The sequence below is a fragment of the Cyprinus carpio genome, chromosome B3 (genome assembly GCF_018340385.1).
Source record: "Cyprinus carpio isolate SPL01 chromosome B3, ASM1834038v1, whole genome shotgun sequence".
In the NCBI taxonomy this organism is placed as follows: domain Eukaryota; kingdom Metazoa; phylum Chordata; class Actinopteri; order Cypriniformes; family Cyprinidae; genus Cyprinus; species Cyprinus carpio.
The window spans coordinates 36753022-36897200 of record NC_056599.1 but is presented as its reverse complement, the minus strand read 5'-3'; the positions used below and the strand labels follow the sequence as shown (position 1 = coordinate 36897200).

Here is a 144179-nt window from a genome sequence, read left to right as displayed (position 1 = left end):
TATAACCGATAAGACACATTCCCCTGCTTTTAATATCTGAAGAATTAATGCAACAGGACACAGCTGAACACTTAGAAAGACTTGTGAGGCAACTGTTATGCTCACATCAGACAGGGAGATGAAACTCTAAAAGTGCTGATCTTCTTAGCCGGTAAAACATCTTTGTGTTGAATCACCCAATAATAAAATGTGACAGTCTATAGTTTTGTCTCATATTCATCTTTTAATCATATTTACAGATTTCTTGACTCCACAGCAAACAGAACAATTTTGTCTTTACTGTTCCAATACTTATGGAGGGCACTGTATATATATATGTATATGTATATGTATATATGTGTGTGTGTGTATATTTTTTTAACTTTAAAATTGTAATTTAAAACCGAGAACTGAAAACTTTTGGAAGTGTCAACATTGAAATTATTGAAATATTAACTTCTCTCAGGGGTGCTTCAAGTAAATATTTTACTTCTAAAGGGTTTGGCTTACAGAAAATTTTCTGAAAGGTCTCAATGTTAGAAAGATACAACTGAAGTTTATTTTTAACAAGATCACCGATCATTTCCGTCTGATCTAAATAGTTTGAGTTCCACATTTCTTCGCAAGTGTTTTTGAATCTTGTCTGAATTGCACAAAAGGACTTTTTTGACAGCTCCAGGGCTTTGGTAAAAAAACGAGATTTTTTGAATCCCCACTCACTGATAATCTTGATCATTTGATGCAGTCTTCCAGTAGCGAGAGCAGTTGGATCAGCAGTCCGGATCACGCCGCAGGGAGCAGCAGCAGTAGCCATTGTGGAGTGGATGTTATCGGGCCCCACGGCGGCCCCGGCCCCTGCAGTCCCCACAGTGCCTCTAAGCAGTCGGACCCCATGGACCTGCTGTCCTACCAGCACATCAACCGTGTCCTGAGGGAAGCCCATTTCCAAAGCTTACAGAGCCGAGCTCAGTCCAAGCACAGGTGACTTTCAGGGACAGACAAACCCCGTAGTGACCAGGGTAAAACTTCTTCATCTCCATCCTCATTCAAACCTGCTCCTATTTTCTAGATCTCTCTGCTAGAACTCATGTTATGTTGATATTTTATTGGATGGAAAACATGCCCTGGTACTGTAAGCTCTTTGACTAACTAGAGCACAAAAGTGTTCATTGTAAGCAATAACGGCTTGACTATGATGCAAACTTTTGTGACTTTCACACTGTGTACTTTTCTTCTGAAAACAGCTGTATTGAGAATTAAAATGCAGTTTAGTGGGGATTTGCACTTGGGAATTTATGTTGATCTGATATTGATGTGGACCATATAGCAATTCAGCTGAGCACATTTAGATGGGAGGCATAAATATTCAGATGCACCTCTGATTAGTGAACTCCATTGCAGTGCTGTAACTAATGCATAAAGGTGGCAGTCGATTTAATATCAAAGACTGCGCTGATGGGCGGATCTGGGGAATTTCTTTATAATCTTGAAACAGTGGCTCAGAGGTTCTGCCGGATCTCTTGCCTCCCAACCATCACTGAAGCTGGTTGCTCATCCAGGCATCAGACCTTCGAAGCCCTGCGGAGGTTTTCTTGTGTGCTATTCAAATTCTGCATTTTAAAGATTGTTGTTTATTTTACTATACCTTTTTGTATTGAAAGATGTACATTGCATTTTACATTCAGATCATCTACATTTCTAAATAAAGATGGATGTTCTTAAGCAAACCTGTGTGCTTAATTTTTGCGATAGAAAAAAATCAGGAAGTCAAATCTTGTAAAAGCTGTATGTCCATGTTTGCAAAAGAAAGTTTTTGAGATAGTGTAAAATCTGTATGTCAATTTTTTTAAAAGATGTATGTCCATGTTTTCAAAAGAAAAAAAAAGCCATAAGTTCAGGATATTTTCAAGTATTATTCAACAGTATAAAACCATCCGTATTAGCCTTGTAAAATAGTTCAGGATATTTTGATGATGTGCATTTTTGCAGCCTTATTTTACTTACAGTTCCATCATCCTATTTTAAAGAAAGATTTAAAGATTTGTCAGTCTTCATAGTGGTGACATTAATATTAATTTATTTTTGTTTTTTTTATGTTATTAATCTGATATTGAATCTGTAGATTTTATGTAAATATTTATATATTTTTAGCTTTTTAAAGTTCCAGCATCTGACATTAAACCCATAGAGAATCTGTACATTTTAATAAAGTTTTTTTCTATATGATTTCTTGAAGGTAAAAACATTTTAATAGAACAGTTGTTAACAAGTGGTTATCTATATAAGGATTTCTTGAAGGTAAAACATTTTAATAGAATGTATGTTTTTTAAAATGGTATTAGACAAAGTTTTTATTTAATATGTGTATATATACATATATATATATGTATATCATAATACTTCATAATATATTTTGGATATATATACACACACACACACAAGTGATTGTGGTATCATAATACTTGTAATATGTTTAATTATTTGAAGTATTATGTCTTTAATCATAAATTTAGATTAAAGAAACATCTTATTTTTGGCAATAAACAAAAAGGCAATGGAAATATCCTATTGGCTTTTTGTCGAGGTAAACCAAAATGATGCTAACTTCTGTATTGGCCTACAAAATATGTCATCACTGTAGTGCTCTATTTCGCTCAACAGCGAACGTCCACTAGCTTAAACATTGAGAATTACTTAACTGAGTCTCATCTTAAATATTGCTTATTGTACTATAATCCCAGAATAAATGGTTTTATAATCTATGTCTCATAGTTTTGCATAGTACTGTCATTTCTGATTTGATTGCCACTTGCAATGCTTCATGGAAATTACTTTTCATCTTTGTCTTTAAGGTTTTTTTTTTTTTTAATATATGAAATGAATGGAAAAGTGGGCAGTCACTGTTGCACTCTGTTATACATGGCTGCACTGCTGCATTCTCCTACTATATATATTCCTGCATTAGCACATGCATGTAATAAATGACAGGAAAGGGGGGGGGGGGGGGGGTTCTTCCTTTTTCTGGATGTGTTGTGAATTACAGCTCAGTGCCATTAATGAGAGATGACCTGTGCTTCAAGGAGTTGTGGGAAAAGGTCACGTTAATTAGAGCACTACATGTCCTTGTCACATTGAGCTGCGTAACAGATTACATATATTAATTTGTCTCTGGTAAGCACGGCTCCCGGTCTCTGTGTCCTCATTAGAGCTCCTGCAGAAAGCACAGGCCTTCCTCCACTGCATGAGCATGATAGATGTTTCCAAAATGACCCTGGATCAGTTTATCAGTCCTCTGAGGAATACATTTTTTTTATATTGATATTCAATACTGACTGACTAGATTTTTGCCAAAAATGTTATTATTGTTAGTACAGCCTCAAGGCCATGGGTGTATCTACAGTATTTAGCTATTTCTTGTCTTTGTTAAATTCTACTTTAGCTAAAACTTAAATGGTATTAAATCAAAGCCCGGTTTCATAGACAAGGGTTAGCCTAAGCCAGGATTAGGCCATAGTTCAATTAGGACATTTAAGTAATTTTTATAAACGTGCCTTAAAAAACATTACTGGTGTGCATCTTGAGACAAAACAAAGGCACTGATATTATTTAAGATCAGTCAGTGCAAGTTTCTTTCATTTGAAACAGCTCAGACTTACATTTTAGTCCAGGACTAGGCTTAAGCCTTGTCTGTGAAACTGGGGGGCAAGTGTTTTATCACAATTACTTCCATGCCCTTCTAAAAGCATCACAATAAATACCAGCAGATGGCAGCAGCATTCTTAAAATTCAGTGTTAAAGTGAAATTCTGGCATTTCAAGTCAAAAACTGTTTTAAAAACAGCTACTTTATTTGTAATATTAAACAAATGATAAAAAAGCATGAATGATGAACACATTAACTACAAGGACTAATACCACGTTGACCCTCGCGTGTGTTGTGGTAAAGTGTGTAGCGCAGCGAGGAAGGAGAGAGTTAAATCAGCTGTCCTTGTTCTGGTGTCTGGTGCAAATACGTTGTTTTATTTTTACCATCCACCATTAAAATCTGGGTTACACTCAAGGCCTTTTGGTCCTTGTCCCACTCCTGAAATGAGAGACTGCAGCCAGAATATACGACTATAGCAGTTTATAAGGCCTGCATGCATATTTAGCAGGGCCAACAAAATCCTCACAGTTTTAAGTCAACATGAAATCAACATGTGATTTACTTCCTTAATAAACATTTCTGCTCTTAAAGTGAATGCTGCATCAATGCATTTTATTTCAAAGACAACACCTCTGAAACAACTTTCAGTTTTTGCTGATGTCACAAATCCCTGATACTTTTCCAGTCCTCCCATTCAGTCACATGTCATATATAGACACTGGTTAGAAAACAGATTTCATAGAATTAATTCTCCATACGTGGAGCACATTTAAAAGTTTAGCTCTAGTAAAAAGACCCTTACTTCTCAATTCATGATATAGTCCAGTATGTGAAACTGGATTCTCACAGCTCTGAAAAAAACGCATAGCGAGTCCCAGACTTACTGTCCACACAGCTTTGGTACTTTTCTTCACTCCTTGCCAGAGCGGGCTGTTTAGGTAGCTGTTGGATGCCTCGGGCCTAGTGTGAAGCTGGCACAAGAGCTGCTGGTCTTCAGTCGTGAGCCAACACTAACATCTGCTCCATCAGTGGAAAAAAAGCTCTTCACGGCCTCCTCCATCCCCAGCTAATGACTGGCCACTCCTGTCATTAAAGCCTTATTACCTTCATAGGACTGCATACAGAGAAGAGAGGAATACCCTGGAAAACCGCAGGGGAGAGAGGTGCAAATGCAGTCTACTGTTAGATGGACACATTAATGGCTGGATGTTCTGATTGGGATAATTATATTCCCATATCTAATGAACACTTCTGGGAACTGTTCAGGGCTTCTCATGGAAATCAAATGCATACATTACATCAGCTAAATGGATGTTATATTAACTCTCCACAGGATAGTGTTGAAACCCATTAGCATACAATTCATTTGAAATAGCTTTTTTTTTTTTTTTTTTTTAACAGATATCTTGTTAGCTAATCAAAGAGTTCTCTTAACCAGTTATCATGCAAAGCCGATCATGCAAATTACAAAGAAGGGGAAACATTTCATTTGATCATTGTAGCTTCCATAATACAATGCCATATGAAATAAAAGCGTTAGTTCACCTCAAAATGAAAATTCCATCATAATTTGCTCACCCTTAAGATGTTCCAAACATATCCCTTACAATAATTAACCATGGTTTTGTTATAGTAAAAGTGTAGTAGCCATGTTTTTTTGGCGTATTGATTACCATTTGAATAACCAGTTTTACTATGGTTAAACTATGATTAGTGTAGCAAAAATTTTTTTTTTATTAACCATTTTTACTATGGTTTTAATATGGTTTGTGTAGTTTTATTATTGTTTGTTTGTGATTTGGTTGTTTTTTCCAATGATCGACATGCCTTGAGTGCAACAAATATGGTAAACGTGAAAAAAGCTCAAAAGTTAAATACATGATGTGTAAAAACCAATGTGGTTTATTCTAGCACATGATTTCTAGCTGTGTTTGTCATGCACTCCACATATGTGCGTTGATCTTAAAGTGAAGTCAATATGTAGGTTTTTTTTTTCTTTTTTTAAACACTATTAAATGTTAGGTTGACTGCAATTTTAAGACTCTGAGAGGCTCTTTCTGTATTCTCCTTCTCATCTTGTCTTTTATATCCCTCTCCAAAAAACATTTTAGCTTGCATTTTAAATAAAGTCATTAATTACAGTAATTTGGTTAATTCACCCATAGATATACCATAGGTATAAAGGATATTTTTCAATTATCGACACACATACATAGAGCGCATCAAATATGGTAAACACTGAATAATCTCACATTTCAAATGTGTGATGTGCAAAAACCAATGCAGTTCTAACTTGTGACGAATGCACATTTAAGCATCTGTGTTTATAATTTTGTGAATTGATCATAAAAAGATAAGAGATGAAGATAGTCAGCTATCACAAAAAATATGTAGCTTTCAGATTTTACAGTATTAAATAAGGTTGAGTGCAAGTCTCTAAGCAGTTTTATGGTGTTTCTTTTTTGTGCTCCACAAAAGAAAGTCCTACAGGTTTGGGACAACATGAGGGAGAGTAAATGACAGATGTTTCATTTTTGGATAAACTATTTCTTTAGGAGTGCCATCATGTTGAGAAACCTAAATTAGTTTCATGTTAGTGGAAGAACAAAAGCAATGACAGCCTGTTTTCTTGGCTGGGCTTTGAGTGATGGGCTTGCTGAAGTGACTTGTGTGCTGTACTTCTCTAGAAACACACGCTTGTTTTACATGTCTGCTGTTGTTTGTTTTGGCTGACTTACAGGGTTGTGAGGTGCGCCAGCTCTTTTCTTTTGTTACTGTTTCAGATAGATAGGTGTAAGTACTTAAACAATGTGGTATAAACAACGTAAAACAAAGTCTAAAGACATCCAGACTTTAGTCACATACGCCATGTGTTCACAATCCATCTTGACTGTAAGGTCTGTTAGCATGTAATGTTAGCAAGTTAGTATAACACTAAGAAAAGTCCATACAAATAGGGCCCTACTGAGTTAATAAGGAATTTGCCATAAAGTACTAATCTTATGTTTTACCTGTATGTTAAATTATGCATTGCTTTGTGTTGTGTTTTGTGTTAGGGTTGAAGGAAATGTCTGTAAACTTAAGTGTCGGTCACACTACACTTTTCGTTCCATTGACTTTCATTCATATGCAGGAGAATGCGGGAGACCAGAAATGCAGGCTCACATGAATTTTGCTACGTTCCAAAGTTCAAGTTTGGTGAACTCCAACCTGTGAATTCCAATCACATAAAATCAATTTTTTGCTTTTTTTTTTTTTACATTTTAGATATGTTATATGTTGAATTTTATATTTTTGATACAAAAGACACCATAGAGTGTTATGTCTTTTTATGACTGTTGCAATGTCCATAAAAATTCTAGTGTGAAAAGTCTAGTGTGACTGCTGCTTTAATGGACAATGTCCTGGCAGAAAATTACAATCACATTTCTGTTTTTCTATTGATTTTTTTTCTTATAGTGCACTCTGTTATTCTCTGTTTCTTTATAAGACTAGTCCCAGCTCCAGACGGCATGCCTACAGTCTGTCAGTGTCAATAAATGTTGATTCAAATTCTACAAATCCATTTGATTAGACAGTCCTTTTACTAAAAACCTGAATTAAACTACATAATCAAGAATTGTAAAAAAGAAAGCAATTGGAAAAATAGAGACTTAATAGGACCTAGCTTCTTGCTATTGACCAACCATTAACTACGACTTTTCCCTCAATAAACTCCTAATTTGCTGTTTATTAATAGTTAGTACGGTAGTTGTTAAGTTTAGGTATTGGGTAGGATTAGGGATGTAGAATATGGTCATGCAGAATAGGTGCTTTATAAGTACTAATAAACAGCCAATATGTTGATTATGGGCATGCTAATAAGAAACTAGTTTAAACAGCCTGTATTTTGATTCAGCCAAGTATGGTGACCCATACTCAGAATTCGTGCTCTGCTTTTAACCCATCCGAAGTGCACACACACAGAGCAGTGAACACACACACACACTGTAAACACACCCGGAGCAGTGGGCAGCCATTTTTTTTGCTGCGGCGCCCGGGGAGCAGTTGGGGGTTCGATGCCTTGCTCAAGGACACCTCAGTCATGGTATTGAAGGTGGAGAGAGAACTTTACATGCACTCCCCCCACCCACAATTCCTGCCAGCCCGAGACTCGAACTTACAACCCTTCGATTGGGAGTCAGACTCTCTAACCATTAGGCCACGACTTCCCCACGGCCACGACTTCCCCATTATGGGCATGCTAATAAGAAACTAGAAAGTGTTGGAACTGGAGAGTAAAGTCAGAGAATTAACTCGTTTAGTTTGTGATCCCTTTTACATTCTCAATTGGTGAGTGTGACAAATCTCTGACAAAAGACAGATTTTAGCCAGTAGGTGTGATGTCCCTGACCAAGATCGATTTTGAGTTCCCTAGAAAGACGTTGTCTGAGTGTTGCAAAGCAGACCAGATTTTGTCATTGGTCAAAAGACGTTTTCATTTGTAAATTGCTTTGGATTAACGTATCTGCTTAGTGAATTTAACCATTCCATACACTGATCTGAAGAACCTAAAAATGTAACACCAAGAACATTTTCATCTCTAAAGAACCATTGAGCAACTCAAGATCTCTATACAGCCAAAAGAGTTTCTTGACAAGTCAGTTGTTTGCTGAACTTAAGGTGCTGTAAGGAACCATTCAAGAGCCTTTACTTTTAAGAGCATTTCAGTATTTCACATAGGTCTGTAAAGACCCACATAAACCATCTCATGTTCAGATACAGGGCAGATCTGGCATGTCCCATCTGTGTGGTAACCATGTGCTCATTCCTGAGCTGCACACTGGCGGCAGACAAGGTGCAATTTGTTCCATTTGGACTATAACTGTCAGGAAGAGATATACCCCCACTTAAATAGCAGCCCATAATCTCCTCCACTCCCCATATTATCCTAATTGAACCCATGGGCTGCCAACCCCATCAATAGCTGAGCTCATCTCCAAATTAATAAAACATAGGCCCCCAAAGCATGGCCACATTACAGCTGAAGGCACATGGATAGAGGGGCAGAGAATGGGCATTAATCAGAACACAGAATCTGGGACCATGCAGCAAAAAATTATTTTGGTTTGTAATATATTTAGTTTCTTCCAAAAAAGAAGTCTGTGAGCAGGTTTTGTAGTTGTTTATTAGCAATGCTGGGGTAGCACATTACAAGAAACCTGAGTTATGTAATCAGATTACTTAACTAGTAAATTAATGCATTACTTTTAAATGTACAACAAAATATTTTCAAATAAGTTACTATGTTTTCCCATTTATTTACTGACACCTCTCCTTTCCCCGTGTTGAGAGAAATTGGGAGTGAAGTGCACAGACAGAGGCATTTTCTTAGCCTGAGACTTATTCATTTCACTTTTGGTGAGAAACGACCTTTAAAGTTGCCAAAAATATAACCTTTAGGTTTTTTTGTTAGGCAGCGGCTATTTGCACTAAGTGTAAATATTGATATATGCGATTTACAAGTTAAAACAGCAATAGATGCTATTTACACTAAGTGATAGTTTCTTAGCGATGGATGCTATTATGTACTGTAGCAGGCTACATTATAAAAAAGTACGTAATAATCACTTGAGTGTAAATTATCATTTTTATTAAAATGATTAAATGGATGCTGCCTTATTGGGACAATACCCTATACCCAATACTTTATTTTTAACTTTTTGATTATTTTCTTCATTTTTATTGAAAATAAATGCCTTGCTGATATGAGATGAGATGTGAAAAGGGAGAAGAACCAGTTGAACTCGGATCGATTGCGATGTTTAGCATGAAACCTTCAAATCTGTTATAGTTACAGTTAGTCCGGAAAACGAAGAATCTTTTGACAATCAAAACCCAACAGTATTGACATGTATTGTTCTTTTAAAAAGACTGCTAATAATGCAGCGTGTTAGACACATGTATCATTGCACTCCTCATCTTACAATGTACCATAATAAAAGTGTGCCTGTAATGAAAGCAACTTTAAATGGAGGCAAATGCAGGCAGTGTGAAGCCTTTATTAAAAAACATTTATCATGTAGCGGTAGCAGTCACTGTAGTCAGTATTTTAATAAGTGGCCTGTACTCCAGTGTTTTGCTTCAGTGAGAGACCCACGCTCATGCCGAGAGCAAAACAGATCAGCGCTCACAACACATACAAACACAGCATCTCTTTGTTATTTTTCTCTACGCTACACGACGCTGCTTTCTTTCCTTGCAGCAAATATAAAACAAAACATTTCCAGGGAGCTCGGCGTTTCATTGCTTGTACCCCTCGCAATTCCAACAGGTTTTGTACTCTTGATTTCTCTTGTCTAAAACAGACAAGGTTGCTTGCAGAGGGCCCTTGAGTACTCCTCAAATGCTCTTGCTACTCAACTTCCTGTTTTCAGAATGACACGAACAGCAAAAAGGAAGCTAGCAGCATGTAATGAGAGGAATGCTGTTTAAGATGCTGTTACAGTAGATCCTCAAGGCTAGTCAGAATGACACGAACAGCAAAAAGGAAGCTAGCAGCATGTAATGAGAGGAATGCTGCAAATCGTGTATCGTCAAAATGAATGACAACCCTGCGCTGATCTCATTATAGAGATGACCTACATAAAGTCAAGGCCCAATTCAACTGAAATACTGCAAGAGATGATAAGCTGGGGTCTGAAATAGCAGCAGCTCGGGATGTGAAACCCCTTCGGCTGTTCGTGACAGTGTTGTAGTACTTGAGACCGGACTTGCTTTTCAGTCTTGTGTCAAAGTCCATATTATAATGTACTCAGGAGCATTTGGACTTAGTCTTGAGTTACATGGTAGACTGTAGTTGTGACACTGATGCGAAACCAGGCCTTATTCACATTCAGATTCTCTTTAGGTCTTTCTCTTGTTTCGGACTCTAAACGGATTGAAGCCTCAGTCCACCCAGATAGCATGCAAACACATAAATCTAGGGTTGCCAGTTGTTTCATATAATATAGAATCGTAACTACGGTTCAAATCTGTATATAAGGAAGTTCAAATGGCATGGTCGCATCAACAAATGTGTCTTTATATCAGTTTTGCATTTGTTAACACTATCGATAGAGCATTAACTTTTAGCGACAGTCCCTGGATATTTGAATTCTGAACCGCCGCAATACGTACCAGAAGCAACATAATAAAAACACAGCAGTACGTACCTATTTCAACGTAATAAAAATGTGCCAGGGTTCACGAATTGAACCAGTGTTTTAGAGCCACTCAGTGGACATTTCTCTTTGAAACTGCGGCGAAACGTGCAGTAAGGTACGTAAAACAGTGTTGCACAAAAAGTGCACAGAGGTATGTATTTTTATGAGACCAGGTTGGAATCGTCTCATATGCATCAAAGAAGCGTTTGTTGTGGTTAAAAGTGTGTTTTTTTATGAGTTCATATAGGTATGTTTCTTTATGCATCAAGTGGAATTTGGTCATTTTTTTATAGGTCTTCAATAATGCAACACTGGGTCACAAGGACAATGAGACTCACTTTTGATCTGAATTTTTTTTTTATAATTTCATCAGTGACACTATGATACAGTGCCTTATCTGTTCAGAAATAGGCTTGAAATCTTGAAATAAATACTACTTTCGTGTTTGTAAATGCAAGCGCTTCTAGCTACGCAAGTTTCATTTTCATGCATTGCAGCATATTCATAATTTAACACAAGTATATTTTACATTTTCAGTGTCGTAATCATAAACCAAGCTGGGATACATTTTTCAAGCATCATAAGCCAAAGTCGATCATAGAAAATTTTTATGTTCTATTATGTTTTTATGTTTGTGATTGTTTTTGTTTTTGTATTATTTATTTTATATTTTATTTTCTTTTCTTATAATTTATATCTAGAGAGAGCTATTCATTAGCATTAGTGTGGCTAGCTGAGCCATGCTATACCTTGTTTAGCTAGCTAGCAGAAAAATTACATATTTGGGTTAGTCAGAACTTAAGGATTGTTACCTTGAAATGTGTGTTGCTCTCACAGTATATATGTTGTTATTCAGTCTAACATCAAACTGTCTTCAAACTGTTGTTTTGTTAGTAGTTTGAAGACACTGTAACAGAAGACAATTAGCGCTAATGGCAGCGCTTTTGGCGAGTACTGTGTGTTTCTGTTACATTATAGTTTGTATTCTGACACATTTTAGAACACAATGGTGCATGAAATTAAACTTGTGCTGCTAGATGTATCCACACTCATGTACCTGCATATTTGTTTCAGGCCATACTGTACATACTGTAAACTGCTAGCTACCAGTTTATATGTTGGCCTGTTTTAGCTGTTTTAAAACCCCGATCTTGAGGTCAGACATGACTAGAACAGCAGGCATCTAGTAGACAGTCAGAGACAGTAGTCTGAGTTTGTCTTGGAGTTAATGCTGTATTTACACTTGTTTCTGAGTAATTTGAGTTATGTAAGAAATCACACAGCCTGGCTGGTGTTTGTTGCGACAATAAACATTTGATCTTTCAGTAAAACGCTCTTGCTATCATCTGAAGCAACACATTAAACGTCTGGCCTCGAGCACACTAACTAGAGAATTTACAACCGTCGTATATTAGAGAGCCACAAGACCTTATGAAGTCCTTCAAGCAGCGCTAGTTTTCGCTCTCTGTCATGCTCTGTTCGTTTTCTCCCCTGTTGCTTCGGAGTGCAATAGCTCTCTCTTTATTTCCATTGGCATTTAAAGAGTGAATGTGCTTGTTTAATGCTGGTGTTTTCAATGCACACATGGCGAGCGCTGACCGCACTGCTCAATGGCCACTAAGATAAAGCATTTCTGCCTGTAAACGCATGTCATCGAGGGGGCAGTAATTGATCGGTTGTTCCTTTCTCCTTTGTGTTTGCTCTTTGCTTCAGAACTCCTGAAACTGTGTGATTTCTATTGAGTTTTCTTTTCAAATAGGTCTGAGAACAGCCGTCTACACACACACACACACACACACACACACACACACACACACACACACACACACACACACACACACACACACACACACACAGACACTCTCTCTCTTCTCTTTTGTTTGCTTTGTACCTTTACTATTTCAGTATATTATCCCAGAAGAAAATATTGCTTAGATGTTGTATTTTTTTTATATATATATATATATATATCTGTAGACTTACTGGAGGTCGTAGTCCATAAAAGTATGAACTAAAGATAGGATAGTAGCTCAGATTATTTGGTAATTTGATGTTTGAGTTCATACTGAACACACTTTATTTTAGGGTCCATTTGTCACTAATAACTAACTATTAACTATGGCATTTGCCTCAGTAAAGTCCCAGTTACTGCTTATTAATAGTCAGTAATAGTGTTTTTTTTAAAGACAGATTCAAAGTGGCTTATCACATCACTCACAAAACAGATGTTTGCAGATGTACATCTGGCACAGCTGGAGAGCTGAGAGCATCTGTGACCTCCCAGGAGTGTGAAAAGGCAGATATTGCCTCTTCAATATCCCACACCTATGATAAGATATCCTTGCATATTGAACTCTGCCCTCAGTCACAACACATGACCCTATTACATGCTCACTCGCACACTGAAGCCAGAGACAGTGCACAATGTTGTGTTTGACTGCAAAAAGCCAGCATGACCTTCTCCCCTAGCTTGCCCCCACCTGATCTCATTCTTGGTCACAGAGGCAAAAACGCAGTCCAGTTCACTGGTGTTTATATAGAAAGAGCGCAGACATTACAAAGTGATTATTTATTCATCACCCCATCATCACGGTACACAAAACCCCTTCTGACGAACATGTTGAAGAGACAACAAAGACGTGACAAACAGAGAAAATGACCTGAACTTTGTCCTTTTACTGTAGTGAGTGTACTTTAAAACAGACTGTAAGCCCAACAGAATTCAGATAAACTGAGTTGACTCAAGTCACGAGTTAAATCTAATCAAATCTCAAACTAAATGCATTAGTCACTGCAGCATTTGTAGAGTTTTTTGAGTTGAGTCAAATCAAATCAAACTGAATTGAATCAAATTTACATTAGTCACTTTTTTTTAATCCACTCTTATTAACCTGGATCTCTTTCTAATTAATTTCTTCTCCTGTTTCTACTTCCGCTCTAATGATCCACACATCTCCTGAATTATCACATCTGCTCCGGATAATTTAGTCACTAGTCAGGATATGAGGATCATTCAAATTAAAGGGGACGTGGAAGTTAAATAAATACACATTGAAAAAAAAAAAGAACAAAAAAAAAAAACATGTCAGGACTACTTCGCTGCATGTTAGATGCTGGGTGCATGCGGAAAAATGTTTGAGACAGTAGAATCCTAATACTGTATGTGATAGCAAAAGATCATAAAGAAAGGACGAGAGATGATATTCAAACATTTTTCTGTGCGTTGTACTTGCTGTATAAACAGATGTGACTTGGCCCTTGCTCTGAGCTCCTTTTATTGATTTAGAAAGGACTCCAGCTCAGTGTCAGAAGAAAAGATGCACGATTTGTTTCCTTCTCTGTGCATCTAAATCCTCAGTGTGTCTTCAAAGTCTCAGGTAATCATTTTACTTGTGTTTTTCTTTACTCTCAGACTATGACAAAGCTCAGCTCTTGCCACAGCTGACAGGCTATGTGTTTGGTTTTAATTGAGCCCCGTTTTCATCTGCTCAAATGGAAAGCACATGGAAAAAGCCATGCACCTGGATCTGATCAGCTACTGAGTCAAACAGCAACACACACTCAAATTCCCAGAGCCTGAAGACTGAAAAGAGAGATTCCTCAGTCTTTTTAGAGAAGATCTAAACTGAATGCTTTTATTGGTCATTATTTAGTCATTAGGCACAGATGTGTTATGTAGGGAATAAACCTTCATTACCTTTGACATAAGAGACAGTGTCAATCAAAGGTAGTTTTCAGTTTCAACCACCAGAGGGAGATCAGTACACTGTATTTTCATATATTAGACACATATTCTCAGCATTTCAAATGAGATATTTAACTTTTAAAGGTACAGTTCACTCAGAAATGCCAGTTTTGCCATTTGTGCACTCATATGTTGTTCAAGAACCTATGATTTTCTTTCTTGCTGTGGAACAAAAATGATATTTTGAGAATTTTTTTTCCACGGAAGAAATAGAAGTGTACTGTTTTGGAACAACAGGTGAGCAACTTAAGAGAGAATGTTCTTTTTGGGTGAACTATCCCTTTAAAAGACTATAATTATTTCTTATTGTTGTATTAAATACAATTTGCAGTTCTTCACAGAAAAAGCAGTGCTTGAAATGCAATAGAAAAGAAAAGGGTTAACGTTTAGGTTTTAGCTTTGGTTTTGTAAATAAACTGAACTGAACAGGACCTTTGTTATGTTTAAACAAAAACTTAGTTTGGGCTGCTCTGATGCACAAATAAATATAAATGTTTTTTTTTAACATTCTTCCATCTACCTATATTTGATTTTTTTTTCTTTTTTTTTCTTTCATTTCTTAATAAAAAGTGTCTACGAAGGTTGTTGTACAGAGGGGGGGTGTTCTGTTGTTGAAAGAATCTTTTCTTATGAATGTGAATCTGAAGTGTTTTGTGTGGCAGCTGTGGCCGGATCCAGATGTTTAGCAAATGGAATCCCATATATCTTGATGAAGGTGGGGGGAGAAAAATCTAGCGATGCATGAATCAGATGCACACACTGCCACATTTATAGCATTTACATTCAAATTTAGCTTTAAGAAAAAGTAACTATATATATATATATATATATATATATATATATATATATATATATATATATATATATATTCACTCTCATGTCAATTCAAAACTATGGAAGCCCATTTCTGCCATGAAATAAAATAAATAAATAAAGATAATTAAAATATGTATTTCTCTTTATTTGTTGCAAATCTGAGGAAAAGTCAGAATTGCGAGATGTAAACACACATGTGAGTATATATTGCAATTCTGTATTCATATCTTTCATACTGCACATTAAAAAGAATACATTTTCACACAAACAGTCCATATTCCAAGTATTTTGAAAGTGTTTTCTGAAAACAGATCCGCATTTAAAACATTTTTCCTTTGAGAAGCTCCCACTCTGCTGCAGTTCTTGGAAAAGAGCATAATTATCTGGAGAGTGAAATGTAATAATATTTTTTTATTTTTCTTGCTAAAGTGTTAGTATGGACTTATACTCCTCAAAGGTGACCAAGAAAGCATCTGACGTAAATATGGAGAGGATATCATCATAACCTTGAGTGCACTGATGATACTTTTCCTCTTCTCCTTCCAGCTTCACTGTCCACATCTGGTTTGACCATCCACCCCCCAAACGCACCTCATCAATTCTTCGTGTCATCATTACCGCAGTCTCTCTCATTGCCAAAGTAAGCCGTGACACACAGACGTGAAAATGATGAATGGATTTTTCCGGACAGGAAGCGACGGCCGAGGAGACACCCTGCATACTCTCATCTCCACAGCAATTTTTCATTCAGCTTCCCTCTTCCATGTCTCTCCCCAGCCCTGTCACAGCTCTATAGACAGCGTACAGCAAAATCACATCAACATACCACAAAAAGGTCTGTTTTTCCTGTTTTGTTCTTCTTGGTATGGTCTTAATCTCACGCTCGTGTGAGGCTCCTGCCGCCCACCAGCCACGGGCGGCATTCCTCTGCAGGGTGGACTCGATGTTGGTCAACACAAATAATAGTGAGAAAACTCCAAAACCGGCCATCCTCTCATTTCTTCTGTCTATATTTAAACTGTACTTCGATTTGGGTGGAACGGTCAACCAGACTCCTCCACTGTCTGGAGGACATTCACATCTACAGACAGTCCAACTACTCCTGCAGAATGAAAGCAGAGCTTTTGTACCTTTTTAACCAAAATTGAAAATTCTGTCATCGTCTACACACCCTCATGTCATTCCAAAACCCTTAAGAACACAAATTAAGTTATTTTTAATGAAACCTGAGAGGTTTCTGTTCGTCCACTGGACGTCCATGCAACCAACACACATTTAGAAGATCCAAAAAAAGGTCAAATATGAAATAAATAATTAAAAATGTGGACAAACCCAGTGATTGGGTTGTTTTGATCTGGCATTTGGATTTGGGGCTATATAAATAAAGGTTGACTAGGCTAGTAACCAGTCAATAATCTTTTAAAAAAATAAGAAAAAACAAATAAACTGCTTAAGAAAGAGACAAAGCTAAACATTTAATTGAATGACCTAATGGCCTTATTAATTTGAAGTGCTAAAAGCAGAATGAGATGTAATGTTGTATTTTGTAATTGTATACAATTAGGGTCAAGATTTGGATTCTTCCTGTATTCACACATGCTCATATTTCATCACGAGACTATACAGTAGCCCATTTTTGTCAGGAGACTATGAAGCAGTCATTGTTGCGTCCAGCCATGCTAGGTCTTCTGCTCTAACACAATGAAGTCCATTGATGGCTGATTTTTGGATATTTGTGGTTTGTTGGTTGTTGATCTAAACGGGACACAGTTCAAGTCATATTCCACCATTATACTAAGCTACCTAAGAGGAATAGAATGGTATGCTTAGTGTAATATATATCAGACTGTTGTCAGAAATTGTTGTTGTGACTCATAATTGTGGGTAAAAGATTGTTCTGCTTTTCTCGAAATCAACATTACTGAAAAATTAATTTGAATTCTGTAGTGTGGTGTATTTAAATATGCAACAGTGTTAGGACAAAACTGTAGAATGGACTTTATTTTCCATGAACAGTTCGTATAGAGATAATGGGCATTACACACCAGAATGGAGTCTGTATGTGAGTTTTCATGTGTGAAGGACTTCTCTTTGAGTGAAATGCAAATAGAATGATGTTAAAATAATTTTATACTGTTAAATGTGTTTTGTTGTTGTTTTTAGGTTGGTTTGCTAAAGTCTTTGTTTATACTATATGGTAAAGAAAAGGACAATACAATAGAAATGGATAATGCAAGTAACTAACTAACTTCATCTGCACATTCCTTTGTCTAGGACATGGAAGCTGAAGGTCAAGTTATTCATTATTTTCATTAATGTCATTATTTTCTAGTATTGCTGTAACCTTTAAAACATTACGATTGAACACAATTACTGCAGTAGCTATTGTCGGGAAAGGCTGCATCATCTATAGCTGTAACCTAAAATAAAAGATGGATTATTTGGCAATAAAACAATAGTGCAATCAACAGTTTGCAAAAAAAGGATAGTAAATTTAGACATTTGGTAACAACATTGGTATAGGAACCAATTGTCATTATTAACTAGTTGCTTATTAGCATGTCTATTATTAACATATTGGCTGGTTATTAGTACTTATAATGCATATATTCTACATCACCATATTCTACATCCCTAATCCTACCCAATACCTAAACTGAACATCTAACTTACTAACTATTAATAAGCAGCAAGTTAGGAGTTTATTGAGGCAAATTGAGGTAACTGATGGTTTGTTCATAGCGAGAATTGGTCTTTAAAATAAAGTGTGACCAAACATTTATTTTTATTATTATTATTTTGATGAAGGATTATGAAGACAAACATTTTCTTTGTTTTGATTTGAGTTTTGTCTGCACTTATTTCCTATATTATACTATATGAGTTCTCTATATATTGACAAAGAAAATCCAGTTAAATTTAGTTTGGCATCATTTGGTTGATATCATCATATAATAAATAAATAAATAGTGCTGTCAAATGATTAAACACGATTAATCGCATCCATTTCTATATATTTTGAAAGAGAATACATAGATAGATAGATATATATATATATATAAAGATTTAGTATAGATTAAAAAAATATAGATAGATAGATATATATATATATTAATACATAATATATATTTTCATACATTTTATAAATATATACATGCATGTTTGTATTTACATATACATAATAAATATACACAGTACACACTTATATATTATGTAAACCAAAACTTTTATTTTAAACACGATTAATGGTTTGACACCACTAATTAATACATTTCTTTGTTTGTTTGTTTGTTTTTTCCCCCAAATTAATTTCCTTTATGGTAACAGCAATAAAATGATAAAATACATGCTTACTGAATCATTAACTTGAATCTGTAAATTTGCCTGAATCATGATCTGATAAGCTTGAATGAACCAGAATTAAAAATTACATGAGAGAGTTTAGGTCAACACGTTTCACCCCGGCTGCATGTGCATTATGATTAAAAACAACAATTTAGCATTTTGTCACGCTACACTGCTACCACTACAGAAAAAAGTAGCTCATTAGTGGAAAAGCTGTCACACTACTTATAAATGTAGAGAAAGTTTAGAGATGCATTTTTTTAATCTAATGCAGTGACATTCAGACAGTTTCATGTGTGATTTAAGTGTCATTTTCTACTACATTATCACATACAACACACTTACACATGAGTGCAAACACACTGTAGAAGTAAAACTTGGAATTGTTAATGATTTAGGAAATATCAGGCAATTTCCAAATCGTGTTTTTTTCCCCTTTAAGGACGTCATTTAGGGCATTCCAAACAACTGTAAACGTATTGTTTTTTTGTATATTTTGAGGTTGTCATTTAGGGCATTCCAAACTGTAAAAACGTTCTGAATTCAGTATTTCAGGAAGGTCCACCCTTAAAACAAAGAAAAAGATATGTTAGCAAAAGGTACATGGTCACTTAAAAGGAAGTCAGAATCCATCTTTGTAATCGAGCTCGAGAATTTAAAGCGCCAGACGAGCGTGCGCTTAGAAAAAACAGAAGATATGTGACCCTGGGGTGGCAAGTCTTTTGTGATTCTTTGTAAAGCTTTATGGATGTGACACCGGGGGGGTGGGAGAGTGAAGTCCTTGTGATTCATTGTAAAGCTAGATGGTGGGAGAGTTCGAGTTAACATATAAACAGAATAATTCAAGTTGTTTTGTTTTATCTGTGATATTTTACACACATTTTCATCATGCATTCCATATGAAGTTTTAATAAGTTTCATAGGTAAGAAATGTGTTTAACTGCAAACTGTAATTCCATTAGTAATTGCCTCCATAACATAATAGTAACTGTGACTCCATACAGTACTTTTAAAATCAACTTTCCCCAAACACTGATAATAATAATCTGTCTTTATATTATGAACCATGTCCATTTGTGGCGTTAGGATCACCTGCAGCATGAGCCCTCTATAATAGGTAAAAAACTTTTCCTTCACCTTTTTTTTTTAGTTTAGAAACAATACATTATTCTGGTAAGGAAAGCAGCTGTGCTGTATAATTTCACAAAAAGCAAGCATCATACAAAAAAGATTTCAGGCTTGGTCTCAAAACTGGCTTCAAATGGAAAGATAGACTATGGGTCAACGTGCACAACAGGTTCAAATGGAGGTGTAAATGAATATGTGTCACGGCTCACTAGCCATAGTTTTCCCTGCGGAGCACTTTTAGCCTTCCACAGGCAGTCAGGAAGGCACGGAGCAACCTCAGAATCACATATGTGGCTTTCTTACCATTTGTCTCTTTTGTTCAGATTTAGTCAGTGGTGATTTAGGGGAAAATGGGAATGCTGTGATGTTTTAAGAGGGATGATTGTGCGGTCAGAGCAGCAGATGTGGACTTAACGTCTTAGATTAGAAAGTTACTGAAGCTCAGACCTGCTATACTGCTGCTGCTCCCTGCTCAAAATAACTTAGTGGCTGTTCACCAGCATATTGTTTTTTGGTGGCTGGTGCACAGCATGTGTAAGTTTGTAGTGTGCTGGTGTCCCCACCAGGTGCCCTACCACAAAGCCGGTTTAGGTTGCTAGCCACACATCACTCACACATCCCAAATAGCTGTGAGCACCAGGACGTTTTTGACACAGTCACTCCTCCTGTCTCTGATGCTTTAAATAAAAGCATATTGCACACTGAATCAGATTTTCATTATTGTGATTCATTCAAAAGATTTGTTCAATTGAGTGGAGTTCAATTTAAAAAAACAAAACAAAAAAAAAAGTTAACTTTGGTCATTGACAGCATTTCCCTCTTTCATATATATCTAATATAAAATGATATATTTTGTACTTTCATTTTATATGTTGCTGTAATTATATTAAAGTTTTGATTTCATTTTTAAATGAATACGTAAACATGAACAATCCTATTTTTTATTTTTATTTTTTTGTTATGGAACTATAACAATTTGCACTAACATTAAAGCATCAGCTGTATTTTATTTTGTATTTTATATAGCGGTTTTCTTTTTAACAGTCCTCTCAAGCTTCTGTGGCAACAGTGGTGTTTCTTCTTGCTAGGTAAATGTTTTTAAATGCTTCATAATTTTATGATGATTTGACGCCTTAATGTTCTATAGTTGATCTGTGTGTGTATTCATAATGATTTTATCATTGTTCATTGTTTGATTATCTCATCATCTTATAAGTCGGTTGGGTTTACCCTAACAAGAAAGGGAATTGTAATGTCATCCTCTCTTCACATTATGGATATGCGCTGCAAATATCACATTTTCCTGTGCATATTCTTATGAACTATTCAGAAACAGACTCAAATTAGATTATGAGGAACACCAATAAAAACAATAGAGGTAAATGATTTAGGTTTGTACAGGTTTTGTTAGATTAGATAACCCTTACCCTAACCCTAACCCTAACCCTAACCCTAACTGTTCCTCTACACTCAAGTGAAGTAACACAAAGCAGCCCTGTTACTCCTGGTATTAAGTTGAGTTTTCAGCGATCTGATCACAAGTGCTCAGCCAAGAAGCATTACCATTTACACCTGGTCTTAACACACATTTCTTTAAATGTGTCTCCTGTGATGATTTGCGTTCAGATATCTAGACCATAACCTCTTATTTCGTCAAACTCTAAATCACTTTTGGAGGAGTACTGAGCTGTGGCATATGAGTATGACTGAATGAATGAAGCCATTATGCTGCTTACAAGTGAGCAGGAAAGGAAGTGAGTGGCAAAGATACGAATAATAACTGTGCTTTTGATTAGAAAAAAAGATACCAAAACTGCCACTGGTGTGACGTTACTAAATTGCACCATTTACGTACTATTTAGGTATTACTTGTACCTTTAACATGCAAAAATACACCCTTTAGGGATAAATAAGGTACAAAGGTTTACCTTTTGAGAAGGCGTCACCCCAGTGACAGCGTTTGTAATTTTTTTCTGAATTTTTTGGTGAGCTTTAAACATTTTCTCAAACACTCTCACATATTGTTAGGTCAGTAGATGGCAAGCAGGTGAATGAGTTTTCAAAGCGGCCAAAAGACCCCATTTACACCTGTATTTAATTCCGTCCACATGTGATCAGATCAAAAAAATACAATAAATAATAATAATACCAGGTCTAAACATGGCCTTGGCATGCTCGTGTCAAATGCGTCCATACAAGTTCATGGTCAGTGGAATACCAATGAAATGTCAAAATGCAATTTCATAATGCAACAGCAAATACATTCTCAATGTTGAAAAAAAGGGTGCTAACATGCACTTATTAGGGGCAGATAAGGTACAAAGGTGTCCCTTTGAGAGTACTGCCCCAGTGACTAGCTGTTGTGCGTAAAAAAATATATTTTTTGCACTTTTTTCTGAGGGGACGTTTACACGAGAACATTTTCAGCCAAAAATGGGAAACTTTTTATGCATTTTGACTGTTTGTTTTGCTGCTCAAGAGTTTGCTAACGCTTCTTCAGCAAAGTGTGGATTTACTTCACCAATATTACAACAGCGGAGACGCATCATATACATCGTAATCATCACTTCCCTACAGGTACTGTTTACTAACAAGGTGACAGCACCAACTACTGGCCTGGCATACGTAATACAGCACATTTTCGTGGATATGTGTAAACGTGAATCATTTTGAAAAAGTTGTCCTGTATACGAGAAACTTTTTGAAAACACAAGGGAAAAACTTTTCAGTTTTTGACTACATCATTGTTGTGTAAATGTAGCTTGACAGTGTAGTTCAGATACCTGAACAACACATTTGGTTCAGTGGCACCATCATGTTAATCTAACTCGGTTAGCACTGAGGTTTGTAACCACCACAGCAAGAAGAAATATTATGCACAATGGGACTGACCATGATTGCAGCAGTGGTTCTCAAACCTGTCCTCAAGACCCCCAGTTCTGCACATTTTCTCCCTTATTGTACAGACCCAATTCAAGTCTTGTAGTCTAAACCATGGCTGGCATTTTTCATGACCTTCACTTGCAGACTTAACTCTGTCTCGTTTACCTGGATGTACGTCATTGATTGCTTTGCATGAATGCCCACTTCTGGCAGAACCTATTTGAATGGGCTGAACTGGAGCATCCTAAGCCCATGATCAGATATAGAGTTGGTTTATTGTTTATATTTTTCCCCTTACGAATTTGTTTGCTGCAGCATTCTATTTGTATGCTTGGGCTGTTATAAAACGTAATGTAAAAAAACCAACAACAACAACAAAACATTTATATATTATAGAGTTGTTTGGGGTGGGGATGAATTAAAGGCCATCTGCGATGACGTCACAATCGTGTTGCATTGGGGTTTGTGGAGCAGCCTGAAGTTTGCATATGAAGCAGATTTGCTCCCTCGCTGAAAATCGAGGGATCGAGGGTCTGTCCACATAAACTTCCCTCGTCCACTTTACAAAGTGGAAAATACTTCAAAATGGCATCGGGATCTTCCAAGGGGACGTGCTTAGGGAAGTTAGTGAGCGTGTGTGTAAAAGTGGAGTGGAACGCAGCCCAGGATTGCCCATTGCTGCTCCCGAAGGGCCACTTCCCTGCTGAATTTAGCACTAACGCACCTGTATAGCAGTTTTTAGTAGCCTGAAGACCTTAATAAGCTTCTTCAGGTGTGTTTAATTGTGGCTGGAGCAAAACTATCGCTGTGTCCGAAAGCTCTAAAATGCTGCCTTTGGAGGCAGCATTCCATGGCAGGAAGGCATCAAGGCACGTCCAAATCCAAATTCTGCTTTACTTCCTGTCTCCGCAGGTACCTTCTTCTGAGCGAATTTTGAAGGCAGCATGGATGTATCCTTTGCTGTCTTTGATATCCCACAATCCTGTGCATTCCATTCCATGACTGTTGAGCTAAAAAATAAAGATGGCGTCTGAAAGCAGTGTTTGATTGTCAGTTTGTGTGTAAATGTATATTTCTGAATAACTTTTTGCACTTTTGATGTTATTTCTAGTGGGAAATCAGTATAACAGTAATTAAATATTTGTTTAGTTATCACCAAAACTCGTTCTATTTTGCTGAAGATCATTAAACCGTTACGTTGCCTCAGTAGCCTGTCCAAAATCAGTTTCATGAGGTGCCTTCATGCAAAAATGCTGCCTGCAATGTCATTGCCTCATAAGGCAGCGAGGCAGCAAGTCAGCTGCCTAGGCTTTCAGACGCAGCCTGTGCTGACCCTAAAAGATTTTAGAAATCCTATCTGACCTATTCATTTTAGGGTTTGGAGCCTCTAGTAATGAGCTGATTCAGGTGTGTTTGATTAGGGAAGAGTTTGGAAATGTGTAGTCTTGTGGTGCCTCCAGGAAAAGTGCTGGGAAACACTGGTTTAAACTGGTGTTTCTCAATTCCATTTCTCAGGACCCACCTCCCAGAATGTTTTAAATAACTGACATCTAAAGTTGGTTCAGCTCATCAGCTTGATTCAAAATGTATTTAACTCATCAGCTTGTTAGTGTGTTAAATAGAAAGACAAATAAAACATTCTGAGAGGTTGGTGCCAGGGCCTGGAGCTGAGACACACTGGTCTAAACTAATGAGCTGATATGGGTCAGTTTGATGAGACATACAGAAATAAGGCTTCCAATCAGCAGAGTTTAACCCCTATTCTAATCAAAACCATCTAAACAAGCCAATCTAAGTGTCCAGGGTTAAGTTAAAATAATAGGCAGGTGTGTTGGAGCAGGGTTGGAACTGAATTCTGCAGAAAGGTATGCCTCCAGAAGCTGGGTTGGCTACCATGATCCTCTAGGGAAGTGTTTCCCAACCCTATTCCTAGGCCGTGTTCCACTTCGCTTTTAGACACACTCCTGTTAACTTCCCTAAGCATTTCCCCTCTGGGAAATCCCTGCTGCCATTCTGAAGTGTGTTCCACTTTGTGAAGTGGTTGAGGTTGTTTTGTGTTTGGGCGTTTAAATTTTGATTTTGTCAAAGGTTTTGTTTTTACTTAGTGTGTGAGTTTAATTCATATCCATATACCACAATGCAACACAATTGTGACATCAGGGCAGATAGTGTTTAATTTATACCACCCCAAACAACTCTATGATATATTAATTATTTTTAATATACTCCATAGTGGATTCCCAGTTATCAAGGGCTTAGGATGTTCCAATTCAGCCATTGCAAGAGTTTCACCAGTAGTGGGCTCTCATGCAACATAATCAATAACGCACCTCCGATAATATGGAGGGAAGTTAGTGAGGGAAGGTTATAAAAAACAAAGTGGAATGCAGCCCTATAGAGGCAAATGAACAATAAACATTTTGGATGTCTTACTTATCTGATCCCCATTTTTAGGCATTGAGGTCTCTACTAATGAGGTTATGAGTTTTAGAAAATTTGTACTGGTGGTGTGCCTCAAGGAACAGGGTTGGGAACACTGCTTTGTAGGGATCGAAGGATACATATGTTATTGTGCGTGAAGGGGTTTGCCTCATAGGGGCAGATATATGCTGGTCAAATAATGCTCACTTTATGTCAGTAACTCTCATTGTTTTACACTTTTGCTTGTGCATGATGTTTCATCCACACATTTATGTGTCAATATAAGCCCTGAATAGCTGTCATATTGATCAGCACACAACAAATTAAATTACTGAGCGCACCTTTAACACAACATTTCCTTAAATAAAAAATAACATCATACTGTATGCTCACATATACTCATAATGTTTCAAACCTGTATGAACCCCCTTTTTTTTTTTACAGAAAAAGTCATGCAAGTTTGGTAGTCATACATTACGGTGAGTAAATTAATTTTCATTTTTGGGTAAACTATCCTTATATGATTACAAACGCTTAACTGGATGCATGAAAGTCCTAAGTTGAATTTATGAAGTGTGCAATACTAATTAATACATAAACAAATTTCCACACAGACAACATATGACTTTGGTTTGTTATAATCTTGGATATTTGTATACATATGAGAATGTATTTAAAAATCCTGCTGAAATCTGTTGCTTTTGATTGTTCTATATAATTTCAGATGGATTATGCTTCATCATTTTGTGTCATCAATTTCCAAATTTTCCAGGTTTTGTCTAAATCCTGTAAACACTTAAAATCTAACTTTTTTTTTTTTTTTTTTAATAAAAGTACAGTCTGACATTTATTTATTTCCAAACAAAAAGCAAGCACATCAGTGGAATACATAAAACAATTAAAATACAGAACATAAGAGATACTCAAATGGCAGGAAAGGGGTTAACTGAGACAGCTGACGTCAGTATTTGGGGGATGGTAAATTTAAAGTTACAGAGAGATTATTAGTATCATCCATCTAGGATTTATTAATAAAATATTAAACAAAGTACCCAGATGATCAGCACTGGTAAAACTGATCTGTCATATGCAATCACATGATCATATATGACAGATCAATTTTATATCACTTAGGCTACAATTGTTTATTAAAATCAAGTAGAACACTGGTCTGTAAATAGGCTTACCCAGAAATTACTTGCCGGGTGGTCTGTCGATGTTTATATCCATGTTTAGCATCTAGCTAAAAGTGTCAGGTTATCTCAAAGAACATCTAGCATTCACATTAAGACAAGAATTAATGAGTACAAAAAATAATCAAATGTAATGTAATGGTGGTTACATGTACTGAGTATAGAGAACAAATGTTTTTTTTCTAAATGCATTTGCACTAAATGCATTTTAATTCAGACCTAACATATAGAAATTCTCATTTGGGTGTAAAAATTCCTTTGAAGTGGCATCACCAGCAAATTCTTTTTTTTTTTTTTTGAAGAAGAAACAGATGGCTGTATCAAAAGTTACAATGAATTGCAGTAAAAACACACACACACACACACACACACACATACACACACACATCTGTAAAGACAAAGAAGTTAAAATACAAACAATTTCTTTTTTTTTTTTTTATTAAAAAATATTTGCATTTGTTTTGCATGACAAACAATGTCCAGGCTCCATCTGTAAGGTGGACCTACTGCATGATGTAGCATTATTTTTGGAAAAATACGTAATTTTTAAAAGGTATTTGGTATATAAATTTAAAAATTGAGAAATTTTTAAAAGGTATTTGGTATATAAGTTTTATTGTGTTTTCCACCCTTTACAAACAAAAAAGAAAGTCCATTTGAACCCTTTTGCATCTCCTCAGAGAAACAGTTCTTGCTTCCTTTGAGCTAGAGAGATAAAGCTGGACTGTCAATCAGAGACCAGTCATTCAGTCCTCTTGATATGTTCTTCTTTCTATAGGGAAACCTCATTCTGTATCTACATAGATACAATTCTGCGCATATAATTCATCCTGACACATGGTCACAATGATGCGGAGAAAAAATACAATGCATTAAATGTTTCTCAATACACATTCCAGAATATAAACGTCACAACACCACTCTACAGGGTCAGTGTGTGTGTGTGTGTGTGTGTGTGTGTGTGTATATATATATATATATATATTCGAATTTTGCCCAAAGAGCTGTGCATGAGACCTGGAAATCTCAAACATTACGAGGGCGAAATTAGAATGTGTGATTTCAGTACATTATATTAGGCTATATATAAAAGCACATTTCCTCTTTGAACAGCACATACCTATCAGCGAAACAGATTGAAGAAAGCAATGTTAACACAGTCTGATACATTTTTTTTCTTTCTTTTTTTTTTTTTTAAATAAATCTTTTATATATTGTCATAAAATATCAAGCGTAGCGTTTTCGTGCATCCTTGTTTCAGTTCTATCGGGCATTATTCTTGATTTATCTGTCGCTCAGAATAAATGAGTTCGAGTAAAGCCGATCCAAACACTTCTTTTTCTCGTTTTTCTTCATTCTTACCGATGTGTCCAGAAATCTGTATCATGTCTCTCCGTTCCAGGTCTGAAAGTATCGCACAGCGAATGTTTAATCCAACATATCGACCATTTCTTTCTGTACTTCTCGTGTTCTCCGAGTATAGCTCCAGGGCCATAGAGGGTCCGCCTTTTGGAGCGCCTTGAAACGGTTCCTTCTTATCTGTTTTCATCATCTAACCTGGGACGCCTTGAAACCGCAGATCCAGTTATTTCTTTCTTTTTTTCCAGATAGCCCAATGCGGACTGGCGAGCAGCCAATCAGAGTCTTGTTTACACTCCGTGAGTGACAATACACTGGCAACGTGCCAACCAATCAAATCCTCCTCCAAATGGAGCCTTTTTTTTTTTTATTAGCGTTAAATAAACTAATGCAGTCATTATATACTTGAGGTATATATGGACCTGTCGCAGCCTAACTTGATTTTAAAGGCTCTATAGCGTTAACACTAAATAGTGCTTGTTTTAATTTGTCACAAGTATTGATTGATGCTATTTTTAATGAAAATACACATTATACATACCTGCTGGATGTTATTAAAGACAGCGGGTAGATAGTAATCTTCACCAGGTTGAAATCCCGTGCTCGTTTGCAAAGGACTGTTTAAGGTTTTAACACATTGTAACCTGTCTTTAGTATTTTGCTTGAATTTGCCGCTCGCCTCATTGCTCTCGCTCTCCACGGCGGATTCCTATTGGTCACAGATTTCGACTAATCAGAGCGCGGAGTGTCCCCAGGCGAGAGACGCCAGCTCATTATCATTCGTGAATCTGGCCAATCAGCGCGTGTGTTTACTCTCGCGCAGTTGAGAGGCACGATCGGCCCCGGACAAGAGGATCGCCGCTCCGAGACTAGATTCGCGATTTCAGTGGCCTAGAGAAGCCCGAGACCGGCGAGCGACAATTGCTGCAATCGTATGAGGGGAATTAGGACTGAACCACTGAAATATGCTTTATAGAACAAGCGACATCATTGCTCTGAATACTTTTCTCGATTTATAATTAAAATTATTTATTGTTATGCAAGGATATAACATACCAGTAAGTAATTCATTTATTTTTTTATGTCATGGTAGTGTCGCCTAACGTCGAATAAAATCAAAAAGCCTTCAAAGAAATAAAGAAAATAATGTTAACTAAACAACGCAAACAATTATGGTGCAACTGAAATGGAAAGCCTATAAATATAAAATAATGAATAAATATATGCACTTAATCACCGAGGTAGCTATACAGTCCGCATCTATTCGCTTCATTTTAAGATTCTTATTTATTATAATATATATATATATATATAAGGCATTTGTTTAATAAGTAATTTTGCGAAATTATTCTTTCTCAGTTGTACGGCCCTGTTCAGTTCACTACTCAAATTACCAGTGATATTTTCATGAATATACTGTAATCACGTACGTTTAAAATTCCGTCTGTTTTAATATTGTAGTATATGCGCATTTCTGCTCACTATTTATTATATTTATTTTTTTATTGTTAAATTTAAAATATTTTCTCTAAAGATATTACATCGCAGTCCCTGATTTGAAACATGACAAGGAAAAAAAATAAAAGTGAAACGTGCATCATCCAAATTTCCAGTTGTCCTTTATTATCATATTCAGATGGGTGTTTTTCTTCGCTGATCAATACTTGTTTGTAATGATCAATTCGGATTTATTTCGGATCGGCATGAGGGAGGCTCGTTTCAATGCTTGTGTCCGGGCAGCGGCGTTCTCCCTGTCGAATAACATTACCGACAGACAAGCTATAAAAATAATGTGACTGTCTTTGTGAGTTTCTGTCTCCGATGAACACAAGATCCCCAGCTGACTTGTGCTTTTTGCTCACTTTGATATACAAAGACACATTTTCTAGCATTTTACTACGTGCATTGTCATGCGCGAGACAAAAGCAACTGCTATTTGCATCGGGATTATGCAAATATTTAACAACATTCACGATTCGAATGCCGATACAATGCATTTAAGTATTTAGTTGCATGCAAAAGCTGAGATTAAAACAAAGCATGCAGTGTGTGACTGAATGTTGTGTGCTCGAAATGGACGGCTGTTGTGGAGTGTTGGATCTGCACGGTAATGGCTGACGGAGAGCAGCAGTCCTCACACGGAGACAAAAGCTACTTGCTGTTAAGGCCACCTTGGTTTGTATGCATGGCCTGTTACAGCGGAAAACACTGAATTTATTGCAGTTGTATATTTTCTGAAAATGCATTAATTGATAGTAGTCCGCGTAAATCAATTAAGGAACCCACAGATATAATTCATTTATTGTGTGACACTCTGCATTTTCTTCAATTCTAGTCTTCCAGAAAGAGAGAGCACAAAAGGCTTGTTGAAGCGAACAGATAAAACAAATAAATATTAGTACAATATAAGCTGGAATTCGACACAAGATATAGATATTGTGTGCAAGGTTCTGTGAGATTGAATTTCTCCACATAGGCTAAAAGCTAAAACAGGTCAACCAGATGAAAGGAAATTGCAGTTGTTTACATGCGCACGCACACACACACTCGGTGTATTCTGATAAAAACCTAAAAGGTCTCGTACAAAATTGGTTTCGGTTAGCAAATGGTAGTTACTGGTTATATGCTGTTGCCTTTTTGGTTTAATCATAGTGAGTTGGTGTGTATACTGCTTTTTATTAAAAGTAAATTGATGCCATGTTTATTCAAAGTGAGTGTATCTTCTATATGTAAAACAAAAATGTTGGCATTATATGATATAAAATAATGTATATAAAATACAACAATTAATTGTTATATTATTTAATTAATATTGATCTGATCAATGTTTTATTTTTCTTTCACACCATGCACACATCTAAAAACACTGTATAATTTATTTGATCAGATTTCATTAATGTGTAAATGGTTTGTTTAAATCTTCTAAACAGACGGGGCTGAAGTCAAGATATTCATTATTTTGGAAAAACTGTCACTTGTTGTCAAGCTCATTGTTTTCATATCTTTGTTTGCTATTATATGTGTGCATGCTTGCATTTATAAAACATGAAGACAATATTTCAATTTAAAACAATTTTTCTCCGTTCTAGAAAAGGTGTGCATTATTATCACTTATCCATAAACCAAGGATCGGTTTCTATTAGGCCTATTCAATCACTGCCATCTATGACCTTTTCACATCATTTCAATGGACGCTTAAAAAACTAATGCAGTTCTTCTCTAAATGAATGTGAATCAAAATTAGGTCTCAATTTATATCGCAGGTTTCTTTTATGTAGAATACTGAGAGCATGAAGCAGATGCCTGTCAGCTGTGGTGGTGTGCCATACCGAGATTATAACGTCTCTTCTTTCTTTCTTTGTAGAAAAGATGATTGAGGACTTCAACCTGAGCAGGGGAGGCGAGCTTTCCACTAAAGCAAACGCAGACGGATTACAGTACATAGGTTTCATCTGATTTCCGCGTGATTTTGGATTATATCGGCTGTTTTCTTTGGAATGGAGGGTCGTGATTTCTCCGCTCCAGCACATCTCCTTTCAGAGCGGGCCACTCTAGTGCATCGCGCCGCCTCTCGCATCTCCTCCTCCGGCCACGGCTCTGTGCAACATGCGCCTCATTTTCCAGCCGGGAAATATTATCCATCTCACTTACCGATGGCGGCGCATTCAGGTTTGTTGCGTTTTCTTTGATTCGCTGGCATTTCTGTGGAAGCTCAACATAGACTTTACACACTATTTCAAAGAATAGCGACCGTTCATGTTTAGAATAGGCCTGCATTTGATTATTGCTTGTTTAGGCTGTTTAGGATTTCTTATGATATACACAGCTCTGAAAACCTATAATATAACGTCAAAGACATTTGAATCCACATAGCAATTCAAGAACCATATAGCCTACTCTAAAATCTGGCTAAAGAAGGTTTCATTTATTTTGTATTATTATTTTGCTTTAGGTGCTACAAAGAACCAACGTAGATGGATAGACAAGCTTATATTAGGCTACCTTTTTTGTTTGTTATGCTCATATTCTTGCTACTTAAGACTTTAAATCCTTGTGTCTACATGAACTGAATTGTGGAGGTGTAAATGTGATTTTGATAAATATGAGATGAGCGCATCTCGGTTTAATATGAATTGTGACAGGCAACGGTTATGAGGATATTGGGCATATAACAGCTAATGTTTTCTGTAAGGTAGTGCATAAATTGCCCCTCAAATTACGATTTAAGAACAGATTAAAACAATGAACGTTTTGAATACCAGAACGTAGGCAACGTGATATCTTTTAATTATTTTATGTATATTATTTAGCTATTTGTTTTATTTTGCATTTGTAGTTATTTAATATTTGAGTATTGCCGATTAAATATTTTAATGTTTAAAGTTAATAGCCTAAATTCGAGCTTTCCGTTTTATTTTACATTATTGCAGTGTTACTGAATGAGTAATTAGGTTTAGTCAGATGTAATTTCCTTAATATTTTGCACCATTGTTCATCATTAAGGCAATACTTAGGTAATTCACCACCCATAGACAATAATAAATCTAAATCAGTTAAATGAAGACTATGCTTGTTTTGCACTAAGGCCTTAATGTTCCAAGTCACACAAATATTGCCATTCAGTGTCTCACATTTAGATGGTTTTGGGAACAAACAGATTTATAAAACCTATCAAAGATTATGATTTTAGAGTTATTTAGAATAATTACTGGGTTTATAAATTATTATAACCCAAATTAGACTGCTAAAATGTATTAAAAAGAAACCTGTCTTGTTACTTCTGAATCAGATATATGAAAAATATCTACAACGAGACATTTTTCCAGCAGTTTCCATATACTCATGTACGCTTATATTTATAGTGGTAGATGTGTCCATTTGGTCTTGGGCAATGAGTATTTAGGCTAATGTTAGCTAAAGGGTGCAGGTGTGCTGTTAACAGGATATGACAGTGTCTTTTGGTCGTACACTCACAGCTTGCGCCACCATGCAGCCGTGCCCTTAACTGTCATCACTGCTCAATGATTGAGACAGGTGAGGTATTGTAGCTAGAGATAAAATTTGCAGAGCTCAGAGTTTTATAGCTTCGTCTGGAATATTACCGTCTCAACCATGTCTCCTGCATGATTCATGTGGTGACATTCAACCTGTGCGTTATTACCACACCACCACTGCTACACCTTCATTTTGGACCAGGACTCATTCTAGACTGATATATTGGTCAGAATTATATTTGAGATTTGAAAAAAAAAAAATAAACAATTATCATTGACTGACAACTGTGCTATTTTACACTGTTTATATATATATATATATATGACATCAGCCATTAAAGGTGAAATGTATAATTTCTGTTTCCTAAACATTCCTCCTGTCTTCCATTTGGCGGACAAACAGATACCAAATGAGCTGTTTAGGATGCTCAAACAATGTAATGCTTTGATAGCACCACAGTGTCAATCAACCTATTCTGCAATAAAATATTAATTAACAACAACAACAACAACAACACATTTAAATACCTAAATAAAAAAAATAAATAAATGAAAATAAACATCACATAAAAAATAAAAATAAAATAAAATAAAAAATTAAATTATTTTTTTAATACTAATTTATTTTTAAATTAATGTATATGTATGTTTATTTAATTAAGGCTAAGCTAAGAAAACCATCCAAACCAAGCTGGACAGTCGCCAAACCAGTTTTTCTCTCATTAAGCGAACGGACCGGTCAATAGCGTCCCACAGGCGTAAATGGGGTGTAGCTGCGTTTGTGGATTTGCTCTATCCCTCCAGGGACTGCCTCCCTCACGGCCTCACATGAATTCTTTACAAAGAACATGAATATTTCAGGGAATTGATGTACAAATGCATTCAGATGCAGGTTGGGATCCAGGCTCAGTGAAAGACCTTCTGTGGTGTCTTTCAGTGGCTTTATTATTCAGCTGCTATTGGACTCGGAGGCTTGTAGAGACAGAGGCTGCTGTCGCAACGCTCTCTTGGCTTTGAAACAGCGGTGTTCCTCAAAGACTTATGAAATGTGGGCTCGGTTCGGCGAAAGCTTTCAATTTCACTTCTCCTCTCTCGGTTATTTCGGTTGTTCCTTTTGGTATGATGCTTATGCTGGGATTGAAGTTGCCCTTTTGTGCTAATCTCTGGGAAATTTTTGTGGCATAGCACCTTACCTGCTTCAGGAGAAGGTATCAAATGAATCTCAATTGAGCGTTGAAAACGAGACTTTGTCATGGTTTCTTCTTTAGAATCCCATTCATTGGAACTGAGGGGTTCCTGATTAACATTGAGATTTGGACTGTCATAGACCTTCATTAAAGGAAAGGCCATATCTAGAGATCAGAATATCATATAGAAGAACAATTTTGGGTCGGTTCCCCAAAGAACTTCCAGTGAACAGTTTTTAAAAGAACTATTCTTAGTGTGAAAAACATTCATCTTATTCCACTATAAAGAACTGTTATGTGCAATGGAACCATTCCATGGATGTTAAATGCTCTTCACTGAACCTTCAATGCCAATGTTTAAGAGTGTGAACTCTTTTGACTTGAGCCAATAAGTAAACACCATAGCGAGATTAAATCAGTTAAAGTTGCTTTTTAACTTTACCAACAATCCAAGCAACCACAATCACACACAACACCTTAGCATCAACACCACTCACATTGTTTTAAAGGAAATCTAAAAAAATCTAGCTAGGCCTATTTCTACTCTTTATGTGCCTTAATTTGAACTGTTTAAATACCATCATTACTGGTTTGTGAAAATGTTTCACGGATCCTTTCTAGAAATGTCCAAACTTTATAGCATTCTCATGTGTAAGCATTGATATTGAGGCTTGATGTTGCATAAAACATTTGGTCTCTATTTCCTCCAAACCCTTGATTCTCCTGTTCTTCTTACCATGGCTTGTCTTGGCTTCCTTCCTGCCACCCCCCACACCACAAACACACACACACACACACACACACACACACACACACACACACACACACACACACACACACACACACACACACACACACACACACACACACACACACACAGCCCAGGACCATTGTTTCCGATCACAGCTTTGTGTGTGTCTTACAGCATGTTGCTCAAAGATAAAAACACACCCTCCCTCTTCTTTTATTGTCTTGGAGGGGCAGAATGTCCCTGTCTGTCCCCTCATTCTTATATCCTGCCTGGATATCCCAGCAACACTGCTCTGTTTACAGGTTAACCCTGCTGACTGCCGGTTACCCTTGTGTCTTACTTTCCAGAGGGGAATAAATAACTGTACTGAGCGATTTTATTAAAGGGCTCATTGCGTGAACGTCTCAGATGAGGGAGTAAGGGGATGTAAAGGCAGGCACAGGTGTTTAGTGGTGTTACGAAAGCGTCCCTGGTGTTTACGGCAGACCTGATGAAGGGGTTTGTGGGGAGATATGAGGTTGGCAAGCCATAAAGATTCTCTCACTTCCAAAATGAGATTATAGTTTTAGGGCCCACATCAAGAGCTCCACTGATATTGTTAGAAACCATTTCTATTATTATCCTGCTTGCTTTAAAAATAACATGAAATCAAAATGCACCCTTTTATGTAATGTACTTACCTGCTCGCTGTGTGAACAGTTAATCAGTGCACATTAATAAAAAAGGATGTCTTTGTATTAATCTTTCATCAGAATATATAATGACTTGCCCCAACTTTAGAATAACCCTCCTCTTCAACCAGAGTGCTTTGATTCTGCGATGTTTTCACAAAGCTTTCACAATCCAGTCAGTTCTTGTTGTTTTAAGGCTACGTTTACACGACAACGATGTAGTGAAAAACAGAAAAGTTTTTCCTTTGCGTTTTTAAAAAGTTTCACGTATACACAAAAACGTTTTCAAATTGATTTGCGTTTACACCTATCTGCAAAAACAGCCAAAAACGCTGTATTATGTATGCCAGGCCAGTAGTTGGTGCTGTCACGATTATATGTTGTATATGAAGTGTCTCCGCTGTTGGTTGTAATATTGGTGAAGTAAATCCACACTTTGCTGAAGAAGCGTTAGCAAACTCTTGAGCAGCAACAACAGTACCATGTACTCAACCATTGTTGAGTATGTTTGTTCACGCTTGCCTTTAAAATCGTCACGTACTGCGCATACATACCTCTACATACCTAACACGTACAAACGCACGCACATGACATCACCGTTTTTAAAGATTCCCCTATTGGGTGTTTACACAGAAACGACAACAGTGGCATTTTCAAAACCTTGAAACCTGTTTTTAAAAATAACAAAATGCAGTTGTTGTGTAAACGAACAGGCAAAACGCATAAACAGGCAAAAAGTTTCCCGTTTTTGGCTGAAAACGTTGTTGTGTAAATGGCCCCTAAGTGTTTTGATGTTTCGTTTTGTGTGTGGCTGGTGTGTGTTTGTGTGTATTTGTTGAGGATATGACTAGACATAGAGATTCTCATGGCTGGCTTTTCTATAGAAAACCCAACCTGGGGGTGCGTTTCCCAAAAGCAACTATGGTCACAAGTTCCGTTGTTACCAACAGAGTTCAGTGGAACTTACGATTATTTTGTGGAACACACCCCTGGCTGAAACCAGCACCTGGCCTGTTCACACCAAGGACAATAACTATAACAATAAAGTTTTAATAATCATTCCAATTCAATGAAAATACACCACAACGATAGCAATAACCACACAGAGGTACAACATCATTGGAAGCAGTTTCAGATTTTTTTTTGTCCAGTTGTTAAATGATAAAAAAAATTGACAATCGGCCAATCCGAATCCACGAGACTTTAAAGAGCTTGAGTATGTAAAATAGCAGATGACAAAACTGCAGTGCACGCTTATAATAAAGAGAATGTTATCATGCATTGGCATGGATGCTTATATAGTTATTTTTGTGTATCATTTTGTGCTTAATTTACATTTATTTGCTTTGCTGGGGCAGAATCCTCTGTAGGGTTGTCTGTTTGGTCAGTGTGTTTGAGTGTGTATGTGTGTACAGTTAGCAATAGAATTAGTTTGGTGATAGAACTGTGCCTAGAAGTTAGCTAATTTGGACAAAGCTTCACTCTGGGACATCCAAGAACCTTTAAGAGGGTAAAAACAATTCGTAAAAGAAATAAATAGCCCAATGTCTTTTGATGCAAAACATTTTTTAGGGGAATCTGGATCAGGATAATCTGGATTAGGGTTAGTCTATAGTAGTGACAGCTGGCTTCAGAGGAAACAATAGCTGTCTAGGTCCTCATTTCCATAGCTGTGTAAAAGTGTGTGTGTGTTTTACTTAGTTATTAGTACTTTCCTTAGTTATCTAATTTGACAAAAAAAAAAAAAAAAAAAAAAACCTTTAAGGACATTTTGGGACATTGTCATATAGATAAATAAATAAATGAATGGATGAATGAATGAATGAATGAATGGATGCTTAAATTCAGTTTAAAACAAACAACAACAACAAAAAGTATAATAGAGAAATTTTACACTGTATTGCATTGTGTTTTATAGTTAACCGAAATGTCCATAAAATGAATGGATATTGTCCTGGTAATGAGCTGGCAGTTATTTTACAGATTTCTTTCAGTAACTCTTTAGTATTGGGACCAAATCTCACTATTAAGAAGTTGCTTAATAGCATACCTTTTATTAACATATTGGTTGTTTATTAGTCATTTTAAGGCGTATGACCATATTCTACATATTTCTATTCCTACCCAATACCTAGACTTAACAACTACTTTACTAACTATTAATAAACAGCAAATTAGGAGTTAATTGAGGCTAAATGAATAGTTAATAGTTTGCTAATGGCGAGAATTGGACTTTATAATAACATGTGCCCTTTATTTCTTACAGTGTAGTTTTTTTTTTTTTGTTTTGTTTAGAGGGTTAGTTTATAGTAATTATAACTGGCTTTATATGAGAACAATGGAAGTCTATGTAATGTTCATATTTAGTTTGATAAGCGTGTGTATTCAGCGTGGCACTGTGCCACACAGCCGTGGCGTCCCCTTGCGCCGGAGGTCAGGCGGGCACTGCAACCCTACACAGAAAAGACAAGCTGGGCGGGCAATCCTTCCTGTATCACATAACCCGTATCACATTTTCAAACCCTGCCGCGTGTTTTACACTTCAGCAGAGGAAGCTCACACTTCCCTTAAACTACAGCAGCTTTCGAAGGATAAACCCTTAAACAAGACAAGCAAAAGAGATGTTTAGAGGACCTGCAGGTGAAGGGAACCATCTCTCTCCCTCTGTCTGTCTCCCTCTCATCAGGCGGCCAGGGGCCAACCGCCGCGTCTGGTTGTGCTGCATGTGACAGCTGTTAGACATTATTAACGGCTCAAGCAGATAATCCAGATTACTTGTTTTTAAATTCTGTTTTTTTTTTTTTTTTTTTTTTTTTTTTTTTTTTTGTAATCTTTCAGAGAAAAGAGCAGAGAAAAGCATGTTGTGTTTTGGATGGAGGTGGATTGTGGGTCTGGATGTTGAGGGGTGTTTACTGACTTCAATCATGGGTCTGCCACATGAGCTATCATATTGGTAACCATAATGTCCCATTAATTAACAATAGTTAATGCACTGACTAACAATGACTAAGACATTTCTCACAATATTTATTAATCTTTGTTAATGTTAATAATAAAAATGCAACTGTTTATTGTTAGCTCAAGATCCGTTACATACTATTAACTTTTGATTTTAAAATTGACTAAGATTAATATATCCTTTAAAAGTATTGTTCATTATTTGTCATATAAACTAATGTAGTTAATTAATGTTAACAAATATAACCTTATTGTCAAGTGCTACCATTATGGTAGTTATGGTATTTTTAAACAGAAACAGTTAACTATTAATTTTATAACTTACACAAAAGAAAACTAACAATTCTGCTATTTGCTCAAACAGTCATGATTATCCTCTGATAAAAAAATAAAATAAAATAAAAAATAAATAAGAAAAAAAAGAATGGATAGATGAATGAATGAATGAATAAATAAATAATCAATCAAACTCAACCCTTAGTTTGTACAAGCAAACAAAAATATCTTGACAGTTGTATGTAATACAAGCTATATTGTCACATTGAATTTTGTGTTTTTATTTGTAAAGTAATATTACTATTATTAATATTATACTAAGTATTGTACTAGTATACTATTATTTTTTAGGATGTTACTGTGCATATTTTTTTTCATTATCTTTCATTAAAGTGAAATGACTTGACTTCTGCTGACATTACCAATGCCACATGGACAAAACAAAACAAAACAACAAACAAAACAAAACAAAACAAAACAAAACAAACAAAACAAAAAACAACGAAAAACAAAACAAAAACAAACAAACAAAAAAGTTAAATCATAGCTCGACATCCTTAACATCCAATCAAATTCCAATTCCATTATTACTCATTAAATATTCGGTTTTACTTGGAAATACGGGGCACATTAAGAAAATTTGTATAGTAAATAATTATTTTGTCTTTAATAATTCTTACACTCCCTAATTCTTCATACACTCTTAAAAATGTTTTTGCTTACAGCTAATAAGAGGCAAGACACAAGACACTATATTGCTTTGTTTGTTTCAAGTCAAACCTGTTCCTTACTATCAGTTCACACTCATGAATGAGAATTTGTCTCTAATTGGTTGTGTAAGTCATCAGAGTGACAGACTTCACTGATACACTGTACTGAGGAAGAGTTGTGCCATTAAATATACATGCTGCATTCTTTTCAAGGATGCGTCGGCCCTTTTGTGCAAAAACAAAGATTAGCATCAGAAATTCCAATTTAATCAGTCTCGAGGGAGGCTGAGCGCAGCTGCCTGTGTCTCAAATGCTCAGTGACTTGTTGCATTTGGAGTGAGCGTATAGAATGAATTGTCACTGTGCTGCGTATAGAATACATTGTCATTGAAAAATGTTTTTGCATTTTTTTCCTTAAAGATAAGATTCTGATTTTTTTACTAAATGGAAAATAATTTAGATACAATTGCTATATAATGCATTACTGTGCATTTTATAAGATGTTGTAAATCATCTGTATCCATCTTTGTATGCAGAAAATTTGCATACTGTTCATGGTATACAAACTGTATACTACAGAAATAGTAACAGTAGTATGGTAACATGCATAGCCTTTGTCCTCAGTCTGCCCTAGTGCACACTTTGACCACTAGAGTACACTGCCTCCTCTTTCTCTCTGTCTCTCTCTCTCTTTCTCTTTCTCTCTCTCTCTCTGATCCATAAGTTTTTTTTTCTGTCAGATGGGAGGTTAAAATGACTGCACAGTTTCATTCTGTTTTCAAAGAAAAAATGTTCGCAAATCTGAAATAAAGCCTTAATATATATGTTTGTATTAACTTCCAATATTATTGCAATATTATTTATTTATAACCAACTACTGGAGCAAAGATGAGCATCACTATTTCTGTTCATAGTGATGATTTGTAATAAAAACTCCAAACAGTAAGCATTAAGTTTAGGGCTTTACTGGTTTTACAGTGTTTGTGCTCCAGATGTGAATGATGCCTCAAATCATGCGGCCCATTGAGGAGAAGCGTTCTGTTACTTTTGTAACCATTTGGGTTTACCCGGCTGATGATAAAAGGTGGCAATGAACCTGGCAAGAAATCTTCTAGACTTTCATGGAAGGATCCATATCTACAGACAAGAATATGACAGACACTTAAAGCCTCTTTTGACACGGGCCAGTAAACGACCAGTGAAAAACCACCCACCCGCAGATCATTTCAAAGCAGCTTCACATTAATAAACAGGAAAATAACAGTGTTAATGTTGTAAAATTAATCAATTATGAAACAAGTTTCCGTTATAATCAGCTCAACAGTAGAAAATAGTGTCATTATTCAGCTCAATCCAGTTTATTTAGTTGATGTTTATTTCATTAAGTTCAGGTTTTCATCCGATAGTGTCAGTGCAGTTAAATTGTTAATATTACTGAATCCTAATTGCCTTTAAACCGCTCCAGTGTAATCCACTCATATTTCTTCCTGAAATATAAGAATCTAGTAAGATTTCTGAAGGAAATTTTAAACAGTGGCTTTGACTCTGAGCTTCTAGGATGTGTGTGAAAAGCACATCGTTTAGTGTGGAGACGGTTAAAGAGGTTAGTGCGAGGGATTAGAATTGTATAACATCTATCTAATATTAAAGAGACAGCTGCGGTGCAGGAGTTAATCCTGTGCTATGGGGCAGGAGTGATGATGATTCCTCTCTGGAGGCCGTGGGGAGATCCAGGCTGGATTTATGGCTCTGATGGTGTATCGTGGCGGGAGCGGCCCGCGCCGGGCCTGCCTGGACTGATCAACAAACACCCCCACCCCTAAACTCACTGTGGCAGGTGTTTTCAGTAAATGGCTGTGGGTCCAGGCACAGAGCCCACTGTATGCAACGAGAGCCAGGTGTCAACACCTCCCTCTATAACTCTCTCCTTGATTATTTTACATATCTAATCTATCTATCTAATGTATATACAGTGCCTTGTTGTTATGTTGCTGCTTTTTAACTGTTTTAAATGACCTTTTCCCCCATATCAATCTACATTACTTAAACAACACTGACAAAGCAAAACACAGATTTGTGACAACTTTGCAAATTTAATAAAAATAAAAAACTGAAATAAGTACATTTCATAAGTATTCATACATAAATTCATGTTTAACCCAAGCTAAAGAATAGTTATGTTCATTTGATCAGATATAACTGCAGTGCAAGATTATGAGATGCATTATTTGAATGCTTGGCCAAAGAGATGTGTCTTTAATCTAGATTTAAACAGAGAGAGTGTGTCTGAACTTGTTGGACTACCTGTAGCTTGTTTATTGAGGATGCAGGACAACCACCTAGAAGTGCATTACAATAGTCCAGTCTAAAGGTCATGAATGCATGAACTATCTTTTCTGCATCAGAAACAGGTAACATGTTTCGTAGCTTGGCAGTGTTTATAAGATGGAAGAATGCTGTTTTTGTAACTTGGTAAATATGATTTTCAAAAGACAAGTTGCTGTCTAATATAACTCCCAGATTTTTGACTGTAGAGGAAGTAACAGTACATCCGTTTAGTTGCAAATTGTTATCCAAGAGATTCTGTGTACTGTCTTATCCAAATTTAATAGGCAAAATTTATTGGTCATCCAGTCTTTTACATTTTTTAACACAATCTGTTAGCTTAGATACTTTTGAACAGTGTTTCTCAACCCTGGTCCTGGGCGCCCCCCAACACTGCTCATTTTGTATGTCTCCCTTATCCGACACACCTATTTCCGTTCCTGGAGTTTCTTTTAATGAGCTAATGAGTTGAATCAGTTGTGTTTGATTAGGGAGACACACAAAATGTGCAGTGCTGGGGGGCGCTCAGGACCAGGGTTGAGAAACACTGCTTTAGAAGTTTCATCTGGTCTTGTTGAGATATATAGTTGAATATCATCAGCATAACAGTTAAAACTAATCCTGTATTTTCTAACAATATTACCAAGGGGCAACATGTACAGTATATTGAAAATAGCAGAGGACTTAGGACAGATCCTTGTGGCACTTCATATTTTACTGGTGATAAATGAGATGACTCCTCATTTAAATAAACAAAGTGGTAGCGATCGGACAGGTAGGATCTAAACCATCTTGAAGCCTGCCCTTGAATACCCATATAGTTTTGTAATCGATCTATGAGTATGTCATGATCTATGGTGTCGAACACAGCACTAAAATAGCAATGAGATGCAACCTTGGTCTGACACAAGAAGCAAGTCATTTGTAATTTTAAAACCTGAAAGGCCTGAAACCTGACTGTCCTGTTGGAAGGTGAACCTTCTGAATACTTTTGCAAAACACTGTATATATACACATTCACTCTTATTTATATGCCCAGTATGCCAAAAATGTCTCTGTTACATGGATCACTTTATCATAGCTTATATTTTCAATTCAAAATGGCGTAATCTGACTAAAAAAAATACTTTACATCAATAGACATTACTGTTGGCTGTTTAACATTTCTACTGTAAAACAGTTGTCACATATTAAATGTTAACGTACGTTTATTGTACCTTACACTCTTTCACTATTCAAATAGAAGCATTGCTATGTAAATCACGCTTAGTTCACTGAAGCAGACCAGCCTAAAAATGTAACTTTAAACCTTTTGTCATCCTGAAAACAAACAGAGAGTGTAATAGAGTGCTGCAGAGCGGCATCAAGAATATCAAATATTAAGGGCCAACAATTTGGCCATATCTGATTACTGCAGGCGACAAGCCCCCCTCAATGTCAATGGAAGTTATGGCCCTGCTGTAAACTATAAATATATATCTCTGACTCGTATAAAAATATGATGCTGAAATTTTTTATGGTAGGTCCAGTTAAAATACTGTTAGGCAAGTACAAGCACTGACTCAGCCAGGCCAGCAGAGAAATCCTTACTGTAGAGCTCTGAGAATAAAGCAGTGTCTTTCCGGCTGAAGTGGCAGGTGAATTAATTGGTGCTGATGGTATGATTAGGGTGTGTTTGTGAGCGAGGTGTGAACTACGTCTAGTAATGATTACTCTGTGTGTAGTTCTGGGGGTGGAGGTAGTTAATGCTAGTGGATGGAGGCAAAGTTGAGTTGGGATTTGGGAATGGGGGGCGAGGGGTGTAGGATAGCATCTGATTAATAGCTGGGAATGCTTTGAAGTGACACCCAAGCGCAGCAGCACACTGGGTAATGGTGCTAGTGCGTTTCACTTCTTAGTCTTTATTAGACTGCATTCTTTCACCGCCATCTCTTTCCTCCGCAGGCGTCATTACTGTGCAGTAATAATGGCGCTTTCATTCTTTTATCTTTTCACACGTTGCTGCCATTTTTCTCTGTCATGCTCTGTAAAGCGGCCGATTGTCTCCCATTTTCTGGCTCTCAGTTAGAAGGACCATGTGCAAAGAGGAAAATGGGTGTCTAGCAAACAACTGACTCTACACTTGCGTTATGTTTAGAATAGCATTCTAACATACTAACATTAATATTTCTATGCATACTATGGTGTGTACAGTATGCAAATATTCTGTTTGGAGAAGATGCATGACATTTGTCAAAATGTACAACTAGATACACTGTGTGAGAATTGTAACCCATAATGCAGAGTGAATTAATATCAGACAACAACTGTTACATCTCTTTCTCGAATCGTTATTTTTTCAGACTACCAGGGGCCAGATGCATAAATCATTCTTTAGAATAAAATTATTTAATAAAATAAAGGGAAACACTTTTTTTAAAGACCATTTTTCACTGTTAAAGGGATACTCCACCCCAAAATGAAAATTTTGTCAATAACCATGTCGTTCCAAACCTGTAAAAGCTCCGTTCATCTTCAGAACACAATTTAAGATATTTTGGATGAAAACCGGGAGGCCTGTGACTGTCCCATAGATTGCCAAGGAAATAACAGTGTCAAGGTCCATAAAAGGTATGAAAGTAGTCGTCAGATAACTCCATCTGCCATCAGATGTGCATTAGACATGGGTTATATGAAGTGACGGGAACACTTTTTGTAAGCGAAAAAAACAAACATAACGACTTTAATCAACAGTTCCTTTGTCAGCAGTCTCCTCTGTGTCTCTCCATATCACCGTATGCTGTGTATGCGCTTCTGTATCATCCGCGCTGTTTCTACTTGTATTAAGCTTTGATTTGAAAGAAAACAGCGCATCCTTGTGCCTTGACACTGTTATTTACTTGGCAGTCTATGGGACAGTCACAGGCCTCCCAGTTTTCATCCAAAATATCTTAAATTGTGTTCTAAAGATGAACGGAACTTTTATGGGTTTGGAACGACATGGGGGTAAGTGATTAATGACAAAATTTTCATTTTGGGTTGGAGTATCCCTATTACTATTACCCTATTATTATTAATTACTAGCATATTGGCTGTTTTTTATTAGTACTTATAAAGCACATATTAATTTTCTTATTCTGCATGAGCACTACCTTACTTACTATTAATAAGCAGTAATTAAGTAGTAAAGCAAAAATCATACTTTATTAGTTAATAGTGAGAATTGGACCTTAAAATAAAGTGTAACCAAATAAAATAATATAATAAAATACATTGCCATTTTCTAACTTTTAAACTGCCATTTTCTTTTTTTCTAACTTTAGAAAGTTAAAAATATTTTGTAATTTCCCCCCAAAAAAACCTTTTTTTTTCCATGATTATTCTTAAGAAACAAAGAAATCAAATTCTTGAAAACAATGTTCTTAAAAATCATCGTAAATAACTCCTTAAAATTAAAATAACATCCATCTTGTATTTAATCCCAAAACCTTAAATGTATACATACATGTGTGTGTATATATACATAATAAATAGGCTATGCACAATACACACAAATATACTATGTACACAAAAACTTACAAAATATTTTGGATGTGATTAATCACGATTAATCGTTGCCCAGAACTAATTACGACATAACGTTGCATGTGATACATGTTATTACTTCTAGGGATGTGCACCAATAAGTTAACAAATGATCAATAATGTATTCAATACATGACGTGTCTTTTTGTTAGGTTCAATATTTAGAAAACAACTCTACAAGATCATGTCAAATAGATACTTCTTAGAATTTAAGAACTTTTAACTTCGATAACTCTTTCTTGAAGAGCTTTCTATGAATCCATTTCCTGAGTTTACAATATATGTGAAATTTGATTAAAAGACTATATTCTTGTGTGTATTTCAGACATCATGCGACAGCACTGTAGCATTATGCTGTTTGCAACATTTATCATTGCATACTGCATACGTCAGAATATGGTGTTTACTGTGCGGTATTCAGTAAGTAGTCAGTTCAGTATTCCTCGCCAAACATAAGCTTGGCTTTGGGAGGGACAGACACTTGCTTTTGGTCTGCTTGTGTTTGTGTGTTGCTTGGCTCTGAGTTGTGAGTTCTGTATTAGTCGCAGGACAGTGTGCTGTTTCCTTCGATATGGCGATAATTGCAGAGAGGTCAGGCTATGATTACAGGCTGCCTGATGCTCTGATGTGTCTTCCTCTTTCTCTGGCGGTGTGTCAGGAGCTGCTCAAGTGGCTGAGAGCCTTTGGCCATTCCATTGTAAAGATGGGTGTGTGTGTATCCATTTGCATGTGTGTGTAGTGTTTTGTTCTTTTACAAGCTGTTTCATCTCCTCACTTTTCAGCTTGTTGTTGCACTTAGTCTCGTGAAGCCAGACTTTTGACTGAATGGTAAAAGGTCTGGTTCTTACTGCAGCTTATTCTAGCAAATAACCATCCATTTAGACAGAATGATCCAAGTGACTGACATGGAAAAAGAGCAATCAGTCACAGTTGGGTTTGTTTTTATTTGCTGTTTAGGGGTGGATTTATCAGTTGTAGATTATTATGCAATAAAAATACATTTAAATAATGGGTAACAGTTTATTTCAGTAGTCCACTTTAGACATTCTACTAACAGTAAGTATCTTTGCAACTAAATGTCAACTAGCAGTCATTAGATTATTTCTAACATTACACTATTTCTTGTGTTTACTTCTTACACTTTATTTTGATGGGTCCACAACATACAACATACTGACTAATAGAAACTTTGCAAGTATATGTAAACTGTTTCTACTAACCCTAAACCTAACCTAACAGTCTACTCTGAGAGTTAGTAGACATGTAGTTGCAAATGAATGAGAATTAGTTGACATGTAGTTCAAAGTTACTTATAGATAGTAGAATGTCTAAAGTGTACTGTCAAAATAAAGTGTAACCAAATAATGATGTGGCATTTTATGGAAACTATTTAGAAGACATTGAAATAAGTATAGACAACTTCATAGAAGAGAGTTCTGAGTTAACTAGTTCTTATCGTATTAACCTAGTTTTCAAGTTTGCCTATTAAAAAAGTTACATTTCTTAACTTAAAATTAAAATACTCAAAAACTGTTGCCATCATGGGAAGACAATTTTATTTTATTTTCTCAAAAATAATAGTAAATGCTTTTGTCATGATCAACATTTTAACCCTGCTAGCAAATGTATTGTTAGAAATAAGTACATAGGCCTATAAGTATACTTGAATAATAAGTGTATTTTATATACATATATATATTTTTAGATATTATTATTGTTATTATTATTTGGTCATTTTATGCTTATTGCAAATAAATAAATAAATAAATAAACAAATAATCACAATGAATAATAAAAATTTTGGAGCAGAAAAATTGAAAAACCTTCATAATAAAAAAAGATAATAATAATATAATATATATAATATATATACATATGATAATGCATAATATATATATTTTATATATAGCAGAAAAATATATATATAAATAGATATATATATAATATATAATACATATATCACATTTTGCATATGCATTACGAAGTATATATATATATATATATATATATACACATATATATACATATATACAACTTTTACTATTAAGCTTGACCTGTTTTGTAAAAAAAAATTAGTTATACCTTTTCATAGAAAATACTTTATTCTTTCAGCTTTCAATAAAAGTGTAGTAATTGTATGTCCATTTAGCATAGTTTTTTTTTTTTAATTCATACCATATTTTCTCCCCCAAAATAAAAAATAAGTGCAGAATCTTCGTATTCTATCTGGGTGAGTTTATCAGTTGAGACACACTGCTGATGATACGGTTCAGCTTGTGAAACTTTTATGATATTCCATCAAATTTAGTGATCAGTAGTTACACAGCGTACTTGTTCCTTGCTGAAAATGCTTGTCTGTACATTTATAGGAAGGCTGTAACTATACTGTGAATTAGGACCTAACCAGTAAAGCGTAGTAAAATCAGTGTATTACCTGCAATCATTGGCTTTATGGAGAGATCACAAGCAGCTGCACTGGATCTTGTCCTGGGACTTTTACAGAGGTTATTACACGGCTCTGTTCCAAATCCTAGTGAATCTTATCAAGAGCACTTTAAAATAATGATTTCAGCTGAATTGAAACAAAAGGCAGCATCCTGACTGATAGAAACATTAACTTCGTAAGTGTCTGAGGTTCTCACTGCAGGTCTTGTTTTGGTTTCATTCTGACTTGCTGACCAAACTTTTTTTTTTTTTTTTTGATGACCAGCTTACATCATTTTTTAAAAGTGACCCATATCTGATATCTGCATTTACATTTTACAGTTGGTGAAACAACCCAAGGTTGATGTACTGACACCTAAACAGGGTTGCCAGGTCTGCGAAATAAAACCAGCCTAATTGACTCCTCGCAGGGAGCTTGATTGAATCCGACCAGTCATAATGCCAAATCCGCCATTTTGTCCGACAAACAATTCAGACAGGAGAGTAGATTAACTTTGGTGGACTTAAACTTGAAAAATGGTGTGTATTGGCGTCTTTCCGTGGTTGAAATAAAATACGTTCTGATGTTCATTCATGTTTATTTTCTGAATTAGGTAAATATGAAAAGACGATCTGGTCTGAGGCAATGCAGTGATCTGTCACAACATATTAAAGATCCACAAAACGTTTATTTTATTTTTTCCTTTGAATTTACTAAAAAAATTATAAATTTGGTAGATTGGAATATGTTTTATAGATGAGGTCATGTTTTTTTGTATTGTTTGTCTGTTCTTTGTTGTTTTTCTGTGTGTTGTGAGTTGTATTTTTTTCACTGTGTAAGAACATGATGTGTAGTGTGAGAGAGGATGGCTTGTCGGACATAGCAACAGTAACTAAGGACAGTCCCATTGTCTGAGCTGCTAGCTGCTTAGGACTTTTGTCTTACGGAGTCAAATGTCTATAAGTCTTAGGCTGTGGTCCCCTGACAGGTTTGGTGCTGTTGTAGAAGTGTAAATGTGTATATGCATATATGTTTCAGCAGATACTGACAGTCACATTGACAAGTGGGATGTGTTTGGAAAGCGAGAGCTTACTGGCATGCAAGTGTGTCCATATATATACACACACACATAGATTACAGGCAGTGTTCTTCAGCCAGACACACTTATACTGCCAGTGAACAGATGGCCACCTAATGAACACTTGTATGAAGTCCTTCAATTCTGTATCATCAGTTTACCACATGGCCGCAGTTACTTTCATTTATATTCTGCCTTTTAGTTGAATCGTGTCTCTAAAGGCGGACTGTTAATGTAATGAACTGGATACTGCATAACTTTTTTTATGCTTGAATAACCATGTGCTAATGACCATTTTGGGGAATCCATTAAAAGCCCTTCATCATTTTTTTTTTAATTTTTTTATTAGGAACTTGACGGATGCAAATCAAACAATACGATAAAAATGGCCGATAAATCTAGCATCACTGCTAGATCACTCACAGATTCACATTATGTAAAACAAAATGTGAAAACATTAATAACATTATAAAATGGATAGTTCCAGTTGGATATAAATAAGCATTATAATGTCAAACATGTGCAACACTGCAATACTGTATTAAAATACTACACTCTTAATAACAGTGTTTCCATAAAAGGGGATTTTCACACTGATGTCACTGAAAAACCCTTTAAGGCTCTTGAGAACATTTCAGTAAACAGTTCTTAAAAGAATTGTGTTTTTTAGGGGAAATATCATTAGGCATTTTTGCACCTTTTCATGGTTCCTTAGAACTACTGAAGGTTAATATATATGTATATATACATTTTCAAGGCATAAAAATGCAACTGACTAAAACTTTCTGATTGTTGAGCCCTGGGAATTTTATCACCCTCAATATAAACAGAATAGCAACACCATTGCACGAAATATGCTATCATCATGCTACCCCCAAAAACTAGCTCCTGTTAGCTTGCAATGCCAAGGTCATGGGTTTGATTCCCAGGGAATCACACATACTGATAAAAAATGTATGCACTTGAATACACTGTATCGCTGTTTGGATAAAAATATCTGGCAAATTAATATATGCAAATGTAATGCATGAAGGTGAGTTGCATGTTGCAGTTGCAGTATGTGACATCTGTGTCTCTCACCTGAACATGTAACGGTTGTTTTTTATGTGACAGCGTGTGTGTGTTTGAAGACGTGCTACTCTGAAACACTGCTATAACTGTGAGTGATTTTATGAGCATGCCAGAACACCCCGCCAACTCACGGTTTCCCAGCGGGCCGGGCGGCCGTTCCAGCACGCTCCATCTGGGGAGAGTGTGCGTCATGTGTTGTGTAAATCAGTGTGCCTTTACAGTATGTGGCAGTATGTACAGCATTTTGTGATCTTGCAATCCACAATCCCCAGTCAGGGCTGCAACAGTGACAAAAACATAAATAAAAATAAATAAGTAAAATAAAATAAAATAAAATAAATAAATAAAACTCAGTTACGATAATTAAAAAAAATAATTTGGTGGCAGATTGGAAAACTTAAAGGGTAATTCAAGGGTGATTATTTTATGAAATTCATTTTCTGAGAAGTAAGTTGATTAAAATATTTTCTTTCCCCTGCACTGATAGTAGTATCTTTGTTATTTTGTGCACACTGTACGCAACAACGAACAGTGCTGCAATGTCCATTTCACGAATGAATGACTCTTATGGGCCCTTTCTTTTAAACGAGTCATTGTGCACACTGTAAGTAAGTGTGATTTTTGCTGTAATGTTTTTTTCACGAATGAATGACAAAAAAAGTGTTAATTTTAGGTTAACAGTAAGTTCCTGTACTATATACAGGGAAAAAATGTAAAAGATCTAACAAGACATTTCATGTAATTTTACAGTAAAATGCTGTTAATTTTTTACAGTTTTTAGAAATAAAAAAAGAACAAATCCTTACAGTCAAAAACTGTAAAACTGATATTCCCAGAATTCCCTGTGTGACGCTCACATTGAAAGTATTTTGTTTAAATAATCATGTTTTTTAATAGTTTTTTTTGTTATCAGTTGTACATTTGGGCTTTATGTTACATCTTCTGCTGTTTAATGAAGTTTATTGAATTGTTTAAGTATCGTGTGTCACCATGATGGTGTTTTGTGTTTGCATGAATGACTTTGTGCACCTTCTATATATTAATATAAACTTCTGCTTGTGGCGAAGCTACTTGTGATGAATCGATTCTTCATGTGGCTTTCTCTTTTACCACCTGCATTATTATGGTGGTTGTCAGTATGTTAAAGGTACAAAACAGATTTTAATAGCATGTGCGTTGTTGAATTAACTGGTTTACATTAAAATTTTCTTGTTTGTAAATAACAGTTTTTATACTGTAAAATTTACAGTTTTTGGCCGTAATTGTGTTTACAGTTTTTTTCTGTATTTTTTACAAAAGTATTCTGGCAACCACAGCTGCCAAAATTATTTTGTAAAAACTACAGACTTTTTTTTACAGTGGGCCCTTTATTTTTGTAGAGTCTTTTTATCTCTCACTCAACTATGAATAATTTTCAATAATATAACATTTACTTTAAGCATAAATACTGACACGTTAAAGGGTTAGTTCACCCAAAAATTAAAATTCTGTCATTAATTACTCACCCTCGTGGTGTTTGAAACCTGTAAGACCTTCGTTCATCTTCAGAACAAAATTTAAGATATTTTTTTATTAAATCTGAGGGTTTTCTGATCCTCCGCTCGCGTCATGGTACTGTCGTGAACACATGTCCACAAGTGACACAGTAGAGACGAAAAAGTATTCTCGTAGCTTCGTAACTTTACAGTTGAACCACTGATGTCACATGGACTACTTTGTTGATCATCTTGGTACTTTTCTGGACCCTGAACGTGGTAGTTACCTTGCTGTCTATGGGAGGGTCAGAGAGCCCTCAGATTTCATTGAAAATCTCTTAAATTGTGTTTAAAGATGAACAAAGGACTTAAAAATAATGACTTATGGGTTTCAAACAATACGAGGGTGAGTAATTAATGACAGAATTTCCATTATTGGGAGAAATAAACGGGGGATGAAGCATAAATTCTTAACTAAAAATCATCAGGGCTATTAGTTGATTTAAAATAATATAATTAAATTATTAACATAATATGCCAATTAATCAAATGAATATTTGCAGTGAAAGCCATTTAAAGATTATTCAAAGACTTTCTTCTACCAGCTAAGCTGAATAGACAAAAAGTCACTTTACAGGTCAATATAATGTTTTTTATTTATTATTTTTTTAATTTATTAATTTTTTTATAATTGACCATAAAACCTTTGAGAAGCTTTTTTGATTGTGAAAAAAGTCAGATTCCTTTTGAAATTACTGTATTACACCTGCAAAATTTTGGCAAGCAATGTTAAATGTTCTCAGGCTATCATTTATCTAGTCTGCAGCAGTCCATACAGCCGCCCACAAAACATGTTCTTGCATTTTGTTTGTGGTATCTTTTTTTTTTTTTTTTTTTTAATTGTTGTATTAAATATCTGGTCTAAGTACACATTTGTATTAGTAGTAGTATCAGTATTATTAGCGCTCACTAAATAACTGATGGCCCTAAAACAATCAGTTGCCTTCTACAGGTTTAATTTTAGGATCCAGTGGCTGTCTAGTCATTCTTAGTCTGACTGATGGGCTTAAAAGAATAAATCTTTTTTTTTTTTGGCTTATAATGCAGCACTGTTATCATTCACAGTATTGTGGCGATTTTTTGAAAATGGTCAAGGGCTTTATGAAAATCCTCTGTGTGTATGTGGCTGTGCTCTCTCATCTGTAAATGATATACACTAGCTTTGCAAAGATGCTGTGTACTGTAGTTTAAAGGTAGCGTCTCACTAGGCAACTCAGAATAACTTGATCTTGGAGTGTGACACCAAATCTACCAACTGCTTTTGCTGAAACCTCGCTCTCTTCTGTCAGAGATCTGTCACATTCAACAATTAAAAACGAAAAAAGGGGGTGACAGACTAAGCACCTGCCTCTGACATTTCTCTCCCAAATTGTCACAGACTGTAGAAAAAGAACTGCTGTTTTAAGCGAAAATTAATAAAGGAAATAAACTGAATCGCATTGTCCTAGAAAGTTCATGTCATGTACTGTACATGCTTCATTCTCTTTTTTTTATATTTGTTCACTTCTCTTTTGGTAAGATTTTAGATAGAAGACTCCCAAACTATAAAAAATGTTCATTAAAACTGTATTTTAAAACTGAAACAAGATTCTGTGCTAACAATTGTAGTTCTTGGAATGCTAGTGTGTGATTATGAATATTAAACCTAAAATGGGCCATTATATAACAATCTGTACAAGTTCTTATTCTCTCTCTCTCTCTCTCTCTCTCTCTCTCTCTCTCTCTCACACACACACACACACACACACACACGTGTATTGGGTTTCCATATTTTTTGTAGACATTCCATAGGCAGAATAGCTTTGAAACTGTACAAACTGTATTTTTTACCCCTACCCCTCATACAAAACATTCAGCTATTTTAGATTTTCAAAAAAACGGTATTCTTTATGATTTATAATCTGTTGGGGACCAAAACAAATATCCCTACAAGGATAATATTTACTTGAATTACTATCCTTGTGGGGACATTTGGTCCCCACAATGTAGGGAATATCTGAACCACACATATTTAGAACACAAATGTATTTCAGGGGAACTGTAAGTTTTGATCAGTCAACACCCAGAGCCAAAACTATCTGTTATATAAATCAAACATAACCAGTAGCTCTTGGTTAAGTTTCGGCCTGTGTGATTTAGTGGAGGTGTCTATTTACCATTTGAGTTCTCTTGTCACATTTGCTGCTTTTTTCATGTCGGTACATCTTAGAAGGTCTAGTTCTGCTCAGTAGCCTTATATTAGCCTGAACCTGAGCACTCATCCTGCCGCTCCGCAGACACTTCTGACGTGACATGAAAGGCAGCTGAAACATGTTGTTCTGCTTTGCTGCGTGAGAAAGCATGTAGAAATGCAACATCCCCCTCAAAACTTATTCTGCTGATATTCCCAAGAATCACACCAGGACTCTTGCCTTGCTTCCAACCCCTCTGTCAACACTCAGCCAGGCCAGCTGACATGTTTTATGGGAATAAAGTCTCCATGTAAAAGAGGCTCAGCTAATACATGCTAAGCCACACCTTCAAAGCTCTGCATTTACTTTAATGCCTGTGGAGGGAAACTAAGCTTCATTTAAGAAATCATCTGGAAAAGTTGTGTTTTTAGGGGATGGGTAAGAGAATTAAAGAAATAAAGTTTTCTTCTTGAAAGGTGTGTTGAAGCCCTGACACAATGACTTGGTAACCAAATGAATTTAAGCTTTATTTGAATGTGTTTTTGTGAGTTTTATTTGATTTGAAAGTGTGTTTGTGTCCAGATGTACAGCATCTGTGTTTTGCTTTCTCACCGTCTCAGAGGACATCGGCTAGAAACCTGTTGATTCTCAAAAAGAAGCTCTGTACAAACATACAATAAAAATTGCTGAAAAGATCACACAAGTCACAGTGTGGGGCCATGTTAGGACTGTGCACTGACGTCACAGTAGATATCCGACAACTTGTTAATACAAGAAAGTATTTAAGTAATGCAATGTGATAATAAATACATGTCAAATTCAGAAACTTGTAAGCAAAGATGGCAAATGCAGGTGGCATACTTTTATGGGTCCTGCACCATCCATTGAGATGAATGAGAATGCTAACCAATAGCTCTCCAGGTATTATAGACCTTGCAAGAAACCTTGACTATAAGTGAAATGTAGGAGGACAAACTAAAGCAGGACGTTACAGTTCTTTGCCGTACTGGGACTCTGATTTATGTGGATACAACAACACAGTGTACCAAGCCTCTCTCAAACTGATAAACGAGCCGGCGGGGCCAAAGACAACGAGAGAAAGGCATTTGTAAAGGAAAAGGACTTTAAAAGTTGAAGGGTGATAAGAAGGAGGAAGTGAAGGGAGGTGAGAGGGGAGGACAGGAATGGGAGATACAGACAGTACAAAGGAATGGTGTAGAGGGAAGGAAAACTGAGCAAATGCAGAGTTGTGGAAGAAAAAGACACATGGAAGAAGTGAAAAGAGGAAACATAAAGACATTGAAGAGTAAATCAACCTTGAAGACGGAAGAGCTCACAAGAGTAGCGTAGAGTAGATTTATATTGCGCTGCTTCATGTATCATACGTTATCCATACAACAGCCTCTCTGGAGATCCTTAAATATAATACAAACTAAAGTGACTGGAGCTGTGTTTATGTGGCTGTTTGTACGCTCAGGTTAATCTCATGAAAGCCGGTCAAGAACATGTCTTGATTATTATGATGTCGCCCCCCAAAATCAAAAGGAAAATAAACTATATAGGAAATTGTATTTTGCTTAAAAAATGAAGCCAGAAAGTTATGAGATGTGAATTTTTAGGGCACTCTTTAAATTTACCCACAAGTTGGTCCAAACCTGTATGAATTTCTTTATTCTGCTGAACACAAAGGAAGGTATTTTGAAGAATGTTGGTAACCAAACAGTTGCTGGTAGCCACTGACTCCCATAGTATTTTTTGCCAAAATGCCAAAATTTAGTGACATTTGTGCTTCAGCAATTTTAAAATTGGGTTACTTCAGTGCCCCACCACTGTGCATTTTAAATCTATTCAAGTCTTTATTAATGGAGCATGATTTTTGGACCAATGAGATTTTGCATGACTCAGCAGAAGTAGAAACCAAGTAATGAACAAAACCATGCTGCTTATTGAGACTAGTTAGAAATTTTAATCCAGACTTTAATTTTAATGGATGAGATTTGTTGAGTGGTTAGAACACAGAGTTGCGGTATTTTTGGCAATACACTAATGAGTATTTGATGCGAAAACTGTCAAGAAATAATCTCATATTGTAAATGCATCTTAAAAATCTTCATATGATTTTAGCATTGATTTAAATTTCTTTCTTTGTTTTGGGGAAAAAGCATAACCCAGACATGATTTGTGAGATTCACCCACTCAGGCTAGCTTAATCCAACTGAGTTACATATGCACAGCAGTGCAAACCATCTGGTTGTCCATGGTTACCTGTTTTCGCGAGCTTATTGGTCACACAGCTAAAAAAGACCACCCAGTTTTTGACTGCAGGGGGACCTTTGATGTGGCAAGGGTAAATGTGTGGGCCATGGGTTTGAAGCCCTCTTAAAACACACTCGCACACTTTAACAGCCTCCAGAGTGGCGTCAGTGTATGTAGTCAAAAGCTTGAGTTACACACACAACTCACTTTTCTTGCACACATTCGGATCATGTGGTCAGTTAATTGGAAGAGAAATAAGTATGCAATCTGGACATTACACTAATAGTCTATTTTTCAATTAAACTCAGTTCAGGAGTAAAAACAGCAACAGTATTTCCGTGGGGCTCCCACACAGTTGCTGTACCTCGACTCTAGAGACTCTGGCCCTCTAAACATGACATTCATTCTCACCCCCGCATGCAATGAGAAACCAACGGATTGAGCAACAGCGACCGAAACAAACCAGATCCGTTAAAATTCCCCGTACTTTTCCCCATACTAGTCATGTGAAGTCCCGTTTGGGTGGAATAAGTGGCTGGATATGAGAGCGATGTCAGTATTGAACGCGATGACTCAAGCCCAGCTCAGTTCAAACAGATGGCAGCTCTTAACAATGGATCAGAGACACATAGATCTCTGTGTTCTTGGAGCCCCAACTGAGAACCCACACCACCTACACTGCTCTACAGCCATGCTTCCAGCTTCAGTCATGCCTGAAACACAAATGAGAAACACACCTGACAGCAGTTTACACTGTTCATCTCTGTCCACCAGAGCTGTGGTCATTCAGGGTGAGCATGAAAGTCTTTAACAACAGATTATGGTCCTTGGCATTTCTTTTACTTAACACTCTTATTCTCACACCATCAAAACCTTGCTCTGGCATAGTTTTCACCTTGTTTTGAACGTTTCCATGAAGTCTCTAATATCTCTGCTAACTATGACTTTTCATTTGATTTGGTTGTATGTATTAAAGCAAGGATATTCCATTGAAAAGCTACGAGGTACAGTCCGATTTACACCTGGCATTAATATCTGTTTTGGGCAATCCAATCAACCAAAACACCCCAGACCACAGTAAAGGACTGTGTATTTACCTGCCAATCCATTGCGCATAAACAAAAGGTGCTGTATGTAATTTTTGGCTGTGCTAAAGCATTAAAAATACATAATATGTTTGCAGATATTTAGGAAACATGCCAAGTTTACATACTTCTTTCTCTGCCAGTTATTTGACTTTGAATTGTGTGTTCTGTTTCAGAATGTCTGTTTTTGTTTTAATCTTCGTGATTCTGCACACTGGCAATTAACCTAATAGTATTTTGACACCCCGGGTTGCCAGTCATTGGAGAAATCAGCCAGTGGAAGCCATCAAACAAACTGAGTCAGAGACCCAGAAAGCCTTGGCATCCATCTAAACAGCTCTTTGGCCAGAGGCATATTAAAACGCAGATAATTCAGGGTTTTTTTAAAAAAAAATTTTTAAAGTGTGTAAGGCTCATCGCTATCCGTTGTCAATAGTGCTCGTTCCTAGTGCGTGTCATCAATCTGGCAACCTACATGAATGTCAAGTCTGAGGAGGAGGGGATGGGATGGGAGAAGATAGCTGTTCAACTTAAAAATAAACCAATGACTGTCATACTAAATAGTATCCACTTGTTTATCCTGTAATACTTCTGAAATGTACCAAAATCTCAAAACTATGGTGGACCACCAGTGCACAACACAACGAAAACTCAATGAAATCGCCACAATGAATAGGACTAATTTCATTGTGTTACAGCTTGTTTACATTGTGTTGAGGAGATTTCGTCGTTTTGTGCACTACTGGTCCGCCATACAAGACTCTTTTGATAGTGCAGCAAAACCAACTATGCAAGTATCAATTTTAATTTGTTTAATAATATAAAAAATTTATTACAAGCAGTAATTTTTTTCTCTCTTTTTATTAGTATTAACAAATTACACAGTATTAAACTGTATATACAATGCAAGACCAAATGCACAAATTCAAGATTTTGAGACATGCCAAATATTTTGTTCAATCTTTTTACATTCTCTTTATGATAAACTGTCTCAGTATACTATAGATAGAAGGACTGTAATGTATGTATATATATATATATATATATATATATATATATATATATATATATATATATATATATATATATTTATTGAATTCATACTGGAGTATGACTGTACTTCTAACATTTTTAATGCATATCAGTGTCTAATATGTTGTCATCTGAGTCCAGTAGTGAGAAAGAGTGTGTCTCATTAGTCAAAGAGCCTGAAATAAGCTTTCTGGGTCTGAGCAGCTCTCTGAAATTATTTTCCATATCAGCACCACTGCACAGGCCCTGTGGGGGAAGAAATCGGATTTTCTCTCTGTTGTGCCAATGGGAAGCATCATGGGAAAGGGGAGCAGATTGGATTGTAGGGAGATGGGCTGACACAGCTGTGGGCGGCTCTTTATATGTGTGTGAGAGTTAGAGAACATGGTGGATGAGGCGGAACACAATCTAAATTTTGTGTCACTGAAAAAGATTCGAAATTCTGAAATCGGGTCTAGGTGAAAAATGTTGAGAGCTGAGAGGCACAAAGAACAACTATTTTTATATCTCCCTGTTTGAATATTTTCTGCGCCGATGTGTTTCATATGCTTTAGTACAACGGTGTGAATGAGAGAAAAAAGACAAAGTTACATCAAATTCAAAGCAAGTTCTTGTCATACGCAGTCGTGACATGACAAGCATAATTTTGGCAATAGCTCTTAAGCTCACAGTAAAATCTTGCTGGTCATAGCAGCACATTAAAGGGTAACTAAACCCCTGGTCAGAGCCTGACTCCACCCACTGGCAATATTTGAAAAATGCTGAAAAGTGGGCAGAGCACAGCGGAGATAGAGGGGACGAACCGAGGGCGGGGCTGAGCGGGTGGGGCGTAAACTTGAGACCCGCAGTAATAGATTGATTGACAGCTGCTGTCAGAGTCGCTAAAATGGAGAGTGACTGTAGTGACGCAAGTAGCTTTGCAACAGAGGGTTCATTTGAAGTAGAGGACTTTTCTCCCCCATCTTCACCTGAAGTGGAGGATGTCGAGGTGTCTGTGGACACAGGGCCAGGAACTGATCCATATCAATTTGAGCCGCTGGCTCAAACTGTGGTCTTAGCTCCCGCATCGCGATAGGCATTCGACGATGCTAGCAAAAAAGCCGCTACAGTGATTTTGACGGAAAAAGATGGTTTTATACTGCCAAGGGTGTGGTAGCTCGTACCAAGGGCGTGGTGAGCTGGAAACTGCATACGTCACCTGCCACCATTTACGTCACATACCACCCCAAACATCCAATAGGAAAAATCAACTGCAATAGCCACCGTTCAACCCGAAGAGGGCAGCACTCAGACGTTTTTACACCAGATGTTGTAGAATTAAAACACTTTATACTCAAATGTCAAAAAAGTTACTCGAATCAGTGAACAGCACTAATAGAGCCCCATTCTTACAGATCATTAACTAAAAAAAGTTGGTTTAGGGTTTAGTTACTCTTTAAACATTAGATATCATCTGACTGGCTGTGATTTTGTCACTTTACACAGCATTTTCAGTTAGGATAGAATTTTTTTTTTGATGCTGGAATTTTCAAGTTAATCTGTAATGGATGTTTATAATTATAATTCGAACTCAGATTGTTTGAACTGTTTGAATTACAGTTATTAGCATCCAGACGGCTGTGATAACATATAGCCTATGCACAGGCGTATTTGATATAGACATGATTAAATTCTAACCTCCCCAGGTAAAACTAGTTCTATCAGAATATGTCTTCAGAGAGTTTTTGCTACTGGTGTAGACCGCTCCATTGATAACAAAATAAGTTTCCCACTCTCAGTCTACACTGATGCTAGCTGCTAGCTGGTTGAGAAGAAGAGTGGAATTGAATAAAGTGAGAGTGGGATGAAAGAACAACATGAGGTGTTTGGAGAGAAAACAGTGTGTAGCGGGAGTCCACTCCTCTCTGCGCCAAATGGCAGGAATCTGGCGTGAATCGCGGCTCCTGTGAGGTGATGTAGGTAGTAAAGCTTTTGGGAGGCTGAGACTGAACTGACATGGGTTTATTTGGCTGATTCTATACGTATTCTGGCCAATGGCTGCTGTGTCTTAGCAATTAAGTAGAATTTAAAAGTATAGTTAATCTGAAATTTATTCATCTTTTATTAAATATTGATTTTATTAAATATCAAATTTATTCAGCCCCATCCCATAAAAAAACATTTAAATTTAGCTGTTCACACTTTATATTATTATTGCAATAACAATATATTTTTATTGTGCTGTTGTACTTAAAATCTTCTAAGCCTTGTGCTATGGCTGATATACAGTAAAACAGTATGGACTGCCTATCATTTCATTCTTGAGAATATATGGAATTGAAATGCCACTGCAACTGTAGATTGATCCAGATAGACTGACTTTACATACACAATCCCAGCACAGAAAACCTATGCTCTTCTTGAAAGCTAACATTGTTTGAGAGAGGCTAGGCTGCCATGGCACTCCTCATTCCGGCCTTGTTATTTACCGTTCCCATAAAACGTGTCCTCTGCAGAGCTTGACATCCAGGCAGCCATCCATTAGCCTGTTTGCCTGAGGTTCAAGCCCCTATCAATGAGTGATCCATGAGCAAATAGACCTTTAGAAATGAAGGTTTTTTTTTTAAAGCTGAACCCCAGTGCACCCTAGGGTGAGGTTGACACACAGCAGGTATTAACGCACATGTTCCTGCAATGTCTTCATCAATACTGACAGCTGTTTTGTTTTATATTTCATTTCTTTCACACTTGGTTCTTATGAGCTCAGCTGGTGGCTATTTAGTCTCTCTTCTATAAGCTCAAACCATCTCTGATCATTAAAGCTTAGTTCTTAGACTTTTTTTCATTAAAAGATTAGTTCTTTTTGATTTGAAAGTTTGTTTTTTATTCCATGAAAGCATGATAAAAGAATGTTAATGATTTTGCACTATATTCTGTTTCATACTTGCAGACAATTAAATTGTAAATCTTCTCGACCACTATAGCTCTGGGCCTTATTTCTGCTTCTGCATATTAAAACTTAATGCATGATAACCAATTGTGTTGAGCCTCATTGAAATCAAACATGCCAGGACGTGTCCTTATATGCACCATGTTTCAATATACTTGTATATTATGTTATTAAGTATGCACTTGCTATTTGAAGAGTTTTCAACCCACATTGAGACTTGTGTTGACACACTGAGGTTTAGTTTGATTTATCCTCATCTTGTTGGCTCAATGAAAGTCAACAATCAGGGTTCAAAAGTCTCATTAGTTTTGATTGAAGCTATGTGTCAGTTCAGTTTACATTAGACAATAAATCTTGGACAAGAAATACTTGTCACACCACCCTCTTTGATTTTGAGTTTCGTGGCTAACCACCAAGCCACTGTACAAACACTGGCTGCCACCTCACACACACACAGTCTTGATTTCACCACTTCCTCTGCCCTTATCGTTTTGTCACTTTTTTCACTTTATTCTACTCTTCTCTAAGTAAACACCCCCCCCCTCTCTCTCTCCATTCTTCAACACCCATGGACGGACCACATCCATACTCAGCTGACAAGAACGCACTGAGTGTGGAGTGTCAGAAGCATGTGCAACCGATCCCTCCTCTCTCTTTTTTTTCGAATGCTTTCCTCCTCTTCCCACATGAGTCTTGGATTCACTCCAGCTTGACTCACTTTGGTACTGGTCAGAACCGCTGTCTGACCGGCCCCCTCCAATTTACATGCTCACCCACTCACCAACTCACACACACACACACACACACACACACACACACACACTCATCCAGATTGGCCCCTGAGGGTCCCTCCACTTCCCGCTCTACAAGTCCCTCCAGCATTGTGAAACAGGAGCGCCATCCCAGTTGTCTACAAACCAATAGGAATGTTTGGCTACCAATTCTTCTAATGTTTTCAAGATGGCTTTGACTCTTATAAGGAAATCCCCCCAGTTTAGTAGCCATTTGAAATTCCTGCTCCTTTTTTACAGCGAGGAAGTGTTTTCTGAGTCACGGGGCGAGAGCCAGTCGTGCGCCCCAGTCTGTCCGAGGCTAGGGAGTTTGGAGGAGCACTCGTGGTGTTAGCTGTCGGTACACGAGGATCGTACGAGGTGCCGAGGCTCTTATGAGAGTCTGAGGTTCTGCTTTCTTGAACTCCACATCTAACATCTGTTTTCTATAAACGATAAAGAACAGAGGACTCAAGTGACCCTTACGGGATGTTTTTACTGGGTAAGTCAAAGTCATACTGTTTCCCCAATGCTAAAATACTTTTTTGCTTCTATTCCGACCTCTGTAGCCTGTTGTGTGCGGTTTTCAGGGAAAGCAGTGGTTACTGAACCAGGACAACTGTTTCTTTAGGACCCTTAATTCTTCATTAGGCATTTTCATTTACTACCAGATGGCTGATTAGACTATTTATACATAATTTAGTCTTCACTTGTTAGTTATTCCATTATTTGGAATTCTATTGTTTGATGTCAGTCAGTCTGAATTACTCTGAACTTTCCCGGCAGGATCTGCAACCTGAATGTCCATGTGTTAACCACTTCTAGACTCTACATAGGGATAAGTAATTCAAGTCTGAAAAGTGTGTGTCTCTGCTTTCAACAGTGATGTGGTATGAGCCCATGGTTAATATGAGCAATCTAAGCAGTGAGTCCAAACTGACGATGTCATGTCTAAGTGTTACTTACAGCCTTTGACACAGGCCTACGATCAGTTATTGCCCTCTAAGGCTTCACTCCACCAATAGAAGACAAACTGCTCCACTTTCATAAGATCAGTGTAAAAGAGCAAGTTACCAACACCCCAGACCGGCTCAGCCCACAGAGCGTCTGGTTTGGATGAGGCCATGCTGTTCTCACTCATCTTTCCCGTTCTTCCCATCCCCATGACAACAGCACCATCAGATACCTCCCTCTGAGCTGACTAGGACTTGAATGAATCTTCCTGCCTCTGTTAACGGGTGGCAGGGCCATGGCATCCACTGTGGCCGCACATGAGATCCAGTGTGTACACATAGGATGTGCCAGGACCCTGCTGGTTAATACAAGCCTGTGGGTGTATGTGTACTTCCTGGGGATTCAAGGATTCGCTTATTCGTGTGTGCATTGATGTCGGCATGCTTTTCTGATATAATGGGATTTTTTTATATAAAATGATATAATAGGATTAATCTTTGCTGTCACGGATCGGCACCGATTTTGATGCACATGACCTGGATTTTTCTTAAGCTTTCAAGGTAGCACCAGACTGGCATGGCTTAAGATGTAAACAGTGTCGGGTCAGGAAAAAAGGTACATTACGAGTGTTAGTGAGCCTCGTCTTGCTTTTAATAACCTGCTTAATAAACCCCTGCTCTGTGTTCCACTCCAGAGCTCATTTTTATTGGCATCCACCCCGGTTGTGTGTTTACACCTCTAGCCATCAGCTCAGTAGCTTTTTCTTGAATAGGAAATCTGCATTGCGTTCCAAATTAGTATTTTGTGACTCTGATTTGGTGTTTGTTCTGACTACAGTTTGTCTAGACCAATTAATCAAACAACAGGTGGGGTTATCCTGATTTAGGATTGTGTAGTTAATGTATATGGGTGTGGCATGGGGAGTGGTAAAGTCTCTGTCCTGTCTTTCATCTGCCCAGTGTCTTGGTACGGCCAAAATTTGTCTAGTTGGATACTATGAAGAGCAGGACAGAGAGTGGGTGGCTGTCTAAAGTTTGTAAGTTTGTAATTACGATACTCCTCCTGTTAGTTCCTAAGAAGGCCACTTCCATTTCCCTCCACCTCCAGTTTCCTGGATGCTTATCTGTCAAAGTGTACATTAGTTTTTTTGTCCATTGTTCTTCTGTGATCACACTTGATTGCCTTTGACATTGGAGTGGCCTTGTTTTGCTCTGTTGCGTGGAGTCAGAGTGAGATGTCTGTTCATGTGTTTTGTTTGGAGCCTCGCCTGTTCGTTTTTGTGTGTTTGGGTGTATAAGATTGAAATGTTAGCTCATAAGCTTGGTGTATTGAACATTTTTAGTAAGGCTGCAAATATTTATACAGTTCACTGTGGTGGTCACTGTTTCTGTTGTGCATTGTACACTATCACAGAATAAAGGTTATATTTTTCACAGTTTGCAAAAGTCTGGTCCACTTTGCAGATTATTCTGCTTAAAGACATGATTAGACTGGCATTCACATCCATTCACAGTGTTTTCCTGCCTTTGGCCTGAGATGTTGGGATTGGCTCCAGCATCCCTCATGCGGCATGTATATCCAATTCCACAACTTCAGAAGATAAAAGTCATGAGATCTACAAGTGGAAAACTGGGAGTACAATTAAAACCATGCTTAATCAATGTATCTCTCTCTCTCTCTCTCTCTCTGTCTGTAGTGAATAGTAGTCCATCAAGCACTCACAGGGGTGTTGCTCTGACTGGTCAATTACTCATCTTTGTCTAGCTGGCAATTCAAGGGTTGATATAATTCTAGCAGCTATTACGAATAGAGGCAAACAAGGTCATAATGAGAGCTCAGAAAGGACTCACTACATTTTGCAGTCACCATAAAATGTTCTTGTGTAATTATGATGCAGACTAAAGCCAAGACTACATGATTTATGATGCCAGACTGAAGATGTAGAGTCAAAGGTTAAAATGCTGATTTACTAAGGTTGTAAATTCTGTATAAAGTGTTAGCTTGTTTAGGGCAGGCTTGTGAGGATCTCACCATGCTGATATTCTCTCTTAAAATCAGTGGTTGAGAATGTGTTTTTCCACATTCTTTGGACCCACAGAGAAAAACATGGAGATGTTCTGGAGGGTGTCAAACTGATGCTGTAACTCTGAGGTTGAAATGCAGCTGATTGTTTTTTGGGATTCTTCATATACAGAGTGTGTGAGAATGAGACTGGAGGATAGTGGAAAATTCCAGCAGGACAGAAGAAGGTACCACAGTGAAGAAGTCTGCTGACTGAAATGAAAAGAAAAAGAGAGTAGGGTTCAGGGCGAAACTAAGGCTGTGAGAGTGAACGACAAAAAAAGAAGAAAACAAGAAGAAGAGGGTAATGGAGAAAAGGGGAGGAAAAATTGGGAAGGGAATTCACAGGAGGGAGAGAAAGCAAGGAGAGAAAGATAGGGTGTGCATTCATCTGTGAGATGAGATATCTGTCCAGTGATGACTTGACGTATCTCTGATGTCCCAGGGCTAAAGTATAGCATGTTTGTGTGTGTGCTGAATGGGTGGTGTCCACTCTTGGTTTGGAGAATGAATGGATCTGGCAGACATTACCAGCTAAGCTCTGAACTGATCAGACATGCTTCCTGGGCACAAGCAAGTCAATTTGATATTTGTTGCTTTAAAAAGCAACCCAATAACTAATCTCAGATTAAAACACACACCATCTTACAGTCCTTTAAGTGGCAAAAATATACTAAAAAGGATTGTTCAAGGCACTTTGTAATAATGAAAGAAGATATCCTTGAGAACAGCAGTATATTCTACATTCCTATTTATTTCAGATTTATGTGGCATTAATCATTAAGTAAAAAATCAAAAGGTGGTCGGTTAATGAATATGTTGTTCTAATGCCCTTTCCTGTATAAGTTGGTGGCTCATGGCCAGAATATTCAATGATGTGGACTAGACAAATGTTTCTCAATCCTGGTCCTGGAGGCACCCCAACATTGCACATTTTGCATGTCTCCTTTCTCTGACACCCCAATTTCAGGTCATGGAATCTCTATTAATGAGCTGAAGACATGAATCAGGTGTGTTTGATTAAGGAGACATGCAAAACGTGCAGTGTTGGGATGCCTCCAGGACCAGGGTTGGGAACCACTGACTTATCTGACCCATCTATTTCAGGTCTTAGAGTTTCTATTGAGCTGATGGGTTGAATCGGGTGTGTTTGATTAGGAAGAGTTCATAAATGTGCAGTGTTGGTGTGCCTCCAGGAATAGGGTTGGGAAACACTGCATTAGACTTTATGCTGATAATCAAATTCCAAAAAAGCTCCAAAAGAAAGCCTAGGGTGTATAGACAATAAGAATTGCGTTATTAAGTCTTTGAATCCTTATGCTCAGATATGTCATGCTACAACACATTGTTCACGTGCCAGTCAGCACACCTAACCCACTCTACCTTCCTTCTCCTCTTTACACAGGCAGTGGACTGATGGGCAACTCCTCAGCCTCCTTCATGGGGACTTTCCTGGCCAGCAGTCTAGGCTCTCCTCCCTCACACCCACCACACCCCTCCAGACCACCGTCCTCTCCCTCCTCTCCTCCTTATCGCGGGGGTCCTCACTCCAGCGCCTCTCAGATCTGGTTCCCCCACTCACATGAAGGTAAGATGGCACCGTTCCACTCACCTGCTCATCTGTCTGTCTGGATATGTGTCCATCCATGTGTTTGTGCCTCTGGACTTTCTCATCAAGAGGATTCAACTCTCTCGTTTTTATGCACTGTGAAATGTGCCGCCCCCGAGGTTTTCGGCAGTGCAGAAAGGGGACAAAAGTTCAGCCAAAGAATCTTGTGGTCTGTGATGTGCATCAACAAGAATTTATGCACACAACGTGCAAACTCAGACACACACAAAACATTGGAGGAAGAACAAGCTAAATGGTCAAAAGCATCACAGCTGTCGTGTAAAAGCCAATGTGGCTGTTCTCACCATGCCTTATACTAGCTTGGCCTGAGCCACACCCGGCCCCCAGCCTGCCAAATCAAGAGGCGGCCTTCTCCAGCACTGGCTCCAGATCCCTATAGATGACAGGCTACTACAGCTCCGCAGAGAGCTGAATATAGAGAGAGACAGCAAGAGTAGGAGATGCCCAGGCATGCTCAATGCCACTCGGCACTTATTCACACACAAATTCCCTCCGGGCCACGTCCAAATGTGCCAAACAGTCATAAACCATTAGGAGTTCATCCTTGTGTTGTTTGTGTAATCCTCAAACTCAGCCTGTCTGAGCGCAGCACTATCCCCATGCCTGTTATCACCATACCCCAGTCTATTTTCACTCTTTTCTCCCCATACCCTCCCTTCTGATATGGTGAAAGACAACCCTGTTCCATTTGAAGTTCACACTTAGAGGAGGTGTGTGGCGATCACTTACCTTATTGGGCCTATCAATCATCCATTTTGAAGATTTTTCTGGTCAAGGACCACCAATTAAAACAAGTCGAGTTCAGATTTCAGACTTAAATACAGGTTAAATGGTGCCATAAACCTCACAAACCAAGGCAAATACAGAAACTTGTTCTTTCTGGTTCGTCTTAATATAGAAGCCTGAAACTGTTGGCAGCCCAATAAAAGCCTGTGAACCCTGACTCCAGGAAATTACACAAAGCCAGCCAGGATTTTTATGTGCAATATGCATCAGATGGTCAGTGGGTGTTACTTCTAAGGCAAGGACTAGTAGAGGACTAGCTTACTGATATTCAAGACATGACTACCCAGAAATTGCCCATATGTGCACAACGCAATGTGACAAAACGTGCACTACCTGCCAGGCCATGAAGAGACGAAAACCCAGAAATGTTGGTTTGTTCCTTTGGCCAATGGCACATTGATCACGTTCCCAGAGAAGCTGGACAGTTTTAATAAGAATGATGATGATAATGGTTACGTTGCTAAGTAATAAGGCTGATTATGAGTAGGATTATGATAGCAAGCTATTATCTGTATTGCAGTTTAATTGTGCAGAACGTGGCGTGAAAGTGATTGAATCCTCGCTTGCCATCAGCATCATTCAGCTCTCTCCTCTTAAAGATAATTGCAAATTGTCTTTTCTTCAGTTTGCATAAAAAAGCAAGTGATCAAAATGAGAAGCACAATTACCCTGCCTATTCTCTGCACCCTGTGGGATGGAGTCTCCCGCTAGCAGCAGCATAAACGTATCTGCAAGAGTACTTTGAAGATATCCTAAAATTCCTTATGCCTCAACGTCTGTGAACAGTTTATTATGGCATTCACATATCAATTAAACTTGTTTCTGAATGTTTTGTGTAGCACTGTGGGGTGAGTTTTTGGACTTAAATATTTTCATTTTTTTCCCAGTATAAATTTACTTTATAAGTAAATTGAGTATCATTTGTTTCTCATAGGATATATCTTTAAGTCTATTCAAGCATATATCTTGAATTAAGGATTTTACCCCTCTTGCAAACAAGCATAAACATAAATCTAACAAAATGTAAATATGAAAAATGTCAATTTGCAACAGCTCTTTAATTACAGTTTTATGAATTTCCTGACTACTGTAATGCCACATCAGGACATATCAGATGCTAATCTGTAAACTACAAATGTCTCAAAGACAAATGGCCAATCACAATTCTGTAGTTGCCAAATACATTTTGCATTGACATGCATTACATTAGCTGTTTTAAATAAACATAAAATTTTGTAGTAACAAAATTGGATAAAGCTGGTTTAGATCAGTAAGAATAAACATTTAACTTCTGCAAAACTGCCCTGGGTTCCTATAAGACTTGACTCTCAAATGAGTTGACTGCAACCGTATTAATCTACTGATGCATTACCAAATAATGTCATAACAGTGCGTATAAAGTCAGTAGCATACGTTCAGCTCATAACAACAACTTCTGTATATGAATTTTTTTGTAGAAGGGGGAAACTGAAATACAGAAAGCACAAGGAAAGCCCAACAGGCACACCGCCAGCTGGTCTATGTCCAAATTAGAGTTTTAACTGTGCCAAATAGAGGCTGCCATCCTCTGCTTTCTTCTACCTCAATTTTTTTTTTTTTTTTTTTTTTTTGATGATAGAGCTGGTGCTTGGATGTTCAAAGATTGGAAGTATAGTTTCTCCACTGACTTCAGAACCAAACATAACAATCCCAACTTGCAGTCTTACAAATTGTGACGTATTTTAATATCTAAAGTAATTGTTATGCTGTCACAAGCTGCTGCATATAAAATGATTTTAAACATACATCAAAAACTGGAAGATCTGTCATCTGAACATGTGTTGTATTGCTAAATTACATTTCCAGTGCTATGTTGATTATAATAATAAAATTGTTGCTGATGGTACCTAATGTTAGCATTTCTTGGTTCAAAAATCCCTTTGGGGCCATTTTTTTGGCAAAGAATCACCTTTTTCATGGTGGAACAGTTGCAGATTGGCCACCAGGTCCCTGGTGGTGGAAGAAGGGCTTATGTCTCTTTATAGCCCTCATGCATCACTAGTTTCATCTCTCTCGATCCAATCATGTCTTTTCTCTGTCGGTAGAATGCAGGCTATCCTCTCCTCCCCCTCTTCTATTGCCAGGCTCCATCACTTCCTTTCAATTAGCAGTCCTGATGATTACCATTCACCTCCTCCCATCCTCCTCTTTCTTTCCTCTCCACCCTCTGCCATTTTTGTACTGCTCTGTCACTTCTTCTCAATTTGCAATCTTGACAGGCAGCTTTATCTGCCCCTCTCTGTCTCTCCTTAAACAATTTACTCTGGGCTATTTACAGATGCGTGCTTGTATGTGCTGTCATGAGCAGACACAGGGAGAACGATTGGGTGTCCATGTGAACAGGAAGATTGAGAGATAGGATTAGCAGGAATGTGCAAATTGTGTACCATTATCATTTGTAGGAGTTCCAGCTCTCTTCAAAGAATCTGCCTGCATAACAACAGCTTTATTTTCTGGGAATTAGCCTATTCGATAAAGAGCTTTTACTGGGATTTACTGAATTGTAATACAAAATAATTGTTTTAATATTTGTATAATTAAAAAAGGACAATTATAATAAAAAGTAATTCATGAGTAATAGCAGTTCCAAATTATATATACTACATCAGATTCCAATTTGAATTCTGCATCCTGAATTCAAGCAGCCATCAGCTATCAGCACTGTATCTGTGAGCAAGGCATTTAATCTCAAGTTGCATCAGGAGGACTGAACTGGTTCAAAAATATATGGCACAGTTCTGTGGCAAAACCATATGAAAATTATATATATAAAAAATATATAATCGGCATGTTTCCAAATGTATTATGGTCCTGGTATGTACTGTTAAGGTACAGTGTGCCTCTAGCTCTTCTTTTTCTCTTTTTTTTCTTGCTGATTTGGAGAAAAGCCTCAAGTTTTCCCTGTAAATATTCTGCAATAAGCTGCAGTAGCATCATGCTCAGATAATAACAGTTCTGCATGTGCTGAGCGAGCTGGTGTCAATCACTTACAGACAGCTGCCGTCTCTGAGAGTGCTACAGAGTTAGCAGCATTTATGTCAGCACTAAGCAGTAAAGCCTGCCTCCTCTACCCTGCTGGCACAGCACCTTCCCTTGTCCTGGCCAGATTAACGGCTGATTGTGCACTGCAATGCCCAGCAGTGCCTGCTCACCTGCCCTAAGAGGCCTCTGCCTAGCACCGAGCAACCAGCCACTATCGGGTGCAACCAGACGTCACTGTGAAACGGGATTACGCTGCCAAGAGTGACACACAGAAATACAAAGACACCAGAGAAACATCCGAAGACTGATTTACATAACGCAAGCTTGTATCACACTTTTGCATAACCCACAGGAGTAATGTATTGTTCAGAGGGAGCCTTATTTTTTGTTCCATTCTTAAATGAATTGGCATTAATGAATGTGCTTAGTAATGCTGACAGGCAATGAGAATAAAAATGGAGCTTTATTATCACTTTCCTCATACATTTAAAAAATTTGAGCTGCTACATAACTGGAGGGGGTTTTACAGTATGTTCTTCAGTCTGAACTGCATTACAGGGATAGTTCATGCAAAAAAACAAACAAACAAATAAATAAATGAATGTAAATTTAAATCAATCAATCAATCATGTCATCCCAAACCTGTCTAATTGTATTCCTTCTGCAGAAAAAGATATTAGATATTTTGATCATTTGATATCCTGTTTTTGCCCATACAATGAAATTCAGTGTCCAAAACAAGTCTTCTATTGTATGGCACAAAATAAAAAAAATAAAAAGGCAAAATTGAAAATTTTAATAATTTACTTACTCACAAGTTGTTCCAAGTTTCCTTCTTCTGTATGTTGCTGAATGCAAAAGAACATACTGGTAACCAAACAGTTGCCTGTCCCCACTGAATTCCATAGAATGGGAATATATATATATTAGTGCTGAATCTAAAATATATATATATATATAAAATATATATATATATATATATATATATTTATTATGTACGCCTGTTCAATTGCTTGGTAACACAAATTGCTAATCAGTCAATCACATGGCAGCAACTCAATGCATTTAGGCATCTAGGGCCATGTCCACACTAATACATTTTCGTTTGAAAACGCATCTTTTTCTCTCCGTTTTGGCCTTCCGTCCACACTGAGACGGCGTTTTTATCAAGGAAAACGGAGCTTTTTAAAAACGCTCTCCAAAGTGGATAAATTTGAAAACGCCCTTTTTGCGTTGTACTGTGGACTGTGAAAACGGAGGCTTTTGAAAACGATGACGCAAGTTTAGTCATGTGAAGCATATTATACCAATAGATATCCGTGTTTATACTGGTATTGTGCACGTTATGTGCTATGCACTTTCACACTATTGCTATAGATGTGTTATTTTGTACAATCTTCATATCACAGTCCTGCAAAGATGAAAGGAAATTTACTCACGATCGCGAGTTGCGTTATAGATCAGACGTACAATTGTGAGTGTGTGCGACCTGGACGCGTCAGTGAATGGTGAGTTCTTTTCGTAAATAAAATATATAACATTTCCTGTCAGAAAAACTGCATGAAAACGTTTCATGTCTGTTCCATGTGTATAATCTGCTGTGAGCTTTTTTGAGGCTTTACGAATCCGCAGAAAGCGAATTTAACTTTTTCTGATGTTTCTGTGTGGATGAGACACTTGGAAAACGCTTGAAAACGCTACTGTGGATGGAGAGCGTTTTAAAACGAAAACGCCGTTTTCAAATGTATCCGGATTAATGTAGACGTACCCTAGATGTGGTGGAAACGACTTGAAGTTCAAACCGAGCATCAGAATGGGGAAGAAAGGGGATTTAAGTGACTTTGAATGTGGAATGGTTGTTGGTGCAGGACGGGCTGGTCTGAGTAATTCAAAAACTGCTGATCTACTGGGATTTTCACACACAACCATTTCTAGGGTTTACAGAGAATGGTCTTAAAAAGAGAAAATATCCAGTGAGTGTGGATAAAAATGCCTTGTTGATGTCAGAGGTCAGAGGAGAATGGGTAGACTGATAAGGCAACAGTAACTCAAATAACCACTCGTTACAGCCAAGGTATGCAGAATACCATCTCTGAACGCACAACACATCAAAACCTGAAGCAGATGGGCTACAGCAGCAGAAGACCACACGGGGTGCCACTCCTGTCAGCTAAGAACAGGAAATGGAGGCTACAATTCGCACAGGCTCCCAAAACTGGACAATAGAAGATTGGAAAAACGTTGCCTGGTCTGATGAGTCTTGATTTCTGCTGTGACATTCAGAAGGAAGGTTCAGAATTTGGTGTAAAGAACATGAAAGCATGGATCCATCCTGTCTTGTCTCAATGGTTCAGGCTGGTGGTGGTAGTGTAATGGTGTGGGGGATAGTTTCTTGGCAGACTTTGGGCCCCTTAGTACCAATTGAGCATCATTTAAACGTCACAGCCTACCTGAGTATTGTTGCTGACCATGTCCATCCCTTTATGACTACAGTGTACCCATCTTCTGATGGCTACTTCCAGCAAGTTCACTTTACTCAAATGGCCTCCACAGTCACCAGATCTCAATCCAATAGAGCAGCTTTGGGATGTGGTGGAACGGGAGATTCGCATCATGGATGTGCAGCCAACAAATCTGCAGCAACTGCGTGATGCTATCATGTTAGTATGGACCAAAATCTCTGAGGAATGTTTCCAACACCTTGTTAAATCTATGCCACAAAGAATTAAGGCAGTTCTGAAGGCAAAAGGGGGTCCAACTCGGTACTAGCAAGGTGTACCTAATAAAGTGGCCAGTGAGTGTATAATGGAAGTCAATGGGGACCAGATACTGTTGTATTTACCAATTTTTCTAAATATATTTGTGGTCAGCAGAAGAAGGAAATCCATGCAGCTTTGGAACAACTTTAGCTGAGTAAAAGATGACAGAATTGTTATTTTTTGGGTGAAATATCCCTCTAGGCAGATTCACTGTCTTTTTCAAGCAGGGCAGTTTGCAGATTACTATTAATATTTACTATTGTTATTTTTTTCAGGGTAATTTATAGAAGGTAAAAGATGTGGTTATCCTTCCTGGCCTGAAAGTAAAACTAATTGTTAATAATAATAAGAAAAAATCAATCAATCATTCAATCAATCAATCAATCAATAAACAAACAAACAAACTGACAGAAAAATAACTCTCCACTTATGAACATAGTACTATCCAGGTTGCAGCAGGTTAACTGTTTTTGGCAGATCAGGAAATATTTATTTTCCTCAGTAATGTAATGGACTCTGAAAAATGTCATAAATATCACTCTTGTGTAAGTATTTAAAATGTCACATTCTATCAGAGCACTATAATTGTCCCAGAACGTTATGAGGCTAACATTAATCACATATTTAAAAGTTAAGGTCTTCTCCTTTACTAAGTTTCAAAGGCTTGTGCTTGAAAGGTGTTTGGTTTTCTTGTAAATTCTTTCCCCATGGCTTTGTTGTGTTATTTACAGATTTTGGAGAGTCGAGACAGCTGAAATAAAGTTGATCCTTAGCCTTTTTCTCAAACCACCACATGTTCTCCTTTGAGGACTCTTTGCTTATTGTTTTACTGTGTTATCTCTTACCTCAGCACTGGGAACTTTTTAAGATTAGCATGGTGAGAACCATATGTTCAGGAGACCGAATTCATCCATTACTTGAATCCCCAGGAATGAACTTGTCTTCTTGTTTGCATTGCAAACCCAAATAGGAATAGCAAATATGACATCCAAATCCTGTGGTTATTGGTGAATATGGAACACCAGCTGAATTGGAACAGGGGGATTAGATCTGGACCAAAATGCTTACGGCCAGAAGAAATGTGGCTCAGTGATTATTGTCTTGTTATCAGAGCTTTCCTTGCCTTATTGCACTCTATCCTCCTTCTCACACTCTTACTTTCACTTCTTCTTTTGCTACTGTATTTTATGTAATGTAATTTTGTCTTTGTAGACATTTCCACTAATATTATGACCTTCTTTTTTCTTTTCTTTTTTTTTCACAGCAGTCCCAGGGTATCCTCGCTTCTCAGGGAGTCTAGCCCACACCTTTCTTCCCATAAGCCATTTGGATCACCATGCCAACAGTGGGGTCCTCTATGGACAGCATCGTTTTTATGATACACAAAAAGGTGGGCAAAATTATAATTCTGGAATTGACATTTCTGCTTATTTCATAAACTGTTATAATGAGTAAGTTGCATGTTTTATATGCAGCTCTACTTCTCTGTTGTATTCTCCAAATATGATCTGGTATAGTTTCATAAATTGACCCTCAAGAAAAGCTTATGTTGGCACTAGTTTAAATGATAAACAGCCCTATCTGATCTAATTCACAGAGAACTTCTATTTAAGAAGCCTTCCGTCCCAGCCCCCACTCATCTCAGCCAATCACAACATCCAGCCGATGTCAAGGACAGGATCGGGACAACTCCAGGGCTCATGCAGCAGGGACAGAGATGCAGGAAGTGGGATGAACCTACAAAAGGGTCTTAAAGAGCCTAGCTTAGAGAGAGGTGTGGTTTCAGCTGCAAAAGATAAAGACAGGCCTAGTAATAAACATGATTCTAAAGACCGCCATCACCACCAACTACCGCATCATCACTCCCATCAAACCCAGCTCCACCCACAACATCCAGCCACTATGGAAGAAATGAACGGCAGGGGACACAAAGCCACTCTGCCTATGGAGTATAAGGAACATCCACAGAGCATGGGAAAGCCTCTTAGTGCCTGTCTGCTGAATGGAAAGATGCTAAATGGGGACCAGGGAACAGGGGCAAAAGGCTCCATGACTACTTGCGGTGGAGATGGGGTGGGTAGAGGTAATGTAGGGTCCAATAATGTCCAAAACAGACACGTGGGTGGTGGCACTAACGGGCGCTGTGGTAAAGAGGTGATAAGTGGGGAGATGCGGATCAGTGAACAGCCTCCTACAGACTGTCTGGAGCGAGGTCAGGCACTGCAGCATTCTTTGCCCTACTCAGTGCCCCCTCCACTGCCCATGGCTGCTGGAGGGGGGCATCCAAGTGGCTTCCACTGTCTGCAGCTCCATCCTGGCCACCCCCATCACCCACACCAAAATCGCCACTCACACCATCACCCTGACTTTTTCTGCCCTCCACCACCAGCCCCTATCGGAAATCCTTCCTTACATGATAAAGGAATCAATAGTGGTGGCTGCAGAGACCCCAAAGTGACTGGAGCCACATTTATTCCATCTGTTAGCCACCTTGGGGAGAAAACCGGAGGCCCCTTCCAGATGGGCAACTCTGAGTGCCAGGGGGTTGGGGGCGGAGTAAACAGTGTCAAGGACAAGGCCATAGAAAAGACTGGCAATGGGGGGCATCATGGTAACTGGCCCAGGAAACAACAGCATCAACCTCTGACCCAGCAGCAGAGTCCCTACAGAAAAGCTGAAAAAGCTCCTGACTGGATGCACAACCACCACCATCACCTACAGCAACAACAGCAGCAGCAAAGCCATTCCCAACAACACCAGACTGTGCGCTCCCGCAGTGCCGACTACATCAACAGTATGGAAACAGACATGTTCAGATCTACACTGACTCAAGAGACAAAGACAGTTCATCCTCTACCCAACCAAACCAACACCAATTCCCAGCCCTACAGAGACTGCTCACACTCCGGGCCTCCAACCATTTCCTCACCTCTTGCTGGGAAGACCATGACCCAGCACACTAGTGGAGGAGGACACGGAAGCTGCTCTATGCAGCGAGATGGACAGAAGGTTGCCCGCATTCGCCACCAACAGCACAGTAGGGCTGGCCCCGATAACCCTGGCACAGACATGACCCAGGCTAATGGGAACCAGGAGATTAAGCAGAAGATGGAAATGTCTCCTTATGGCTACAACAACAATGTGCAGCATCACCCACATCAGCAGACATCAGTGCCATCTTGGGCCATGCAACCTCATCACATCCACTCTGAAGAGAACGGGCACAAAGCTTACATGGAACCTAACAGTGGAGCTGCCAACAACAGAACGCCCACACAACAGCAGCACCAGACGGCAGGAATGGGTCCTCCTCCTCCTCCTCCCCTTCATCCAGCTCCTCCTCAAAACCAGCAGGAGGTCACAAGCTCACAGGGAGAGAACAGTGCCATGAAGAACCTTCTGAAGTACAGCAACCAGCAGCCTCTCCTCCTGTCCCAAAAGAGCCCATTTGGAGGGCTTGGGAACCTCAAAACAGCAGCTAATGGCACCAGCTGCTCTATACAGGGAGGCAAGCAGACCTTACCCTCCAGGAAAAGCCAAATCCATGAAAGCGAGCGAGCTGATTATGGTGGACGTGGCCGAGAGATAGGAGATGTCCCAAATGTAGAGGGGGAGGTGCGACAGCCTCCAGTCGGGATTGCAGTTGCTGTGGCAAGACAGAGAGAACCTCCCTGCCAAGCATCAGGCAGCCATCCCAGCAGCCGACAGGGGCGGGTGCACTCCACCATGAAAGGTAAGCTTGACCTTTGATCTGTCAGGGCCTTCCTAAACAAACAATGGGCAGGGACGCAGAGCAGTTTGTTTATTCGTGACCTCTGGAAGACTTCACTGATGAAAAATAAATAGAAGAACTTGCCAAGACCCAAAGTGGAAACAGCTTTTTCCTCTTGCAGCTGAAAAATGCCAGTGCAGAGGGAGAAAGAGCACATGCCACTGTAGAGAAAGGCTGCTCAACAGCTGTTTGCATGCTGAGTGCCAAAGACAGTGAGAGTTGCAGATGAGAGAAAGTCACTGATGTAAATTTGTTTACCATTTTGTAGGCACTTCACGCTCCATGTATCCTTCAGATTCAGCTGGAGAGGAGGAGAGGAAAAGGATGAGTGTAGAACACATGGGCCACCGGTGCCTAGAGAGAGAACGAGACGTGTATATCAGGTGAATGATCCACCGCTCACTCACTTCTTTTCACTTGTCACACATGCTCAAGTCCTGACCTTTCACCTGTCTCCGATCTGGCTTTGCAGGGATAACAAGGAAAGGGTGGAATTTGCACACATCCATCCCTCAAACACTTGCCATGGTGACCTCACCTCTCACATCATGGTGCCAGGTGGCACTTCCATGCAGTCGAGCCAATTAGGAGACCCAGCTGCACATACACACTCTGCTCACCACCACTGGATGCCACGTACAGGAAGTCCCTCCCTATGGATGACAGGTCACTCCTACGGTCAGTAATGTTGAGTATAGAATGAGTCTTCACTATTTTTCTTGTTCCTTTTTGGTCATTGTGAGGTTCATACGTTCATTTCGGTTTCTACTAATAAATTTGTTTTAAAAATGATAAACTTTGTTGTATCCTTGAATTTTTCTTATGTTTTGTAGGTATTGGCCACACAGCTCTGCATCAGAATCTCCCTCCTGGGTTTTCTGCAGCTATGCCTGCCCCTCTTCAGCCAGTTCTACCCCTGCCCCAAGACCCCTCCACCCAACTGGTGGTGCTGCCCAGTGAACCTACCACACACCCAGCTACTCACCTTGGTATACCATGGTGTTTTCTGCCTAGTATTCTCATTTCCTCTCATATACTCAATTTATTTGCCCTGCTGAGCCTGACCCATTTGTCAGATTTAGCATTCATTCTTTTTGTGAGGCACACAGCAGCTCTCATGGGTTTCTACCTGAAGATTTTACTGTCAGGTTGCCAAGCCTGAAAAATTATGCTCTATAACAGTGATTCTACTCAAGTTTCAAGGATATAAGATCACTTTAAACCAAGTCCACACTATATGACTTAAACTTCTAACCAATGCTCTTATAGTGTGATCATTTTCGAAAACATGCTTTGTCTAGTTGCAGGCAATACAGTGGATTTTATAATTTCAGACTTGTTTGAAATCTAGTCGACTGTTCTTCAGGTGTATACAATGTCCCAATGAATGAGAGAGCAGCTATGAATAACAGCCAAAAAAAGGCTAAGATGAAATAGCAGAAACATGCAAGAGGAAAACACACAATATGCACACAATCACACAAACGGTTTCCTGTCAACCACCTGCTCCTCCCCCACATGGTCTGGGTCAGGATGCTTTCACTACCCCCCTCAAAGCTCTTGCCATATGTGCTCTAAAACATGCTGACGTAAGAAAACCTCCCAGCCTTATAAGTCTACACAGGCCTCTGCTCTGCAAACAGGCTGTGAAATCTAATTATCTTCATGTCTTCGAAGGCACACTTCCTTCAGTGCTCCACAGGAATTCCAGCTGAAAGGGGAAGTGCATCCACAAAAGCCTCCCCCCGGGAAACATTAGTTAAGCTGGGTTAATGTTCCAGAGCAAAGGTCCGTGATGCGTCAAGGCAAGCACAGGGGAGGGAGAAGAGGGGTCAGGCTGAACATGCACATTAATGATGCTATGTAAAATGGGAAGAGTAGAAAAACACATTTGACTTGCGGAGGCAGGGGCTGAAGATGTGTCACTGTAGATGTGCACGGCTGGATTTCTGTTCCTGCCAGGGGAACGGCAGGAGTTTATCCCTGACATGGGAACTAAGAAGTCGCCTAGACTACATGCTGTAGTATGGGTCCACTGTGGTTTTCAGAGAAGGGGATTTTTCAAGGGAGTGAATATAGTTTGTCAAATGCCAAGCTTCTCATGGTAATATTTATTCTAATGGGAACAGCTTCCATTTGTTCACTTTCATCTTAAACAAATAATTATTTTTGAAAGCGTGTATCATTCTGTGCTCACACGGCTGCACATTTGGGTTGGAGACTTCTAGTGTGAGAAAAATGAGGGAGGAATGTAGTAAGTATGAGAAAACGAAAGTGGTGAACAGGGAGCAAGACACCGAAAAAGAGCGTGGGAGTGCTAGTTGATGGGTCTCTCTCTCCCATGCACTCAGTGTAGGCCAGAGTTATTATAGATATAAAAATCTCACAAGGGCTCAAATTATTTTTATTTCATTTTTTATTTTGCTTTTTTTTTTGTTTTCAATTTCACTTAAGTTTTAGTTTTAATACTTGGAATGATATTGAATTTTTAAAAAATGTCTTGTGATGAAAAGATAATTCAGTCAAAAATTCTGATTCTGTCTTCATTTACTCACCCTGATGTATGACTGATTTTGTTTGTGGAACACATTTTTTTTTTTTTTTGACCATACAGTGGAACACAGTGGTAACCAAAATGTTTTAGTAACCAGCATTTTTCAAAACATCATCTTTTGTGCAAAATATAGAAAGTAACATGGGCTTAGAACAATGCAAGGGTGAGTAAATGATGACAGACATTGCATTTTTTTGAGTAAACCATGCCTTCAGCATATCACAAAGGGTCCTCGTTGTCTATTTCGGAAGTTATTTTTGATAGAACACATCAACAGTATGTACAAACCAACCAATATTAAATTATCCAAACCTTTGTATCTATACCTTTTACTACACTTCTAGTTGTTGTTTTTATAGTTTTCATTAGAAATAATATCCTCAGTATAGGCTGTGTTTTCATAAGATGTTAAAGATAAAAGTGATGATCCAGACCCAGTGTGAGATAAATTAACATTCTGTTGCCTAACATAGCCTTCCACATGATTCCACACAACACTAACACTTCTATGTTCTCATTAGATGTGATGGAGCAGCCTGGCCTGTGGCCCCCAGTCTACAGGGCCCGAGGGGCCCACTCCCACATGCAGCATCCTGCTGTGTATCCTCGCTCGCAGTTTCTACGGCAACAAGAGCTTTATGCTCTCCAGCAACACCAGCAGTTGCAGCATCAGCAACACCCCAGCCATCACACGCCACCACCTCCATCACACAGAGTAGCAAACAACTTAGAGCTTCAGCAGAGAGCCACAGCCGACCACAGCCAGGTAAACAAAACACACACAACCCCTCATATAACCATTGTACAGCAGTGGTTTAGAAACAGCTGGGCTTTCAAATGAGCTAATGCTTGACACCTGATACTGAGAGAGGATGCACTCCTCTCTGTGGAACTAGACAGTCGTTTTTGTGTGCAGGGGAGTAAACAACATTTGGAGCCAATAAATCATGAGTTTCATTTAAAAAAAATCCCCCTATAAAACCACAACTGCTCCCTAGGATCCATAATTTCCTCCAAGGTCCAGTTACATTTTAGACATACACAACCAAATGCAGCCAGCAATGGACTGTGGTAAGATTGGGCCAAGCACTACTCTTTTTGATTGCAGGTCTAAATCAATAGATCTGAGCAAGTACGGTCTAAATGAAAATCTGATTCAGCAAGACAGGGGTTCCAAATTGCACTTACATTGATGTGGAGATTGCATGACCTGACGGACTTCAGAATATTTGTCAGTTCCCTTAAATTAACCAAACTGCCCAGATCTCATTATGGGGCTTGAATTCTATTTATGGATTTTTCCATCTAATTCTTTCAATGCCTAGGTGCAAAAGAAGGCAGAAGAACAGAGCATGGAGCTAGAAGACATTTTGTCTGACCCCAGGACTCCCAAACCTGCTAAGTGCTATGCCTATGGCCCATCCAACCGGGCCTCCTCACCTTCCAGGGGCTCCACTGCCCACTTGTCGCCCTGCTGCCAGTCCCCTTGTATGCGGCCTCACCCTAAAAGCACACCCTCTACTCCCTGCCCCGCCCCAAGTCCAGTAGTTGTGACACCTCGCTCACCGGCCATCAGCCCTTCTCCATCACATATGCCCAAAACTGTTGAGTCCCAGGAAAAGAGAGTGGAAGGGCAGCCACCACAAGACTATCCTCAATCCATGGAGCCTGGTAAGGAGTTATTCCCCTTTACTTACTGTACATTACTTGTTGACTTGTTGACAAAATTTTGTCTGTCTTAGCGTCAGGAGGCGATCTGAAATTTGTGTGGTCGTTCACTCTAGATTTGTATCTTTGTCTTGAAGCTTAGGTGCCTGCTTCAAGTCAGTGTGTCTCAAAAACACATACGCCATATGTTGGTTGTTATTCATGCTGTGCCCCTCATGCAGAAACAATCAGGACTTTTTTAGACTGTGTGGGTGGCTATATAGGCAAGAACACTATTGACTAAGCTGCTGATAAATGCAGAAAATGGCTGCCAGCTCAGCTCCCCAGTGCCATCACATCAGTAATGATGGAGAAATACCTTGTCCAGACTCACCCCCACCCCCCAGCCCACACCCTCTTTATCATCATTAACACCTCACTAACTGTTACAGCATGCCAGAGGGTACAGCAGTGTCAGAAAGTGAGCCCTGTTTTACCTCAGAATTACAGATGCACTTCTTAAAGTTGAATCAAGAACAAGGCATAGTGTTGCTGTCATGTGGAATGAAATGCATTCTTGTTCAGATCTCTGGTGCAAAGCTTTTTAAGGTTGTCAAAAATAAGACAAGATTCATATGCTGATATTTTTTAAATGCTGACCAACTAAGCTTTGTTTATGTTCCCTGTCACAGATCTGCCACCTGGATATACCTATCCAGAAATCAACATGGGATATAGGAATCAAGACGTTCAGCTGGCAGAGCCTGCTGATCTGGAGGCTGTTCAGACTGAACCTGTTGAGCATCCTCCTCCAGCTCTCTCCAACTTGAGAGAGGGCCTAGAATGTCATTCAATGGTGAGGCCACTCCGAGAACCACAAGAGGCAGCAATGGACGTTGATGCCACTAGTCTAGTTGAAGAACAGCCTGAGGTTGTGTTTGTGCAAGGGGAGGATGTCGAGACGGTCATGGCCATGGGCTGCTGTGAATCCATAGAGGACAATCAGGAAAAGGAGCATGCAGACATAATTTGCACACCTGCTGAAGTTTCAGGGTGTGAAGTAGGACAGGTAACTACCCTATCATCTGAGGAAGTAATCCATCAAGAAGAACCGATTGTTACCTTTGAGGAAGAAGTGGGTGAAGATATACCTCCTCAAGAGAGTGAAGACATTGACACACTGAAGGATCCAATACCAATACCACAAACATTTGTCTCTGATAGTTCACTCAACCAGCTGCCAAACACCACTGCCCAAGCAGATGTTGCAGTGGTTGCTGAGGAAGATGAAAAGAAAAACTGTGTGAAGATTGCTTCTCCAACAATGAATAGCTGCTCCCAGGGTCTCACAACGAGTTACTGGAGTTTGGAGCTCCTGATTGCAGCATCCTTCTGTGGGGACTGTCCTCCTCCCTCTCCACCTTCCCCTTACCAAATCCAGAGATACTGTGGCCCACCCAACTCCACCTATCATGGCATGGAATTGCTGAGTGAGCTGGCTGATCTGGAACTGCAACGGTATCAACAAAGTAAAACTCAAGGTATGTTACTGGAAAGTTTACAGGGAGAAAAAGGGCTCAATTTTTGACTGGTTTTGCTTCAGAACCCAGATTTTCATTGAAAAATCTCCACTGTTTCCCTTTTAAGGACCATATATCTGTGTCGCATCTGTTCTTTTCTCCTGCTGTTAAGTTTTCTGCAAACAGTAGTCCTGTTTGTCACTAAACAGTAAAGCCGGTTTGTAATCACAAAAGGAGTTGGTGTTTTCACTCTAGAGCATTATCTAGGCTAATTAGGTATTTCACCTCTTGTTAAAGCTTCCCTCATATTATCATGTTTTTCATTCATGCAAGAGTATGTATAGTGGTTGTTAGAGCTACTTTAAACTATTTAAGTAGTCCCAGAGGATCTACTAAAATTGTGAATACAATATTCACTTTTTATTGATTTGTTTTTGTATCTTCTCTGTTGCTTTAGTACCTTTTGTTAAAGGGGTCATCGGAAGCGACATGCACTTTACAAGTAGTTTGAACTGAAATGTGTGTTGGCAGTGTGTGGAGACAACCACCCTATAATGATAAAGATCTACCCAGTGTTTTTTTTTTTTAATCTCGTTAAATAATTTCCCCTTTCTCAAATCGAGCCGATCTCAGATGCCTGTCTATATGATGTCACACAGACCCTGGCCACTCCCACGATTGTTGAATGACACTACCGTACAGTCTTTCTGTTGTTTCGACTCTGGAGCAGATGTAGACAAGAATGGCTCCCAAGCAATTGAGGTGTTCTGTTGTTGGATGTAATAATGAGTATAGCAGTCGTCATTTACTCCCAACATCTGAGCCTCTGAAGAAGCAGAGGATTAGCTTTGTTTTTGAAGGGAATGCGCCCCTAGATCTGCCTAAATGCATTTATGTTCGCACGAATCATTCGTAATCCAGCCTCACCTATAGAAGAAGTGAGTTTAAGGTTCTTTTATGAATCTTTGCAAATCCCTTTCCCTATTAACGTGCTAGTTAGCAAGTTCTGCAGCTGAAGTAAACAGTCTCGTAAGAACGGCTCGTCACCCCACAGAAGAGAGGGGTGGGGTGAGCAGAGCTCATTAACATTTAAAGGAACATGGATTAAAATGGCTTGTTGAAAACAGAGCTGATTTTGACGGGAAAAAGGGTGTTGTTTTACACTACCAATGAGAAATTTTATCCGAAGTATGTTTCCCCCGGCACTGGATATATAGCTGCCCACTGCTCCGGGTGTGTGTTTACAGTGTGTTCACTTCTCACTGCTGTGTGTGTGCGCTTGGATGGGTTAAATGCAGAGCACCAATTCCGAGTATGGGTTACCATACTTGGCAAATGTCACGACTTATAGACTTTTTATTAAGGCCCTAAAGAATCATATCAACTTGTAGAAAATGGGCATCTGATGACCCCTTTAAAACACACAAACACACACACACACACACACACACACACACACACACACACACACACACACACATAGTTGTCTTGTTAATATTCAATGTTGTATCTGAATGTGGAGATCCTTCCTCCTGTGATATCTTATAGTACAATCTGCATCTGTTTCATGAAGAATGATCTGATATTTGCAAATAAAGACATAAATTAGCCCTTCATTTCAGTCTTTTCTACAATGCCTCTTTCCAGCTAGCGTAGATACCAGATACATAGCTAATTTATGATAGATTTCACAGTATGAGAGCCATAATATATTGTATTAATATATATATGTTCCTTTTTTCTTTTCTTTTTTTTCATCAAAGAAGAAGATCAATGGATTTTTGGCCTGCAGAGTCTTGCTACTTTGGCAGCAGCTCGTGCCCTTGAATTGGGCTCACAGGAGAGCAGCGCCACAGATGCTGAGAAGCAGTTTCCTGCTCGAAGAACTCTCAACTTGCGCAGAAAATGCAGCTGGACGCCTCGCCATGAGCCGGTAACACATCCATGTCTTTTTCTCATATGCGTTTTCCTCATGTAGTTTATAATCTATTTTATTAAAAATAAGCAAACGCTAGAATACATGAACATAATTTATAGCCTATCCAACAAAAGAACATAAGAAATATGTAATTTGCATCCTACTGGCATCCTCAGTCTAGTTAAGGACTGTAATGAACTTAAAGTTAATTGGATAACAAAACTATTAACTCAAGGATAGAACCAGAATGTCATCCCAGAGGTCATCCAAGACTGGAGCAACTGACCAGCAACTAAGGGAAGGTTTGTTTGATTTGGTTGCTCCAGGTTTGCCCAGTGAAAGGTACCATGGACAGTATGGATGGGCAGGAGTTGGCGATGCGAGTGAGGCTAGCAGAGCTACAACAGCGTTACAAAGAGAAACAGAAAGAACTGGCCAAACTCCAGAGGAAGCATGATCACCAGTAAGCACTACCCACTAACACAAAACTATTAAATCTTTTCATTCTTTCTACATAATATGTGTGAACACATAAGCCCTCAAAGTCCAAATTTTTCCTCCTTGAAAAGTGAAGTGTGTAATTTTATGTTTATGAGCGTCAGTACCCCAGATGTCATTCTGTGCTAAAAATAATCCTTTCTTTTAAAAATTATAATTTGCCTTTTTTTTTGCAACTATGTATTGAATACGAAAATACCCATGTTTTTCTTTAGGAAAGAGGAGACTCCTCGCAGTCCAGCACGTCGTGGCCCTGGTAGACCACGCAAGCGCAAATCAGTCCCTGGTCTTGGCTCTGGGGCCCTTAATGAACCCCAGAAAAAAGTCAAGTAAGTATCTCCTATTCCCTTGTCCTCTTTGCCAGCATCTCACAAACACAGCAGATAAGCCTCACATATCAGCACAACCCAGCAGACGACTCCACAAACCATAAACAGGAAACAGGAGAACTCATCTGACCTCAGTGAGGAAGTCCAGTTATACTTTATCTCTCCTAATCAGTACTAGGCCTGAATTGCATTACATGCATTTGGCAGCGCAAAGCGGTTGGCCATGTCTTCATATCTCCTTGCAAAGGTTCCACTGTGTGTTTGCTTGGTTCAGGCTTATAGACAGTATCCTGAATCTGTGTACATACAGCGCCTGTCAATAAACTTGTTCTGTGTCTGCCAATCGTTGATGTGAATGGCATGACTATCCTGCAGCAGCCTGGGGGGGGGGGGATTCAACAGGCCGTGGATGTAATTAGAGCACTGTGAATTCTACTGTAATCTATTTTATTGCCAGGAATGTGACAGATTCCTGTCGTTTAGCACTTGGGTCAGTGCAGGCCAGGAGAAGAGGTTAAGTAATTAGTGTGTGAGTGTGCTGTTGTGGAGGACAGCTGGCTGTGTCGATAGTAGAAAAAAGGCACTTTTTTAGAACACTTTATTTTGGAACATAGCACATATAATGACTATAGTTAGGATGAGTGATTGTACTGTGTTCCTCAATGCCTGCTGGTATAGAGAGGATCTGTCAATGTTTGAATCTCTTCGGAGCTTTGAAGAGTGTAATTGACACTCCAAACACCCCAAAACCTCTTTCTATCTCTTTTTCTCATTGTGTTCCCGGGTGTCCCACTGTCATGTCACCTCCTCTCTGTTTCCGCCCGCCTGCCCTCGTGCCAACCAGCCGCCACAACGTGATTCCATATGACAGTGACACCCAGACGCACGGGCAGGCGGCCAGGGCCCCTCACCGAGGGCAGTGTGTTTGTGTGTTTGTCTACTGTATATAAAGGAGGGCAGTGTGTCTTGTAGCATTTATCAGGCTAGCAGCCAGATCTTAATTGTGTACAACATCACACTAGATTTTCTGCTATCGTGCTCAGGGCAGTACTGCATACTCACCCTTTGGCAAAAATCACTGTTTAATGCAAAATGTAATTTATGTGCCTTAAAACGTTTTTACCATGTGTTTACATGATTTGTAAACTAATACACTTTGACGTATGCGTAACTTAACCAGTTCTATATAGCTTTTATGACATGGTATACTTGCTCAGTAGCGCACCTGGTACAGCATTGCATTTGTGATGTTGAGTGCTCGGGTCAAGTCCTGTGAAACACAAGTCATGATAAAAAAGCTCCAAGTCTTAAAGATAGAAGTATGTTAAAACTGCATGATTGTCTGAGCAAATGCATATTTATGTCACGTTTGAGATAAATCATCAGGCATTTTACTACCGCAATACAGACAACAACCAACATAATAATAGTTTGCCAGATTCACAATCATCTGTTTCAGATAAAACTGAACGTGCTTTTAATGCCACTCACTGGATATTTTACTTTTAAAGTGTCAAGGAGCATGCAAAAAGCAAAGCAATATCATTTTGCAGAAATGTCGCCACTGGCACTAGTGAACAAAGTCTTAACTGAGGTTAAAGAACAGATTTAGCAAATATCTTCCCCTCAGGCCACCTAAGCTTGTTTGTTTATCATGCATAATCTTTCTGACCACTAAAAGTGAATTTATTTATAAATCAAATTCAGATGGTATGTTAAGTTGAATCAGGTTTGGAACCAGAATCCTTAAAATACTTTACAATCTTCTTTACTAATTGTGCTGTTTTGGTTTGTTCGATAGTATAATACTGCTGCTGTTGCACTCGTGGTTAACACAACGCGACACTGCATTACATAATGAGAAGCTATAAAGCAGACAGGTTCACACGTTCAGTGATTTCTCTACTGCAGGTGACTGCACTGAGGCATTGTCACTTGCTGCTTTCCATTTAGCCTTTTGAGATTGAAGGCAGTGGGTCAGTAGGTAGTAACTCACATCCTGTGTGTATGTGGTTGTGTTTGTGTCTGACACTGTGTCTGTGCTTAAAAATCCTTACAGTGATATTCAATGTGTGTGTGTGTGTGTTTGTATGTTTGAGAGAGCTCTGTTTAATTAGCTGCCGTGAGCATGTACCAAGGGGAGGGGCCATGTCATGTTGTGTTTGTCAGTTCGTTGCGCGGAGGGGCCTACCTCACGGGGATAGAACACACACTCCGTTGCACCCTCTGTACCCTTGCCTGTCAATCACAAACACTTTCTGTATTTGTGTGCACATATACACACTAGTAGGCTATTTGAGTGTCAATAGACACAGATGCATCCCAGCCAAAACACGGCCAGTCTGATTCTATCCTGCAGGAAAGAAAAATCACAAGAGATCACTTTAAAATCCCAGGACAGCAATGAGTTTAAATAGAGATCAAATGGAGACAATGACTTTTTACTGTAAAAAAGACCCCAGCAATCTCACGAGTTTCAGAGATCTCAGTGACGTCCCAAATTGAGTTCTGATTTACCAAGATTCCAAGTCCAGCATCAGAGATCTCAATATGAACTTAATAATTTCTTATCAAATTCTGTAGAAACAGAATGATCTCAGCTATGCTTACCACATTTTAAAGAGCAACTATCTTATGCTGTGTCCTAATGTGTTCAGAGTTTCCATTAACAAGCAGTTTTTTTGTCCATTCATGCAAGATTTTGAACCAAAAAAATGTCATGTTGTGGATGGTTATGTCAGCTGAAATGTACCTAAATCTGAATGAGATGACTTTATCTTACGACACAGTTTTAAAGCCTGTTCACACTGAGGACAACAACCATAATGATTACTGTAATATTGATTTGTAATTCTATGAGAATTGGCAAGCCAGAATCAGAATATCAGAATATTATGGAAATACTTTCAGAACATTTTTTTTTCCCGGTGATAAATGATAATCAGCTGGGACAATAAGTCGCTGACAACATAACTGAAGCAGGCACTTATAACAATCAGTGGTGCATTTCCCAAAGCAATTATGTTTGTAAATTCTGTAGTCACCAAGTTCAGTGGAACTTATGACCATAGATAGCTAACAATGCTTTTGGGAAACACACCCCAGAACATTATTGTCCATTGTTGTGGATGCTTATATAGTTATAGTAATAGTTATCTTAACTGTTATCGTTCTTGGTGTGTGGCGAAGTTGATACTTAAATGAAACACAACCAAAATCTCCTTTATTTCTCCTGAGCTTTGAAAGAGCAACCGCAGAGCAAAACAGCATTTTCCTCTGGGACTACATAAGCAGAAGCACATTACAGCAAACAAAATCTCAATTAGGTTTCCACAAAGACAGCTTCTCTAGAGATGTCTACCGGCGATTAAACAGCTCGTGACTGACGGCACACTAGCGCTCAGCTCTCTGCTGGAGGATGGAAGGTAATCTTTTGTCTGTGTGCCGTCGGTCTAGCGTTCGTTCAGTCTGTCGGGCAGGTTTCCAGGGAAATTCAAGGGCATTCTCTCCCTGCCTGCATTCAGAGCCGAGGGGGACACGCTGTCTTGCTGATATGGAAATACAACTGTGAGGGCTCTGATATTCACCAAGAACAATAGCGTCAAACATGCAGTGCCCTCAAATGGCTTTTCAAAGCGACTGCCCCCCTTTTTTTGTAGCAGGAATCTCCCCTGATAATTCACGCTGGGCTTTTTATCCGGCAACTGCCCTCGAACAGTGGCGGGCTGACCGTCTGATCGCAGTTCCTCAAGCGTGAGGTGTGGAGACCATGCTTTTTTCTTCCCTCTTTCGATACTCATAAGAGGAAGAGCAGACAGCGATTTGAGCCCACTGAGAGGCAGCTTAGCCTCATTCTCTTTCTCATCTGTCTTTCTTGCTTTTTCTTTTCATACCAACACTGCCTGAGCTGTAGGGGTGTTTCAGTCATGAATGACTCAGTGATTTTGAACGAGTATTTTAAGTGAACGAATCATTCTCGTTCACTTCTGTTTCTGGCATTTTTGTTTACTGAAGTCTCTCCTTTGAAGCGACCGATTTTGAGACTGTTGATAGCACACACAGACAGCATTATAGTGCCGTTTCTGGAGGAGGATTTCATTGGTTGGACCTACTAGGTGAATACACTCCACTAAATGAGACTGAACGATGCAGCAGCGGTGAACAAATTGGGTCATTTTTGTGATCAATTTGTTTTAGTTTGTGGAGAAATTGGTTATGATTTCATACAATTTTACTAAAGGACAGTAAGAATTGATTTTGTTGCGAACAACTTTTGAACAAATCTGTTGAGTGAATGATTCAATGACTCCCAAAACACAAAAAGAAACAGCAATAATGATGTTAAGAATTCTGAGATGAATCCAAATATCCACCACTTCTGAGCTGCACTGACTGTAACAGCTTCTGTTGTTCTTTGATTGACAGGTTAGTCGGGGCGGGGCTAAGTCCACTAGCAGAGGAGCAACGGGGAGGTGGAGAATCGCAGAAGAAAAAGAAAAAATTGTCCAGTCGAGGATTTGGCCGCCTAAGCGCTACACAGGTCAGTGTCCACACAAGTCCTTTCTTCTCTTGCTCCCCTCAACCAGTCATCACTTCTGTATTAATTAATTAGCTCATGCTTTTTTATCAACCCCTTGCTAAGCTTCACCACCTTTGGTTACTATTGTTCCCACAGGATTGATTTGGAGATGCAAACAGCTAGAATTTGGGGACTTAGGGAAGGATTTAAAAAGTGGCCCTGAATAAGTCTTAATGTTGGTTCCCTCAGTACATCTGCTCAAATTGTTCTCTCTTAGATGAAGCCGCAGTGTTATCGGAAGAACAGCACCCTTGATCAACAAATAACTCAAATCAAGCAGAAGGTCCCAGGTGGACGACATTCATCTGGAGCTGCGTCAAGAGACCCAGAGTTTTCCTCAGCATCTAAGAGCCTGTACTCTGGCCATAGTAACGCCAAAAGAGATTCCACACAGCTCAGCACAGCCAATGAGTCTGAGAGCCTGAGCGATACAGGTAAAACCTTCTATAATGGCATAGTGGCTTTAAATGACAAAACTAAGATGATGTACTGTAACAATACAGAACAAATTAGTACTTACTTAGAATAACAAGAATAACACTCTAATATAGTCAACCTAAATACATTCATTTTTACCAACCAAATTGTTTTTTGTATGTGAAATCAGTAAGAAATAGCTCTTTATGGTAAAAATTGCAGTTGTACTCTTTTGGGTACTTGTGCAGTCAGAATAACCAAAATGCACACTTCTAGTACTGGAATTCTAAACTTTATGACTAAATGATGGAGTATAACTTTCACAAACTCCATCATGTCCTTGCAATGTAATCAATGGCAGTTTTCTCTGATGTACTTGTGTATGCATGGAATTATTTCCAGCTACGAGTGGGGACAGCGGGGCACAAGAGTGCTGGAAGAGGCACAATCCAGTGGCAGTTAAAAAGGAAAGAAAGAAAAGTCCTGGATCAGCAGCTTGTTTGCAGCAGCCAGGGGCAAGGATCCCGCAGGGCAGGGGACAGGAAGTGGATGAGGACGGGGAGACGTCACCCCCTGAGAGCGAGTCCTCTGAGCAAGGTGAGAGAGTCAGCCGGTTTGTGTCATCTTGGGAAAGTAAGAAAAGCTTACTGAAGCTTTCAAATGTGTCACAATTATTCGACACAGCTACGTTTTCACGACAACGATGTAGTCAAAAAAGGGAAAAGTTTTTCCCTTAAGTTTTAAAAAGTTTCACGTATACACGACAACATTTTCAAAACAATCTGCATTTACACATATCCGCGAAAACGGCCCAAAACGCTGTATTACGTATGCCAGTTGGCGCTGTCACCTTGTTAGTAAACAGTACCTGTAGGGAAGTGACGGTTATATGCTGTATATGATGCGTCTCCGCTGTTGGTTGTAATATTGGTGAAGTAAATCCACACTTTGCTGAAGAAGCGTTAGCAAACTCTTGAGCAGCAACAACAGTACCATATACTCCACCATTGTTGTGTATGTTTTACACGCTTGTCTTTAAAATCGACACGTACTGCACGTCTGCAAACCTAACATGTACTACGCACGCGCATGACATCACCGGTTTCAAAGATTCACGTTTTGGTTATTTACACGGAAACGATAACAGTGGCGTTTTCAAAAATATCCATTTTCAATCCCCAAAACACCATAGTTGTGTAAATGAACAGGCAAAAACACATAAAAAGTTTCCCGTTTTTGGATGAAAACGGCCCCTGAGTCTGTGTGTCACCACCTGTCTTGGTCCCTGTCTCTCTTCTCTTTCACACAGATGCAGTTGATCTCTTTAATATTTCTTAAATTAATGCATGTGCCCCGAGCGGCACTGAGAAAAGTTGTTATTGAGCGAGAGAGCAGTGTGTGTGTACGTGGGAAAACATTTATGTCTGTTAGGTGCCGTTCACACAGAATGCATCTTTGCATCTAAAAACGTGAGACGCAGTGCTCAGGAATGGTTTTTGATAAGCACAGTGCAGAATACCTCCTCCACCATGTTGCTGTCAAATAAAAAAAGTTGCCATGACTACTAGGTACTGTAAACAAAAGCTTACAACGCTTGCCCCGCCTCCGGAGTGTTCTGATTGTTCCACTGTTTTGTAGCTGATGATGAGCAGCTCTGCATGTAAATGTTGAAATTCTTTTAACTTGACACAGGGTCTTGAAAACATGGCACTCATGTGCGAGACACTGCAAAAGACACAAGAAATGAGCGCAATGGTCATATGCGTCTGTCTAGCACGCCTACATAGAAAAAAAGAGAGGAAAAGTACCGCATAGAAATGGAAAAACACGTTCTGTGTGAACAGCCACTTAGTCTAGACTCTAGAGTAACCAGACTTTTGGTAGACTTATTTGGTTCACTTAGACAGGAAGATATCATTTGACCAACCTATATTGCAACCATATAAATCTGTTTTTGCAAAGTTAGTTTTAACATGTCATTTAGGTATGGGTTTATCTGAAAAATGGATACCACCGTAATAGACTGGCATGGGGAAAAAAAATCTAGTTTGAGAGAAATGCAGGAAAATCTGTGCTTTATGACTTTATGATCAGAATTTTTGTCAGTCCAAAAGTTTTAAATATCAATTACTTCCTTGATGGAAAACAAAAAAGAATATGAAGTTGTTCCCATGACTGTCTAGTTTACTTGCTACTTCAGAAACCTCCAGAAAACAACACCATAACTCATGGTTTCATATGGCATACAAATGTTTGCACAGTGAATGATTTCCAAATTAGATCAAGATGTAGTTGTACGGCGACCATTTCTTTATAGTGATTCCAACATATCATGTTTGGATATTTATATTATAGTCAGATGTGAACAGCCATACTGAAATGTCATTTTCATGATACAGAGGAAGATGAAGAGGAAGGCAGTTATGGCAGTGAGGAAGGCCAAGACATCAAAGCACCGACATTCAGAGACCTGCCGTTCAGTCCTGCCATTACAGACCCCTCCACTTTCTCTGTAGTCAAACTGGAAGCCAATCAGAAGGCCAAAATTAAGCGGGAACGACAAGAACTTCATGGTAACGGCCATCAAAAAGCCCAGTGACTGTCCCACCTCATGCTTTTGATTCTAACCCTTTGTATTTTTGTGAAACCCATTCAGGATCTCAGTTTCGGGCCATAACAGATGGGGATGTGAAGGTAAAACGACGACCCCCCTGTAGATCCGTCACTGTCTCCAAACCACCAGGAGTCAGAAGGCGACCAGGCAGGCCCACACTGCAGGATAAACGCTGGCCTGGGATCACGGGCAGGTCGGGTCATTACAGAAAGAGTAGCGGTCTTCTCTCATTTCCCAGCAGCAGCAACAGTGAGAGGTTAAAGAGAGCCACTCGGAAGAGCTCCATGCTGAGAGCCACGGTAGGCAATTCTGTACAGTGGCACAATATTATTCATAGTTTAGGAAGAATCAGGTATTTTATTCCTTAAAGCATTGCGAAGCTAATCAGTTGTCTAGCACACTAGATTGGATTGGTTTTAATAACTTGAAGGTACTTATAGTGTGCACCTAGCTCTAGAAAAAAACAAATATTGGATCATGACTCATTATTGGTAGATAGGCTAAACTAAATGGGACAAATCCAACTTGTTTACTACAAATCTTATAGTTCTGTTGGTGTTATTTCATACACTCCAAAAAATGCTGGGTTGTTTCAACCCAACTTTGGGTCAAATATGGACTAACCCAACCGTTGGGTTAAATTTTAACATAAAATTTTTAACCAAAAAGTTGGGTTAGACCATATTTGACCCAAAGTTGGGTTGAAACAACCTAGCATTTTTAGAGTTTAGTTTAAAATAATTTACTACCCTTCCAAAAAGTGAAGAAGAGTAATTAAGATTTAGTAGGTGTCTCCAAATTGTTTGGAGGTGTCTCCAAACATTTAACTCAGTTGCCCATGACTGTCTGCAACTATTCTTTGAAGTTTTGTTTTTACCTTACTTTAGAGGAGAACTCACTGGTCGACCGAGGCTCAGTCCCAAGACAGTGATCATAACGGCAAAACTCGGAGAACCAGACTTCGAGAGGTACACACACAAACACAAGCATTCACATTTTTTGGTACATTTAACACTTGTCTTCTCTTGCTGAGTAAGAAGCGACTTCATGTAAAAGTGATGTTCACACATTTAGTGGAAAGAAGTGAGCACATTTTTTTTTTTGTTCAGTCTAAAGGTCGAGCAGTCAGCCGTCTGATGGAGAGTTTTGCAGCAGATGAGGGCTTCCACCTGGGTGAGGACAGTAGCTTCTCAGAAGAGGATGAGAGGAAGGTGTCATCAAATAGCAGGAGTGCTCCAGGTAAATGTATGCTTGTACTGACAGGTGTTGTCAAGCATGATGTGAAGTCATTGGTGGTTATGTAAAACTGTATTTTGAGGTATTGCTTTTCATTTTCCAGCTCCTCCGAACTGTGTTCTGACCAAAGAGCTTCTGACCGATGGACTCAAAGTTCTGATCTCCAAAGAAGATGAACTACTGTATGCTGCTCGTGTGCAACCCCTGGAGTTACCTGATGTGTAAGTGCACTATATAATAAATAAATTTTTTTTTTAGTTAATAATGGCTGACAATTATTATTATTTACAATTTTTATTTTTATTAATTATTCATTTTAATTTTAGTGTTATGTTTGTCATTTTTTTTTATTCGTTTTTGTTTTAGTTTTAATTAATGACAACAACACTGTTTGTGAATGACAGTTGCAGATTCTGTGTGTGCCTGCTTTTGGGATGTATTGTACCTATCGTAATCTCCTGTTGCTGTGTTTTGCACCAAGACATGTTGATTGACATTACCCCAAATGGGATTATGCTCACTACCACAGCTATATAAGCAGTGATCATCACCCACTAGTTTCCCACAGTCCTTAGTTGGATGCAAAAGTCAGCCTGCATCACTTCCTCTAAGCCCTCTGTTCGGCAGTAAAAGTGTTGCTGAAGAGACTCAGTCACAGCCAATGAAAGTGAGCCCTTCGTAGGAGTTTGACATGGACGGCCAAGCATCACACACACCACTGAAAATAACTCCTTTGTACTTTCTGCTCCTCTCCAGCTACAGTATTGTTATCGACGGGGAGAGAGGAAACCGACCCAGAATCTACTCCCTGGAGCAACTCTTGCAGGAAGCCGTGAGTTTCCCACTTACAGCAAACAAACCTGCCTACGCTCTGAGCTTTGGCCTCTCAGGACCCACACACATCACCACATCCTCCAAAATCCCCTCTTCCATTAAAGAGCAGCACAAAACAATATCCTCTTTCCTGAGATCCTTATACACAATGCTATTTCCTAAAGTCCTGTTTCCAGCACACCTTTTGCCTCACTTTTCTTCACACCACGTCAAGCTCTACCCCTGCTCACACCTTCTCACCTACGATTCATATATCTACAAACATGAACATGCATGCTCTTCTTGACACTTTCCATGAATACATCGCTATATCCATGGTACACTTTGGTGTCCCAGTACTTTTAAAGCTTTATAGGGAAGGAATTTTGTACAACATTAAATAAAAAATAATGCCCCATATAATGTTTAACTGATTTTAAATCAATTGCACAAAAAATAAAAATAAAAAAAATCCTGCTTCCTATTTATTGTAAGAGAAAAATAGCAAACAAATATGTTTTCATTAAGAAATATACATTTATTACAGACCAACATCGGTTTAGCTAGATCTTATTGAGTTAATTTTGTAGGGTTTTTCATTTTCATTAAACATTAAAAGGTGGTCAGTGCAAATGTTGTAGTTCTCAATTGTTTGTACCTTAACTTTGGGGCTCCCTCTCTCTCTCTGTCTCTCTCTCTCTCTCTCTCACACACACATTCACACACTCTCTCTCACACACACACACACACACACACACACACACACACACACACACACACACACACACTTGTTATTCAGTTGTTTTACTGTGTAAACGGTCTATGGCAGCTGTCTCTAATTACACTGAACTTCCACTTTCCAGAGCGTTCCATTCCACCATGTACCTTTGACATCAATCTACACGCACAACCTTCCAGCTTCATGTCCCATCAGTCAGAGAGCGCCTGTTACCATAGCAACAGTAAATTAAAGAAACCTGAAAGGGGTTTGAGCTGAATGGGGGTATCTGGGCGCTCTGTTAGACAGGGAAATGCTGCAAACCTGCAATCACAGTCGCTCCATTCACACACTCCTCATTATTACTCAGCAAGTTAGTGTTTACCGCACCTCCGCTTCCGTGGCTTTCAGCCCTAACATGCTGGCATGAGATAAGTGCTGCTTTCATAAGAGCCTTACTGATTGACTTCTGTGTGTGTCATTTATCATCCTGGGAGTCCAAAACCACTTTCACTGGCATTGCCTGACAGAAGTTTGTTCCTGTGTGTGTTAGGTACTGGATGTACGCCCTGACACCGAGGCTGTGCTAAAAGAAGGGACTAGAGTGTGTGCTTACTGGAGTGAGCGCTCACGTTGTCTTTACCCGGGATATGTGCGAAGGGGTGAGGCATAGACAAAATTTTCTCTTTCCTTAGAATCAGATAATCATTTTTCTTCCAAAATATCACATATCAATTCAAGGGTTAAAGTACTACTGCATTTCAGTTAAATTAACTAGTTCTGGTGATCTTCTAGGAGGCGATGAATCTAAACCTGGTGGGGTTATGGTGGAGTTTGATGATGGAGATAGAGGATGGATCTCTCTCTCCAATATTCGCTTTCTTCCTCCAGGTTACCAAATCCAATGTAGGTCCCAACTTTTTATAGTTCTACCTCACTTGACATTCTGATTAGCTCTGTTCTAAAATCTAGTGAGCTACACAGGCAGCATCTTACAAACCTAGAATATCTTGATTTGGGTGATTTTGAATAGCTTCATCAGCAGAGTCAAACAGTCAATTCCTCATTTAATTTGAGATTTGACTAACATTTGATTTAGTTTTTCATTAGTACGTGCTTAGCAACCAAAGCAATATTCTACTAAACACAAAAATACAAAGTACACAGAAATATTGGATGACGTCTATACTGCTATTTCTTTAGATTTCTTTAGATTCAATCCAGTCTGGAGTGAATGTTTGCTTGTTGCAATGGGATTGCTTTATCTAGAACTGATAAACAGTATTTTAGCGTAACTAGGTATCTGCGAATTTGCCTTTTGTCACTTTGTGCCTTAAAATGCTGTCTATGTTGGTAGCTCACTAGAACTTGAGCTTCTATCATTGATTCTTACTTCACACATGTTTGAAATGTATTGTAAAGGTAGATTAAACAAAATAATAATAATAATAATAATAATAATAAAATAATAATTACACCACCTCTGGCCTTTCAGGTGCTGATTTAAGTCCTGGACTCATCTCTGAGGGGCAGGTTGAAAAAAATAGCTCCATACAAGAAAACAAAACTCTGAGTGAAAGGACAGCAAGAACAGACAGATTCAAATCTCAGGAGAAGCCTGTCAGAAGACCAGGTACGACTTTCTGCAATAAACTACCAGAGAACATATTTTACACTGTGTCTCAAAACCCAGTAGGCTTGCCTAGACAGCTTTCCAAATGTGCCTATGATCCAAAAAAAAAAATCCAAAAATCCTGTCTATGAATGTTGATCATACTAAAGTTTATTGTAAATGTTTAATTTTTCTTTAAAGGGAGGCCTAAAGGTTCAGGGCTAAAGAAGTCTCTCTCCGACAGTGTAGCCAAGAGCTCAGCACCTGTTGTAACATGGCCATCAGTGGCTGCACCAAGGAAGAGAATGCCTGTTAACTTTTTCCAGCTCAATGGCTCTGCCTCGAAGAAGGCCTTGAAAGGCAGGGTGGTGGAAACATCTTCTCGACCTTCAGTCTCCATGACGACACCAACCAAAGGCCTCTTTAGCAGTAGCTCCTTTGAGGTCGACTCCTTCAGCAGCATAGCTAACGGTTATTCATCCTTTGGCAGCCAGACATCTGGGATTTCACTGGAGGGCAAGAACAGTTCTTATGGTCAAAAGAAGAGGACTGGGGAGCCAGCACCACCTCGGGGCAAGAAAGCCGAATTTTTAATCAAATTGGACCATGAAGGAGTAACATCTCCAAAGACTAAAAACAGTAAGGCTCTCCTGTTGTTAGGAGCCTCAGGATTTGGCTCCAATGGGGTGGGTGGTTTGCCCAGGGCAGAGGCTTACTCACACCCAGTTCTGCTGGTCAAGGACAACAGGAAAGGAGACGGCTCACGAGCAGAGCTCCTACTGAAAGGGACAGCAGTCCAGAGGAAGCCCTCACCATCATTGCGCATAAGTGAGTATGGAGACTTGACCCTTGGCTGCCACAGAGACTGCCACAGCTCTTACTCAGACATGGATGAGGAAGAGGAAGAAGTGGAAAGGAGGACGGGCCGTGCTGCACTTGCTCCTGCCTCTGGAGGTTTAAGAACAGCTGGCCATTTTCTCTCACACATCTCAGTCTCCTCATCTTCCTCAGGTTCTTCCAGCTCTTCCAGCTCAGGCTCTCTCTCGAGTTCCAGTCTGTGCTCTTCTGAAAATGACTCATCTTACAGCTCGGAGGACGAGGAAAGCTGCTTGACCCCCCACCATTCTTTGCTCCAGACCCCTGAACCCCCTGTGGGACCCCCACAGCACTCCTTTGTGGCCAAAGCTGTGGCAGTGTCCAGTGCCAAAGGTGGGCATGGCAACCACAGTACTAACAGCAAGCCACAGAAAAGGAAAGAGTATCCCAGTTCATTCTCCAAAACCCCTAAAGATCTGGTTAAGAGGCAACGGCTTCTAGCAGACCAGACCAAACCCAGAGTGTCACCCATCCTGCCATCTAGACAGCTGTGGAGGTGGTCTGGAAACCCCACGCAAGTGAGTCATTTTTGAAAAGATAACTGCTTTGTACATTAATTTAGTAATTTGTAATCTGATTGATTTCAGTTTAATGTGCAGCATCAGCTACAAGTCTTCCCAAAGAGTTTAAACACAGAGGAGTTTTTAAAGCATTTTAAAGCAAAGAGTGATCCTGTTATGTTATTCTATTTTGGTTCAATTAGGGATGTAGCAATACCATTACCAAGAATAGAGGCTTGTGCTTTAGTATTAACCTTTATAGTTACCTTTATAGTTATGTCAATATAGTGCATCCCAACCAATGGTGTGAGTTTCTACATTGTGAGTGACTACATTTAATAAGTTGTTTAGTGGGTAGTTAATTATACTGCAAACAATAACAGATGGGCCTGATTGGAAACACCATTATCTTTTCAGCTAAACATCACCTTTAAACAAATGAAATAATTGTATACAACATCTGCAAAAAACTAATCTGAAGCTATCTTTATCACATTAGCGCCGTGGACTTAAGGGAAAGGCCCGGAAGCTTTTCTACAAGGCCATAGTGCGTGGCAAAGACTTAGTGCGGGTAGGAGACTGTGCTGTGTTCCTTTCGACTGGGCAGCCTCATCTACCGTTAATCGGCCGCATTGAGAGTTTCTGGGAATCATGGCAGAGCAGCATGGTCGTGAAGGTCCAGTGGTTCTACCACCCTGAAGAGACCAAGCTAGGCAAGAGACATCGTGATGGCAAGGTAAGTATCCAAATATATGGAGGCCTGTCAGTCACATTGGACTTTTTGTTGTACTCAATAAACAGCAGAGAAAAGTAAATGGTATTGGTAGAATGGGATCAGTTGGATTATGGTGCTTGAATTTTAATTCATGCTGTCATTAGCCGGGTTTCCAGCCAAAGTTGCAAATTTAACTTATGTGCAAAATTGGAATATTGCACAAAACATTTGCAAACAAGCACCGTTTTCATCCGAGTCGAAGAGAACAAAATCATCACTTCCTGATAAACTGGCACTATACATCACTAAGAAAAGTAGGAGAAGCTACTGAATATAATAATTTTCATATATAAAAAAAATACTTGCACCTCAGAACAAGCAGACGAAACACAATGAATGCAGTTATTGCTTTCGGAGGTGGATGTTGCTGTTTGGGAACGCAGTCGTTTAACAGTTCTAGGAGGCAATTTTACAGAAATACTTTGATGACCGACTTTGCTCTGGGATGTCCAAATGACCATAACAGCATTTTAGATGCTGTGGAATGAGATCGGTCCACTGGTTAATCAGGATTTACCGCCCCATAGTGCAAAGTCACATGACTTTTTTTTTGTGCGCTTGGAGGAATTTATTCGCAAAATGCATTTCCATCTCCCATTATTCACATTAACCCTTTTTGCACAATTCAAAAAACAACCTCAAGCGAGCGTAAAAACTTTTTTGCAAATTAAGGCATTTTTATCGCATTTTGATTCTGAGGCGATACTTCAAAATGCGCATAAAAGCAGGGTGATGGAAACCCAGCTATTGTTTCATAACCTTCAATACAGTCATGAAATGTAATTAATGCTCATTAGCATAGTATAAATCATAAATTAGCACCCAGGTGGTAACTAATTAAGTTAGATGTGTTATTCAGTGTTCTTATGCCAAGCCTGGTGTTGGTTTTGGTAGTCACTACTGGAATGTTAATATTGTGACAATGCTAGCAGATTGTAAGAGATGTTTTATGAAATTTAAAGGATAAATTTTCATTGTTTTCAGCATGCTCTGTACCAGTCATGCCATGAGGATGAAAACGACGTCCAGACAATCTCTCATAAGTGTCAGGTGGTCACACGTGAGGAATACGAGCGATTGACCCGCAACAGGAAGTCTGATGGGAGCTATCATGACCTGTACTACCTGGCTGGCACTTATGACCCCACCAGTGGCCAGCTGCTCACTGCGGACGGGATGTCCATACTCTGTTAGCACTGGACTTGCATGCCTGTGTATACTACTGAGTTGTCTTTGGTCCAAGTCAGAGATGTTGCACTGCAAATAAGAGGCTGGACTTTCTGCCAAAGGACCAGGAAGTAGACTACCACCCTCATACCCATAAACTCTGTCTACTCTGGGGAGATATGTGCATGCTCCTCCTAGCGATACCTTACGGTGCAGTAGATGCAGTCTGTCCATGGTCCTAATTATCTTCTGAGGTTTTCTAATGGACATATTGTGGCTCTAATTTTGTATGAACCGTTACCTGATCTTAGATCACCAAAGCAAAACTCTTGGTTTGGAGAACATGGCGGATGTTTATGAAGACTTGAGCCATGTTGTAGGCAGTGGCAGTGTGGGGCGCTCTCCGCACGTCACTTTCATGATTCCAGGGATATTTAAGTACATATAGATTTAAATATATATTAAGTTCATTTATGTATATATAGGGAAGTATTACCTTTCAAGCCATACACTTCAGTACCTCTTAACATGTCTTTTTATTCAGGTGTATATTGTACAGGACAGGTTGCTGGTGTTTTCTTTGTTGTTGTCTATATGTAAATATTCGAAGCTATTTTATATAAGTGTAATGTACAGAGGCTTATCTTTACCTTGTTCTAATTGATTTATTTTTGTATAAGTGGGTGATATAGTAGTTGTTGGTTTCTGTAAGAGGGTGGACTGATGATGTATGCATTGCACTGCACACGGCCTGCTGATACAGTGAGAGCGGAGTTGTCCCTGCCCTGCTTTCTCTTTCTGGGAGAGGGGTTACAGGGCACCATCCTTTTATTGGCTGCACTTTGGGCATTTGTTCCTCTAATGTCTTACTTCATTTTTTATTTTGGTTGCTTATGTTAGCAGACTCAAAACACTTTAAAGTTAAAACAAAGGGAAATAAGTATTGACTCTTTAAAATGGTTCAGTGGCTAAATTTCATCAGTTTTTTTTAATTAATGGTGATTTTAAATGAATGATTCTCATAAAAAAAAAAAAAAAAAAAAAAAATAAAAAAAAAAAAAAAATGTCCAGGTAATTTCTCATAAAATCAGGAAGAAATCACAAAGTCTGATTTTAGGACTGTCTGAACTGACACATAGTGACATTAAGCACAATGTCATTCTCAATACCATAATACAGTAATGAAAAGTCAAAGGTTTCCCTTGAAATATTTTTTTTGTTTTTGGCCTAATTTGTTAGATTCACCTTAAATACTGGTATATAATACTAGAAGGACACGGAAAAGTGTTATTACTGTATCTGATGCATTTTTTTGTTTGTTTGTTTTCAAATGCATCTTGCGCTGTATTTACATATTTCTTCGCTTTTCAACAAAGTTTTTACAGCATTTCTAAATTTAGCCCCCTTAAAAATGAGTATTTCTATTAATGGTGAAATACACCTGATTCTTTATCTTAGTATGGGGTCAGGGCACTAAAAGCAAGGGATTGTTAGAGCACTAGGCACAGCTGGAGTTCATAGAGAAGTTGGCGTGCAGTCAGACTGTACTCCATGCACTCATTTTTCACTGTGAGAGACAATCGCATTCATGTATGAAGGAGCATCCACTGTTTAAAAGGCTCACACAATCATAGCCAAAAATAGTCATTTCTGATTATGCAATCTTCACTGTATTGTACAAGTATTATTGTTTTTTTAAAGTTGTTGTTTTATCATTAGTGTTTATTTATTGCCAGTGTTACTGTTTCATTACAAAACCAATAGATCATGATGAAGATGTCTTATTTTGTTTGACCCAAAAGTGTCGTACTAACGTGCATACAGCTTGAGCTACAGTCAGACCTTCACCTCTTGCCACCCCATTAACAACAACTTCAGCCCTGCAGGGGAAGTGACGTTGTTCACTGACCCTCTCCGTTTCCTGACCGTTCACCCCCATCCTTTCAAATATACAAATGAACTTCTAGAGTCTCCCCAGTGCCACATTTGACCTTGTAATTTGCTTATTGCAGAGAGCCTGAAAGAAAAGCATATGTGTGGCTATGTGTTTGGAGTAGCACACTTTTCTTACTGCTGGAGTATATAGTATGTATATTCTGTATGTATAGAATACCTGGATGACCTACTACATTGCCAAAATGTGCAGTATACATAAAGCATGGAATTCTGTATCCCACAGTGCGCTCAACTTGACCTTCCATTTTCAGTGTGACGAACGAACAAGTATCAGCTCTCTTTTTTTTATTATTTGATCAAAATCCCAAATGTGAATTACACATAAAATTGGGATTTTATTTTCGATGATTTTTGCAAACCAGGCAGTAAACAGTATAAACAGCACAGTATTCACTAAGTAATACACTACTATTCCATTTTAAACATAGCCTGTGCTTATGACTTGTTCCCTATTAATAGTTTGACATCATATTTCCAGTACGATTGATATGTAGGATGTTAGGATTTGTTTAGATTTGTTTATTTAAAAAAAAAAAAAAAAACACTCCTCATGTAATCAGAGCAAGGTTTATATAAAAGGTCTGCGTGTTTGTGTGTGTGTGCCTTTTTGTACTCTGCCTTTAAGTTTGACTGTTTTGACAAAAGAGGGCACTGGATAGAGTTGTGAATGTACTCAGCATACGTTAAGCATGCATATTATCTAAGGACCTGTCTGTATGTCGCACAGCTCTAGTGGTTACACACAGATTCAGAGCTGCTGTTGGTTACAATCTCCTTTTAAATCAGGGGAGAAATTAATTAGTGTTCCCAAATGAAGGTCAAAGGTGTTTAGTTGCAGAGGGAACAAGGGTATTCAGGTCAGCACATCTGATATGTTACAAGAGCAGGTCACTTGTTCATGGCAAAGGTGCAATACTACTTTGGCTACTATTTGAACGGCACTCAGAATTTCTAAGCTTTTTTGCAAAGGCTGGTGGGTAACAGGAAGTGATAAGGAGGACGCAGGAACGTCTGTCCTATTAAGCAGCTTTCTTTAAATGCCGCAAGGCTTGTACTTAATATTCCGCTTGTCCAAGAATCTCTGATAAATGAGATGTTATAACTTTGTTGAATGAAAAATTATGTATATCTTTATATGTTTTTATGTTCCATTACATATATTTTTTTCTCTCTTTGCTTCGAAACATTGTAAAGATTGTACATGTGTAAAGTAAGGTTTGATTTTGGGGTAAACATTTTACAAAAAAAAAAAAAAAAAAAAAAAAACCTTTATGAGTATCAACTGTAAACGTGGTTTAGTATTACATTTTTTTATAGAGGGCTTATGAATAAATATCACATTCAAAAAATCTTTGGACTTTGATTTAATTGGATTAAATGGTGGAGTACCTCTACAACACTTTGGATGAGACCAGGGATATTTAATTAGTATTAAATAGTTTTAAATAATTAAATGTTTAATTATTATTAAATAGTTTTAAAAAGTAGGTCAGTTTTTTATTTCAAGTTGAGTTTAAAAGCCTGTTCACTTTACTAATATAAAAGTGTGTGTGTGTGTGTGGTTTGAGTTTAAAATGTTCCCAACTTGATAGTAATCCCTGAAATGTTTGATCTAATGGAGACAATTTCATGCTACACTGTTTTTTTTTTTTTTTTTTCATGCTACAGTGTTTTTTTTTTTTTTTTTTTTTAGAAAATTCAGAATGTTTTCTGTGAGAGTTGTGTTTACAGTTAATATACAGTTTGTACAGTATAAGAATCTATGAAAGTGTGTATGAAAAGTGTGTGTGTGTGTGTGGTCCAGGTATTCCCTACATTGTGGGGATCACGTGTCCTGACAAGGATAGTAAAAACTGAAATCTTTGATGATCTATGCATCATAAAATCCCAATGATGAAGCAAAGTGTGTTTAGTTATAATATCACAATGGCATATATAATGGTGACTCTTCTCCAGGTAGGTCTTCTCCAGAGTCTCTCTCTCAAAGTCATACCAGACGTTAACATTTGCAGATCTGTGTAATATCAGCTTCTCAACATCATTTCTCAATGTTATAGTCATTTTATTGTTACAGAAAATTTAGTTATTAGCTGTTAATAGTCCGGAACAGTATATTAACTGTATTTAACAACCAGTGAAATCTGTCATAGCAAGCACTTTTCCCAACAAAGCATAACTCAATTTCTTTAGGCAAATCCTATGAGTAAATTATATAACCTTCTTTCGTTATATGAAGTTTTGCGTTATTAATGAAGCTAAAACCATTAGTAGGTTTGGCAGGTAAGAGCTACTCACCAGGAAAGGATTCCTTTCTTCATTCCAATCCTTCTCCACAGACCTAACACAAACTACAACATCAACTTAAACTGACTTATGACAACATATAATAATATAACACATAAAATTATTAAAAAATATGGTTTGAATACCAAATTATCACTGTCATTTTGATTATTGATTTTGAATCGTAATTGCTTTTCACACGGCTGCCTCTTGTAGATCGCAGGACAATTGATTGACAGGAGGTGGGTGGGACCATATTTATTTGTGAATAGATCCCCCCCCCCACCTTTTTTAAGTAAAAAAAGTCAACTAGATTCATGGCAAAAAATTATGTTCTGCTTAAAACTATTCTAAATTTTGATAGTGACTGTGTGATGTCCAATGGTTTTAAATGTTTGTAGTATTTTACTGTATATGAATAATTCTAAATATTTTCCTCAATTCAGCTTGATACATGCAGCCAGTAACATACTGCTGTTGAAGAAAACAGTCCTATTAGACTGAATTTACTTAAATTTATTTTTACTGTAATAAAATCTGCAAAATTTAGTTTGCTTCATGTGTCTCTTAGCATCTTTTCACTGATTTGTTGCTATTCAAAGGAATCTTTTTTATATGAATGGCTGACAAACAAATAAATAAATATATTCAGTTGTGGATGTTCTTTGCTGTATTTTAAGTGTAAATTTCTCTTAAGTGTTGATATAGAAAAAGTATGATAACAATAGTATAATGGTATGATAACAATAGCAAACAATATTTGTTTTTATTAAACCATTCTTCCACTATATGACGTGTTTCTGGCAATAGGAGCACATCATCAATTATGTTTTTTAAAACAGAAATTTTTAATGTTTCCCATATTTCCATTAGGTTACACCAGGTTTATCAGTTCATCCTCTCCACCCTCTGGCCATACTGTTTGTGTTTTAGTTAATTATTTGACAGCAGCTGCCCTCCATTAGCTTTTTCATTGTGGTACTCAATCAGAGAACACAATTCAGGTCAGTAACCTTTCCTGAGTTATGAGGGGTATGTTTGCAGAGCTATATAGAGTATTCAGATTGTATCCTTCCACATATTCAATGGAAACCCAAAAGTCCTACACAGACTTTTGTTTTTGGTGTTTTTGTTTGTTAGTTTGTTTGTTTTTTCGCTCCTCTGGTTTGTTGTTTAGCTCTGTCAAGGTCTATTATAAGAACAGTAGTTCTTTTCATTGTAAGAAAACTAATTGCTGTTATTAAGAAATGTATTAATCCAGTTTACACTCTATTTTAAGGTGTCCTTGTTATAGTGTAATTATATATTTAAGTACTTACTATATGGTTATGTCACGGTACTGTCAAACAAACAGGGGTGTGACAGGTTAGGATTGGTTGAATTATACAGGATTTCCGGTAGACGTACATGTCACGTTCTTTATCGTTCGGCCTGGAAACAAAGATGTCGTGGCGCCAACCCAGCTAACAGAATTTTGATAATAGAACATTTTCCAAATATTCAGTGTTGGTTCTGGGAATATTAAAAATGTCATTCTAGGAATATTGATTTGCAAGATTCTAAGAACATAAATATGTCCAGTTTCCTTAATGTTAGTAGAATGTTATTTAAAGGTTAGTATGATGTTCTTCAATCATTCAAACACCTGCTGTGAACAAGCACTGAAAGAAAGAGAAATAAGAACACAAACTTCAACTTTCTTCAGCCACACCCTTAGATGAACTGAAGATAAAAGACATTAAATCTCTCAAGATCTGATTAAACAACTCCACAAAGAGCATTACCATCTTCAGTTATTACTAACCAGATTGACTTTATTTCTGTCACACATCTACAGAAGTTCTTATTGAGAATGAACAGAATTTTAGATGTTGATGTCTTATTGAAAATCTTTTTTTTGATGTCACTATCATGGAGATCAGTGTTTGCTTTACTTGGGTTCTTGACTCTTGACTTTTGTTAAGTTGCTTCTTTTGCAGCAGTTGCAGGTGTTTTCAAAAAAAACGTTTTTGCGGTGATAAAGCAGCTCAACATGTCTGTTTAAATAGCAGACAAGCAACTGCATTAAAGTGGCTTAAATAACTCAAGTAACACTACTGTTGCATTTCAGATGCTGAAAGTTGTTATTTGGGAGTGTATAAATACTGTCATTGTTAACTTTTTGCTTAAAACATGTTTTGTGTTATTAATACACTCACAGACATCAACATTCGGCATATGAAACACAACAATGGTGACATACTTCATGCCAGGACACAAAGCACATTAATGGCTCCCAGCATGAATTGCTGATTTTTTTATTTTTTTATTTTTTTGTCACCATTGTTGAGGTTTGTATGATGAGTGCTGATGTCTAAATGTGATGTATAATACTTTTAAATAGTTTTGGACATGCTTACAGAAATCATTAAAGTGTGTAATTTTTTCACATTTGAGTTTATTTTGTTTGTTGTTTTTTGTTTTTTTTTTTTTTTTTTTGCTTCTAGTGTGTAATTTTTTCACATTTGAGTTTATTCCTTCAAATCAGTCATTTGTCTGTTATTAAAACAGACATGTTGATCTGCTTTATCAATGCAGAAACGTTTTCTGAAAACACATGCAATTGCTGCAAAAAAAAGAAAAAAAAAAGCAATTCAGAATAAGTCAAGGGTCAAGAGCCCAACTAAAGCAAATGTTGATCTCCATGATGGTGACTTTAAATGAATTTTTCAGCAAGAGGTCAACATCTAAACCTCTGTTAATTCTCAATAAGAACTTATGTAGATGTATAACAGAAATAAAGTCTGGTAATGCTGTTTGTGGAGTTGTTTAATCAGATCTTGAGAGATTTAATGTCTTTTATCTTCAGTTCATCTAAGGCTGTGGCTGAAGAAAGTTGTAGTTTGTGTTCTTATTTCTCTTTCTTTCAGTGCTTGTTCACAGCAGGTGTTTGAATGATTGAAAGAATGTTTCAAGAACATCATACTAACCTTTAAATAACATTCTACTAACATTAAGGAAACTGGATATTTTTATGTTCTTGGAATGTTACAAATCAATGTTCCTAGAATGTTGAATTTGAAATCAAAATTAAGTTGACAGAACGCTTGAGGAACATCATTTTAAAAATGTTCCTTTAACATCAAGAAAACTAGAACCAATATAAGAAACCCGTCCTGTTTACAACTGTGACAACGAGTGCTTCTCAGGATCAACTAAATGGTGGATTCTCAAAAGTATGCAAAATAGTTAAAATTCAAAGCATAGAATCTTTAAAATACTTCCAAGAGTTTAACACACCAGTCTGTTATTGTGGTGACATTTCCACTCCCCGAAACGTGACGATGAATGAAATGAACTGTGCTTGGTTGTTTGACACGTCAGCCATCAGTCTAAAGGTCTGGCTATGCAAGACTAGGGTTAGGGTTTGGCTTAGGGTTACTTGCATGTAATTATGAATCATTTATTGTTATTATAATTCTAAGTACATGTAACATGTAACATTATTTAAAAATAATCATTTATTTAAAATAAAATGTTACCCTAATTCATTGTTACTGGAATAGTTCACTCAAAAAGAAATTTCTTCATTTACTCATCCTCATTCTTAACCCATGTAACATGCAAGGAGATATTCTGAAAAAGTTCCTGCTACTCTTTTCCATTCAATGAATATAAAATTTCAAGTCTCTGTCAAGCCCCAAATATGGCAAACAAACTCCACAAAAGTTCATACTTGTGCGCTACGTACTCCACGTTTTGGTGTGGTCCAGTCCAGTACAAGACATGTGAGAACTAATGACATCTGGTGTCATTAGCCAGGTTTCCATCCAAAGTTGCAAAGTTGCAAATGCAACTTTTGCACAAAATTGGAATATCACATAAAACATTTGTGAATAAGCACCATTTCCATCCAATGAGTCAAGGAGAACAAAATGGTCACTTCCTGATAAACTAGATCTAATCTTCCATTTCCCATTATTCAAATGAACCTTTTTTCGCAAGTCAAAAACCACCTCAAGCAAATGTAAATCTTTTTTTTTTTTCTTTTGAAATTTGGCATTTCCATGACTCGTTTCTGATGTGATACTTCAAAATGTCAATTAAAACCGGGTGATGGAAACAACTATTGATATCAAACCTGGGTTTGGCATAACATGAGGGTGAGTAAATAATGACAGCATTTTAGGTGAACTATTCATTTAACATTTTGCCAGTATGTGAAGCATGTGTGGCAACACACTCTAATGTGAATTGGTGTCTTAATATAATTTATAAATTTACTCACAATCTGCTTATGCCTCATTGAAAGTTAGGTTTAAGAATGTAGTAAGGGGTGTAAACTTGGGGTAGGGGGGCGGGGTATTTATTTTTATTTTTTTGTATGAATCACTTTATCACTTTATATGAAATTATACAAAAATTCATATGTAATACGTTTTCTCATGAGATCAGGTTGGGTATGTTTCATAGAAGCCCTGTCTACTTTAATTTTAAATACTGACTACATAATAACTTTTAAAAGCTTTTACAAAAACACAGCTTTTTAATTCATTTAGGGTTTCTCAGAGACCTTTTTAATTCTTTAAAAAATCATCCAGCAACATACCTCACCCCTCTTCACTTCAGGTGTGTTGCCTGTTGTCTACCAGAGAAATACCATCCAGGACAAATATTGGCACCTCATAAATGTCTCACCCTCTGAGTGACCCTATTGGCTTTGGGTGTGTGGAGGGCTTCTGAGAGCTCAATGAGGTGCTACAAGACATGAACAGGACCAGTGCTCAACTTACACACTAACTCAACTTTAATGGGAATTTAATGATCTCTCTTGCTGGAGGACTTGTGCGTATTACAGAGCTGGTGGAAAAACTAGAGCTAAGTACTGCAGGAGCAAACGCTGTAGATGAGACAAGAGTGCTGTTTGTGATGGCTTTCAGCCTGGTGCTCACTTCAGGAATCTTTACAAGGCTGTATAACAGAAATACATTTTATTCTGCTAAAACTATGTAAAGTGTTAAATTTATCATGTAAATAAAGGAAGAAAGGAAGGCCAACGGCATCATTTAGGCACCCCTTTGGATTTAAAGTATTTTTAAATAGGAAATATATATGACTAAATCAAGACCTGATTTATGTATATGCCCCCAAAAAGGTTTTATTTGCAAATTTAAAAAATAAAATAAAATAAATAAAGGATCTGAGTGTATACATTAAACAAACAAACAAATATGTATGTATGTATGTATGTATTTATGTATGTATGTATGTATTTATTTATTTATTCCAACTCATCCCATTAAGAATTTATGATGTATGATATATGAATATGATATAGGAAAATAACACTATATTATAATATGACTGACTTAAAGGTATTGTGTTTAGGTAAATAGCTAAAAAACAACACTACAAGCTATAATATAAAGTTTATCTATTTGTATTATTGTATATATATATATATATATATATATATATATATATATATATATATATATATATATATATATATATATATATATATATACACAATTGGTAATAAAATACCACAGACTTGTACCAAATTCAAATCAGTTTCTCTTAATTCAATTAATAATTGTAAATACAACTTAAAGAGAACAACTTATGATTATTGTCATGCAATTCTACTGTGTGTGTTTGTGTGTGTGTGTGTGTGTGTGTGTGAGAGAGAGAGAGAGAGAGAGAGAGAGAGAGAGAGAGAGAGAGAGAGAGAGAGAGAGAGAGAGATAGAGAGAGCATCAGGCAGGACTCTGATCCAGTTTGGTTAGTCTAATCCACATCTCTTCTGCTGATTGCTTTAGACTTGTACTGTAGACATAGATTTAGTTTCAGCAATACTCAAAGCTTTACACAAGATTACAGACTCTTCCGGCCGCATATGTTTCTTCTCTGTGTAAAGTAGTCACTTATACAGTGTCAACCCCACAAGTCTGTTATTTCCACCTGTTATTGTCATTTACATTTGTTATGTCTGGACTGAGACAGTTTAAAAACAGGCCAATAAAATTTGTCTCTACATTTAAAGCCTTGTTAGTGTTGCACTTAAAATAAACTTTTTGGTGAAAGTCACAAAGAAATGAAATGTTCAGAACACATAAACAAGAGCACTTACAGGGTGTCTGGCTGTCCTAAAAGGCTTTGTGGCAATACTTGTGGTGACATACTCCAAATTTTGATTTCTTTTATCAGTTTCATGCATGCAATGCTTTTATGAGCTCATATTAAAGAAATTGTTTTGATGTGCATAGACACATTATATGTTAAACTACCCATCAAGTCATTCTAAAAGCGGTCTTGAATAAGACCTTTGTTTGGTGCTGCACACAGCTGATTGTTGATTAGGGAGTTCCTGTTTTCCGAGCATTAACTCTGACCCAGAGGCAGTGCTTAGAGGGGCCCCATGGGGGTGCCATGAGGCTCTGGAGCAGAAAGGAAGACTGCACATCAGCTATGAAGGTTATCATGGGAAATTAAAAAGCCAAGGTTGTCTGTGGGATATGCCAAATGCCATTTTGGTCCCTTTTAGGGGATGCTACTCATAGGGTTGTTCCTGATGAAGACTCCCTTCATGAACTGTTCATCTACAAGGTTATTAGCTAAGTGTACTTAAAAGACAATTGCTTTATTTGCCTCATTGTATCTGCATTGCTATCAAGATAATGTCAGATTCGAAATACATTGATGGCTTTGTATAGGGTGTACCAAATGCACACAGATACAGGCTTCATGTGAACAGGCATACATTCCTATTTATAGTACAGGTGAAAAACAGTATATGAAAGAGTAGAATGTTGAATTCATACACGTTTCTTTATTGCCATCTATGGTTCCATAATTTTGGGAACCCAAAATGGTTTTTCTATGGTATTACTATGAAAACCCCCTTTATTTCTTAGAGTATTCATAAACCAGCTGGCAAAAAGTACCTGGATGCACTACTTCCAGCAAATGTGCAACTGACATTGTAAGTCACATGATAATGAGAAGGTTATGAATGTAGTGCATCTACACATTCATAACATACTATTTAAAAGTCCTGACATAAGTACTTATTCAAAACACATACCTGCTCAGAAAGTATGAGATTTTGGGAGCGTACTGCTCCAGGGGCTTTCCTAGGCCCTGGCTACTTGGCTATAGTCCTGATTTTTCTGTTAACTTAACCAAATAAACATGAATGACACTAAAGAAAACAGTCTTTCTTGAGGAGAGAGAAGTTTATAGACCCTGTGGGTGACTTTCAATCATTCTAAGTACCAACAGAGAAGAGATAAATACATATAGGGGAAAAAGAATGCATTAACTACTGTTTATAAATGTGTATTATGACCCGATGAACTCTGTTTGAGCTCTCAACAGATTATTGAAGCTTACATTGGCACCCCTTATTTCATGCATTGTATACCAGATATATACCAGATATATTGCCAAATGTAATACGTTATATTGTATGCATTTACAAAATTTCCATAGTGTGCACAGTGTACAGTACATACTGTAGATATAATAGCACCAACAATAGTAAAAGAAGTAGTTTATTTCATTTGATAAAATAAGTAGTTCATTTGAACATTGTTCAGTGTGTTTTATTTATCAAGGCTTATTTGTTTATTCATTTCAATAGAAAGCTGAGAAAAAAAAATCGGAGAGCTACTAAAGTCAGACTGATAAATACATCACATGACCCTCCACAATCATCAATAATGTCTGTTGGTTGAGTAGAAACTTGACCTGCCCGGTCGTGCTGAGGTTGACTGGAGATGATGGAGATGGTCCTGATGCTCTTGCAGGTGTGTGTCATGTTTACTCCACTCAGAGCTGCAGCCTACCAAAGCCCGGCTGTATTTGCACAGCACTTTGGTAGTGTTTACTCAGGACTGCAGGGCTGTAAACATCTCAGCGAGAGAAAGAGAGAGAGAGAATGATAGCTGCACACTCTCTCCTTTAGCTCCACTTCTTCTGTGAAATCTAGTATTCACATTTACATTTGGACAGCTGATTGAATTTAAATTATATTTTCATTATATGGCTTGACAGCAAAGATTGTTCATTCATTACTGTGAAACAGAAATGAATGTGGAAAGAAATTATTATTTAAATATACTGAAATGTCTAATTAGGTCTATGTTTTTAATGATTTTAAGCGAAATGATTTATTTGTTGTTGTTGTTGTTGTTTTGTGACCACCTATTTGCTCAAATTCAATATAGAAACCACTAAACAAAGCATCAGTGATGACCCTCGTCAAAAAAATATTAAAAAAATGTAAACGTTATCCAGTGGTCGCTTGTATTGTTGAGCTGGACTGCTCTCACTATTAGCAGCAGGGAGTGGATGTGTGTGAGCAACTCTTGCTGAGTCAGTACAGCGAAGAAACCTGAGAGAAGGTCAGCAGGCCTCTGAGACAGAGCACCTGACATTAATCTCCACACAACATCCTCAAATACACTGTGTCTGTGTGCACCTGCACTGGAGTCAAGTGAATTTGTCACATCATAGAGTTCAAGGTTTGTGATGACTAGAGTTACAGTGGCTGTTACCAATGCAGTAAAAATAAACTTAATTCAAATAAACAGAAAACCAAAGCAGTGACTACAGAGGGGTGTAAAGACACTGGAGCTCATGTGATCTGCCTCCTGTTATATCAGCCACTTGTAAGTGAGATTTCAAGCAATCATTTTTAGAAAAATCATGTTCATTTGCCAAATTCCCAGTGAAGAACTACACTACCCTTTACACTATCCATAGCACTGGTAAAACATCCATTATTCTACAATGAAATTTTACCTATACTGTACATATATGCAATTTTCTTGTTTGCAATGTGTCACGCAATGAGGTCATTTATGTACAATTTTTGTGTTGTTTTCCCAATTTTTATATACTGTTTATTTCAAATCAAAGTAACAGTACAGAGCTAAAAGAAAAGTGATGGTTTGTTTGTTTTATGGCTTAAAACTCTTAAAGGGGTGATGAACTGCAAAAACAACAACAACAAACACTTAATTTAGAAGTAATAAGTTATTTTCTGTCCTGTTTTTGACCCCCCTCATGAGAACGCTCTGTTTGAATAGACTTGATGGATTGTAGACTCGGAAGTATATGCCCATTGCTATGATTGGCTAATAGTAGTTGTGTTTGTTTGACAACATAGATGGACACTGATGTGATTTAGGTTAAAAACGCATAAATACTCAGTACATATTAAAAACATTATGTAAGAAGAGACAAAGCAATAGTGATCAATGATGCAATAATGCAATAATGATCAAATACAGTCGATATAGTACAATTAAGTAAACAATGGACTGAGTTCTTACTGATGTAATCTGGCACTTTGTAAAGTTCGTAAAATAAACTTCATCATTTGGTTTCTTCGTATTTACACTTTGTGCATGAATCGGTGGGCGGGGCTAAACGGGCAGTGATGTAGAAGCAGGCGTTGATCTTCTTCAGCGGAGGTGGTGTTTAGTCAAACTATTACATAATAAAACCTAGTAAGTATAACAACTAAGTAAAGATAACTAATTAAATCTAAGTAAGGTAAACTGTTTGATTTTACAGTGCATTAACTACTGTTTATAAATGTGTATTATGACCCGATGAACTCTGTTTGAGCTCTCAACAGATTATTGAAGCTTACATTGGCACCTCTTATTTCATGCATTGTATACCAGATATATACCAGATATATTGCCAAATGTAATACGTTATATTTGTATGCATTTACAAAAATTTCCATAGTGTCACAGTGTACAGTACATACTGTAGATATAATAGCACCAACAATAGTAAAAGAAGTAGTTTATTTCATTTGATAAAATAAGTAGTTCATTTGAACATTGTTCAGTGTGTTTTATTTATCAAGGCTTATTTGAAGAGACAAAGCAATAGTGATCAATGATGCAATAATGCAATAATGATCAAATACAGTCGATATAGTACAATTAAGTAAACAATGGACTGAGTTCTTACTGATGTAATCTGGCACTTTGTAAAGTTCGTAAAATAAACTTCATCATTTGGTTTCTTCATATTTACACTTTGTGCATGAATCGGTGGGCGGGGCTAAACGGGCAGTGATGTAGAAGCAGGCGTTGATCTTCTTCAGCGGAGGTGGTGTTTAGTCAAACTATTACATCATAGAGTAGCACATTCTACAAGCTGTCTTTTGGCAGATTGCCTTCAATATAAGCGGTTTTTAGGCTAATGAGTTCTGAAACTTACAGAATGTTGTACAGAATGACCTCTTATATGTCAAAAGATTAAGGGAATTTTTATTTCTCAGTTCAAGACCACTTTAAATGCTCAAATATTTTTCTGAAATAAATAAATAGAAAACATACTTCCAGAACTATGGTAGCTGAAATAGTCTCATATATGTATAAATATGGTATAAATATGATTTTATGGCTATAGGTGTTTTGGTTTGTTTGTTTGCATGAAGGTTTTTCAAGAAATAAAACATGGTGACAAGAAATTCATGTTTGGGAGAACTGTATCTTTAACAGTAAAACCCATAATGCTGTTAACAAATCTAGCAATAAGAGCACTGGTAAATTACTATACTATAATGAAATTTTAGTTGTACATAGATAAATTGTTTAAAGGATAACATATTTTTCTAAAATGAATAAATGAAAAACATGCTTTACAACCAAGGCAGCTGAGAAAGTCTCTGTATTTATTTGACAGTAAAACCTCCGTACTTACACCTACATTTAAGGGCGATCTGCATTGTACATATAATTTAAAAAAAGCACAGAACTGGTTGATCATTCCACAGCATACCCTCCTATGTATAATGACTGGTGATGTCATTGTTGTCATGGTTACAGCAGCTAAATGTCGCCACACAAGGGCCTTTTAACATGCACACAGAGGCCTAATCACATCGGAGGAGTTCTGGAATTCATCCAAGCTATTATTTCTTCTGTCCCTATGAATTCCATATCTTCAGTTGGCGCTCACAGAATCACTGCGAGCGATTGTGCCATGCACCACATCTCCAGCGAGAACACTTAGATCTGCTCAATAGCTCATTCTGCTTGTTTCTCCTCCCCCTTTCCTTAAATCTCTCTCTCTCTATCTCTTGAATGTTCATGTTGGTTTAAGTCCAATTTGTTCTGTCCAGGGTCAGAAATTGACCTGGGCCCCGGATCAAAAATGTCACTGAAAGTGACACAAACACCCCGAACATTTAAAAAATTAAGGCAATGGATGATGATTGGTCAGCTCCACATCATTATATTCCACTATACCGTAACATCTTTGACCTGTTCACCTTTATTTATTTAGTGCAGTGACTGTAGTGACCTGCAGCTGTCAAATAACTGCAGAGTCTTGTTGAATGTGGAACTAGAATAAAGTACATTTTTAAAAAAAATCCAACACTTGAAACAACAATTAGAGCAACATTTTCTGTGAGCTGTAAAATCTACACAAACAAAAGGTCTGTAATTATTTTAATTTGAACATTTTTCATGTATCAACAACTGTATTTGACAAAGTATTTCACATAAATGGATGACATTCTGTGTGGTTTCGGGTTGTACAGTAGTAATTGGGCCAAATGCAGACCATGTGATTTATGACTGGCTGTAATGGATGTTGTCCTTTTGCACTATTAAAGTAGTCTTTATTAATTTTAAACAGTAAAAGGAAAAATAAATTTTGTCAGAATTGCACAAAGTTTGGTTTTTTGCTTTCAATGATAGTAGACAAAGCAACAAATGAAATATTATATATATTCTACATATTATACACACACACACACACACACACACAAACATATATATGTATATATATATATATATATATATATATATAATATATATATATATATATATATATATATATATATGTATATATATATATACACCCTTTATTTTAAGTTTCAAATCTCACAATTAACAAACTATTAACTATGACTTTTTCCTCAATAAACTCCTAATTGGCTGCTTATTAATAGTTAGTAAAGTAGTTGTTAAGTTTAGGTATGGAGTAGGATTAGGAGTGTAGAATATGGTCATGCAGAATATGTGCTTTATAAGTACTAATAAACAGCCAATATAGCTAAATAGCTAAATAGTGAAACTTGTTCTCTATACTAAAGTATTACCATATTTGTTTTGCTTTTTTGGACATACAGAAATTGTACAATGTAAATATACCAGCAATATTTGCTGGATCTATCTGCTGCTTTTGACACTCTCAACCCACACAGGGATTCCACTTTGCTGGTTTAAATCCTATCTCACTGGTAGGTCTTTCAGGGTGTCCTGGGGAGGGGAGGTATCCAAAGCACATCAACTGGTCACTGGGGTTCCTCAGGGATCAGTTCTTGGACCCCTCCTCTTCTCCATATACACGACATCACTGGGTAACATCATACAGGCACATGGCTTCTCCTACCATTACTATGCTGATGACACACAGCTCTACCTCTCATTTCAACCAGTTGATCCAACAGTAGCTTCACGGATCTCAGGCTGCCTGGCAGACATCTGGGATTTGTTGATTTATTTTTACTTAATCATGCTGATGACAAAAACTGAGCTTCTTGTCTTTCCTGCTACTCCAAACTCTACAACATAATTTCACCATTCAGCTAGGTTCTTCTACAATTACTCCATCAACTTTGGTCAGAAATCTTGGTGTAATCTTTGATGACCCAGCTGACCCTTCCAAGACCACATTGCAAAGACTGCTCGATCTTGCAGGTTTGCATTGCACAACATCAGAAAGATCAGGCTCTTTCTAACAGAGCATGCTGCACAACTTCTTGTCCTGGCCCTTGTCATTTCTACACTGTACTACTGCAATGCTCTTCTGGCTGGACTCCAATCAAGCACAATCAAACCTCTACAAATGTCTCAGAATGCAGAGGCACAACTGGTCTTAAACGAGCCCAAAAGAGCCCATGTTACACCTCTCTTTATCTCCTTGCACTGGCTACCAGATGTGGCTCACATCAAGTTCAAGACATTGATGCTTGCATATAGAACAGCCACAGGGTCAGCACCCACCTACTTCCACTTGAATCTACAAATCTACATCCCCCCCAGAAGTCTGAGATCCACTAGTGAGTGATGCCTTGTGGTACCATCACAAAGCGGCTCAAAATCACTTTCCAGAACATCCTCGTTCACCATTCCTGACTGGTGGAATGATCTTCCCTCCCCTATCCGGAATGCGGAATCACTGACAATTTTCAAGCCACAGCTGAAAACTCATCTCTTTTGCTACTTGACTTCATCCTATAAAAAAAAATAATAATAAAAATAAATAAATAAATACAATTTGTCATTCTCATTCCCTTTATAGCTTGTACTTATTTGAACGATGCCTGCAACTTGGTTTTACAAGCACTCTTGTAACGCCACTTATTTTTGTTTTGAAACACCAGTTGTAAGTCGCTTTGGATAAAAGCATCTGCAAAATGACTAAATGTAAATGTATACTGTATATATCTACATTTTAAATATGTATAATGACTAAATTACTAAGTTTCTGAAACATATGAAAAAAAAGTGTGTAAAATGTCATTACATCATATACATATAGGTTATATATATCTTTTTTTAATGTGATGAATATTTCATTTTTGATATTTCATTTTGATATTTGATATTTTTGATTTTTGTAAAAATGACGGTAAAATGTAAAAGTAAATGACTAAGTTGTTGCCAAAAGTCTCCAAAACACACAGACACACAGAAGTGTCTGCAGTTCTAAAAACTGCCTTTTATAAGATTACAAACCTATATATCCCCATTAAGAAAAAAGAAGCAACTGTACAGACCAGGTTGGACATAAAGCTCATTAATGAAAAAGTTTTGGGACACCCATTACTATCCTCCTTCTGTGATAAATGATCTGTCATATTCTCTGTCTCAGTGTCTGTCTATCTCTCTCTTATCCGTCTTTCTCTGAGTAGATTAGTGGGGCGGCAGATGGGGTTACTGCCCAACTGAGACACACAGGTGGCTCATTCAGAGCTCTAATGAGTGAGAGAGTTGGGTGAGGACACACACACACACACACACGCCACACAGGAAGTTCCGTGCAACAGCAGCCTCACACACAAACCGCAGAATGAGCGATGTCCCTGCGGTGTGTGTTGGTTTGGAGGGGTGAAGAGGAGAGCACTGTGTTTCCATAAAACTGTTGCTCAGTGTGAAGTGTAAAATAGGGTCAGCTGTTGCCAAACCCAGAGCGTCGCCTGCCAAATTCACTAAACACGTCCAAACCACTTGTGTTCTGCAGATCCCGAGTAACAATCACAACCTCAGTCTCTGACAGAGCTGCTGATAAATCCATATTGTGGACTATCTTGGATCAAAAAAATCACACAGGATATTTGTAATTGGTTGTTTTTGATTAGTTTTTAGTAATATGTTCAGAAGTGGTTACAAATTCAAATGTCTTGGAGAGCCACATGGTAGTTTTGACTCCTGGCATGAAATAATAGTCATATATATTTATATATATATTATATATATATATTATATATATATATATATATATATATATATATTTTTTTTTTTTTTTTTTTTTTTTTTTTGCTTGTCTGTTGTTTTTTTTTTTTTTTTTGAGTATAATTTTTGATACTTTAGGCCCATATGGTATGATATCGTGAATTAAGGTTAAGGACAAAAACACCTCAGTTTTATTCTGATATATACAGTAAATGGACAAAAGGTCAAATTAAATCCTCAAAACTTTAATGTTAATCAGTCTTAATAACAAGTGTAGCAGACTACTTACATAAAATGCATTTACATGTATATATCTCCCAGTAATGTCTTAGTAAGATGGTATTTAAATGATTAGTTTATGATCAAAGCTCTGTAGATTTTATTGTGGGGCCAAAACATATAATGCATGAGAAATGAACAAACAGACTTTCCTCAAAGGCCTGATTTTTCATATTTAATACTCATATTTTAACATGATTTGTTATGGACAGTACTGATATTACGAATAATCCAGTAAACTTTGCTTCAGTTGGCTTTAGTTGCTTTCAAGAGTTTATTATACATTATTAAGTGTACAAATATTTCTAACAATAGAAAAGTTATTCTCATGTTTACTTTATAAAATCAGGATTTCACAGCAAAAAAGAAACAAAGACCTGAAGGTGGATGTTTTTACAATTATATAAACAAGCCTTTTACTTGCTAAATAAAGGCAGATGTAGAAGATTTTCTTTTCCAGCAAAGTTTTGATCATGAAGCTTACAGGCTTTATCATATCAATTTGTAAAAGTTGTGCACCAAATCTGATACAGTAGGCTTTGCAAGGTGAAACTGCTTGATTTAGCTAATTTAGGAATCCTACAATATCAAAATGAAAAGGAAAATAGCATGCTTATTGTACAATACAGTTTCCTTTTCTTCAAATTATGCAAGTGTGATGAAAGATGCAATTGTTAGAAAATGAATTGTTTCTAGTACCTCTTTATGCCACTGATTAAGAACTGTATCTTTCTTAAAAACAGCCCTCCTGCTGTTACTAGTTCAAAAATATGCTTTGCATCTGGCAAGGAATAGCAATGTTCTGAATTATTGACAATGTATGCACTTACATCATTACATATTACCGTATGAAATTCCCATACTTTTCATAAATGAAAAAAAAAAAGTCATTATTTGTCATTTGTATCGTGTACTTTCTATTTCCACTGTTTCCATCAGAAAAAAATAGTCTGAAATATATGGAAAAAGTGTTTAAATATCAGCGCTAGTCGAACAAACAAGAGACATCTATTCCTTAAAAAAAATGGGGAAAATCCATTATTCTGTTCATAGTTTGACATTTTTAAATGCTTTTTTTTTTTGTTCTTCCCATACTGAGAGCTGCTTGATTCCCAAACATTTTAAGAGTGTCATTTTGAATGTTTTAGCACACACACACACATTAGCAGGGGTTGAGAGGAGGATTGGAGCAGCTGTGGAGGTCTCCTCTCTGATTTACTGTGTACTTCTGAAGGACTTAATGACTACAGTGGCTGACAGCTCTTAACCCTTTGAGACTCTGAGGATAATGTAATGTGATCCGCCGTCCCCTTTTGGGCAGCTCACATACACACATGCACATTTGTTAAATTGAGCCCTGACTTGCAGCACCTGTATGCTGTCTCGGGGCAGTGGAGGGAGAGATGAGGGCAATGCCCTCTCACATTTCTAACACGCACACCGCCACCTACTGGTGGCTGCTGCTACTGCTGATCATCATATTTTTTATTATTGGGGTTGTTTCCCCAAAAACTCAAATTCTGTCATCAATTACTCACTCTGTCATTCCAAGTGAGTATTTTGAAGAAGAAGAAAAAAAAATCTAATAAACAAACCTTCAATAGAAGAAAGAAACTTGTACAAGTTTGGAACAATTTGAGTGTGAGTAAATGATAATAGAATTTTGTTTTTTTGGGGGGAACTGTTCATTTAAATTAATAGTTTGCACAAAAATGAAAATTCTGATGGTCTACTCCTTCTTATTTTAGTTCCTAATCTGTATGAACTTCTTTCTTCTCTGGAACACGAATATGCATGTTGGGTTTTTATATATATATAAAAATATCTATATATATATATATATAAATATCTAATGTACACTCTGGGTAGTAGCATTGTATTATGTAATCAGAATAAAAAAAAAAAAATTATAATAAGTACTTGTAATTAGGGTAGCTATGTTTTAAAATGCTCATAATCATATTATAGATCATTTTTATGGATTACATTATTTCATTATTCATAATTTATTGATTCTCCATAATTCTTCTTTTTTCTCTCTCTTTTTAAGTTTTCCTTTCTAAATATCCCACTGTGTTATATAATGTACCATTTCACAAATGTCATGCAAATAAATTTACAAACCATGCTTCTGAATTTGAGAGGGAAAAAAGGGATCTCAAGCTATTAAACCATGTAGAAAACAAATAATTAGGCAAGTTTCTAAATACTGGTGATGTACAACATAGCTGTGAAACACTGTCTTTATCACATCCAGTGACCCAGTAACTGTCGAATCTGGATTGCATTGTCAATGTCATTGTTGCTTTCATGTTTATTAATGTTTGGTCATATAAAATTAAGGGATTCATAAAATGTTTTTGTCAGTCAAATCCCTTAAAATAAAATGTTTACTTGAAATATCACAGATGAAGTTAATATTTCATAATTTAATGGGTTTAAATTAGTTTTATTTCACAGTTTTATGATTTAATTAATTATTATCTTTTTCTTTTTCTTTATGATGTTAATATTACGGAGCCCCGCACATGGCATTCAGGGAAAAATAGTAGGCTAAATCGTGTGCACGATTTACTATTTCGTTCCCTCGATTTAGAAATTGTGCGCACGATTTATAAATCGAGAGAATGAATTAGTAAATTGTGCGCACGTTTTAGCAAATTGAGGGAACGAAATAGTAATTGTGTGCACATTTTAGTACATTGAGAGAAAGAATTAGCAAATCGTGCGCACAATTTATTTATTTATTCTTGCATGCCATGTGCGGGGCTCCGTATGATATCAACAAAGGAATGGAATATATTTTCTTTCTCTTAGTTTTTTATACCAATATGTTATGTTTAATAGTAAGCATAAAACAAGTTAGATAAAAAGCAATCTAAAAGTAATCTTAAAAGTAGTCAGAATACATTACCTAAATGAGTAACCTAGATTACATTTAACAGTTTTCATCATGCAATCTGTAATCAGTAAATGAATACAATGTGTAAATAATCTACAGTGTCTAGCTCTGTATACACTACTATTCAAACATTTGGGGTCAGTAAGATTTTTTGATTCAACAAAGATATTTACTTTTGGATTATTTTGGTTACACTTTTTTTTTCTTGATAATCCACTTTAGACATTCAACTAACTATAAGTAACTTACTCTGTTTGGTTTAGGGTATGGGTTAGTAGAATAAGTTACTTATAGTCAGTAGAATGTCTGTTGGGGACCATCAGAATAAATTGTTAGTAGATATTAAGCATACAATCTAATAATACCCTTAATGACTGCTAGTTGACATGTAGTTGCAAAGTTACTTATAGTTAGCAGAATGTGCAAAGTGTTACCAACTAAATAAGAATTCAAGGGTAATAAAAATGGTAATTTCAGTAATTTCAGTTCTCTAATAAATTCTATTTGAAATGCATACTGAATTCAATATACATGGTTGAATGGCAAACCTATTGTTGGCACTGAAGAACCTCAATGTAAAGGGAAACGTGATGAAAGGTGGCTGATGTCTTTCAGAGCTGACTGCATCTCAAAGGGCTTAACGCCTCAGCAGTGACCAATCAGAGAAGGTCATCTGCTCCTCACCCTGAGCTGAGCATGTTAGTCTTTCTCAAGGGTCACGGGTCACACTTTCTGTTTGCACCTTCATGATGCTCATATCCTCTCGCTGTCTCTGTCTCTCATTCTCTCGATCTTCCCTTTCCGTGCACAGCTGCACAAACAGGAAGAGAGTGAGTCAAACAATCAGCTCAGGGATTAAAAGTGCCCTTATTAACCTTTGACCTTTCATGCGGCTATTTCCAATCTAAGCTTGCAGATGTTCTTTTACACAATGTTTACGTGAAATAGGAAATGCAACCAAATAGTTTTTATTTTTAACACAGTGGCTCTAAACTGGTTTTCTAAATTGTACATGAGCTATCAGATGACAACCCAACACGTACTGTTTATCATATAAAAGTAAATGAAAATGTCCTTAAAAATGAATATTGAGACATATTAAAATTGAAATATTAAACTCCAAATTTCCGGCACTAAGCACATTGTGACAAAAACCCGGATTATTCTCATTGCATGTGATTAAACAATATATATATATATTTTTTTTTTGTGCAGAAATATTAATATAATCATCTACCAAGAAAAAAGCTTCATATTTCAGCTTGTAGCCTGTTCCATTGGCCTCCACTTTAAGTGCATAATTTTAAACATGATTTTTATTCATTTTCACGAACTGAAGGAGAAGTCCGCATTATTTTCAGTAGCAACATGAATCACGTCACAGATGCTTTTATGACAAATGATGGAATTTGACTTCTACTGAACCCAAAACGTTCCTTTAACTCAAAGCTAGGAGTCGGTGCATTTTGTCCCCTGACTGGGCCCCTACTTGAATGCAATCAAAGACGGCTGGAATCATCTGTTAAATGGGTTTTATTGGAAAGATGATAGATCCCCGGAGCACATAAATTAGAATTACACTGGCTCTGGGAGAATGAAGCATATTCTGGTTGAGACACATGCCAAACCATTGTACCCAGCTGCCAGAAGTAAAGCCTGCCAAACATGTTTGTAAACCTCCAAGAGACAGACAGCCATAAAGAGAGGCATGAGAGCAGAATCAGCCATGGTGCTTTCTGAACAAATGCATTCCTCTCCATCTCCAACTGGATGAAGCCCTAAATTTACCTGAATACCTGAAATCCACATTAATCACAAGGGTAAATTACATGAATTATAAAGGACCACAGTATTTAAAAGAATAGTTCACTCAAAAACGGAGAATTCTGTCAGTATTTACTCTCCCTCATAAACCCATTTTTTTTTTTCTGTTGAACACAGTTTAGCATAATACTCTCTTTTCCATACAATAAAAGCAAAACCAAACACGAAAAAAAAAACACATTTCTTGTAGTTTGTCCCATTAAAAAGTGCAGAAACATACAACAAAACATCTTAGTTTTTCTTTCTAGTCAAATTTTTCATCTCATGAGGGTAAATGATAACCTAATTTATTTTTTGAGTGAACTATCCCTTTAAGAGTCTATAAAGAGATGTAGGCCTAACAATAACAAACATAATACAGAACAAACACAATAAAGAATCTGTCTTTCCTGGATGTTTACTGGTGTGTGACACCTTTTTAACATTGATCCTTTCTTATTCAGCCCACTTCACTCGCATACATTAATTTTACTTCACGGCACTCGTTCAGGAACACTGGTCATGCGTTTGTCAGCAATTTCCTTTGGGTGCCCATCAGAGCTCTGATCCTGGTCTCCATCTCCACGGTGGATAAAATTGCCCACAGTGTGACTAGCCTGCCGTATTTATCATCAAGTGTGTAAATCAATCGTTTTTTACCACCTCTGTGTGTGGGAACACAGTAAAAGTCGTCACAGAGAGAAACACATCCGGTGCAGCCGGGTGGAATTTATAGTGCCTCGTTGGATTGTGGGAAGGATCTTGGACACCCGACTCCAGCAGAGACCTTGAGAAGGGGGTAAGGAAGAAAGTATCATTTCTCTCTGTTTGCCTCCCACTTCTCTTTATCCTTTTCTACCTTTTCTCTAAAATGCAACTTATTTAACTTTGACTATATTTACTCAAGGGTGTCAAGGGTTGATTTTTAACTAAACTAACAGATTTCAACATTTTGTTATAAAAAGTTGTCATAAAACTTTATTAGTAGCATTTACCATCCCTTCATTTATTATTTGTGCTTTTCAGTTTTATTTTTTTAAATAAATAAATAAATTATATTATTATATATATATAATATATATATATATATATATAGATATATATATATTTTATATTATATACATACATATATTTTATTGTTTTACACTCGTTCTAGAATCAAAAATTTACAAAGAAATAGTACTATATTTCAGAAAATATATATAATTAAATTGGGAAATAAACCATTTCTATATTTATTGTGTAAAATCATTAATACATTTTTACATTAATTATGACCCTCATTTGTGGCATCATCTCTATCACAAGCATAATGGATTTAGTGAAAATTATTGTTTCAGTGAAGAGCATGCCTGATATTAAAAATGAGACAGTTGATACATGAAAACAAAGAACAAAATTTAAATGAATTGTCACGTGGGAACAGAATATTTTTTCTGTTCAAAAATGTATCTAATTTTGTAAAATTATGCAAGTATGAAAATTTGTGCTTTCAAATTGATTAATTTCACAAATGAAAAGTTTGTGTTTACACAATATATGTATGTAATTTTGTAAAATTATGCAAGTATGAAAATTTGTGCTTTCAAATTGATTATTTTTGTACTGTGAAATATTATATATATATGTATTATATATATCATACATAAATATATATTTTTTTATATATATGTGTAAATATTTCTTTAATATATACATGTATGTGTATTTATACATACATTCAAATAGACAGTACTCACACACATATGGTGTATACGCAAACTTTTAATCGATTTGACAAGCACTAAATATTGTTTCATTGCATGTATTTAGGTTATATGAAATTCTATGTAATTAACTAGATAAACAAAAAATGTGATGTTTAAACATAAAAACATTAAAATAGTATGTGATGTTTAAACATAAAAACATTAAAATAGTATTAAAACGTTTAAAATAAAACAATACATAATTTGTGTGTGGAAAGTTTTTTTTAAGTGAGTATTGTTGGAAGTTGTTAGTAAGGCTGACAGTTGGACAAAAACCAAACAGGAAAGTGGAAATTGGAACGAGCTGTATGTGGCGTTATAGTTGGGGTGAGCTTTGAACAGGTGACATTTACAGTGGCTTGTTCTAATGACTGCCACAATTTTGTTTGCCAGAAGCACCTATTAGAACACGTGAAACGTGACACAGTACAGCCAGACAGCAGTGTGTGTGTGTGTGTGTGTGTGTGTGTGTGTGTGTGTGTGTGTGTGTGTGTGTGTGTGTGTGTGTGTGTGTGTGTGTGTGTGTGTGTGGATTGACACCACACTTACACTGGATTTTTCTGGAGCTTTATGATGAAGCAAGGGTTGGTGGCCCACTATGCATGCTGGGTATTATGAGCAGTTCTCTGTGGTTCAGTCCACATAACAACATACAGACTATGATTGTTACAGAGTTAAGTAAGGTTAGGGTTAGCAGCTCATTGTTATAGGGTGCTGCAGTGATGATGTATTTTTGCAGGCCAACTCTAAAGGTCTCTGAAGCACCACACGTTTCCCACAGAAAACCCCAATGGGATTTTTCCATTGACTTTTGGATTTTTGCAGAAAATAAGTTCTGTTACCAACAAAAGCTCATGATTTTTTTATGTTTGGTTCATAGTGATAATCTTCATGAATGAACACAACTTGTATGAATTTTGAAGCTTAAATACAATAGCCAGAAGTAAAAAGCTAAACACAGCAAGCTAAACTAGATTTTATATGTTCATTGTGATGATGTTTAATTTCCTAAACAACCTCTGTAGTCTCATTTAGCCATTTGTTAACAAACAGCTTCTTCAAAAAACTATTAAAATCACAAAGATTACTGATGTAATATTATAAATATCTTGAGAAATTATCTTGAGCTTGTGGTCACCACAGACCTTATTTCAGGAATTTAAAAACATATTGACTTCAGCACGATGGAAAAATAATTTCTAAAATGCAACTCGTTTTAGGTTTTGGCCTACAAAAATACGTCATCCCTTCAGCACTTTGTTACAGCAAAACTGTGGCAAATCACCAAAAAATAAAATGAAATAACAACAAAAACCTTCTTATACCATTTAAATGAGATCCTGTATTTTACTGTAATAACAATAACTGAGGTCCACATCTGCTTTGCATTTACCTCATTTGCCTTAGATTAAACCTAAATCTATCATTATTTACATAGCCTGAAGTCATTCCAAACACAAAAGCATATATTTCTTAAGAATGCTCCTTGCAACACTCACCATGATCACATCTATCACACTCCAGAAAAGAATCAGAAAACATAAAAGCAGTCCACGACTCATGTGCTACAATATATTCCAATTGTGAAGAAATTTCCCCTGCCCTTCTCACTCATTGTTATAAATGAATAACATTTAATTATTTACAACAAATATATACATGAATGTATTTGAGTCTGATCTCTAGCAGAGGTGAGGTGTACACTGGCCCTTTAAATGAGGCTTGCTGTGAGTTTGGCAGCCTAATGGATGCAAGTCTGTGGTGCTAATGGATGGCAACCTGAAAAATGGTCTTATCTGAAAGGTCCAGGACAGCTATAAATAAAACAGCTGCGTTATGCACATTTATCTGTGTCCTGGTCAAAGGAAGAACCTATTTGCTCACTAGAGTTCTCCCACACACTCAATGACTGTTTGTGTTTATAGAAATGTGTGTGTCTCTATGGCATCTAACTAGGGTCTTGAAAATATGTAGGCCTATACTGATAACTTGTTCAATTATTAATCTTACTGTATATCAATATAATGGAAAACAGATATAAAAAGGATCCCTCACATGATTGTGACTTTTAATGCCTGAGTAAACAAATAAAAGTGGCATTTTTATATAATTTCATCTGCCAGTGACATTTATTAGCATTGCTACAGAAAGGGCTTGTAACACAGCAGTAACTCAAAGCATGTGTCCCGTCACAGGAGGCTGTTTTTCCCGTCAGCAGTTTGTCTGGATGTCTTGATTAAGAGTCATTCATAAAGAGAAGGAAGAGGTCATAATGAAATCAGAGTGGAAGTCCTGTTTCCTTGATGTAATCAAAGACTGAACAGAAGAATGATTGTTTTGGGTGGACAGTTTCATTCATGTATGGACTATATTTATGCCATGTGATTTCTGTCAAACACATTACAACATAGTTTAAATTCCTTTTAGGTCTTCCTGTGGTAAATATCTCACTGTCAGTATTAAATAAAGCTGTATGTTATCTTTTTCTATATGATTTATTAAGTGTATTTTGGGGGGCTTATTTGTTTTTGATTATCCAATGCATATTGCTAAATAAAAACAAAGTGTGAGTCTGCTGTTGAAGGTTTTGCAGGCTGCACTGCCCCCATCTGGTCATTAAAATAGCAAAATAGTCAAAAATACCTAAACACTGCCATCTACTGGTCATTAACAGCTTAGTTACTTTCCAGTGAGGTAAAAATTGTGAGGCTGAAAACACAACTGCATCAGTTTGTCAGTATGTGTTAAATCTCTATGGAGTAATGTTTCTTCATACTGTAATTTTTCACCAAAAGCAAACAAGAAAACAAAAATAAAATAACCCATTTGTATTGCTGAACCAGCGCAGCCTTTAAAGAAACCAATAATGTGCCATTTTAAGGCACATTTACTCACTCAGTTATTTCACTCAACTTGAGTTTGTAGGACTTATTACATAAATTTACGTTAGGCTCAAATATACACTAACCTGCCCAAACTTCTCAATCTTCTTTAAATTATCAGAACTTATCACATAGTCAGTGTCGGGGGTAACACATTACAAGTAACGCAAGTTATGTAATCAGATTACCTTTTTCAAGTAACTAAAAGTAATGCATTTTTAAATTTACAAGAAAATATCTAAGTTACTTTTCTTCAAGTAACTTTAGTTACTTTGTTTTACCATTTACTCACTGATAGCTCTTTTTTGTTTTCCTATTTATTCACTAATAGCTCTTTTTTTGTTTTCCCATTTATTCACTGATAGCTCTTTTGTCGCGTGTTGAGTTCCTATTTATTCACTTGTAGTTCTTTTTTTTTTTAAGTTTTTTTCATTGATAGTTCTTATTGTGTGATACACCAGGCTTCAGTTTAGAGTTACATAATTGTAATTGTGATATAAGATTATAGACAAAAAAAAAAAAAGAAATTGGTGATGCAATGAATAAATGTATGGATTTCATTTAAATAAACAGTAATTAATGCATATACATTTTTATATAATTCACTTTACACAAATTGATGTAATCAAATATGCACCTGTACACAAACGTATCATCAAACACCCCCTTCAAACACTGCTCTAAGAATAAAAGCCTGGTAGACAGGCATCTTAAGGTGAGGTGAAAAGTTGAAAACATTCTTTTTTCCAAAGAATGGACGTAGATTTGAATTACAAAACTGATGAAGGTGACATGCAAATATAAAAAAAGCACAAGACAATTCAGGAAGTAAGGAGGTGTGTTCAGGTTGCCTCAGAATCACTTCTAAACACTGTCGCCTGGAGTGACACTGTCGATATGAGATTCCACCTGGGGTCCTTTGCGACTAAAGACTCATGATGCAAGAGGTTGGCATGTCCCCTGCTGGTTCTCAGTGTGCAGTTGTGAAAAGGTCCAGACTCATCTTATTCAGGCTTGCAGAGTCACATCTACAGAGTATTTCTGTTTGGGTAAAACAATGATCTATAAGAGATATCACACTATACATGTCAGAAGAAGTGAAAGGGGGTTTGTAACCAGGGTTGCCAGGTTTTCACAACAAAACCTGCCCAATTGCTTCTCAAAACCAGCCCAAAACTAACCAAGTTTTTAGTGCCCTGTTAAAAATGGCATTCTGGGGGGTAAATTTCACATTCCAGGGGCTAAATATCACGTTATTGGGGTCGCTTCAACCCGGGACATGAAAAACAACCCACTGCAACAGTGTTAAAGTAGCCCAATTCTGCTGGAAAACTGAGGACTTGGCAACACTGCTTGTAACATTGTCTATGGTGTCGTGAGGTCACACTGCTGTATCTCAGCCCTGTTTATTCCTTCAAAACTAGTTCTACAGAAATGTGTCAACCACTTCTAACAAACAGAAGCTTACACAAAGCTTTGGCCTATCCTATAGTGTATAACAGTGTTGGGGTAAGTAACTTTTAAAAGTAATGCATTACAATATTGAGTTACTCCATAAAAAAGTAACTAATTGTGTTACTTAGTTACTTTTATTGGAAAGTAATACATTGCATTAGTTTTGCCTCAATTTTTGTCACCTGGGCTGGGCTTGCTTATTTGTTTTTTTACTAAAGTGAAATTAATATACCTTCAGTTGAAGGAAATGCCTCTGCACCTCACTCCCAATTACTCTCAACATGGGAATAGGAGAGCTGTCAGTAAATTAATGGGAAACCAAAGTAACCTACGTTACTTATTTGAAAAAGAAACTTTACTAAAAGTAAATTTAAAAGTAATGCAATTACATAACTCACATTACTTGTAATACACTCCCCCCAACACTGGTGTACACACTGGATTTTATTTGGCCTGCTGGTACAGAGGGAAATGTTGAACAAAAAAATCCTTGAAGGGACAGTATGACCCTTATTAAAGGGGTGGTCAATCAATTATTTTTGAAGGCTTGATTGTTTTTAAGGGGGGCACTGTAACATGTTTATGCTTTGTTTTTGTTTTGTTTTTAAAGTTGCATTATTTTACGCATATTTTATGTTTATTCTACACCATTTTTCCATTCTCCTAAAAATGGTCTGTTCACTTCCTGGTTCCTCCCTCAGAAATTCACAATGGGCTCAGATTGGTTAGCTGGCCCAGTGTGATGTGATTTGCTAACTGCCTAGTGCACATTGTCCAGAAACATCCCACCTCTTACCTTAACGGGTTATTGCATGTGCTCTGGTGTATTGTAAACAATGGCGTCAATTTAGCTTATCAATTTGAGCTTGAGTCAGACCCAGAGAATAATATTGAAAAGGATCGAGCAGAACATATACAAGCACAACTCTTACAGGACATTTCAGAATGGTATGGTTTTTAGTTCGTAGTTGTCTCGTACTTTTTACATCGTTATTTGTAATTGCTACTGCGGTTATCTTTTGATGTACGGTTTTATCCTCACGTTTGGGCAGGGTTTATGTAAATTTCAGGGTTTGTGATTCACTGACCCAGGATGTAGTTTGTTGCAGTCCCTACCAGTCATTTGTTGAAGGCCTTTAACAGCGAATTATGTGAAAGACAATTTCTCCCTTTGCATTGAACTTTAAGGATCATAACATTTGAGGGGATCAAAAAAGTTCATCAAAGTTTTCCTAAGACAAAAACGGATATTGTAATGTGAGCCAAAATCCTCACAATTAAAAGAACAAAAGACTTAAACTACTTCAGTCTGTGTGCATTGAATTAATTTAATACATGAGTTTCACAATTTGAGTTGAATTACTGAAATAAATGAACTTTTCCATGACATTCTAATTTATTGAGATGCACCTGTGTGTATGTTAAGTGTATTTTTATATATATATATATATATATATATATATATATATATATATATATATATATATATATATACAAACCCGATTCCAAAAAAGTTGGGACACTGTATAAATTGTGAATAAAAACTGTCAGGGTTCTGCCCTGGCAGCTGTGTCTATTTTGTCTTTGTTTAGTGTTTCTCTGTTTGTCCTTTTTATGACCACATGTCTTTGTCTTTGTTTATGTTGGCCATGTGCTCCTTTTGTCCTGCCCCCTTGTTTTCACATTACCACGCCCCCTCGTTTAGTCCTTGTTTTGGCACTCATTAATTGATTGTTCTCACCCTTGTTGGTGTGCTTTCCTTCCTATTTATTGTGCTCATTCCCTCATGTGTTTGCTGGTTCGTTTTGCTGTGTGAGTTAGTGTTTGCTTAGCTTGCTAGCTGATCTTTACTAATCGAGATTTTCTTTGTCTGTTAAAGTCTGGTATTTATTAGTTTAAGTTTATCTGGTCACGGTTTAGTCCAGTTTCAGTTTTTCTTTTTGTTTGGATCTCTATTTTAGTTTCTCATGAGTTTGATTGTTTTTTGAGTTTGACTGTTGTTTTTGTTGTTGAGTTTGAGTTTCTGATTTAGTCTTTCCAGTTATTTTCTAGAACTATTTTGTGTATTTGTTTCTTTACCTTTTAATTTACTTTTGGTAAGTCAGCTTTGGTTATTTCTCTAGCTCCCCCTTTATATCTTGTATCTTGTGTTCTAGGTCATAGCATTCCTGTCTGACTTTTTGCTCTTGTTTTGAATTATTATTATTATTATTATTATTATTATTATTATTATTATTATTACTATTTTTGTTCTCTTGTTGTCTTGAGTCTTGTCTAGTGTTTTGTGAGTTCTGTCTGTTCCTGTCTTGCCTCCTGCTTTCTCCCTGGCCACTGGGTCTCCCTGCCTGGAGGTCTGACGTGTGTGGCTTCACCTCCATAGCCAAGTGCCCTTGGTTCCTGGTGCTGTGGTCTGGTCTCTAGCACAGCCTCCTCTACAGTCCTGCGCTCGGTTGGCACCCAGGGCCCTCCTCGGCGGTCATCATCCCCCCCCCATCTGCCTGCTTCACTGTTGTACGCCCTTTCCTACTGTCTGGACTGTTCAAGCCACTCCCTCCTATCGTGCTTGTCTTATTTGTCAATAAACGTCCCCTGTTCAATCTGCATTTGGGTCCTCTCCCTCAGTAACCCTGACAGAACGAACCAGCCAAGTCAGGACCCAGCAGTATGAGTTTCAAGATCCTGCCCCCTGCAAATGCTCAGGAGAGACTGGCCCGCCAGCAAGGCCTGGGTGCACTTCGGCAGCAGGGGCAGGAGGTGAGGGCCTTTGCCCAATTCTTTTGGGACTATGTCCAGGGGCCTTGAGTACCAGGATGCAGCCCTTAAGGATGTCTTCAACCTCTGTCTATATGATCCACTGCCTCAGTGGGAGATGGAGCAATTGAGGATCTTGGACTTTTGGAACTTTTCCAATTATTTTGCACCACCGCAAAGGATTGGCAGATACTCACACCACCAGAGTCCACCGACAGTGATCACCCCCCACTCTCCCTAATCCATCGAGTCAACTTCCTGATCTTCTGACTCCCACTGAGAAAAGAAGAGAGAGAGAAGGAATGAGGGCAGCCAAAGCTGCTGCATCTGCCATTGAGACCTCTGTGGTTGTTCCAGCCTCCGAATCGGCTGAATCCCTCACGGTCACATCTGAGTCTACCAAGTGCTCTGAAGCATTCAAGCTGAAGGAAGCTGTGAGGGAAGTTCCCCTGTTAGCCCCTGTTTCTGTGTCAGTCAAGCCCCTTCTAGTTCATTCAAAGCCAGTCAAGTCCAGTCCTGAAAATTCTACGCCTGTTCAAGTCAGTCAAGATGTGGGTGAGGTGACAGCCTACAGGCCTGGGAGGCGAAAGGGTAGGAGGGCCCGGTGCCAGAAGTTGCTAGAGCCCTTAGTCCCGAGACCTCTCATGCAGTTATCCCGGAGGATCTCAAATTGTCCACTGCTTCAGTCATGCTCTTGGAGTCCAGTATTGAGCAGCGTGCCCCCCAGAGCTCGCTCCAGTGTCGGCTCCAGCCCCAGAGCTCGCTCCAGTGTCGGCTCCAGCCCCAGAGCTCGCTCCAGTGTCGGCTCCAGCCCCAGAGCTCGCTCCAGTGTCGGCTCCAGCCCCAGAGCTCGCTCCAGTGTCGGCTCCAGCCCCAGAGCCCGTTCCTGTGGCCCCGGAGGGCAGTTTGTCAGCCCCCGAGGGCAGTCAAGAATCAGTCTTGGAGTCCATGGCAGTCCCAGACCCTATTCTAGCCTCAAAGTCCACCCCAGAATTGTCTCCAGTCTTAAACTTTGCTCAAGTCCCAGAGGCCCTGGAGTCTGCCCTAGAGTATGTTTTAGTTCCAGACTTTTCTCCATTCCCTGAGTTTACTCCGGAGCTACTCCCAGTCCCGGAGTTATCAAGGTCCATCCCAATTTTGACTTCAGAGCAATTTTTCAGTCCAGGAACAACCAGAGATCATCACAGAGCAAGTCCAGGAACAGAACAAGGTCATTCCAAAACCAGTCCCAGGGTATGTTCCAGAGCCTACGTCATTCCTGAAGCCAGTCTCTGAGTTTGTCCAAGAGCCAATCCTAGAGCAAGAGTCTGTTCCAGTAGCCCCGGAGGGCAGTCAAGAATCCCACTCCTGAGTCTGTTCCAATAGCCCTGGAGGGCAGTCCAGAACCAATTCCTAAGTCTATTCCAGTGGCCCCGGAGGGCAGTTCTGCTGCTTCTGTGGAAAGTCAAGAGTATGCGCCTGAACCAATTCATTGTCTGATCAAGCTCCCGAGTCTGCTTCATTCCAGAGTCTGTCAAAAGTCTGCTACGGATTCATCCAAGAGCCCTCAGAGCCAGTCCCAGCAACCCATTCCTGATCCAGTCCAACTTCAGGAGGGGGTACCTTACCATACTCCAACCTCCAAATCTCCAGAACTATCCACTTCCCCTACCACTTTCAAGCCATCAATTGTCAAGGCCGGTCAGTACTTCTACTTATGCCACCACCCGTATCCCTATGGCCCCATCTTCTCTGCGGCGAGGCTTTAACCGTACTCAAACCATGCCTGCTGCCTTCAGCCCTACCCTGTCAGGCTACACCCCTGGACATACTCCCACCCTTCCCACCCCCTCTCATGTGCTGCCTGGTTGCTTTGGGTTCTGCTATGTCTGCACCCCCCTGGACTTGTTTGCCTGGTTTGGACGCCAGGAGGCGTCCTTTGGGAGAGGGGTACTGTCAGGGTTCTGCCCTGGCAGCTGTGTCTATTTTGTCTTTTGTTTAGTGTTTCTCTGTTTGTCCTGTGTATGACCACATGGCTTTGTCTTTGTTTATGTTGGCCATGTGCTCCTTTTGTCCTGCCCCCTTGTTTCACATTACCACGGCCCCCTCGTTTAGTCCTTGTTTGGCACTCATTAATTGATTTGTTCTCACCTTGTGTGGTGTGCTTTCCTTCCTATTTATTGTGCTCATTTCCCTCATGTGTTTGCTGGTTCGTTTTGCTGTGTGAGTTAGTGTTTGCTTAGCTTGCTAGCTGATCTTTACTAATCGAGATTTTCTTTGTCTGTTAAAGTCTGGTATTTATTAGTTTAAGTTTATCTGGTCACGGTTTAGTCCAGTTTCAGTTTTTCTTTTTGTTTGGATCTCTATTTTAGTTTCTCATGAGTTTGATTTGTTTTTGAGTTTGACTTGTTTTTGTTGTTGAGTTTGAGTTTCTTGATTTAGTCTTTCCAGTTATTTCTAGAACTATTTTGTATTTGTTTCTTTACCTTTTAATTTACTTTTGGTAAGTCAGCTTTGGTTATTTCTCTAGCTCCCCTTTTATCTTGTTTCTAGGTCATAGCATTCCTGTCTGACTTTTTGCTCTTGTTCTTGAATAATTATTATTATTATTATTATTATTATTATTATTATTATTATTATTACTATTATTGTTTTTGTTCTCTTGTTGTCTTGAGTCTTGTCTAGTGTTTTGTGAGTTCTGTCTGTTCCTGTCTTGCCTCCTGCTTTCTCCCTGGCCACTGGGTCTCCCTGCCTGGAGGTCTGACATGTGTGGCTTCACCTCTATAGCCAAGTGTCCTTGGTTCCTGGTGCTGTGGTCTGGTCTCTAGCACAGCCTCCTCTACAGTCCTGTGCTCGGTTGGCACCCAGGGCCCTCCTCGGCGGTAATTGTCCCCCATCTGCCTGCTTCACTGTTGTACGCCCTTTCCTACTGTCTGGACTGTTCAAGCCACTCCCTCCTATCGTGCTTGTCTTATTTGTCAATAAACGTCCCCTGTTCAATCTGCATTTGGGTCCTCTCCCTCAGTAACCCTGACAAAAAACAGAATGCAATGATGTGGAAGTTTCAAATTTCAATATTTTATTCAGAATACAACATAGATGACATATCAAATGTTTAAACTGAGAAAATGTATCATTTTAAGGGAAATATAAGTTGATTTTAAATTTCATGGCATCAACACATCTCAAAAAAGTTGGGACAAGGCCATATTTACCACTGTGTGGCATCCCCTCTTCTTTTTATAACAGTCTGCAAACATGTGGGGACTGAGGAGACAAGTTGCTCAAGTTTAGGAATAGTAATGTTGTCCCATTCTTACAGGCTTCTAGTTGCTCAACTGTCTTAGGTCTTCTTTGTCGCATCTTCCTCTTTATGATGCGCCAAATGTTTTCTATGGGTGAAAGATCTGGACTGCAGGCTGGCCATTTCAGTACCCGGATCCTTCTTCTACGCAGCCATGATGTTGTAATTGATGCAGTATGTGGTCTGGCATTGTCATGTTGGAAAATGCAAGGTCTTCCCTGAAAGAGAATCTGGATGGGAGCATATGTTGTTCTAGAACTTGGATATACCTTTCAGCATTGATGGTGCTTTTCCAGATGTGTAAGCTGCCCATGCCACATGCACTCATGCAACCCCATAGCATCAGAGATGCCGGCTTCTGAGCTGAGCGCTCATAACAACTTGGGTTGTCCTTGTCCTCTTTAGTCCGGATGACATGGCGTCCCAGTTTTCCAAAAAGAACTTCAAATTTTGATTCGTCTGACCACAAAACAGTTTTCCACTTTGCCACAGTCCATTTTAAATGAGCCTTGGCCCAGAGAAAATGCCTGCGCTTCTGGATCATGTTTAGATATGGCTTCTTTTTTGACCTATAGAGTTTTAGAGCCGGCAACGGCGAATGGCACGGTGGATTGTGTTCACCGACAATGTTTTCTGGAAGTATTCCTAAGCCCATGTTGTGATTTCCAATATAGTAGCATTCCTGTATGTAATGCAGTGCTGTCTAAGGACCCGAAGATCACGGGCATCCAGTATGGTTTACCGGCCTTGACCCTTACGCACAGAGATTGTTCCAGATTCTCTGAATCTTTGGATGATATTATGCACTGTAGATGATGATAACTTCAAACTCTTTGCAATTTTTCTCTGAGAAACTCTTTCTGATATTGCTCCACTATTTTTCACCACAGCATTGGGGGAATTGGTGATCCTCTGCCCATCTTGACTTCTGAGAGACACTGCCACTCTGAGAGGCACTTTTTGTACTCAATCATGTTGTCAATTGACCTAATAAGTTGCAAATTGGTCCTCCAGCTGTTCTTTATATGTACATTTAACTTTTCCGGCCTCTTATTGCTACCTGTCCCAACTTTTTTTGGAATGTGTAGCTCTCATGAAATCCAAAATGAGCCAATATTTGGCATGACATTTCAAAATGTCTCACTTTCAACATTTGATATGTTATCTGTATTCTATTTTGAATAAAATATAAGTTTATGAGATTTGTAAATTATTCCATTCCTTTTTTACTCACAATTTGTACAGTGTCCCAACTTTTTTGGAATCGGGTTTGTATATAGTTTAAATTTCTGTGGTGGACACACAACATTTTCTGGTGGTGAAGCACATCCTTCCCTATCTTTTGTGGACTCAAGGTCATTTGCAGTCGTTTCCATAATCTAATCCTTGCGATTAGAAAGAAATGATTTGAATGCCCAATTGAAGAGTTTTAAGCACAATGCCGCAGGTGGCTTTCTGTATTTTCATATAACTCATCTAAAAATCTTTGAGTACTGAGCTTTGATTTGCCTTCCCCTCATAAGTCCAGAGGTTTAGTTGAGTCTTGAATTCATCAATAGAGCTTAAAATACATGTTAACTATTGTTGTACAGAACAGTGCTGCTTGAAGATTAATCTTCTGTAAAAAAAAAAAGTGTCCTTTTGAATTCCACGAAATACATGATTGTGAGTAAATAATGACAGAATTTTAGGGTGAACTCACCCTTCAATATTACTTTGTGGTGGGTAAATTCAATAGAGCACACAGAAAGAAACACTTGTTTTCCAAGCCAGTTCTGAATTTCCATGAAGTTTTGAGCAGAAAGCTCTGTCTGCAAGGCATGCAAATATGGAATTTGTACAATCATAACAACTAGTCGGAAATGCATGAACATAGCGTTTTGCCATTTTGTGCATATGCACTTTAAGAAGTTTCACATTTTAGCAACAGCAGAAAAGCAATTTTCCTTTTAGTGTTTGTTTCATGTTTTGCATATCACATAACATTTGGCACACACTGTGTAACAGATGCGATAACATGCACGTTTGCAGTTGTTTTATTAGGGGCCCATGCAGCAGTACAAACAGGCCAATCATTTAAAACGTGAATGAACAATTATTATGAAATGTGACATACTGTATAAGTGGGGTGACAACAAACAGCCACAAGGAGCTATATTGGAGAATTTACATTCAACCCTGCTCCTACCCTGCATCTCAATATTCATACTTTCCATCCTAAATAGTATGTGAGATTAGAAATAAGTGTGTCCCAAAGCATAGTATGTTGAAAAGAGTATGCCAAAAGTCCCTGGATGGTCTACTATTTCAGGTCGATTTTTGAAGTGTGGATCTGTGCACACTCTAATGGCTTGAATTGCCCACAATCCACTGCGCTTTGGCGAAGGATTCGGTCCAGAACTGCAAACACAAATAAAACGCGTTAGAAAAACTACAAACGTGGCGGATGCGCGCGGTCGACGGTTATGTAGAGAGTTTTACAAAAAGGGGTTTGAGTTACTAATTATCAACATTTAACCCGGTAAAACATATTTATTTATTGTTATCTGTGTTATATTTCATCTGCAACAGCAATGTGAACTTTTATAAACATCCATTTGCACCATTATGCAGAAAATATGAGCAGAGTTCTCCGCATGAAAGACCCGCGACTGGCAGATCAGCTACTTATCAATTATTATAAGCAATAGTATCAGTTATATTATTATTATTATTATTATTATTATTATTAAAAAAATTATTATCAAACAATTATTTAAACTGCGTGTATATAAAACTGCGTGTTTTCTGTGTAAAAATAAGGGTCGTTTTTGCCTTTGGACTGAAACAAAAAGCAGAAGTGCCTATTGAAAAATGCTAATTCATTCTTTCCCTTTTCGTCAGGAATATAGCCATTTCAATCGGTATTTCATCGCAGTAAACAAAGCAGTGCAGCACCTGATTTTGCAACTTGCAGCGCTCATATTTAATCAGTTAAACCATAGCCTTTTGAAGTGTAAGCTATCTCAATTTGCATGTATATTTGTTTTTTGTTTTATTTCACCAGATCACAACCCGAGTCTTCGTGCCATTTCTACTAGTGATCCTTTCCTTTCCGCGGTACTCATCACTGTTGTAGGTTGCCAAGTTGAGGGGACAAATGAGTTGAAATTTGTATGTGTAGATTGTGTGAGAAGGTTGCGTTTCATACAAGATCTGGCAACTGGGGAACCTTGGAATTTGTTGATGTGATTATTCAAGAGGTTTGGGCCATACAAATTATGGGAGTTTTACCGGAGACGGATGTAGCAAACATATAAAATACGCCCAGTAGGATTTTTTTTTTATAGAAAGATTAAACATATGGGAGAAATACAGGAAAATATTTAAACGGGACGATAGCGGGATAGAATGATAAAATACGGGAGAATCCCAGGAAAAACAGGAGGGTTGACAGGTGTGGCTGGAGCTGAACTTTGCAGGAAGGTAGATCTCCAGGAACAGGATTGGGCACCCCAATCAACATGTTTGAGAGATATGCCATGGGATTTCATTTTGGATTTTGAATTTTCTTTAAATTCCTTTTTTGAGCCTCTCCTATAGCCAGTTTGTCATTTTTTGCATGAAATGGTTGGCAGATATGAACAGAAGACAGCATGAACACAATACTATTTTGTACCCTGTTCTTGGAAAAGTGATTGCTGCCACAAAGTGAGCGCATACAAATAAATCCTTGAAAAAGGTCAACATTGATACATATGTATATAAATATATGTCAAAAAAAACAAAAAACAAAAAAACACTGGTTTAATAGTCATTTGAAATTATCTTTTAATGTTAATTTTTAGCACTGTGGAAATTGTGGATTACCTAAGACGGGTCTCTTAATGATTTACACATACCTTAATGCAGTGCTTCCCAAACATGTTTTTGGAGGCCCCCCAACACTGCACATTTTTCATTTTGGATGTCTCCAAAGTGTGCAGTATTGAGGGGCCTCCAGGACCAGGGTTGGGAACCATCACCTTAATGTAATATAAAACCCCTGGTATACACAATTATTATTATTTTTTTTTAAAGTTATCGGTAAAAGCATGAGCTAAACCTTCAAAGCATTGTTTGTTCACTGGTGGCCATCCATCCAGGGTGTTTCCCTGACTTCAGATCAATATGCTGGAATTGGCTCCAGTATCCCATAGGCTCCATTGTAGAAGTTAGAGTTAGGGTTAGATTTTTTCTTATTCCATGCCCCATGTTTCTTTCTTATTTTGGCTTACATTTTGTTCAGTCTCCCTGAAAACAATTCTTGTGTCATTAAAGTATAAATGTATCTTGTTTTATTTGCAGTATAATGTCAGTCTTGCTGTGCATGTCCATTGGGGCAGAGTAAGATGGCCAACAAGTGTTTTCAGTTCATTTTCTACAGGAGCTGATGGTAGAGCAGAGAAAGTGGTGAGAGTGCCAACATGTTGAGAGGCTTTATGCAAATGAAATGCAAACAATCTGGACAGCCGGCAATCAGTTTGAGGTTCAGGCAGTGTTGTTTTTCATAAGTATTTTAAAATCTTTGTGGATATAGTGCTTAAATCACATTGATACATTATTATATATTATACAGTATATTTTATATATATGCACGTTCATTTTGGCTGGGTAAACAAATGTGTATTAAACTGACATTGTATGAATACTTCAGTTATTTAGAAATAAGGATTTCCCAATACACTTGCCTTTTTTTATACACAATAGTCTTAAACAGCTCATGCGGGTCAGATGGTCTATTCTTGTCCAGAATTAGCAGCAATGTGAACTGGACATTCTGTCATTTAGCTTACGGGAAGCTAGTTTGCTACCAAATGTTGGTTTGTAATTACATAAATTATTTCTTTGTCGCCTTTTCTTCCAATAAGTTACATCCTGGGTGTAACAATTTTGTGGAATGTTACTTTTTTTGTTGTTGTTGTACAGAATAGATGTTATGTGCCAGAGAAACAAGCGCTCAGCCATTTTTAGAATTGCAGGAACTCTATAGCAATACACTGTTGAAGATTAATTAGTTTGTGAAGTGAATTTACTTATTGTAGGGTGAACAAAAGTTATCATGAGCATTGTAATGTTTGAGGCAGATGTCATAACAAATGTCAGTAGACCGGGAAGTTTTTAAAAAGAGTGGGTCATTCATAAATTCGTATAAACTTACATTCCTGTGGAAATACAAGCAGAAGATGGGAGGTCTATATAGAAGTGCATCATGTAATCATGTAAAAAAATTATCACATTTTTACTAATTTGATTACATGATTACTAATTTGTAGCATATTTGAAACCTTGCAATGTAAGTTCAGCAATACCCTTATAAGGATACAGATCGGCAGGTGCTGTGTGACAGATCATACATCATGATCATTTGAGCCTGAGCGACAGGCTAAAGAATAAATATTTGACTGGGAAATAAGGAAGGTCAAATAAGCAGTGTTTAAAAAACTCTTCAGAGAATGTGACATTACCATATAAAGGCAAAAAATAAAGTACAAGTGTCCAAAATCATGTCAAAATATATACTGTATTATTTATCACTGGAACAAAATATATTTATAAATATAATCCAAAAGCGATACTCCAAGAGAACAAGCAAACAGTATATAAAGAGAAAGGAATTGTGAGACAAAAGTGGGGAAAGGTGGTGGTAGGGTTGTGACTGAAAACTGGGAGAGAGGGAGGGAGAGAGAGATCTGCCAGAGGATAAAAGGGTGGAGTCAGAGACGTGATGTGCATGATGTCAGCAGCTTGTTGGATTGAGGTGCTGTGCCCTGCTGAGCTTAATCCAGGCTGATCAGGAAGCAGCAAGCAGTCACCTGTGTGAATCCAGAGAAGTAGCCAAAGGTAACCTAGTGTAGCCTGGGACTGCTGCTCTAACGATAAAGAATCATAAGGAAACTCACAGGAACAACAGCATTAATCTGTAGTTGAGTCTGAGAGGACAAGGGAAGAAACGGGCAAGAAACTCAAAGTTCAGAGCAGGGAAAAAACTTTAAATGACCTTTTAATAGCTTCAGAGGATAGTCAAGGGCATTTTGTCATCTTTAATCTGCAACACAAAACACCTAAAACAAGGAATCCACCTGGTCAGAATGTCCACGAATGGAATAAGTATGGCTCTAAAGCTCCAGTTCGGACTTATTAATTACGAAAATCGTTACCTCACGGCAGAGGCATTTGGGTTCAAGGTAAATGCATCTGGCACCAGCTTGAAGAAGAAACAGATCTGGACCCTGGAGCAAGACCAGGACAGCCAGGTGGTTTTCTTGCGCAGTCATCTCGGACGTTATTTGGCCACAGATAAAGATGGCAAGGTGACCTGTGAGGAGGAAGTGCCAAACACATCCTGCCGTTTCTTGCTTGTGACGCAGTCAGATGGACGCTGGGCCTTACAATCTGAGCCATATTCACGTTATTTTGGAGGGTCTGCAGAATATTTGTCCTGTTTTGCCCAGACCATTGGAGAATCTGAACAATGGGCCATGCATCTTGCCCTTCATCCACAGGCCAACCTGCTAAGTGTATCCCGTAAGCGCTACGCACGCTTGTCCACTGCAGATGACGAGCTCTGCATGGACAGTGACATCCCCTGGGGCGTTGACTCCCTGATCACTTTGGTCTATCTGGATGGCAAGTACAGTCTGAAGACCTGTGACAACCGCTTTCTCAGCAATGATGGTAAGCTGGTAATGGATCATGGGCCTAACACTAGTTTCACCCTGGAACTTAAGTCTGGCAAGCTGGCCTTTAAGGACTGTGAGGGCAAGTTTCTCTCACCAACGGGCCCCTCAGGCACCTTGAAGTCTGGCCGCTGTTCAAGGCCAGGGAAAGATGAGCTGTTTGACCTGGAAGAGAGCCACCCACAAGTTGTTTTCCAGGCAGCCAACAAAAGATATGTGTCTATTCGTCAAGGTAATCAGTGATTGTGTATTTGTTGTGAAATGTCATAGTTATAATCATTATTATATATCCAGCTCTGTTCCAACACTTTTTGCATGTCTCCTTTGTCTGACACACCAATTTCAGGTCTCGGGAGACCTGAATCAGGTGCGTTTGATTAAGGAGACAACTCTTGATTTAGGAGCAAAATGTGCAGTGTTATGGTCTAAAACAGTGGTTCCCAACTGCACTCCTTGAGATCTACCTACCTGCAGAGTTCAGTTCGAAACCTGCTCAGACACACCTGTCTGTAATTAGCAAGTGCTCTTGACAATCTTATTTAGCTGGTTCAATTGTGTTCGATCAAGGTTGAGTTTGTAGGAAGATAGATCTCCAGGAACAGGATTGGGCACCCCAGTCTAAAACAATGTGTAGGTATTCAGCAACATGGCTGATTATGACAAAAGTGGATTCTGGAGGTGGTCAATATACATTTATATGATTTACAGTAACTTGTTCCTCACAAAACTGATAAAAGGTTGTCTGCTGATGTAGTGCTAGAACTATAGCACACTGTTGTTTCCTTTTTATGTAAGTTGAATGCATTCAAACACTGATCATAAAACATGCCTGGACTTCTGGAGATAGTCATTTCCATAATGGTGCATGTATGCATTACAGAATCTCAGAAAAGTGTGAACATTTGCAGACATCCAGTAACACCATTAAATCCTCCGTGTGAAGCAACCAACTTAATGGGATTTGTCATATCCACTGTGTGTCCAGTTAAGATTAAAACAACCACAAGTGATTTACACGTTTTGCAAATTCTTCACTTCCAGTTTGCTGTTAATCAACTGGATCAAGTAAGTGAGCTGATCTTCAGAAATGGATTAGTGAAGTGAAGAGGGTCAATGAAATGATGATTCATTGAAAGAGATCAGACTTAAATGAATGACCAGTTCACAGATTGGATGTTTCTTAAGAACGTGAAAGCTAGGGAAGCTTACCATATTCTTGGAATATACTGTAGCCCAAAGGTGCCCAATACTGTTCCTGGAGCAGTTCATAATTACAGACAGGTGTGTTGAAACGAGGTTGGAAGAGAACTCTGCAAGTACATAGATTTCCAGGAACAGGATTGGGCACCCCAACTGTAGCAGACAAGATCTGTGGAGCTTCTCTGGTGCTGTTATGGTCCACATTCACTTTAACTGC

General features: G+C 37.9%; 3 protein-coding genes and 1 long non-coding RNA gene across 7 annotated transcripts in view; all 4 read left to right on the top strand.

Moving 5' to 3' along the window:
- LOC122136598 (protein FAM104A) overlaps positions 1 to 1706 on the top strand; it is a 6906-nt gene extending 5200 nt beyond the window's left edge. The window contains exon 4 of the mRNA XM_042720929.1: positions 725 to 1706. Within this exon, the coding sequence (XP_042576863.1) occupies positions 725 to 964 (240 nt within the window). The 3' untranslated portion in view covers positions 965 to 1706. The remainder of the gene's footprint in view (positions 1 to 724) is intronic.
- Positions 1707 to 28432: 26726 nt separating this feature from the next.
- Positions 28433 to 103540, top strand: LOC109059980 (BAH and coiled-coil domain-containing protein 1). 4 transcript variants are annotated; one of them, XM_042720927.1, is made up of 29 exons: positions 28433 to 28756; positions 31063 to 31367; positions 65907 to 66089; positions 73962 to 74087; positions 74295 to 76430; positions 76738 to 76852; positions 76942 to 77147; positions 77303 to 77458; positions 79545 to 79789; positions 80349 to 80694; positions 81363 to 82211; positions 83957 to 84123; positions 84435 to 84571; positions 84822 to 84935; positions 89361 to 89475; positions 89732 to 89948; positions 90334 to 90528; positions 92331 to 92504; positions 92588 to 92844; positions 93433 to 93513; positions 93655 to 93784; positions 93885 to 94002; positions 94538 to 94613; positions 95866 to 95974; positions 96108 to 96218; positions 96808 to 96945; positions 97126 to 98318; positions 98800 to 99036; positions 100060 to 103540. In XM_042720927.1, the coding sequence occupies exons 2-29, from the start codon at positions 31196 to 31198 to the stop codon at positions 100267 to 100269; spliced, it is 8313 nt and encodes a 2770-aa protein (XP_042576861.1). In that variant the 5' UTR covers positions 28433 to 28756; positions 31063 to 31195; the 3' UTR covers positions 100270 to 103540. The 4 variants fall into 4 exon arrangements, with proteins under 4 accessions (XP_042576861.1, XP_042576859.1, XP_042576860.1 ...); XM_042720925.1 differs by having other exon boundaries at positions 83954 to 84123; XM_042720926.1 differs by lacking the exon at positions 28433 to 28756 and adding an exon at positions 29230 to 29873 and having other exon boundaries at positions 83954 to 84123.
- A 28555-nt stretch (positions 103541 to 132095) lies between these two features.
- Positions 132096 to 132633, top strand: LOC122136897. The gene is made up of 2 exons (XR_006154384.1): positions 132096 to 132126; positions 132299 to 132633. It is a non-coding gene; the product is annotated as an uncharacterized LOC122136897 (long non-coding RNA).
- A 9173-nt stretch (positions 132634 to 141806) lies between these two features.
- The window catches only part of fscn2a (fascin actin-bundling protein 2a, retinal), a 5621-nt gene continuing 3248 nt past the window's right edge, over positions 141807 to 144179 (top strand). The window contains exon 1 of the mRNA XM_042720923.1: positions 141807 to 142994. Within this exon, the coding sequence (XP_042576857.1) occupies positions 142175 to 142994 (820 nt within the window). The 5' untranslated portion in view covers positions 141807 to 142174. The remainder of the gene's footprint in view (positions 142995 to 144179) is intronic.

Coding starts and splice junctions, on each gene's coding strand:
- LOC109059980 (XM_042720925.1), top strand. CDS start 31,196: ATGGAGGGTCGTGATTTCTCCGCTCCAGCACATCTCCTTTCAGAGCGG. Junction 93,514..93,654: donor GGAGAACCAGACTTCGAGAG/GTACACACACAA, acceptor TTTTTTGTTCAG/TCTAAAGGTCGAGCAGTCAG. Junction 99,037..100,059: donor AGAGACATCGTGATGGCAAG/GTAAGTATCCAA, acceptor CATTGTTTTCAG/CATGCTCTGTACCAGTCATG.